The sequence below is a fragment of the Mya arenaria genome, chromosome 9, assembly GCF_026914265.1.
Source record: "Mya arenaria isolate MELC-2E11 chromosome 9, ASM2691426v1".
Lineage (NCBI taxonomy): Eukaryota > Metazoa > Mollusca > Bivalvia > Myida > Myidae > Mya > Mya arenaria.
In genome coordinates, this window is record NC_069130.1 from 41,736,511 (window position 1) to 41,880,689 (window position 144,179).

A 144,179-nucleotide genomic window follows, 5' to 3' on the forward strand; every position below is an offset into this window, starting at 1 on the left:
CTTTTTTGCTGATAAAACATCAAGCTGTCGCCCTGTATATTAAATCGTTGCTGATCCAAGTGAGTGGTAACACACTTGATTGTCAACCCAGGTGTTGCAGGTTCGATTTTCATGCAGGCCTATGTGTAGCTACGCCACTGCTCTGTATATTAAATCGCATTCTCATTCATCAGAGGTTCGATCGTAATAAAACTAATCTATGGTACGCATAACAATATCACTCTGGTGAACGAGAATAATTAAATTGATGCTGATCCGTGGTCTAGTGATAACTCACTTGACTGGCACTCCATGGGTCACAGGTTCGACTCCCATGCAGGCCGTTTGCAGCCTATAGTATCAGGTATCACTAGATAAGGTAAATGAAATTATAAAACTATGTTTCATTCACTATTTTTTAGTACATTTGTAGATTGCATTGTTATAACACATCACCATTTATTGTATCATTTATAATTATCCTTTTTACCTGATATATTTGTTTTGATGTATAAAATTTACATCAAGTTTTGTTCTATATGTTCTGATTATCATGTGTTATGTCTCATCATAACGGAGGAAATAAACAAATCTTTCTCTCTACTTTTTGACATGACATGAAAATTATTTATGCGATTGTGTTAGAAAAAGGACGTAGCGTGGTAAATGTATGTAGTTTAATTTCTGCAAATTCAAAGACCGTTTTATCTAAAAACGTCCATAACACCATAACGTTAATGTGTATTTGAAAGCAAACCTAAAATCTAAAAAACATATTGGTGGGAAACAGAGGGGAATAGATATTTAATTTATAAATAATAACACACAAAATGGAAATGTGTTGACTAAAAGACAATGGATTACTTCAGCTACTACAAAATGTTACAAACATTGATAACTACAATAGTTAAGTTGGAATTATATAACCTGTCAAAAAGCACTATGGTCCTGTGAAAACTTCCGTAAAGAACGAAGTTGTTAACTTGAATAATTGTTAAAATTAATAAAACAAATGTTGAAAAAAAGGTTCTGAAGATAAGATTTTCAAACATATCCATTGAGACCTGGGAGTAGGATTATATGTTATAGGCTTCAGACTTAATATTATAGTGAAAAGCAGCCCTACTCAGGCTGTCATGTTTTATTTTGAACCAATATGGAGTGCAGATAGCAGGTCAGCTAAGCAACATTTACTTGATATTATTTTAAAATCGGGCAGATTTTTTTGTCATTTTTTCCATAAATTCAAATAGTGAAAAGTAGCTCCGCCCCTGCATGACATTTTTAGGAACCAACATGGAGTGAGTAAGTCTTAAACAGGGTCACCTAAGGAACATTTCTATAAATCATTTTGAAATCGGCCCAGCTGTTTCTAAAGAAGAAGATTTTCCCTTTTTTCATTTCGGTTGCCATGTCAACTAGAGTTCTGCATGGAGCCACTCCAGAAATATTTAAGAGGACGGACAATCACCCTATAACAATAGCTCTCAGTGAGCATTTTTGCGATCAGGTGATCTTATAAAGTCTACTCACGCTTTTTGTTAACCGAGTTGAAGTACAACGCCGGGAATGCCACAAAACATACTATATTTAAATGTTATTGTAAACAATTAATGGTTAGGGTACAATATCCCATTTATAAAGCCTTTCATCTCATTTAAAATCGATGAATTAAAGAAAACTTACTCTTTTTAAATGGTATTCCAAAAATTTCGAGTTCTGGTCTAGGGCTCAGCCCGCCGTGTTTGAAGCCCAACATTTGCCAAGTATATAAACTTATTTCAATATTTTACCTGTTACTCATTATGACAGTATTGCACGACAATCACCCAAATTATAAATATTTAAATAAGCTTTTGATCAAGTAATAAAACAGTTATTTCATGGTGTTTTGGTAAAAGTTAAAACTGTTGTCCTTGGTGTCAGGAATGATGTTCCCAATTCTCAAACATGAGTGTATGCATACATGTAAAAAACAAAATAACAATAAAGCAGAAAACGAAGACACAAGACACGAAAGAAAATATCTTACCCACATTTTTGCCTGTGGTCCGAATGAAAAATGAATGGGATAAATTTCTGATAAAGCGAATGAGCAAACGTTATCAGAACATTTTTATCTCGTACCAGACACCGCCTTGCAGTTCAAACTTTTATTAGATTATATTTTGATGTACGTTTATTTAATTTGTTCAAAGATAATAGATATATGAATGCTGATCTAAAACAAGTATAGATTACGTGTTTCGGTTTTATTTTGTGTCGTCCATATCTTTTAGTCACAAGTATGATATTCAAATCAGGACAGTGAGGGTCTCGGATCAAAAACTGAGTTACAATTTAGATAGTCATTGTCCTATTCATTTCTGTTTGTGTTTTAGATTTTGGTTAAAGCCATCCATAAATGACGTTTACAGGAGTTTATACTATTATGTTCTCCTTACTTACCTTGACGTTTTCATTTGTTTCCAAGTTCATTTAAAAATAACCTGACTGTTAGGAATACAAACTCGTTCAGAAGTAATGAGCAACATAAGCTTGCAGTTAAATTGAAAATAGTACTCGTCAACAGTGGCGGGTCTACCGGGGGGCACGGGCCCTATGTGCCGTACATAGGGCCCGTGCCCCCCCCCCCCCCCAGCGGGCCGGCAATGTTTATGGGGGCACATCTTTATTGATTTAACTGTACACATAAGTTGCTTTGTCACAATTTAAATTTTATATAAGCATTTGAGCAAATCATCGAGTATATTATAGTATACGAAACGAAAAAGTGTTTTGAAAAATGACATCGGGGCCCGAACATTCGATAAAAAAAAAATCGGCGCCGGCTGCAGTTATACGAGTAAGTTAACTGTTTTCAGAATATATCATATACCAGATATATAAGTTGTTTTAAACGGTTACATGTGTACATAACATGCTCGTCATTTATTTATTTAATTTATTTAATAATTTATAACAATGACATCCGAAGTACCTACAGTCTCGTTGATTGCAATCAATATACTGTACTGTAGGTTTATATAGCACTAATTTTAAAGCATAAATATGTGTGTCTGAGATGGACGAGTGGTTAACGCCTTAGCCTGTTCGTCCGTCGACCTTGGTTCGATTCCCCATAACGGTGAGATATCTTTGTTTGTTTTTTTAATTGTTTATCTCAGTAAAGATATCTTTTTAATTCAATTTATCGCCAAACATTATTGCCAGTGAAGACAAATGTTAATTCCATGTCATTATGTGATCAAACAAATGCATTCAAAAAAAGGTTTAGTTGTGCCCCCACCCGTTTAGAAAGTCCTGAAACCGCCCCTGGTCAATGTAACCTACATTTTCGAAAAATCAGTACCTTAATAGCAAACAAAGATGTGAAATTACGTGCAGGTGGCCATGCTTGTCAAAGCAATAACATGATAACATTATGATAGGTTGATAACCTCATTTATACGGTACAAATGAACTACAAAACAGTAACATCGGTACATATAAATAAGTAAATAAGTAATAAGGATTATATCGGGATAAACTCTCAAAACTGATATTTTTGCTGTAAAAACCGATTTATTGTTTTATTTTTAACATGTTGATATATTGATAAAGAATATGACATATTTCAATCAAGTTAAATTATAATAAACAACAGAAACAACAACACTGTAATTTTAATTTGTTAAAAAAATACCCCCAACCCATAAAACTTCATCAAACTTCAAAACCCCCAAAACCTCAAAATTCAAAATCAACTGGTTTTTTCTATCAAACAATAATCAATATGTCTTCTTATTTTGTTTCATAATAACATTAACATAAAAAAGCGTATTTATTTATTCGCTTAAAAATTGCATAAGATTGCACATGTTATGGATTTACTATATACCATTGTACTAAAAACATACATATATAGTTGTTTTTCTTGTCTATATCTATGACATTTAAAAAGTACATGGTACTCAGTTTTTACACATTGAGTATCAGAATAACAGACCACTACCTCTCTTGGAATCAATAAATGACCATCAGATTCAATATAAAATTGATGACTAGAACATCGAAATCTCGCAATCGATTTTCTCACATTAAAGGGTAAACTGATTAACTTGTATGTTCCTGGATTTAATATGTATTTAACCTGTGTGTACGTGTCATGGAGGACGAGTTTCTGATATTTCTGAACAAGTATTGCCTTTTGCATTGGAGAAACCGTTGTTCAGAGACATTAAATGTTCATTAAAGTTTTTAACACTTTGACGTAGCCAAACAAACCCAAAACCATAGCGGTAATTACAAAGAGTTCTTTACAGAGATATCCAAATTATCTTTTTTGATCCCTCCTTGTGTTTTGAACATGAAATGGCAATTTAATGGATCACGTTTTTCTGACATGCGTAGTAGTTAGTGTCAGTATTTAGCACAATTGATATCATGATACTTACACAAAGGAATTTATCAGCAATCTTATTTATGCATCACCTTTATTTATATGATTATTAAATCCAAAAATATTTAAATATATTGAATATAAATGTCCTAAAGAATAGTAAAGACCTTATAATGAAATAAACTCAATATTTGGTGATGAGAAATTTACAGAAAGATGGTAAGATTTAAAAACAATCATGCCATAGCCAGTGCAACAAATTGGATTTTGTCAAACCAATGTGGCAAACAGTTTATGGTGTATCAATTTAAACTGATATATATATATATATATATATATATATATATATATATATATATATATATATATATATATATATATATGTCGCATTTTTTTATGTTAGTGAGTCTTATTACATGTATTTATGACCCGAATGCTCTTGACGCCCCCAAAAATTGGATTACTGTATTTGACATAGTATACTGCGGTTATTCGATTTCCAGCCTTTCCTGATTACCTAACGTATTAAGTACAGGTGTGCTTCCTAGAACAGTTCTCAATACTTTGCTATAATCCGTTCGTCAGCATATAACAAATTCAAGTTTGATTTAGATGACGGATATGGAAGGGAATATCCGCCAGGACATGCATGCTGCTAAATGACAATTGCATATTGCCTTGTGTTATTTGATGTATGTGAATCACATATTCTTGCGTGTAAATGGCAAATGCATCCATTCTGTGCCATCTTAAAATGTTAATGCGAACAAGTTATTATTGCTTTGTACGTTTTACTTTGTGAAATTGATTAAATCGTTCCTCCATTATTTAATACTGACACATGCATGTTAACATTTAGTTGTTGCCCGTTGTTGTTGTTGTTGTTTTGTATATAGGTCCCTGTTGTAGGTTTCATTCATAAATCTGTCAAATGGATTCTTACTTTTGCTATCTATACTTGCTCTCTGTGCTCTTTGATATGCTGGATGTTTATATACGTATATATTTATTAGATATCAAGTAATAGTAGTTAAGGCATTAAATGATTGAAAGTTATGCAAGGCGAAAACAATACTAAGTAAGCACTAAGCAACATGAAGTTAATCAAATGAGCCTTTACCATTTGTAATATGTAATTCATATAACGCTGGGAACCAGAATTTCCGGCAGTTTCCGTAAAATCGATGAACCATGCACGGTGTCTTAGAAAAAAAATACCAGACGGATTCGACCACAACCAAACAACAAACCGAAAACACCAAACCGAAAACACCAAACCGAAAACAATCAAGAATCAGTGTTTAGGTAAGCGCATTTGGCAAATTTCATGCAATTTAATTGTGCCAATAATGTTAAAACATAGTCAGGAAGAGAAATATGTTCAGTATCAATAACACTATCATAAAACACTGTGAACATTTCGGAATAGGACCCCAATTTGGACAGTTGAGAGTTTTCGTAAATAACTAGAGACAGTGTGGATTTAAGTAAACGACAGTGTGTATTTTGGCAGATGCTTGTTTACATAATTAGGTCAAAGATTTCTGTGTACCACACATGTGATGAGGGTAGAAAATACAGGAGTTGGAAATTCAAGACATTGTTCTGTTTGTGCCTGAGTACAAAGAATTTTGGAAGAACGGTATCACATATTTTTGTAATTATATTTGTTATTAATGCACCAGTCAATTGAAACAACGCCCCCCAGGTCCGGGGGTATACCGGGGATAGCCGGGGAAAAGGGCCGTGTTTTTACTTCCAGGTGCCCCCGCAGGGCCAGGTGACCGCGGTGGTAGCTACAATAATGAGCGATCAGGGATACTTTTTTTTATTATTTTGACATTTCACCAGTCTGCCATAGTCTAAAAATTGTCAAAAGACTGGTTGACGGCCATTTAGGTGGACTATGCTTTATCACTGCTTAGGGATGCACCAAAAACAGAAATTAACACTCACTAATTTCTTTATTTTGACACTAAGACTATGGGTCATGAAAACACAAGATATAATTTTGTTTTGCCTTCCTACAATAATTTAGGTCACGTGACCGTCATTGATAAATTGTATACAAAGCAGACGAAATAACCAGCGAATTTTTATGGATGTTATGTGGCAAATATGGTTGGATTCTATGGCAATTAATTTGGGATTAGTAAAACTACGTTGTTTACAGTGTTAACCATTGTTTTAAGTGAATTAATATGTTTTAAAGACATTTTTTTCGCGAGTTTGAAAGCATCTACTCTTGTAAATAGTTTGTAGTAAAAATGACGTCATAGCTTTGCAGATACGTGCATTTCACGTGATAACCAGGTAAAAACAAAGATGGCCGCGAATCAAGGTTGCTCGCGATTTTAGGGTCTAGGACGATACAAATCCGTACACTTTTTAAGTGTTTTTTTTCCACACTTATCTTTTTTGTTGTAAGTTAAAATTTCGTATGAAACTGTTTCATAAACATCTTTGGTTAATGTGACAACAGATTCCCGATCTAATATTTTTTTATGTATAAAAAAATCGTTCATTTTATGGAAAGAAAATCACCATTAAAATTATGCTATCGAGGGCACATATACCATATACTTGAAAAACGAAAATACGTGCATGGTCATACAATTATAATTCATACGTATTCTATTTTGAATAAACACTACTGTAATGCACCAGTCAATTGTAACCACGGCCCCCCTAGGTCCGGGGGGGGGGGGGGGTATATACCAGGGATAGCTGGGGAAATGGGCCGTGTTTTTACCTTTCAGGTGGCCCACAGTGCCGGGTGAATGCGGTGGTTTTGTCTTCGCTTTAAATATACCTAGGGTCCCTGGGGGGCGGGGACATTTGGCGGGGATCTTACCATCTGTTCGTCTCCGCCCTGCGGGGATTTTAGCTGCGGTTGGCTGGGCCGAAAGTCCCCGCTATCCCCCGGACCTGGAGATGGGGGGTGGCGTGGTTACAATTGACTGGTGCATAAGCCTCACTCAAGTTATTTATTGTCTGAAATGTTTTTTGGAACAATTACAATTCAAATGTTCAGATTATTTATATTTATAAATATCTTGAAGTTAGGTCAACATAACCGCAAAACCTGAAAAATGCACATGAATCTTCTGAGGTCATTCCCGCGTGTGCTACATTATGATTTTTAAGCGTATTTACATTAAATGGCTTTTTTTTTAAAGTACTCAACAAACAAGATGAAATTTATGACCAAGGCAAGCCCTGTATTCATCAAATAATGCACCAGTCAATTGTAACCACAGCTCCCCCAGGTCTGGGGGTATACCGGGGAAAAGGGCCGTGTTTTTACTTTCCAGGTGACCGTGGTGGTTTTGTCATAGCGCCATATTAAGCCGAGATTGGGCGTTATATGGAGTCTCTGGGGTGTGGGGGCATTTGGCCGGGGTATAACCACCCGCATTTACCCGGGGTTGGCTGGACCGAAAGTCAGACCGGGGGGGCCCTGGTTACAATTGACTGGTGCATAGTAGATCGTGGTAAATAAAGGCCAATGTTTTAGTAGGTGATCAGTATTTGTGCCCTGTTTGGAAATATACCACGTATGGTCAACCAGTAATGTCATAATTATTCTTTAAGCTGCCCTTCTATAACTCCTGTTTGAATTCTTTTCATCTCAGTAAGATTTTGTGGGCAATTTGGCTATTAGAACAGGTTTTATGAAAGTTGATGTCACGGTATGTGAATTTCATCACCAACATCAGAATCTTCTATTTAGAAGTAAGAGCCACATTGTTCGCTGCTTGTCATGTAATGGGACAAAATAAAACAATTTATCATGAGGAAATAGTTGTCAAACATTTAAAATGCTTTTTACAACCATGTAGCAGTACACAGGAGTTAAGAAATGAAAAAAAATATGTTTGTGAATTGTCACAGTAAATAAATACTGCCGGTAGATATCTATAACTGTCTCCAATGCCCAGTTGTAAAGTTGTCCGCCTAAGGAGTTGGAGGTCGGGGTTCAAACTCCCAAGCCACTTCTTACTGAAATACTTTAAAAGTTGGTACAAGTACATCTAGCTCCCTTGTCTGGTGCCTGGCAGTGTAGTGCTTGAAAAAGTGGTGTATTCAGTACTGGTTTAGTCTAGGTTAGTTGCACCCTGTGTATCAGTGCTTCACACCTAGCCCGTGAAGGAACTAAGGGGTCTCTTCGTAAAAGAGCTAGGGTATTGCACCCAGACTCTTGTTTCCCACATCTGCCTTTTGCTACATGCCTTCAGCAAAAGACAAAGGACCCCGTTGGAAATAAGTGCATGCACTTTCATAGGTTTCCCTTGAAAAGGTCTGAAGAAACATACTCATTGATCAAGAAGTATGAATGTATGGACATCACTAGTATTCAGCTCTGCATGCAATACATGTTTTAGTCTGTGACTATCCAAATAATATTTATGTTTATTATGATTCTTTGCACATTTAATTCCAATAAAAAATGGTTTAGACTTTTTCTGGATTGTTCATTCATTATTAACGATGTATACACACAAGCTTTTATTTCATCTTTTTCTATTTTATAAGGTGGTTGTCTCAAGGTGTTTGTTAAATATAGCATTCGGGCTTGTTTATCTTCCAAGTCTAATTTCAACATGTAAACATGACGGTATTTTTCATGGTCTCTGCACAATTGCCTCCGAATATGACAATTCTGTCTCATGGAAGTGGCATGCAATGCACCAGTTATTGGTTACCACGCTTTTTTTCACCCCAGACCTGGGAATTTGTTGTTACAATTGACTGGTGCAATTTAACTTGTGTGATCATCTTTTTCAAAAATTTAAAATTGTCACTCTTCAGACAGTTTGAGGGATGAATTTTCCATAGTTAACTATACATGACAAACAGAATACTTGAAAAAAATGTCTGTTTTTTTGCCTGTCTGTGAATTTGTTAAAATTCACAGCCGAAAAATGACAGGTGTGAGCCTTGCATAAGAGAAAGGCTCAATACCCTCTAGGGTTATAATATTGAAAAGTCAAAAGATAGTAATCTTTTCTTTTTTTTTAAAAATGTCCACACACACTTCAAACTTGAATAATATTGATATCAAGTCATAGGGTACCTATATATTGCTTTTAGTGAAACAATGTTTATACTCCTTTTTACTAGCTAACGACCAAAATTTGTTTGTTCAAACAGTTACAAAAAATCCATCAAAACAGACACACATTTAGTAAACAAAAACACTATTTATACACCTAAATCATACATTTTGGTGTCAGTGGTATTCATTATATGACAGTACTGTTTTATTAACAGCGTTGATACAAATCCAAGTACTCTTACTGGAGCATGATTTAGATATGAAACTATTAATTTTTTAAAGGGACACTGCATAATACAATTGCACACAATTAAAAATATTGTCTAGAATTTACATAACTTTTATATATTGTTGTGAAAAAAAAATGAATTACAGATCAATACATACCAGTGCTGTAAAAGTCAATAAAATGGTCCAGTGAACTCATGGTTCCAATACCCAATTATGGGAAATATTATTGCATTGTCTTTGGGTACAGTTAGGTTTGGTGTTTCCATACAGATTTGGTTAGTATACTGAAAGGCTAGTCACGACATAGTCACAGTGAAGGTCTACTCTGCTGAAAGTCACAGCAAATAGTTGTAGCCCGGAATTATAGCTATTCTGGTTTTCCCAACCTAATCCTCCGGTCCAAACAAAATTAAACCGTTGTAATATATACACGTTACTTCGGAAACAATAGAGTCATTGGACTGTTACATGCATTTCAATAGCTAGAAATTCATGTTTTATTTGTACCGGCATGGGATAACCCAGTTATGTTAATTCCGGGCTATATGTATTGCTACAATGCTTTAAAGTTGACAGTTTAATATATGAAATGATCACATGACTTGCAAGGTCATATTATTCCATTTTAACTGGGAACCCATTATGTGCTATTTCTAAACAGGTAAACTGTGCTGATGTCAGTGATGTGACATAAGTGTTGTGTTTATCTTAGGGATGCAAACGAATATTCGAATATTCGAATATTCGATCAAACGTTTGGTATTCGAAGTCAAAATCGGTATTCGAATATTCGGAAAAAGAGTAATGATACTAATTCTCAATAAAGAAAGTTTGTTTGTTTTGTTTTTACAACGACTGGCCCCTAATGCCAGAGGTGTGAATGTGATGACAATACACTAAACACGTGTCATATGTCATTAAGGGACATATCGTCGGGTACTGTAAAAAGTCCCCTTACTTTTACAATAACTGACTAGGAATTGGCATTAACGTTTAAACACCAATGTTTTGTCCTGGCTGCAAATTAAGCTGGGCAACATAGCTCAAATCGCCGTGACGATATGAATGCCATGTGCTACAGTAATGTTGTTACATATATGTGCTTTAAATTGTATTCCATGTTTCGATACAATGTTCGCGCTTTAAAATGTAAATGTATAGTATAGCGTTTTATGATATATTTCCTCCATTGTTGAACACTGGATGAGTCAAATCCAGATATGTTTTCGTTTTATTTTTTTACTAGTTCCCGAGTTGGTTTGGGTTTTCCATAGTTACATTTAGTCAATTTAATTAAAGATCAATCTCAGAACGAGGCTGCTTGTCCTATGGAAAGACCCTCTGTTGGCGAAAAACGCTATTTGACTAGGACTCCAGCTAATTTCACATTGTTTACACATATAAAGGCAGCGGAATTGAAATTATTTGATTGTGTTGTTTGTCTGTTTATAAGGTATTCTTTTTTCTTCCTGAAAATTGCGAATTTCAAAGGATATTTGGAGAAAATCGGGGTCCGCCGCTACGACAAATACGGTCAAATTGCCCCGGCTATTACATAAGCGAATAATAATAGTAGTTTACTACATCTTCCAAAATATTGATTTCGGTAAACGAATATTCGAATATTCGATCGAAAGAATTACCGAATATTCGAATATCAATTTTGCCATTCGTTTGCATCCCTAGTTTATCTTCATTATATATGATCTGCTTCATGGTAGATTTCTATGCTGTTTTTGGGAAGTTACTGGGTTTTTTGACCATCTGATGTCTGGTCCTTAAAGGGACTGTGTCAAAGATTGGCGCACATTTTTGTTTCTTAGGACAATTATCGAATAGAATGTGTAACCCTTTGATATAAAAAAAAATGTGTCGGAGATCGGGTTCAAACCCGCATGGCCAATTTTGAAACCCAGCATCTTACTTTTCTTACGTGAGAAAGCCCCTTGAAAGCCAATGTTTAAGCCACTTTCACTGATACTCAGTACCTAAAAGTTTCTGATTTTATTCCCCTGCAACAGAGTGGGGAGAGGATTATAGGAATGTATTTCGTCCGTCTGTCTGTCCATAACATTTCGTGTCCGGGCTTTAACTTACTTATGCATTAATGGATTACCATTTTCCTTGGTACAAATGTTGTCCTTATTGAGACGATGTGCAGTGAACTTGATCGGGTCCATATTTCAAAGGTCAAGGTAACACAAGACATATAAAGGTCAGAGTTCACATGCTCAAGTCTGCACAATAACTTAATTATGCATTGATGGGTACCATATAACTTTTTACAAATGTTGTCATTGAGATGATGTGGAGTGACCTTGACCCAGGTCCAAACCTCAATGTTCAAGGTCACATCTGACATTTAAAGGCCATAGTACACATGCTCGTGTCTGGGGTATAACTTGCAGGAATGGATTACCATATTACCTGGTAGGAACGTGTCCTCATTGAGATGATTTGCAGTGACCTTGACCTGTGTCCATAACTCAATGGTCAAGGTCACATCTAACATTTAAAGGTCCTACACTTAGTACACACAATATGAATAACAAATATCCTTATGTCCAGATATCCGAGAATGTTATTTCAGGTTGTGAGAAAAAAACAAAATATACTAAAAAACAACAGCAGGGGATATAGCCAGGGTTCGAATTTAGACTCGCATACTCGCAAAATGCGAGCGACCATTGGAAATTGCGAGTGACTTTTATTCAAGCTCGCAAAATTCTTCGAGTGGCTTTTTCTAGACCACAAAATGTTAAAAGGAAAGTAGAATAAACATGAACTTCCGCTATGTAGTCGTATGTAAACAGCCTATAAGTGGCATGTTTACACTACCGGTATAAAGAAGACAGTACGGAGTCACGCTCTAGTAGGTTTTCAAAAATAGAACAAATACGGAAAAGGCCGAGTTTTATCTCGAATCTTTCCGGGATGATCCGAGGCGTGAATAATACAAAGTAAATACGAATGACGTAATCACATAGCTCAATCATAGGCTAAATTTAGCGCTTTTGCGCACTATATGTAAACCCCATCATCCTTTGAATATATTTCCGCCCAACTGTCAAAATGAATAGACTTCGTTGATCGATATATTTCATGGTCCAAAGTATCCACGCTACATTTACTGTTGCTTTTTTATTTTAAATTTATTATTTTATTGTTTTTAATACTTATAGACTTAATGAAATCTGTAGCGTGCTTGTCGAATGGGTATTAAATTACCCGATGGCGAGGGTAAATATACAGTGAACAATGTCAAATTATTGGACAGCTTTGTTATCAAAAAGCTGCCAGCATCAGACGAGTCTTTCCATACCCCCCAAATAGAATAAGCCATCAACAAGTTCTAGTAGTCGAGTCACTCAAGATTGATACTTTTTAATATTCATAATATGTCTTAGGTGTTAATTTCTACTTTAATTAGACAATATTATAAAGGAATAAAGCAAATAATAAAATTGCAAGTTGATTTCTCATTTTGGGAGTTGCCTCAAAATGCACTCGCAAAATTTTGCGAGTGCTCATCAAAGTTAAATTCGAACCCTGATAGCTGTCCTTTGGATTGCCTTGTTGTACATTCAGGCACTGATTTAATTGTGTCTTTGAACAGATCTTGAATGATGCCCCACCCCATTTTGTATGCACTACTGCAGCCAATTTAATATTATAGTTGTAAAATTTTGTTTTGAATTGTTACAGGCCCATTGTCCGCATTTCCAGAATGGTGCAAGCCGAAGTATGTTCAGGATGGAACATCATAGGAAAGATCCAGGGTTATGCTATCAAAGGCAAGGTTGATTTTTACAAAAGATTACATTTGGAACCAAGTATCAATATAAGTTCTTTTCAATGGATTATTTACCAGTTTAGGTACTTACTTTTATGTTAAGGCAATGACTTATTTACATCGGGTATAGTTTCATAACTATTTTATCCCATCAAGCCTTAAGTGAAAATGAATGGACAATGCAATTTTGTGAAGAATATGAGTTTCAAAATGACTTTCAAAATACAAACAATTTCTCTATGGCCATATAAATATTTTTTTTTCTCTTGATTGTGCTGAAATTGGCCCATTTCAAGCCAGGGACAGTACACACCATCTTTCATTCCCACCATCCTTTGTGAAGAGGAATCCAAATGTTCTTTGGCCTGAGTTCTTATGGGTAAGTTAATGTAAAACCAATTTCTCTCACTGATTTCTGAGGTGTATTTTTTTATGCCCCCCCCCCCCCCCCCCCCGAGAGTGAAAAATATTAAAATCGCACTGTCCGTTCCTGTGTCTAGCTCAACTTCTCGTTTATGAGACCATAGTAGATCACAGTTAATCTTTAGCACTCACCATAAATGCATTATTTAGGAAGAAGATAAAGATCACTTAAAATTTATTAGCTCACCTGTCACATAGTGACAAGGTGAGCTTTTGTGATCACAATTTGTCCGTCGTCCGTCCGTCCGTTCGTAAACTTTTACTTTAAACGACATCTCCTCATAAACCGCTTAGCCAATTTCATCCAAAGATTGTTCAAATTATGGCCTTGGGGTCAAAATTGGCCCGCCCCGGGGGGTTAGGGTATTCTCTATATGTTTATAGTTAAAACTTCAAAAATCTTCTCCTCTGAACTTACTTGGACTAGAGCTTAGATATTTGGCATGATTCATCGTCCAGTGGACCTCTACAAAGATTGTTCAAATTATGGCCTTGGGGTCAAAATTGGCCCCGCCCCCTTGGGGGGTCATGGGTATACTTGATATGTTTATAGTTAAAACTTCAAAAATCTTCTCCTCTTAACTTACTTGGACTAGAGCTTAGATATTTGGCATGATTCATCGTCTAGTGGACCTCTACAAAGATTGTTCAAATAATGGCCTTGGGGTCAAAATTGGCCCCGCCCCGGGTGGTTAGGGTATTCTCTATATGTTTATAGTGAAAACTTCAAAAATCTTCTCCTTTGAACTTACTTGGACTAGAGCTTAGATATTTGGCATGATTCATCGTCAAGTGGACCTCGACAAAGATTTTTCAAATTATGGCCTTGGGGTCAAAATTCGCCCCGCCCCGGGGGGTCATGGGTATACTTGATATGTTTATAGTTAAAACTTCAAAAATCTTCTCCTCTTAACTTACTTGGACTAGAACCATATGTTTTCGACATACCAAGACAACATGTCGTGTGCAAGACCCATGTCCCTACCTCTAAGGTGAAAGGCATAAAGAGTGTTGGCTGTCATTTAGTATGATTGTTTTTTTTCTATGCTCAGAGGCAATATAATATAACTTGCACTATGTATTTGACACATAAAGGCAAGATCAACTTTTTTATGTACTTGTTCATAGATCAATGTCACATTGGGGGGCATTTGTCACATACTTTGACAGCTCTTGTTCAATATTCTTTGAGAAACAAGCTATGTTAAACTCTTTTACTCAGGTGAGCGATTTAGGGCCATCATGGCCCTCTTGTTTTTGTTTATACATGCGTTTGTATTGATTTTGAATAAGAGTGTTACTTTAAACATTAAAATATTTAGTAGTAACAGAATTAATCTCCATAGAGTTTGAACTTAAATGGCTTGCATTAATTCAATCTTTCTTTTTAGCTCACCTGTCACATAGTGACAAGGTGAGCTTTTGTGATCACAATTTGTCCGGCGTCCGTCCGTCCGTAAACTTTTACTTTAAACGACATCTCCTCATAAACCGCTTAGCCAATTTCATCCAAACTTCACAGGAATGTTCCTTGGGTGGTCCCCTTTGAAAATTGTTCAAAGAATTGAATTCCATGCAGAACTCTGGTTGCCATGGCAATGGAAAGGAAAAACTTTAAAAATCTTCTTCTCCCAAACCACAAGGCTTAGGCCGTTGATATATGGTAGGTAGGATCACCAAATGGTCCTCTACCAAGATTGTTCAAATTATGGCCCTTGGGTCAAAATTGGCCCCGCCCCGGGGGGTCATGGGTTTTCTCTATATGTTTATAGTGAAAACTTAAAAAATCTTCTCCTCTTAACTTACTTGGCCTAGAGCTTAGATATTTGTCATGATTCATCGTCTAGTGGACCTCTACAAAGTTTGTTCAAATTATGGCCCTGGGGTCAAAATTGGCCCCGCCCCGGGGGCGTCATGGGTATGCTCTATATGTTTATAGTTAAAACTTCAAAAATCTTCTCCTCTTAACTTACTTGGACTAGAGCTTAGATATTTGGCATGATTCATTGTCTAGTGGACCTTTACAAAGATTGTTCAAATTATGGCCTTGGGGTCAAAATTGGCTCCGCCCCGGGGGGTCATGGGTTTTTCTCTATATGTTTGTAGTGAAAACTTCAAAAATCTTCTCCTTTGAACTTACTTGGACTAGAGCTTAGATATTTGGCATGATTCATCGTCTAGTGGACCTCTACAAAGATTGTTCAAATTATGGTCTTGGGGTCAAAATTGGCCCCACCCCCTTCGGGGGTCATGGGTTTTCTCTATATGTTTATAGTGAAAACTTCAAAAATCATCTCCTCTGAACTTACATGGCTTAGAGCTTAGATATTTGGCATGATTTATCGTCTATTGGACCTCTACAAAGTTTGTTCAAATTATGGCCCTGGGGTCAAAATTAGCCACACCCCGGGGCTGATGGGTTTTCTCTATATGTGTTATAGTGAAAACTTAAAAAATCTTCTCCGAACTCACAAAGACAAGTAACGTCTTAATTAAACTGGATAAAATATTTAGTACACATACCAATTTTCAATATGGGCCACATACAACAATTAATAACAAATATACATATATAGATACACACGTAAAATCAATTAGTGACAAGAGCTTAGATATTTTGCATGATATATCATCTAGTTGACTTGTACCAATATTGTTCAATCTTTGGCCCTGGGGTCAAAAAATGGCCCCACCCGGGCGGTCATGGGTTTCCTTATATATGTATATGATGAAAACTTATAAAATCTTCTTCTCCGAAACCAAAAGGCGAAAGCCTTAGATATTTAGTATGAAGCATTGTTTATCGGACCACTATTAAGATTGTTCAAACTTTAGCCATGGGGTCAAAATTGGCCACGCCCCGTGTTCATAGGCTTAGGTTTTCAATATTTTTATATAGTCTTATATAATAAAACTTTAAAAATCCTCTTCTCCAAAATATAAGACCTAGAGCTTTCATATTTGGTATATAGTGTTACCTAGTGGACCTACACCAAAGGTATTCAAATTATTGTCCCGGGGTCAAATTGGCCTTGCTCAGGGGTCATTTGTTTTTACATTGTCTTGTCACTTAAACATCTTTTCCTCTGAAAGTAAAGGTCAGAATGACTCCATACTTATGGTCCTCTCTCAACTTTGTTCAAATGGTTTTGTTTGGCCCCTTTTAGGGGTCACCAGAGCAAAAAATAGAAAAACCTTTAAACAACTTGATCTTATTAACTGCTTGATGGATCTTCAAGTCTGAAGCATCCTAGCATGGGCCTCTGTCAGGTCTTTTCAAATAATTTTGTTTGGCCCCTTTTAAGGGCCACCAGAGCTAAAATTAGTAAAAAAAACTTAACATTTTCTTCGCATGAACCCCTTGATAGATCTTCAGCAAATTTGGTTTGAAGTGTCCTTGCATGGACCTCTCTTAAATTTGTTCACATAATTTTGTTTGGCCCGGTTGCCATGGCAACCTAAAGAAAAATGTCAACAATTGGTTATAATCATCTTCTTCTCCTAAACCGCTTTGACAATTTTGATGAAACTTCAGGAATGATCCTTGGTTGGATGTGACTTACTCTTATATGGACAGATTTTAAAATGACTTGCCATATGTTTTTGACATACCAAGACACCGTGTCGTGTGCAAGACCCATGTCCCTACCTCTAAGGTGAAAGATACACTAAGTGTTTATTCACAATGGAATGCTGAATATGAGGACATAAAGAGTGTTGGCTGTCATTTAGTATGATTGTTTTTTTTTCTATGCTCAGAGGCAATTTAATATAACTTGCAATATGTATTTGACACATAAAGGCAAGATAAACTTTTTATGTACTTGTTCATAGATCAATGTCACATTGGGGGGCATTTGTCACATACTTTGACAGCTCTTGTTCAATATTCTTTGAGAAACAAGCTATATTAATAACAAAGGTTAAACTCTTTTACTCAGGTGAGCGATTTAGGGCCATCATGGCCCTCTTGTTTCATTTTTTGATGAATTGATCAGATTGTTGGATCAAAGAAGACAAAAATAAAAACCTAAAATTCGGATACAAACAATAATTGCACTCAGATGTAGTGCAAATCAACTTTTATTGACTGACCAACATATTTGCAAAATAGTACTGGTATATTATGGTTTTACAGTAGGTGAAAATTATAACCTGTCGAAGCTGATAATATATTTGATTATTACTGGTAGAAAAAATGTTACAAGTAAACCACATGTATGTATTTAACAGCTAGAGTAGATGTGTCAAGCAAATTCAAATATTTTGTAATATTAAATGTGTAATGTGCACTTAATTTTATTTGAAACTACTGATACCAACTTTGTTGCATGAAGAAGAAAAGGAAAAAAAAGTTAATGACTGTTCTCAGCTTAAAGTCAAGAAGAGGTACTAGTATATGACACTGGCTGATCTTTAGGGGATGGGGTATAACTGGAGTTGCTTGAAATATAGCCTATATTTTATCATTCTCGTACACTAGTGATAATGCAATGATTAACATTGTCTTAGATTTATAATTATCAATCCTCTGATGAAAAAGAAGGTATTTTATTAAACAACAGATTAAGTACTTTGTATTTTTTTCACAAGCAACAAGAAAAATCCCACCTGTTGTCTGATTGACAGAGTATTTTTATACCATACATTTGTTTATTTCATTAATTGACAAATAGACTCAAACCAACGTGTCGAAATATTACCAAATTAACTTTGTCTGCTTACTAACTTGAGGATTTCTTATCAAATCCTTAAGTTTCAGGTTGCCTTGTTTATGTGCTTTATATGGATAAATATACATGTATGTTGGAAGAACTTTAAAGATAAACTTAATATTTATCATAAAACTATGGTATTATATTTGGTCCAAATAGTGAGATAAACAAAGAGTGTATAAACCAATGTTTTATCTTTGAATGCATATTCTGTCTGACAAGTATTGTTTCTCTGCAGGTGCCTTGAGCCATCCTAGGAGGCATCCCAAGTAACACCATTAAGAACGTATAAATGTTTGAACTGTGCAGACTTCTTGTTGTGAGAAAAAAAGGTACACATATACATGTATGTAATGACTTATAAATATTTTTCAATTAGAATTGTGATTATCATTTTTGTCCTTTGAAGAGAACCTTTCATCAAAAGTAATAGAAGAACATTGGATAGTTTACTGTCATAACTGCATATAATAATAACTAAAGTTAATATTAATTCATTCCACCTTCTGCCAAGTGGCTATGATGTGCTAAGCAGACCAAAAAATTTCAGCCTGCAGCCAATGAGATAGAAATGGAGAGAAGGGCAATAGCAGCTTGCACAAGTCAAGGCTCTGCAGCGCATGAAACCCCTTGAACTGAAGATGATGGTGGGCCCCTGATGCAATGTAAATTATATGGAATGTTTTGTATATAACCAGATATTCAATCATCATCAGTGCTGTACACAGAGTATTAAGTATATAACATTTCGTTTTCTGTATCTTTCTTGTTCTATTTTATATGAACCCGAGCTGATTTCATTGAAGTAAAAGTTACTTATAATTGCAACCTCCTTAAATGTATCGTATATTAGTTTAAAACAAAAGTACAGGTCACAGCCTTTTCCCACATGCCTGAAAAATGTGCTGTTTACCAAGTAATATGCATTGCGCGGTTCTGGGCCTTGCAAAAGAATTACCGGTACTACAAATGAAATAATCATGTTTTTTCTATGTATATAAATTTCTTCCAAACTTTTTTCTTTTAAAGGATTGTCACAGGCACATAATTTTTTTATTGATTTATGTCCCATTAGTTTTCTCATGTTTTCAATGCAATTACATACTTTAACCCTACATAATTTGACTACATTCATTGTAAGAAAGAACACTGGATTAAAAATTCAAAATGTATGAACACTACTTTCTTAATTTCTTTTTCATAAAGAACATAAAGAATCTGTGGTAGGAAAACAAGTAATATTATAAACTTGTTGTAATGTTGATATGATAATTCTGTATGTCATTTCATTCGTTTGCTCAATCATTTACTTACAAAAGGAATTTTTTTTTATTCAAAATGCCTTATACATGGCGCCGCTTGTAAACATGTATCTTGAACAAAAATGTGCGATGCAGCTTTTGCATTGATATTGGGTGTGCTCCAAACAAGAACTGAAACAGCAATGTAGGGCATAGTTTTATTTTATTACATGGCATATGTGTTCAGTACATAATCTAGTCAAAATCTGATTACAATTTTTGTAATACAGTTAACTCCACACATAATAACTTCAGATATAAAGAAGAAATATTATGTGCCCAGTTTTAATGATGAATTCTACAAATGTGCGGATTAATGAAATTTGGACAGTCTCCCATATATATGCTTATTTATAGTATTTGTTTTTGCTGTCATGCTTATACTTTAAAAGCAATGACATTATGTTTTTTTTTTAAATCATTAACGGGAAAAAACATAAATATATACAAGACGAATTAATTTCAATTAATTTTCTAAATCAGTTCCAGAAGCCTAGGGATGTCAGCACTCGCAGTCAGCCGCGTTATCATCCATTGCTCCATTAACCTCATCCACCTGGTCAACACAATTCAAACATACCAGGTAATGGTAAATTTAGAAATGGGCTGAATTGACAATTTGAACATGTTGCGTCATTTAATTTGAATAACAAACGTTACAGCAATTAAACCCAAAGAATAATATGTTTATTAACTGGATATTTAATTCCTAATAAGTTAACATGTTAAACAATCATGAGATTGTTCAATACATTAAATGTTGACTGAACATTACAAATCATAAAATTTAATTATTCAACTAATGGACTGGTTTATTGTTTAGTCATTTAGTCTTATGCGATGGTAGTGTGTACGTAGTATGTGCGTCCGTGTGTCTGTAAACAATTCCACGTTAACACGATACAGCCTTCAGTTTTGATTGTATCTTGATGAAACTTGTACAGTATCTACATATCCATTAGAGCTTGGTTCCTTTCGAAAACCAGCCAGATCTGCCCATGCATGCCTAGATTATAGGCCTTGATAGTATAAAAAAATCATGTAAACAATTGCTCGTTAACACGATACAGCCTTCAGTTTTGATTGTATCTTGATGAAACTTGTACAGTATTTACATATCCATAAGAGCTTGGTTCCTTTCGAAAACCAGCCAGATCCGCCCATGCATGCCTAGATTATGGGCCTTGATAGTATAAAAAATCAGTGTGTCAGTAAGCAATTGCTTGTTAACACGATACATCCTTCAGTTTTGATTGTATCTCGATGAAACTTGAACAGTATCTACATATCCATAAGAGCTCGGTTCCTTTTGAAAACCAGCCAGATCCGTCCATGCATGCCTAGATTATGGGCATTGATAGTAAAAAAATCAGTGTGTCAGTAAACAATTGCTGGTTAACAAGAAACAGTATTCAGAGTATTCAGAATCCATAAGGGGTTGGTTCTTTTCGAAAACAGTGATGTTGACCACACAAACCCAGCCAGTAGAACATAGGCCCTTTTGGGCTTCTAGTTTAAATTATAAGTGCATGTTTGTCTTCATAGCATCTTTATATATTTCTTTATTACATGAAGCTAATTTGTATGTGAAGCTTTGATTTTATGCACTCTTTTCAGATACAGACTCAGTTAAAACAGATATGGGTGAAAGTCATGAGACTTTTACGGGTAATGTTTATTAGACATTCAGTATTTATATATATATATATATTTTAAAAAAAAATGTCAATTGTAAAAGGATAGTATAATGTAGATGGATTAGATGCATTGCAGATGACTGAAGTCAAAATCATCTTTATAATAATTTGATATTATTTGTACTATTATTTAATAGCCATAATGATGAAATACATAAAACTGAAAATGGAAATAATTTCTATGAAGGTCTTCTTTCTATTTCCAATAGATTGAAGATGTCCGAGATTCACGATGAATGCTGTTTGAAGAAGAATGAACAGAATCACATTTTAATTTAATCTCACTGCCAATGTGGACTTAAGGAGGACAGGCTCTGTTATGACAACTGTATTTTTAAGTAACAGAGATAAGGGTGTTAAGGGAATCATTTCAATAAAATATGGGAGTACCAGTACATACCAGTTTGATATCTTGATTAGACTGGGACTTAAACAAAAATGGTAGATATTGGACCTCTCTAATATACATTTATAATCATCTCATGTCTTAAGTCAATAACAAATCTGTAATAAGGCGATATTTAGTGTAATTAACACTTAGGGCTATTCTTCTAAAACATATAACCACCGGGTTTGGCAACCCAAATATATGGGTGGGCTTTTTTGCTAATTTGAACCCCAAAAGGCACATTTGCTTTTGTATGGGGTTGGCATAAAAACTTAATAAATGCCTTCCCTCCAGTGGTTATATTTTTAAATGGAATAGCCCTTATGAACATTTTTAGCTGGACTATTTGAATAATAACTTAAGGAGGGCTGTACTACTCGCCTCAGCATCTGCTTTGGCTTTAGCATCCGGTTAAAGTTTAAGACCAAGTTGGGATTTTCACTCACAACTGCAAAACCCTTCATTAAAGTCACTTAATACTCCATACAGTTGTTCAGGGTCATTACATAATGAGGTTAATACTTCAATACCCTTCATTCATGGACTTAATACCTTGCACAATTAATGATGAACATCTTACAATAAGGTGACATAACTCCATTTTAACCCTAAATACAAATTATTGCCCTTTTTTCCTTTTTGCCCTTTTTTCATTTTTGCCCTTTTTTCATTTTTATTTCTTATGTCAGGCACATTTATATATTCTTAACAGGGTTTTTGAAAGCTAATTGTTTGGGCGGGCTGGTGGTAGGGTCTTCAAAGTCACCTTATGTGTAAAATAATTTTAGCTAGGTTTGACATATAGTGACCAAACTTCGTAGGAAGCGTTTATGAAGACCTTTCATGAGATTGCGTTTTAGGCTTCTAGGATCAAGATAAAGGTCAAAGTTACTATTAAAAGCAAAAGAACTGGTATTGATTAACTTAAAGGTCGACATATTGTGACCAAACTTGGTTTATATGAAAGTTCATACAGACTTTTTATTGTGTTTTGGGTTATGATCTAGGTCAAAGTCAGTATTGCTGAAAAGTACAAATATAGTTAGTACTGAATAAGTAAGGGGTGACAATGTGTGACCAAACTTGTTATATATGACAAGTTAATGGAGAGCTTTCATTCGAATGCCTTGGGCCCCTTAGGGTCAATGTCACTGTTACTAAAATTTATTACTTTTTGGTACTGAATAACCTAAGTTATGGTTGATATACTGTGACCAAACTTGATATATAGGAAGAGTTTATTGAGAACTTTCATGAAATTGTGTTTTGGGCCCATAGGATCTAGGTCACTGTTACAAAAATAGAAGACAGCAGTTGAAACTGAATTTCTTCTGCCAATCATTAACAAAACAAGTATTGTCACATCACGATTCTTGTTTACTTTTTAAATTGATTTTTCTATTGCTTTTGACAAGCACATATTACATCATTATGTTAGAAGATACATTGTTACAAAAATGAAAAAATGTTAATTTGAATAAGAGTATCACTTCTTTTAAATTTGTAGCTGTTTACTTACCATGAATTTGTCTTTAAATACAACTTGTATTTTATATGTGTAGGGTACGAGTTGGAACATATTGAGGGATTGTTTTAAATAGCACATGCTAAAACACACTGTGACTGTTGTTGCTGCCTTTTGATTTTATGAAAATGTATTGCTTTATTATTTTTTAAAATTCCATATTCTTAAGCTCCATCTAATTCTTGTCAGGTAATTATTAAATCAAATTAATTGTTAAAGTGACACTTTTATTCAAAATCAATGCATACACATGTATAACAAACATACATTTTGAGTGATAAACCTTTAACTACTTCCTAAATAATGCATTGATGGAACATATTTATTACTGGTAACAAGTTTGTAACCCTGTATTTAATAACAGAAAACGCAATAATATTAAATGATTGGTGAATGCTAAAAGATTTACTGTGATCTACTTTAATAGTCTCATAAGGTAGATACACCATGTTTCATGCACATTTCTTTCAAATCAAACTCGGTATCCTTCATGAGAACCATTGCTTTCAACATTCATTCATCCTTTTCGCAATATTAAAACAATAGTATTAGTAGTGGTAAATCTTTTTTGGGAGTAAGAGTGCATCTTTAAAAAATGTGTTTAATGTGGATATATTATGATCTATGTGTCTTTGCATGTATGTATTTTATTTATAGTACTGCATTTATCTCCTATCGATTTTCATGTTTGATGTACTTTGAAACTTTCATTAAGTTGTAAAAACATTAAATCTGTGAGAGTGTAGCTTTAAGAGAAACATTAGTGATTATTTTATGCATCAAACTTGTTTTATATGTTCTTTTTAAGTTCTAGGTTATGCTGTAATCATTAACCATCATTGTGCCATAGATAGACCTGTGGAAATTATTATAATCTACTATGTTATATTATTGAATAAAGTACTGAACATGTTACGGTATGTTTGAATTTGGCTGATCATTGAGTAGTTGAGGGATTTTTATAGTCATATTTAGATTCCCACTGAACCTGAAAAGGTTTACCATGAGGTTTTTTCATAACTACATTGTATATAACAGCGAGCGCTTTCCAATGCTTTAAAAATATATTTCAATGAAATAAAACAGATATCTGATCATCTCAATCAGTGCACATATAAAAGATAATTTTTCGAAAATATTCCTGTTCTCACATTATATTGAACTTCAGTATGTACAGGGCTGGGACACAATATCATCGGTGCAATTTCCTTAATAAAATCACTTTCATATAGAATGTACAATAAGTCATTTTATAGCCATCTTTTTGTGGATATAGTAAAAGAAAAATGTTTATTTCAATATCATGTTGCATGATATTTTACCTTGTGAAAGAAGTGAATTTTGAGAATATCATTTGAATATGATATTTCATTGTTTGAGAATGTGACAATATCAAAAAAATATTTCCATTTTTGTGTCGCCTGAAAAGACGACATATAGGGGTTACTTTTGTCGGCAGCGGCGGCGGTGGCGTCCGAGTCCCATTTTCGCTTGTCCGGGGTATATCTCCTAAACTATTAGTGGTATCAACTTGAAACTTCATATGTACATAGATCTAATTGAGGGCAAGTGCAGTGCACAAGAACTGTAACTCTTGCTTCCATATTTTTAGAGTTTTGCCCTTTGTTATTTTTCATGCTTAAAGTTATGTCCGGGGCATATCTTGTAGAATATAAGAGTTATCAACTTGAAACTTCATATGTAGATAGATCTCATGGAGGGCAAGTGCAGTGCACAATAACAGTAACTCTTGCTTTCTTAGTTTTAAAATTATTGCCCTTTGTTAATTTTCATGCTTAAAGTTTTGTCCGGGGCATATCTTGAAGAATATAAGAGGTATCAACTTGAAACTTCATAGCTAGACAGATCTCATTGAGGGCAAGTGCAGTGCACAATAACAGTAACTCTTGCTTTCTTAGTTTTAAAGTTATTGCCCTTTGTTAATTTGCATGCTTAAAGTTATGTCCGGGGCATATCTTGAAGAATATAAGAGGTATCAACTTGAAACTTCATAGCTAGATAGATCTCATTGAGGGCAAGTGCAGTGCACAATAACCGTTACTCTTGCTGCCATATTTTTAGAGTTATTGCCCTTTGATAATTTTCTTGCTTAAAGGTTTTGTCCGTGGCATATCTCGTAAACTATAGGAGGTTTCAACCTGAAACTTATTCCGTAGGTATATCTGATTGAGGGTTCAAATGCCACCTACACTTGAAAGTTAAATGGCAACATCATTGTCTATAAATGAATAAAATGCCAATCTAACAGCTATAATGTCGACAGTAAATAATTCGTCAGGCGACACATCCGACTCGCGGAGTTCTAGTTATGAAATTCAATCCCCTCAGTGCCAATTAAACAGTGCAGTGATACCTATTAATTGGTGACACTTTATTGAAAGAAGAAGAGAGGTAAGCACAGAGCTTAAACACAATGTCGATGACATAATTTCTGAAATGACACTACAGTTTCTGCATACGAATTGCTGCCTTTATCTATAAAAGTGATTAAATGGCATTCAACTTAAACCCCCGTTTCAATGTAAGAAAGCAATATAATTCACCCAGTGAACATTAAAAGTGAATGAAATGTATCTTATTGTGCAAAATCGATGAACTCTATTATATGACTATTACGATATTACACTGAAACAATTCTCCTAGTTATCAACCCTGCGAAGATGTCATTGACATTCGGCTGAACTTATCGGAAGTAATATTATTGCCTGTCACCTAACAGACATGTTTGTTGTTGTTGTTTTTTTGTTTGTTTTTTAAATAGAGATTGATTAGTATATATATACAGTATACGTAATAATATATAGGAACTATTATTGTACCTACATGAATTTGGCAGTCGAACGTTTTTACTTATAGGTACAAATTTGACTGACAAATAACAATTTGTAAATCATAGACTAATATAATATTTATTTAAAAAATAAGGTAATGTAACTTTGTGAAAAGTAGTGTATACGGAACCTCATTTTATAATTCTGTCGGCCAATTCATCATGCGAGTACGGTGAGGGTCGATCTAACGTGGAATTATATTTTGTATAATCTTTGCTTGACCGACCACAGCCTTTTCATTGAAATTTCCAGCAGATCAGAATAAAACAGATTTTCATGATCTTTTTTGACACCGAAAAATACAGAAAATTTCCGGTAAATGTGTATAACCCGGTTCCCGGTAGCAGTTGTTACTCCAAGAGAAAGTGGCATTCATGGTAAAACTCATTGCACTTTTTTTCTGCAAAATCCATAACGGCGGATTTTCTAGCGTCCAAATGACCTTTCTGTCGGCATTGGATTATCATATCTATTAAGACCTGGCAGTTTGTCCAAATCCAGGTGTAAAATAGTGAACAATATTACAAAAAAGTGTTTTCACCAGCCGCAGTCAGCGTTGAAAGCCTATTTTACTCGTACAGACGGACGACCGCACTTCAATTAAGCAGACATGAACGTTTTTGTAACATGATGTTGTTTTTTTCTCAGAGAAAATGCCAAATATTATAGCATTTAAGGCTATTTGGGCTTTCATCTTTTGTCCAATGTGTTCTTAAGGCCACAACAAATTGATCATTTGTTCTACGGATTTTGCCCAAAAAAAGTAGGAGCGAGCGAGCGAAAAAAAATCAGGCAATTCAGAGGGGAGCGCAAGGCGAAAAATTAAAAAAATATATAAAGTTTATTTCTTACCAAATATATCATGCAATATGTCAAGAAATGCTTTTTAATTGCAAACATAGGTTCTTAGTTTAAATATAAATTAAAAGGTTTTGATTGTATCACATGAAAATCTGTCTCAATATATAAAAAAATGGCAATAAGATCCAGTGCTTTACTATTAACTTCAATTTAAGCATGGATATATTGTAAAGACAACATTCCTCATAGTTTAAGTAACGTGCAATTATTCGAAGATCAAAAAGAAAACTATTGTATTCATTCCGTAACTTAATACTATCACAAAAGAATTTTTTTTTAGACTAGTAAGAGTAATTCATCATTTGAGCATTTCCAAAAATTGGGTCAGGTCTATATTTGAACCTCTTGAAGCAAATGATAAGGTTGTAGTGACTTTGAGAATTAAAAACTGAGAAATGCATTTTAGAATTTAAAAAATAACTCACGGAAACATGTTCATTTGTTGTAAGTCGAGTGTCCGTGTATTTTAATATAAGTTTTGCACTCAAAATCTGATTTAGTTATTATTTAACACTAAATTTTGAGTACAAAACAATGAATTACTTAAAACACACATAAATAATTATTGCCTTCGACGCTGTGAAACTGTTGTTGTTTACTGAAGACTATAATCCATTGACTATGACACTGATTTTCAATTAAAAATGTGTATTTTACATTTACGAAAACTGAAAGTATCCTGCATATTAATACCGGAAATAAATAACAACGGTGCATCCTGCAAAATATTCCCGACAAAAAAGACTGTCAACAAATATCGGCTGTTTTGCGGTTACCCGGACCTGATTTTGTCCTGACACGAGGAAAGTTTGCTCGCGGGGAATGAAAATACCTTCAAAAAAGGGCGAAGTCGACGTTGCAGGTTTAAATTTTAAGTAAAAAAAAATCAGAAAATAGAGGAAATTCAGAAGTAAAAAAAATAATAATATGCGCGGCCAAATAGTATGTGCGGGCGCAAAAAAAAGTTTTTTTTAATTTTTTTTTCGTTTTTCGAATTTTAGGAGCGGCAAATCCGACGAACAAATGATCAATTTGTTGTGGCCTAACCGTTCTTGAATACGCACCGAGATGGTACATCGGTTTAAACCGTTTCTACTCTTTAGCTGGTGCCTAGGAAAAGCGGATAGCCCTCACTCAGCTGTTATTGCTGTAACCATTCCGATAGCATATTAAACTTCTTTATGAGTTAAACGATACATTTCCAAAATGCCCATTCCCCCGTTTACTGTCCAGGTTTTCGAACCCGCTCTTGAACCTTTTCTGCACGATCCGGGTGTTCACGACTTTTAACAATCTACCATTCGAAGCATCTTGTAAGACCCTTCTTTAGCCCATTTAATTCGTGTGTTTATCCCTTAAATTGGCCTTAAAAGGTAAAAACCGTTATCGGGACTTTGTCGTGTATGTCAATTATACCGACACAAGACGTAAAAAACACACCTTTTTCTCAATATTTTAAAGCGGCGGCACCTGAGATGACACGGATCAAGAGTGTGCGTCCGTCCACAAGTCTTGAGATCAAAATGGCCATATTTGAACAGTGCAAACCTTATAGGTGAACAAATTTCCAACCAGCAGAATTTAGTTAGTACAAAAATATACACTTGGATCGAAGTCTATTTTTTTAACGTGGGATATTTAACATATATAATAAAGTTGGTCAGGGTCACGAATGTTGTCATGGTCAAGTTATATTGACCTTCAAGCATGACCACAGCCATTACTTTATCTGATCGAGGGTCTAATTTAAAAAGAAGGAGTTTGTCAAATATGACAAGTCTACCACAAAGCGGTTAACTCGGATCGAAGTGATTTGCGTGATTTTAAGGGTCGAGAAACCCTAGATCTACCTCCCTATGGTAAGTTTCAAAACAATCTCTCGAGGGAACAGACTGATCAAAACGGACATTAGGATATCAATGTTCAGATATGGATGGGCATTGAATGCGCCGATTTATTTTTCATATTTGCTCTCATGTAAGAATTCGGCTTACCTTTTACCTTTTTGTGTATTAGCTTTTGACTTTGGCCAATGAGGCATTTATTACATTTTGTTCCATAAACGACTGAAAGTTTGTAATAATTAGCATTTCATTTTTTTCAATAATGAACATATCGGGGCAATGACGTTTGATGTTAGCCAGCCTAGAATTTAGGTACTCGCTCCAGTTTCTTTGCACGACTCCATATTCAACTATTGTGCTTTGCTGGCAATGTTAACAGACATTGCGATAATACACAATGGTACATTTTAATTCTAAGGAAAGAATTCCGTCTGAAAGTCTCCAAACAGCAAATCTTATACATCACAAACATTACAGAAGGTTCCATACACATGTTCGTGTGAAATTCATTAATTATGAGGCAAAATCAGAGACGTTCACTCAACAATGCTACAACGAACAACTAGACCCGTAACAAAATTTTATTATAAGATCATAAAACATGACTTCAAGCATTTGATTTATAACAAATAATAACAAAACAGGAATTAAATGGGTTTTTTTATAAAATGAGTCCAAATAAAACAGTAATATATGTACTGTAAACATGTGTTCTCAGTAGTTACATGATATGTTGTGAAACAGCACGTGAAGGTGTACTTGTAAGTGTGTGTACAGCTTCCATTTAGTTTACAAGTGGTTAGCCTTAAATCTTCTTATACTTTTTACTGCCGTCTTTTACTGCAATTATTTTAAAATCGTATACTATTCATACCTAGCTTTCATTATGTACAAGGGGTACCCAGCATGTACACATACAAGTGGTATTTCACAATATCTTCAATTACTTATGCAATATAGATTGTTATATCATACTTAAGAAACAATTTAAGTTAACATTCCACATTGATAAAATGTGTATAAGCGAATGAATGAATGACCTTAATTATTTGTACCGAATTGGGCAATTTCAGTTTCTTCTTTTAACATTTTTAGCTAAATCTTTCAAGTGACTCTTATTCAAAATCAAAATATACACATGTATGAAACATACATTTCGAATGATAAACCTTTAACTACTTACTAAATAATGCATTTATGGAAAATGTGATCTTTATGTTTCCTGCAACCTTCTTTCAAATTCAACTCTGTATCCTTCATAAGAATCTTATTTTTTATATAAAAACAATCATATAAACTGTGGAATATCTAATTTGGGAGTAAAAGTGCATCTTTAAGCATAACAGAGATTGGATTCCTATTGTAATAATTTAATCAGAAATCATTCCTTACATTATCAAAATCAAGATATTGCAACAAATAATGGAATTCACCAGTTGAACATTAACAGTGTAAACATAGTCTCTGCCTTATCTTTCAAAATCCACAAATGTTTCTTTTGCTGTTTTACAATTAAATAACAAAACTTGATATAAAGGGTTATACGCTAATTTTAAGACATTTCTCAACACTTAATTGATTATTATACTACATATAACACAATACATACTGTTCACTACAGGCATTAAGAAGACTGATCAATCAGATCAAACCTTTCATGAATGAAATAATCTCCAAATCTTTCCTAGTTTGATTTTAATGATAATTTTGCCTAACATTTCTTATATAACATACTTTTTGTTCATAAAATATAAATAATAAGAACATTCAGTTCTGCAAACAAAATTATATTGTTTGACACCAACAGATTTCTGAAAAGAATGATCTAAACGATCCTGCTGGTTCCCTTTTGATTATCCACATAAAGGATGAAGCACTGAGCTACAATTCCCTCCAAGCCTTCAGATTAAGTAGCTGCACATGCCGGCACGAGTAGATTGGATGAAGACGCTGTGGAAAGTCTGCCTCAAACCTGAAAGAGGGATATGAATTTCTATAATAAATATATTAATTCATAGCTTTATAAACAATCAACATTTTTCTTAATGTAATTATATATATATAAGATATTTATGCGTTGAACTTTTAGTTTACAACCATGTAAACAATTATTAACATACATTAAAATCAAAGACGTGATGTATTTCTGGTGGAACTTCTGGTGGAACTTGTTGTCCTTTCTCAACGGCAAAGCTGGAAGCCAAAGTTGAAGTCTGTGCGCTCAAACTGAAACATACTAACAAACACAGCAGAAACCGAAAACAATTGCAGATGCAGTGATAATTACTAGTCAAAAGTATACGCAAATGAGAAAGTCAAACAAATATATATAAGAAGTGAATGAAATATAAATTAAACATATTTCATTTGATCATTTTATGATGCACAGCTCTCTGAAAATCAAAGTTGTTATACATTTCATAAAAGCCCAGCTAGTGCAGTGCTGATTTTCCTCTTGTAAGGAACTCTTTTTCTCCTGTTCCACTCATGAATAAAGAACTGAAGATAGAAACAGAAATGAGATTGTGTCATTTGTCTTGCTGATTTCTTCAGAATCTGTTGAACTGTTCGCAGATTTCTGAGTTCACACTTTCAAATCCTTGAAGTCGAGAGCTTCTAAAAGAAGTAGAGCATTTGTGTGAATAACCATGAAAAATATCGTGAACAAATCTAACGTTCTTGTAGTACCCACTCTCTCTGTTGAGGCAATATTCCTGTAAGTTACAGGCAAAGTCATAAAACACTGCTTGTGGAGGTTTGGCTAGATGAGAGTATAATGAAGCTGATGGATCTTTTCTGCCTTCAGCCACTGTCATGTGGAATCCATAGCAATGACTGTGATCTGGACAAAACCAAAGAAACAAAATAGATGTGCCGGGTGCTGATTCAATTCATGGTCATTGTTTCTGTCTGCTCTGATTGATGTAGGCTCATACCTACAAATGTCACATGGTTGTCTGAAATCAATGTTCATATTAGCTGCCCAACTAAACCACCATTTTAAAAAAACTGTTGCATCCATAAACTTGGCCTTTGGGTCACGAGTTCTGTAAAGTTCATCCTTCATCTGACAGTATGCTGAACAACCAGTTTTCATTACTGATGATGTAAACTCCCATCCTATTTCGTCACCTGCAGCTGTTTTACTACTAAAAACATGAATTGATTCACTCTGGCCTTCATTCCATGCAAGTTCACAGCGATTGTCATTTTATAACTCACAGGTCCAGGATTTTGCTCAACATCAAATGATAAAAGTAATTTTAATTTGGAGAAATCGGCGTGATCTGCGATATCCAATTCATCTGTAAGAAAAACACAAATTTCTGAATTCATGTACACTTGAGCCTTCATAAATTTTATTTTTACACAGATATTAAGTTGATAAGTAAGTGTTGACAAAAAGAAGCATGAATAACATAAAAAATATATATAAACAATGTTTGATTTAGTACCCAAGAAAGAAATTAAACCTTGATGAGGAGGTGAAGTTTTTTCTACAGGGTTCAGGCTGGATGTTGAAATGGTGCTCTTCGAGTTTGGCTGACTTCTGCTGCTCTTCGTTGATTTCTTGTTCGTAAATTGTAATAAAATAATTTCATTAAACATTAATATCCCTTTTTATTATTTTAACATTAAAATTACCCCAAGGGGAAGTTCATTATATATAGATGATGCTTGTTTTGTTTTTCAATGTAATATTGTAATTTATTTCACTGAACGAGCAAGATAAATGCCATTTCAGAAAGGATATCATAATTTTATAATTTGAGTTCCTGGACCCTGTTTGCACTAAAGTATGGTTTTGACATTAGAACTGACTAAAATTTCAGAACAGTGTAAATAACCATTTTGTTTTACTGATAAATTTCTTTTATTAGATAGAAAGCACATAATGAATATTACATATAAATCTGTCATTTTTGGCATTAATTCAATTAAATGAATTGGCAATTATTGACAAGCAAGAATCATTGATTATCTAATGAGCATTAAGATTCAGTAAATAAACAAAACTAATGCATATATACAATTATAAACATATCTTTCACTGGGGATGGGTGGAATGTCACATAGAGAAAGTAGACAATCCAATGTATCTTACGCCAATATAAATTTATTGCCACATTTTCATCAAATTCTTGTTTTAAATAGGTGTTTGGGTTTTGTTTGTTTTTATAAATGTCTGTATCACATTTGGATATGTGTTCATGCTCTGTCTTATTGCATAACACAATGTAACAATCCTCCCTTTTTACATGTAAATGTTTACATCAACACCAGCTGGTATCAATTTAAGCTGTTTCCAATACCTGACTAATATGCAAGACGGTCAGACCCGTGTTTAGCATTTTTATATCAGTCAATAAATTTAAGGGGCCAGGGGGAAATTTCCGAAAAGGGGGTGGGGGATCAAAATATACCAGTTTAATCATAGCCACCTTATTAAAACTTACAAAGTAGTCATGTAAGAAATGAAGATGCCAAGGACTATGAAAAAATTATTATACAATGTATTATTATAAACTAAGAGGTAAAACTCATTCACTGATAAAAAAAACACTTGTTTACCGTACTACTCAGTAAATATCTAACATACCCGATGACAGAAAGAATTGTCAGTGTTCTTCTTGTATTTGGTCCCTCCAGGTACATGGCGTCGACAGAAATGGTCCAGTAGGAAATCTTCTCTAGAACACTTTACTGGGCATAGGGGGCAGTCAAACCATGTCTTCTACAGTTAACGGACACAATGCATTCAATATTTCTTGCTTCAAGTTATAAAATGAGGTTTTTACAATTCACTTCGACACTTTTCGTAATATTGCACGTTAAAACATTTCAACAGAAAGCATCAAAGCAATACACCAAAACATTCTTAGAAATAAATAGAAAAAAAATATAATAATAATAATGCAAACTCACGGGCTATAACTCTGATTTTACTAAATGAAGCTGGGAATGAAATCCTCATAGATTAACAAAGGCATTGGTTTTGCATTTACCTACCCCTTTTTTATTAAATTATTGGAAAACTGAATTGTATTTAATTTAAATGATGCTGCAATTTGTTACAAATTGCCATTACATGTAGCATGTTCTTACCTTGTTTATCTTCTTAACTCCAGTCATTGTAGAGCAGACCGGTAGGCGCTTCTTTGTGGTAATGGCGTCTTCTTTCGGGCACTAAATATGCAAGATATCAACACATTCATTATCCAAAACCACCATCAAAAGTGTATCTTCTCTTTATTTCAAGAACACATCAGAACACTAGGACATTGGTATGGCTCAGAAAAGGATCAGGATTAACTTTGATAGTTATGTTGATTTTAATCTTCTTTGAAGAAACTACATCAGTACAGGAATAGTGTAACTTACCATCCAGATGCTATGTACATTGTCTGCCTTCACCTTTACCGTTACATCAGATGTCAACGGAATTTCAACGTGATCTTTATACTGCTCAGATCTACAAATATACATGTGGAAACATAATTGTAACATCAATTAATTGATTTGACAAGTAAATTCAACAGAAGCTTTAACATCAGCAAATATATTTCATTTACCTTTGAACTTTCAGCTGTCTGTGTTGCGTAAATTTTCTTCGCCTTGCCCTTCGATGTTTGTTTGATCTGTGATCACATGGTCTGGCTGATCTAGCACATTCATCAACCTAAATATTAATGACAAAAAACGTTGGCTAAAGTCAATCAAGATATATAAAAATATAAGCAAATTATGGAAATGTTTCAGGTGGTTTAACCCTTGTCCCTACCAAAGGTAGACAAGAAGCAGACATGCTTTAAATGATTTCATCAATGAATGTATTTAAGTTTAGTTATGTAAATGCTCATTAAATTTTATTAAAATTGTTGCAATGCCCATCTGAAACAGCTTAACAGGCTTTCAAAAAGAACACCAGCACTGTATCATACCGATCACAGGAATTTCAGATTGACAATTTCTGGGTTTTATACTGCAGGGCTTGTTCAAAAATCAAATTCCAAGCATTTGTACATGAATTCGGGCTTGTTCATCCGAAAGACTAACTTGATGACTGACCAAATGTTACGAATATCAAATTAGAAAAGGTTCATAATTGTTTGAATTACCTGTAAATGGTAACTTATGAATGAAGATCCTATATCTACCAACCAACACAAGCATCAGCTGGATATTATCAGAGAATTCAATGCTTTTGATAAATTATAACTATTGATCTAGCAAATGCCATCCATTTAGAGCAAGTGTTGTATTTACCAAACGGACTATTTCCGAGTACAGAGGCTGCTTGCTGGCCTGGACATTCTGGTCACTGACTGGTTCAACAGCAGCTGCCAGGCTTTAAAAATAGTCAGAGCTAAAAATAAGGCACCAGGAAAATATCGTTTTTAATATCTCAGACGTAGGGAGTTAGGAACACCATATGAACTATAATTAAATGGACATCATTTCTTTAACTGACTAACATATTACAAACCGAACAAGAGTCATACTGAACCTTGCATCATACAACAAGCAATTAAGTAAGACAGTATCGAACAATGCCAACAGTTAATATAATTTTTATCATTATAAAATATTTCATGTTAATTCATCAACATGACATGTTCATCTTATACCCTTAAACAACACTGAGGCAATGACAATATTCAGATATTTTACACAGGCAAAAAACTAATTAACTCAGCTGAATTGAAATATATTTGAAACAAATACCACTGGTCAAAGCTTGATGCATCAATCTCTGCTGAATGTGGTTGGCGTATGTCTTCATTCCAATGTACATCCTGCTGATAGCTACAATAATGAGCGATCAGGGATACTTTTTTTTTATTTTGACATTTCATGTGTATCTCTCTCACGAGTCTGCCATAGTCTAATAATCGTCAAAAGACTCATTGACGGCCATTTAGGTGAACTAATCCTGCTGATAGGCTATTTCACTCCAGGAATACACATCCTCCTCAATCACCTGACTACAATGTCTACCACCAACACGACTCAGATGAAGTCCATCACGACCCAACACATCAGCACATTCCTTAATTGTATATAAAAACAGAATGCATGGTTTAACAAACTTTTCAATCATTGGAATATTAAGTCTTCATCTTTGCTATCTTCAATATACTATCTTGTTAACCGAGATACAGAAACGAAAATAATGATATTGCTCATATACTGTTTTTGAAAAGGTTGGTGAATATTATATGAATATTGCATGCCTTCCAGTGTGACAGTACATATTGTTAACGTGAGGGAAATACTGTTACCCGAGGAGAAGCCGAGGGTAACAGTATTTACCCGAATGTTGACAATATGTACTGTCACACTGGAAGCCATGCAATATTTATTTTATTATACCGAACACAGTTACATTTATATACATGATATATAAGATTTTTACCATAACACAATTTTCAAGTTTAATCAATTTATTGTGTAATTATTTTTTGTTTACTTTAGCTGTCATTTTGTTGCAAATGTCGTTTAGAAATAAGGCAAACACCGGTAGTAACCAGATTCACAATACATTTTAATAAGCGCTTACCACCTCAGACTTGGGAAACCAAAAAATGCCTATTTTAAGACGCGCGTGCTATGTGACAGTATCATGTCAACCGGTCAAAACGATACTGTCAGTGTGTGACAGTACGAAATTGCCCATGATGGGTATATGAGAAATTAACATGGGCAGGTGACGTGACTTATAATAATGATATATGTATACCAATGAAATAAACAATATCATTATGACAACCCATATCCACAAAGGCATAAAAATGCTTTACAGTTACATATTTCTACCTGTCTATATAAATAAGGATCATCTTAAATTTGCCAAATATCTACAACTTTCATTGCTGTATTGCATAAACTTATTTTGTTGATTTATACCTGAGCTCCATATCCAAGGAATCTGATGTATGGGATGGCCTCTGAAATGTTCATTAGCATGGTGTTAGCATTCTGGATCCATCTGTTGAAGACTCTCGCTAATGTTGAAGATACTCGTCTGTCATTCTTTTTTCGTGGCAGAATAGAACATAAAACAATCTCAGTTTCCGGACTCGTCTCGTGGATACTATCACATACTATCACATACCTCAGTGACTCTCCTTTGAAATAAATATACATTATTAGACTATTAATAAAGCCAAGGCAAACAAGTAGTGACTTCTTCAAATAAAGCATTATAAAGTCGTAATAACACTTTGTCATAACTTTCTTGAATCAGGCATATTTCATAACATTAAAACTTGAGGATTTCATAAATTGCAAAGTGAGTTTTTTTTAAAAAACTGGTACCTTGACGAAGCTTATTGAAAAGAGAGACACATGGGTAAAACTTCTTCTTCAATGAAAGCTGCAGAACTGCCACAAATCCCTTCTTGTCATTCACATACTTGGCTCCTACAATTGAGGTAAACTGAACAATGGTAGCTTTTGTTTTTATGTTTTCTTTAACCACGACCCCCACCGTCATTTTGGGTCCAGAAAACCGGTGACTTTGACTCTCGGTCCAGCAAATCCCGGGTTTAACCCCAGCCCTGTGGGGACAAACTGCTAACCCTAACCCTAACCCCGATAAGGACCATTTCTTGCTATTTTTGGTGCGAAAGGGTGGGGAGGCGTGGTTACAATTGACTGATGCATTAATAATATTATTTCGGTATTGTATGGTTCAAATCAATCAAGAAACATTTGATTCAATAATTAATATGGAATGGAATACGCAGTACCATATTTTGTGATATGATTGGCGCATGGAATTTAATTGGTATAAAATAAAAAAACATTTTTCCTTTTCTTTTCACATAATAAACTGTTTAAGAAGTGGTTGTGTGGAGTTCTTGTTTGTCCATATACATAAAAAATTATTCAGTTTAGCTCGACTGATATGTAGGATGTTTAAACAGGAAAGTGAAAAGAAAGAAGGTCTTTGACTAGAAACTTAAGAAAAACATTTTGTGTACTTTGAGCTAACAGGGACCTTTAGATGAAATGGCTGAGAAACAAGGCAATATATGACATTTTTACTTCTTGCAATATATTGGCCTACATGTATCTGTACCTTGTGTGGGTAAGAACCACCAGCCAAGTAAGCTCAATAGGTTAGAGAACTGTGCTAGTGTTCCTGCCGCCATGGGTTTGAGTCCAAAAGAAGGCTATTATTCAAACAAACAATATTTCCTCCAAATTGTTTTCCTTACTTGTGTCAATAAAAGGTAAAAATGCCAGAATCAACTAATAGGTTAATTGGGGCCAAGGAGTGTAAAATGTGTGAGCAAGAACAAGCTACAAAATAAATGGTGGAGTGGAGTAAACAGTGTGTTGGTAATGGTAAATAGACATGTTATCACTTCTTTAAATGCAAACATTATGCTGTGAACAAGTTTGTCATGTCAAGATTTTTTCATAAAATTCACTGCAATTTGTATAAATCAACATAATTTGCAAATATGAAATTGGACAAAAAATAAGAATATTTTGGGAAAAATAAGATTTATGGTCCAGTGAAACAGCCTTGAGAAGCCTTTGCACAAAATTAATCACTGGAATGCCATGCTAGTGCAATCATAGGTTCAAGCCACACACAGGACGCACTCTTTCTCGCAGGACTACTTATATACTGATATATCAAAAGTAAAATGCAAGAATCTCTGGATCAGCCTAAAAGGTTATTGGTGGAAGGCATGAAGCGTGTGTATATGCGCACGCGCTGCTAGCAAATTGGTTAGAGGACTGTGCTATTGTTCTGGTATTCATGTGTCCAGCCACCACACTGGGTACTTTCACTACCTCCAAGGATGTCTTTATTGGTGTCAGAAAAGAAAGAACCGAGTGCCAGAATCACCATTAATGTAAATATGGGGAAAATTAGAGAGTGTTAGGATAAGAAATCCTACATGTCCGGAAAGCTCAGTTGGTTCTAGCAGTTCTTGGTTGAAAGCCAACACTGCATGGACACACTTTTCCTCACAGAATACCCTTGAGATAATAGTGCTACGCTAATTCACCAGTCAATATTGTAACCATGGCCCCCAGGGTCGGGGGAATAGCCGGGACTTTGACTTTCGGTCCAGCCAACCCCGGGTTAAATCCCTGCCCTGCGGGAACGAACTGATGGTTAAACCCCGGTCAAATGCCCCCGCACCTCAGAGACTCTACATAAGGCCCAATTTCGGCTTAATTTGGCGCTATGACAAAAACACCGCAGTCACCCGGCCCTGCGGGGCCACCTGGAAAGTAGAAACATGGCCCTTTCCCCCGGCTATCCCTGGTATTCCCCCGGACCTGGGGTGGGGTTACAATTTACTGGTGCATAACATAGTGTTTACAGTAATAACCATCAAATATATCAGAGCAAATTGGATACTATAAGGAATAAGGTCTTCGGGTTGATGAAATATGTCGTCTGCAAAACTGAAGGAGACTATAAGTTGAATATTGTGGCAGATTATTTGGTCATAATACATTCACTAACACCTTTATGCAATATTGAATCAAAATAGTTCGCCATAATCATTTAAATAACATCCATTTGCCTTTTAAAAATGTGTGTACCTGATACTGGGAGGCATCGAATAGTGGACCAATTTTGAATCGCTGCTTGGATACGATGTACGTTGGAATCACCTGCCACAAGCGCACTACCAAGACATCCACTTGAATCTGCAAAGGAAGAAAACACACGCTCCTCGACCCGGATGTGCATCTCGACAGAAAATAAAATATAGACAAATATTGCTCTTTTTTTAAAATAAAGTCGCGAAATCAAATGACGATTCACAATACAAGCGAAAACGCGATAAATAATTATAGGAACTTAATTCAGTCACAATTATATTCAAAAAAAAAGGCGCGAGTAGTATTTTGATTTAAAGTTTGGTCAGCGATGATATCTAAGCAAGCTTAAATCTCAGTTTCAATCTCAAGAAATTCGAATCGAATCTCTCTCGTGAGCTTTCCGTGACAGAAAGCATCAGATTCCGGGTCATTTCTCCGGAAGTGTGCGTAGATCGTAACCTTTGCAATACGTCATGTGCTATTTTAAGCATTTTCCATATAAGGTAATCCTCTACTTCCGATACCGAAAAACTTACAACAGGCCTCTCATAAACAGTACGGTGTAAATGTGGAGGGGGGGGGGGGTACTTTTATAAGGCTGAAATGCTTATACCCTGTGTATTATATCCATATTTTTAAACTTTAAGACCTATTTTGGACCTCAACGTTTCTCAATGGTCATTGCATACTGTAGAGCCAATAAATGTTTAAAATGAACTGCACACACATTATAAATTATTCATAAAAATATAAAAACTCGGTAAATAAATTCTTCTCTCAATGATACCTCACAATCTCTTTCAGAGCAATGGCGAAATTGGAAGTTCATTAAATAGTCCCGGAGAAAATCAAATCGCATGCATGCTCTGTGAGTTGAAATGGTTTCGAGATTTATTAAACATGAGTAAGTGTTAAACATTATAATTTGTCAATTGAGAAGGCATTATTTCTTGAGATTTCCATACATTTATTTCAGTAAATCATCAGTCAGCCATTATCAATTCTAATCTAGTTAAGCGGTTAATTAACAGTGGCTGGTCGAGTAAGTGGATGACCCACCAAATTTAATGGTCAACATTATATTTTGTCCAATGAGAAGGCAGTCGGAAGACAAAACCATTTTTTTTTTATAAGAACATACTAACAATACGATTACTTATGGTATGTATAATATCAAACCAGGCTTATTCCAAGGTCATTATATCGCTCATCTACCCATTCCCATCCTCATCTCATCCATCAGAGGTTTGATAATGATAACTCTGGTGTACGAGAATGTCATTTACCCCACTGACATATCTTATTGCATCCACTGAACATTACCAGACCAAGTGCCTCAAAGGTGTACTATCATCAAAATTAAGCTAATGTACATCTGTAGCACTATAGCAACAGCAACATACAATTATATATTTACTGTTCTAGCTATAACTTACAGCTGTAGCTATGAATGAAATATATTATATTACATGTAAACATGCAATAACATGATGTTGGCGACAAAAGAATACCTAAAAAACTCTCTCTCTCTCTCTCTCTCTCTCTCTCTCTCTCTAAATCTTTGCAACGTAATTCGGAAAGACAGAATTAGAAAATATGCAGAAAAAGTGAAAATAAAAGAATAACAACACATAATTATATAACCATCAAAGTAAAAGCAAATTGACAGACGTTTGTATCAGACGTTTAGATTATGTTGTTTGGCGCTTAATGGTAGTCGTGCGTGTGAGCAGTGCCGTACATTGGCACTATCTTCCAGCTGACCAATATTATAAATAAATAAACGTAAAAAATAGTCAGACGTTTGTTTCAGCCGTTAAGTTAATAGCATGTCCCCCGACGTTGTCGTTTGGCACTCGATAGTCTTCATGCGTGTGAGCAGTTCCTAACATTTGCACTCCCTTCCAGCTGCCCAATACAACAAAGAACATGGGCGCATTAAATATTATTGGTTTGAATAGTTTAATAATTATATGTATGTTAAGCATGAATATCTTAATATAAAATTAAATTATTTTTTTTCTAAACAGTTTAATTTTTTTAGTCAAGAAAAAATGTGACCGGGTACAGCGTGCATTATCGTTCGCCTTGGAAATAAGAAACCAACGTCCATATGCTTAACAAATTTATACCAAAATATTAAATATAGCACATACCTGGAACTGGTGATAAAACTGCTTGTATCCGCCTTCCAAGAGGTAAACCTCTGGGAAGTTCAGTTGTGGGTAAGAATCCTTGTTCGATTCACGATCCAGCGATCTAAGATGGCGGTACATCTTCGGGCCTCGTTCTGATGAGAACTCGCAGTGAAAAACGATCACGTGATTCTTTTCTGATGAGACGTTGTCTCGTTTAGGAAGTTCCGGATGGAGTCCTTTGTGTAGAGATTAATGGCGCCCCGGATATTGCCTCCTTCAAACTACGGGTATCTACAGTCAATGACGGTCAAGTGATCAATATGGTGGTCGTAGTCGCCATTCAGTACAGCTGACATCTGAAAAATATAGCATCATTTTCTGATGAGGATGTTGAGATGGCATTTTCTTTTCAAAATAATAATGACTAGCATTTTCACTGTGAGGGAGCAAAAACAATCACGTGACCACAAATGCGAACGACCACGGAGAAATTGAGACAACAAAACGTATGTTTTTGACGTTTTCTTTATTATCTTGAATCGAATTAAAACAAGACCTAGCCCATGGTACGCCACATATTTTCCGATTTCATGTGGTATACTGTCTGATATTCTTGGTGTCGTAGTTTTTGAGAACATTCAATAACAAATTTGGAATCGAGGATGCAGACGACCACACATTTTGTATATCTTGAAAAAACAATGATAAAACGGCTAGTTTCATCTGGTTCTTTACGAAAAACATTTATTAAAGCAAATATATACCATTTAGAGTACCTTTGCAAGGGGTATTGATGTTTTTGAAGGCAATATCAAAATATCAAATTATGCGAACGACCACACTCGATAATTTTAGGCGAATGACCACACTTTTTAAATTAAATTTGAAGGGGTTGCGAATAAAGCCTTCGTGATCTCAATGTTTTTTTTCTATTCTAAGGACATTTGTATCCGCACAGGACGCACACACGTGTATAATCTTCTCGACAAATCCGACATGTCAACACCAGAATGTAACCGAGATTGTGCGGCATGCGTTTCGAGGCATTCGACCATTGTAAAGGAGATTATTGTCAAGTACGATGGTGATAGAAGTCACTGTAGGATGTGTGTCTAGAATGAAAAGAAGTAGTAGGGCAATTTTCGAATGCCAAGATCTAACGTACATTTAATAGGGCTAAAACCCACCCAAATCCCATGACACCTATATCTCTAAGTATGTCAATCGTTAAACTTGTTAAAACACCAATTTTTGTACTGTAAGATGAAGAAAACATACATTTAATTTATCTCATCACACAATTTCAGGGACCGTATGTTCGATATACGTTCGACGAAAAGGAGGAAGAGTGGTACAGTATGTTTGGATCGAAATTCATTACAAAAAGGGGCACTGTGTGTCAGAAGGGAAAAGGCGAGGAGAAATGATTGAAAAACGTTAGTTACATCCTAAATGGGATTCATAACATTCAATGTTGACTATCGATATGATCATATGGAACTTCTAATGCTACTGGGTAGTTCATTTGTAGCCCGCGAATGACATGTGTAGTTATTACTCATTTACAAGTTGTTTTTGATTAAATATGTGTTGTCTTTATTCTTTATTGACACGTCACTTATATGGCAATAAGCAGTGTTATTATATGGCAATAATAGTGAAGATTAATCAAATAAAACTGTTATTTGATAACGTGTATTGTCTTTATTTTAAAAATACAAACGGATCACTTTAAACACAGAGTATAAATCACATCAATATGAAACAAAAATATCCGCATTTGTTTGTGAAACAATCGCATTTATAAGACTGATCAGGCTGTTTACATGTAAAACTTAAACATATAAATGTAATCACAGAGCAAATCACAAAAAGTGAAATGAATCACCTACAATAATATCGACTCAAAATAATACAAGAATTTACTAATAAAGTTCTGGAAAAAAATCACAAAAATGAAATTGATCACAGTGCAATGATCCTTTATAATAAGAGCTGTCACAGAGATAGCGCGCTCAACTGTTCCGTCGCTTTTAAGTTTAGATTGCAAGGTTTTGGTATATGTGCAAAACCTTAACCAGAATCTTTTAGTCGAATAATAAAGGGCCATAATTTACATTTTATGCAAAATGGAGCTATCTTACTTGATTAATTAAGTCTGTTGGATAGTTGGAAACGCCTGTCTGAAGTTTCAATGCAATACATGTATTTGCTGAGATAATGACTTAAAGGTGCTTACATGCAAAACCTTAACCAAAGTTTGACGCTAGGGTGGGTAGGATAGCTCTCGTTAGTCTTCGAATAGTCGAGCTAAAAACCAATCGCCTCAAACAAAAGCAAGAATTTACTAAAACAGTTCTGAAAATGCCTTCCTGGTTATGTAAATACGGCGATTTCTTTTCAAAAACAAAATATTGTTAGAAAATACAATAGGTTTTCTAATAATATATGTGTTGTTTCGTGCTGCCGCAATGTTGAAATGTTCGAAAGGACCTTGCCACAATATCTGCAGACCTGAGGTTGTCGACTCTCCATCTAAAAGATATACCATACACATTAACAAATAAAGTATTTGAAGCTTTATTCGCACTCTTATCAAAATTAGATTAAAAAGTGTGGTCGTTCGCCTAAAATTTTCGAGTGTGGTCGTTCGCATAATTTAATATTGTACGATTTCTTTTAAAAACATCATTTCGCCTTGAACATGTATTGTAAATGGTATATATTTACTGTTTATATATCTTTTTGTAAAGAACCAGTTGGAATTAGTCGATTTATCATTGGTTTTTTTTTGCAAGATCAACAAAATGTGTGGTCGTCTGCATCGCCGATTCCAAATTTGTTTTTGAATGTTCTCAAAAACTACAACATCAAGAATAACAGACAGTTTACCATATGAAAGCGGAAATCATGTGGCGTACCATGGGCTAGGTTTTGTTTTAATTTGGTTCAATTTAGTAAAGAAAATATACACAAACATATCATTTGTTGTGTCAAGATCGCCGTGGTCGTACACATTTGTGGTGACGTCACAATTCTAGCTCCCTCACAGTGCTTTTAAAATCTTATCTAGAAAATGAAATTTTCTTATTGAAGAGGGGATTATAAGAAATTGAATGTAAAAAGGCATTTGTCGCCTAAACAATTCTGTTATTCAGAACACTGATTTAAGCTGCTTTAAAAATTAAATAAAACTCACCGTTTCTGGCAAAATGGCCATGCGATCCTTGTGTTTGCCGGTCAAGGTCAGGAGCCCGTTGTCACGTGACCCATCTGTCACAAGGTCGGAGTTCGTCGACAGCCGTAGACGATCGGCTCTCATTTGTGATGACGTCATAGATTTGGGATGACTTCGGATGCACCTCAGAAGTTCGACGTCTTTTTTGATCATGGTAAACGTCATTGACGTCAGTCCTACGTTGGTTGAAGTTCTTGTAGAAAATATCCTCCAATGCTGTTTGCTCTGATTTCAGATCGTGGTCAACGGGAAGCTTCTTCCTCATGTTTCTGGAAAGTTAGCAAATTATTATCATATCGGATTATCAATTTGAAGTGCTAGCAAAAAAGCAATTTCATTTTATTGTATTCTGAAAAGTTTCACAATGATGTAATGATAATAAACAACAATAAAATCAACTTACTGTGCTGCAAAGCGGCGGGCCAACGTTGACACGGAACAAAAATCCAAACTCTGTGGAGGCATTTTTGAAATTTCTATTAAAAGCAGTTCAGTCTAAGTAAGTTGTGTAAACGTAAACGTTTGGTAAAGATATGATGAAATTTGGAAGATCGGCTGTTTTATATACGATCTGAGTCAAAGGCGTTAAGATAATTCAGCTGTTCACTCAAGCACGATGATTGGAGCGGTGGACGGTCTGAGCCGCTTAAGTCAACGCTCATTTAGTTACTGAACACCTCAAACGCGGTCCTCATCAAACAATTAGTGTTAACCATTGACAATCTGATGAGTGATTATTGCTGGACAATATTGTTTGTCAGATTGTGATGAAACTTTTACAAGGTATTGGACCAAGAGCAATATTCATGGCGATGTTTAAGATGAAAGAGACTTTTAATGAGATAACATTAATAGAATATTAGATTGTATCGATATAAACTTTATTGTCATTAGAAGATATGCAGACAGAAACCAGAAAATGACAATATGTATTGCTTTCTGCTAATATCATCTTTCAAAGTAATAGTAGTTTTATTAAGTTGGTAGAAAATGTCACAATTGAGGCGTTTATAAATAATAGATTACGGCCAGTTATATGTGTTTTCAAATGCAGTAAGTAAGCCTAAAATTGGAACGAAAAGTTGAGTATTACATTGTATAATTTTGAATTAAGTGCAGCAGGACTTTGCACTCCCCCTACCCACACAGAAAATGCACACAAAATGTTTGAAAAGTACGACGACTGCATTATACGATTATAAATTATTATTGAACTGTTTTCTTTTATAATTTTATTACTAAGATGTTTTTGTTGTTGTGTGTGTTTTTGTTGTTGCGATATTACAGGCCGAATATCACAAAAATACAAAGTCATATCTCAATCTCAGTCTCAACCAATTTTACTGTATATTATAAAACCATCAAAATCGTATATGTTTTCACAACTTTTAAAATTGTGTTCTCTTATTGACAATTTTGATTCAAACTTTGGTCAAGATTCCTAAGAACTTTTTTCTACAGCAGAAAATGTAATAAAGAACAACTCAATGCTGTTGAAAATTACCCCAACATATGCAATTGCTATAGTATAAGTTATCTTTGAAACATTGACCAATTGTTTTAATCGACACATTCTATGAGGTAATGTTCTTTTTTAAAATTAGTTAAAACATACAATAATGTGTAACATACGATGCTTTTATTCGGTAAAATGAGTTGATACTAAAGTTCAGCGTTGACCTGAGTATTTTTTTATGATATGGGGGCCAGGTGTTTAATATTGAAAACGCAAAGACTGTTCAATCGTCACTAACCCATCTCAAACTTGGCCCAATTAGCGGCTCATCAATCAGTTTGTGTTTGCCATCGTCACTCTGATGAGGGACTATTAATTGACAATATTGTTTGTCATATGGTGATAAAACTATTAAATGTAAAGGAACCTAGAGCAGTATTCATGGCGCCGGTACAGATGAAATAAATTCCTTTTGAAATTACATTTATAGAAATAACTGATCGTATATGAGATTCTGAAGTCAAAGTCAATTTTTTATTTATACCATTTTATAGAACATTAAAACACGAAGTATTACTCGTTAATGAAAATGGTCTCACTGACCCTGTGAATGTCTGGAATATGATAAAAGCATCAGTCATAAGACCAAGTTGTGATTTCTGATATTCTAATTGCCAGAACCTTTTGTGAAACATGTAACGTTGTTGTGGTTTTTGATTTTATAAGGTTAAGATAATCTTTTTTATTTATAACTTATTTCGAAAGTAAATTCACCCACTTCTGCAGTGAGATGATCTTTTAAAAAAATGTATCCTCTCTTGCACGACTCTTGTTATTCCACATTTTTAGGATCGGCGCTTTGGTCTCCCAAGGACTCTGTTCTAGACCGTTTCATATTAACGTTTTAGTAAATGTCAAGTCAAGTCAAGTCAACACATTTATTCACTCAAATTCATGCACAACATGAAAAAATTGAGGTAATTGATAAAGACAATACATTTCAGAGGCTCAAATTGAGGATTCAAAGACATAACATACATTCCAATAAATCAAATATTTAAAGACCAGATAGTCCCGTTTAACAGGATAAATATTGCACATGGATCATTGGGTTCAAGCAGTGTTTACGAAACTTTATGAGTTATAAAATGGGTTAAGTACAATGGGAGAGTCAACTAATATGTATGCAGAAAGTCTACGATAAATAAGATCAGTAATGTTTAACGAAGTTGTTTAAGAATAACAGATACCATTTTACACATGTTCAAAAATTCCTTTCTATTAGTTGTGTTTACCAACTGCTCAAGTTTATTTATGTTTGGACGTCTGTTAAAATATGGTTTTATATACTGCTTACGCTCGATATCAAAAATGTTACACTTGAATAAAAAATGGAATTCATCCCCTATTTTGTTACATGTTTGGCATTTCCTTTCATTGACTGGTGTTCTATTCCAATTGCCCGTTTCTATTGGTAGTCTGTGGTTTCTTGTTCTAAACTTGATAAGTGGATATAATAATGATTTGGGTGTTGAATGAAGATACTTTTCATAGCCAAATGACGTTTTGAAGATTTTATAAAATTGGCTGTTGCTAGCATTTTCAATAAGGGAGTACCACGATGTTAAGAACAGATCTTTAAGCTTGCGCTTAACCGCAAGTTTAAGCCATTTAGGATTGACATCTTGTTGATATTCCCAAGTTCCTATAAATCCACACTTTGTTAGTATTGACTTTATTTTGAAGCACCATTGATATTGTGTTGTTATTATGTCTGGAAGTAAAGTCTGAACTGTTTTGTATATGCATTTATATATCATCGATGATAGTTTATTATTATTATTATTATTATTATTATTATTATTATTATTATTATTATTATTATTATTATTATTATTACACAAACGTACCCAGTATGACATCATTTTCTCTTCTATATCTAAAGCTACTGGTGTTGTTCCAGTTTCGCCATAAACCATATAATTAGGAGTTGATCTTTTTAATTTGAGAATATACTTTAAAAATTTCAGCTGAACTCTTTCTATAATATCAAGATTTCCGTAACCCCAGATTTCTGCGCCGTAAAGTAAAATTGGTTTAACTGTTTTATTGAATAAGTGTATTTGAAGATCGATCGGAAGATTGAGTCTATTAGAGTTTCTGAGGAGGCTATAAGTTGCTCTAGTTGCCTGCGATGCAACATGTATTTTGTTTTTATAGAAAGAACCTGTTCTACTAAACAACACACCTAGCTATTTATATTCCTTCACTATATCAATCGGCTGATTGTTTAATGAAAAAAAAAATTTGGTTGTCGGCCATTTGAGAAAATTAGTATTTTAGATTTTGTTGTATTGATTATTAGTTTCCAGTCAGTGCAGTAATTAGAATAGGCATCGAGAGCATTTTGCAGGTCACGTGCCGTTTCTGCCATTATAACTGTGTCATCTGCATATAACAGAATAAAAAGCTTGAGGAACTGGGGAAGTTCATTGTCTTCATTTAGTCGTATTGAAATTACGTTTACGGTTGGCTTTGACTGCAAGTATTCATGTAGATCATTAAGAAATAATGAAAATAAAAGAGGCGAAAGATTTTCTCCTTGCCTGACTCCCATATTGGAAGGAAAATAATTTGAGAATTTTGCAGTAGATGAAGAGAACACACACGATTTGATATTAAGTAAATGCGAACCCGTTTGGGTTGTACCAGAATTTGAGATTAAAGATCTGTGCGTACCCCTGGAAGTGCGCATTCTACACCAAATTGAACAGAATAAATAGAGGCTTTTGACGTTGTGCTTATAAACGCGCTAAGTTACGCACACCTTACGGTAAAAATTATTTCCACCAACTTGGGTGAACGAAAGTTTTGAAATTTGAACGTTCGTCAGTATCATTGTTATGAAACACAAAACAAATACCAGTAAATCAAATTTATTTGATCAACTCAATTTGAACCATAAATCAAAACAAAACGATTTTAAAACATATTTTCAACGTATTTCGGAAAGACAGAGAGAGCAATATGAAAGGGACGAGAATAGAAAGTATAACAGCACATAATAACAAACAAAACAATGACATATGTTGGTACGATTGCGTATGACATGTCAACTTTGGCTAATTTGTGGCATGCATCCAGTCAACTCCAGGTATTCCAATGGCGAGTTTTATCAGCTGCTGACCATTGTTAAATCAGAAGGTAAGTCTGAGAGAACTTCCAGCAGATTTACTTAATTGTGATCTGTGACGTGGTTTGTCGCCTGCCGCCCACGACTTGGACTTGACACGGAAGTGACGTAAGTCGTCCACGTGCTCCTGGTGCAACATGGGAACATAGATTTGGGGAAAGCACTGGTCCTGAAAGGAGAAAAATCACAATACATATTTAAATATTATTGGTGTGAATAGTTTAATAATTATATGTATGTCAAACATGAATATCTTAATATAAAATTAAATTTTTATTTAACTGTTTTATTTTTTTAGTCAAGAAAAAATGTGACCGGGTACAGCGTGCATTATCGTTCGCCTTGGAAATAAGAAACCAACGTCCACATGCTAAACAAATTTATACCAATAAAATATTAACTATAGCACATACCTGAAACTGGTGATAAAACTCCTTGTATCCGCCTTCCAAGAGGTAAACCTCTGGGAAGTTCAGTTGTGGGTAAGAATCCTTGTTGGATTCACGATCCAGCAATCTAAGATGGCGGTACATCTTCGGGCCTCGTTCTGATGAGAACTCGCAGTGAAAAACGATCACGTGATTCTTTTCTGATGAGGTCATTGTCTCGTTCAGGAAGTTCCGGATGGAGTCCTTGGTGTAGAGATTAATGGCGCCCCGGATATGGCCTCCTTCAAACTCGTACGGGTATCTACAGTCAATGACGGTCAAGTGATCAATATGGTGGTCGTAGTCGCCATTCAGTACAGCTGACATCTGAAAAATATAGCATCATTTTCTGATGAGGATGTTGAGATGGCATTTTCTTTTCAAAATAATAATAACTAGCATTTTAAAATCTTATCTAGAAAATGCAAGCTTTCTACTGAAGAGGGGATTATAAGAAATTAATACATTTTGGATGTGAACGTAAAAAGGCATTTATCGCCTAAAATACTCTGTTATTCAGAACACTGATTTTAGAAATTAGATAAAACTAACCGTTTCCGGCAAAATGGCCATGAGATCCTTGTGTTTGCCGGCCACGGTCGGGAGCCCGTTGTCCCGTGACCCATCTGCCACAAGGTCGGAGTTCGTCGACAGCCGTTCAACCGCCTGAATGACGTCACTCGTAGACGATCGGCTCTCATTTGTGATGACGTCATTGATTTGGGATGACTTCGGGTGGAACTCAGAAGTTCGGCGTCTTTTCTGATCATGGTAAACGTCATTGACGTCAATCCTACGTTTGTTGAAGTTCTTGTAGAAAATTTCCTCCAATGTTGTTTCCTCTGATTTCAGATCGTGGTCAACGGAAAGCTTCTTTCTCATGTTTCTGGAAAGTTAGCAATTTATTGTCATATCGGATTATCAATTTGGAGTGCTAGCAAAAAAAAACAAGTTCATTTTATTGTTTACTGAAAAATTTCACAATGATGTAATGATAATAAACAACAATAAAATCAACTTACTGCGCTGCGAAGCGGCGGGCCAACGGTGACACGGAACAAAAATCCAAACTCTGTGGAGGCATTTTTGAAATTTCTATTAAAAGCAGTTCAGTCTAAGTAAGTTGTGTAAACGTAAACGTTTGGTAGAGATATGATGAAATTTGGAAGATCGGCTGTTTTATATACGATCTGAGTCAAAGGCGTTAAGATAATTCAGCTGTTCACTCAAGCACGATGATTGGAGCGGCGGACGCTCTGAGCCGCTCAAGTCAACGCTCATTTACCTACTGAACACCTCAAACGCGGTCCAATTAGCCGCTCATCAAACAATTAGTGTTAACCATTGACAATCTGATGAGTGATTATTGCTGGACAATATTGTTTGTCAGATTGTGATGAAACTTTTACAAGGTATTGGACCAAGAGCAATATTCATGGCGATGTTTAAGATGAAAGAGACTTTTAATGAGATAATATTAGTAGAATATTAGATTGTATCGATATAAACTTTATTGTCATTAGAAGATATGCAGACAGAAACCAGAAAATGACAATATGTATTGCTTTTTGCTAATATCATCTTTCAAAGTAATAGCAGTTTTATTAAGTTTGTAGAAAATGTCACAATTGAGGCGTTTATAAATAATAGATTACGGCCAGTTATATGTGTTTTCAAATGTAGTAAGTAAGCCTAAAATTAGAACGAAAAGTTGAGTATCACATCGTATAATTTTGAATTAAGTGCAGCAGGATTTTGCACTCCCCCTATCCGCACAGAAAATGCACACAAAATGTTTGAAAAGTACGACAACTGCATTACACGATTATAAATTATTATTGAACTGTTTTCTTTTATAATTTTATTACTAAGATGTTTTTGTTGTTGTGTGTGTTTTTGTTGTTGCGATATTACAGGCCGAATATCACAAAAATACAAAGTCATATCTCAATCTCAATCTCAACCAATTTTACTGTATATTATAAAAACTATCAAAATCGTATATGTTTTCACAACTTTTAAAATTGTGTTCTCTTATTGACAATATTGATTCAAACTTTGGTCAAGATTCCTAAGAACTTTTTTCTACAGCATACAATGTAATTAAGAACAACTCAATGCTGTTGAAAATTACCCCAACATATGCTTTTGTTATAGTATAAGTTATCTTTGAAACATTGACACAATGTTTTAATCGACACATTCTATGAGGTAATGTTCTTTTTTAAAAATAGTTAAAACAATAATGTGTAACATACGATGCTTTTATTCGGTAAAATGAGTTGAAACTAAAGTTCAGCGTTGACCTGAGTATTTTTTATGATATTGGAGCCAGGTGTTTAATATTGAAAACGCAAAGACTGTTCAATCGTCACTAACCCATCTCAAACTTGGCCCAATTAGCGGCTCATCAATCAGTTTGTGTTTGCCATCGTCACTCTGATGAGTGACTATTAATTGACAATATTGTTTGTCATATGGTGATAAAACTATTAAATGTAAAGGAACCTAGAGCAGTATTCATGGCGCCGGTACAGATGAAATAAATTCCTTTTGAAATTACATTTATAGAAATAACTGATCTTATCTGAAATTCTCAAATCAAAGTCAATGCTTTATTTATTCTATTTTATAAAACATTAAAACACGAAGCATTACTCGTTAATGAAAATGGTCTCACCGACCCTGTGAATGTCTGGAATATGATAAAAGCATCAGTCATAAGACCAAGTTGTGATTTCTGATATTCTAATTGCCAGAACCTTTTGTGAAACATGTAACGTTGTTGTGGTTTTTGATTTTATAAGGTTAAGATCATCTTTTTTCTCTATAACTTCTTTCGAAAGTAAATTCACCCACTTCTGCAGTGAGATGATCTTTTTTTAAATGTCTCCTCTCTTGCACGACACTTGTTATTCCACAATTTTAGGATCGGCGCTTTGGTCTCCCAAGGACTCTGTTCTAGGCCGTTTCACATTAACGTTTTAGTAAATGCGAACCCGTTTGGATTGTACCAGAATTTGAGATTAAAGATCTGTGCGTACCCCTGGAAGTGCGCATTCTACACCAAATTGAACAGAATAAATAGAGGCTTTTGACGTTGTGCTTATAAACGCGCTAAGTTACGCACACCTAACGGTAAATCTTATGTCCAACAACTTGGGTGAACTAAAGTTTTGAAATTTGAACGTTCGTCAGTATCATTGTTATGAAACACAAAACAAATACCAGTAAATCAAATTTATTTGATAAACTCAGTTTGAACCATTAATCAAAACAAAACGATTTTAAAACATAATAAAACATATTTTCAACGTATTTCGGAAAGACAGAGAGAGCAATATGAAAGGAACGAGAATAGAAAGTATAACAGCACATAATAACAAACAAAACAATGACATATGTTGGTACGATTGCGTATGGGCGAATGACATGTCAACTTTGGCTAATTTGTGGCATGCATCCAGTCAACTTCAGGTATTCCAATGGCGAGTTTTATCAGCTGCTGACCATTGTTAAATCAGAAGGTAAGTCTGAGAGAACTTCCAGCAGATTTACTTAAACGTGATCTGTGACGTGGTTTGTCGCCTGCCGCCCACGACTTGGACTTGACACGGAAGTGACGTAAGTCGTCCACGTGCTCCTGGTGCAACATGGGAACATAGATTTGGGGAAAGCACTGGTCCTGAAAGGAGAAAAACCACAATACATATTTAAATATTATTGGTGTGAATAGTTTAATAATTATATGTATGTCAAACATGAATATCTTAATATAAAATTAAATTATTATTTTTCTTAACTGTTTTTTCTTTTAAGTCAAGAAAATGTGACCGGGTACAGCGTGCATTATCGTTCGCCTTGGAAATAAGAAACCAACGTCCACATGCTAAACAAATTTATACCAATAAAATATTAAATATAGCACATACCTGGAACTGGTGATAAAACTCCTTGTATCCGCCTTCCAAGAGGTAAACCTCTGGGAAGTTCAGTTGTGGGTAAGAATCCTTGTTCGATTCACGATCCAGCGATCTAAGATGGCGGTACATCTTTGGGCCTCGTTCTGATGAGAACTCGCAGTGAAAAACGATCACGTGATTCTTTTCTGATGAGGTCATTGTCTCGTTCAGGAAGTTCCGGATGGAGTCCTTGGTGTAGAGATTAATGGCGCCCCGGATATGGCCTCCTTCAAACTCGTACGGGTATCTACAGTCAATGACGGTCAAGTGATCGATATGGTGGTCGTAGTCGCCATTCAGTACAGCTGACATCTGAAAAATATAGCATCATTTTCTGATGAGGATGTTGAGATGGCATTTTCTTTTCAAAATAATAATAACTAGCATTTTAAAATCTTATCTAGAAAATGAAAGCTTTCTATTGAAGAGGGGATTATAAGAAATTAATACATTTTGGATGTGAACGTAAAAAGGCATTTGTCGCCTAAAATACTCTGTTATTCAGAACACTGATTTAAGCTTCTTTAGAAATTAAACAAAACTCACCGTTTCCGGCAAAATGGCCATGAGATCCTTGTGTTTGCCGGCCACGGTCGGGAGCCCGTTGTCCCGTGACCCATCTGCCACAAGGTCGGAGTTCGTCGACAGCCGTTCAACCGCCTGAATGACGTCACTCGTAGACGATCGGCTCTCATTTGTGATGACGTCATTGATTTGGGATGACTTCGGGTGGAACTCAGAAGTTCGGCGTCTTTTCTGATCATGGTAAACGTCATTGACGTCAATCCTACGTTTGTTGAAGTTCTTGTAGAAAATTTCCTCCAATGTTGTTTCCTCTGATTTCAGATCGTGGTCAACGGAAAGCTTCTTTCTCATGTTTCTGGAAAGTTAGCAATTTATTGTCATATCGGATTATCAATTTGGAGTGCTAGCAAAAGAAACAAGTTTATTTTATTGTTTACTGAAAAATTTCACAATGATGTAATGATAATAAACAACAATAAAATCAACTTACTGCGCTGCGAAGCGGCGGGCCAACGGTGACACGGAACAAAAATCCAAACTCTGTGGAGGCATTTTTGAAATTTCTATTAAAAGCAGTTCAGTCTAAGTAAGTTGTGTAAACGTAAACGTTTGGTAGAGATATGATGAAATTTGGAAGATCGGCTGTTTTATATACGATCTGAGTCAAAAGCGTTAAGATAATTCAGCTGTTCACTCAAGCACGATGATTGGAGCGGCGGACGCTCTGAGCCGCTCAAGTCAACGCTCATTTACCTACTGAACACCTCAAACGCGGTCCAATTAGCCGCTCATCAAACAATTAGTGTTAACCATTGACAATCTGATGAGTGATTATTGCTGGACAATATTGTTTGTCAGATTGTGATGAAACTTTTACAAGGTATTGGACCAAGAGCAATATTCATGGCGATGTTTAAGATGAAAGAGACTTTTAATGAGATAACATTAGTAGAATATTAGATTGTATCGATATAAACTTTATTGTCATTAGAAGATATGCAGACAGAAACCAGAAAATGACAATATGTATTGCTTTTGCTAATATCATCTTTCAAAGTAATAGCAGTTTTATTAAGTTGGTAGAAAATGTCACAATTGAGGCGTTTATAAATAATAGATTACGGCCAGTTATATGTGTTTTCAAATGCAGTAAGTAAGCCTAAAATTAGAACGAAAAGTTGAGTATCACATCGTATAATTTTGAATTAAGTGCAGCAGGATTTTGCACTCCCCCTACCCGCACAGAAAATGCACACAAAATGTTTGAAAAGTACGACAACTGCATTACACGATTATAAATTATTATTGAACTGTTTTCTTTTATAATTTTATTACTAAGATGTTTTTGTTGTTGTGTGTGTTTTTGTTGTTGCGATATTTCAGGCCGAATATCACAAAAATACAAAGTCATATCTCAATCTCAACCAATTTTACTGTATATTATAAAAACTATCAAAATCGTATATGTTTTCACAACTTTTAAAATTGTGTTCTCTTATTGACAATATTGATTCAAACTTTGGTCAAGATTCCTAAGAACTTTTTTCTACAGCATACAATGTAATTAAGAACAACTCAATGCTGTTGAAAATTACCCCAACATATGCTTTTGTTATAGTATAAGTTATCTTTGAAACATTGACACAATGTTTTAATCGACACATTCTATGAGGTAATGTTCTTTTTTAAAAATAGTTAAAACAATAATGTGTAACATACGATGCTTTTATTCGGTAAAATGAGTTGAAACTAAAGTTCAGCGTTGACCTGAGTATTTTTTATGATATTAGAGCAAGGTGTTTAATATTGAAAACGCAAAGACTGTTCAATCGTCACAAACCCATCTCAAACTTGGCCCAATTAACGGCTCATCAATCAGTTTGTGTTTGCCATCGTCACTCTGATGAGTGACTATTAATTGACAATATTGTTTGTCATATGGTGATAAAACTTTTAAATGTAAAGGAACCTAGAGCAGTATTCATGGCGCCGGTACAGATGAAATAAATTCCTTTTGAAATTACATTTATTGAAATAACTGATCGTATCTGAGATTCTCAAGTCAAAGTCAATGCTTTATTTATTCTATTTTATAGAACATTAAATAACGAAGTATTACTCGTTAATGAAAATGGTTTCACTGACCCTGTGAATGTCTTGGAATATGATAAAAGCATCAGTCATCAGATATTCTAATTGCCAGAACCTTTTGTGAAACATGTAACGTTGTTGTGGTTTTTGATTTTATAAGGTTAAGAAAATCTTTTTTCTCTATAACTTATTTCGAAAGTAAACTCACCCACTTCTGCAGTGAGATGATCTTTTTTAAAAAAATGTCTCCTCTCTTGCACGACACTTGTAATTCCACAATTTTAGGATCGGCGCTTTGGTCTCCCAAGGACTCTGTTCTAGGCCGTTTCACATTAACGTTTTAGTAAACCATGGTTCCATGCGGACAGTTGAAGGAATATCTTGATTCCTTACCAACGTTCAATCGCAAATGCATGCTTCGAAAGGGGATAGAAGTCCACAAAATCTATGTCGACATGACTAAAGGTGAAACGTTTCTTGATGACCAATTTGCTTACACAGAATTTGGCCGCATGGTTTTGACGAATGGAAGTATTCGTGCTGGGCGAGTAAAGAATGCCAAGCAGATTGTCGTTGCCAGGGAAACACTGTATTGCAGTGGAACCACGGCATGTAAGCGGGCATGCGGAAGCTACGGATTGTGCTTACCAGGTAACAGAATGTTCTATTTTATTTATAATTAATGTCAAAAGTAATTTTCATATCTTTTTTATAATAATTTAATTGTTATGTAAAGAAAAATAAGAATATTTATGTAGAATAAAATTATTTGACCCTCAATTTCCATAGAATTGAGTGAAAAATAAAATAAATTTTCATTAAACATTTAACCAACTGAATAAATGAAAAAATGAAATGAAAAAAGGTTGGAGTTACGTGTTTTTTTTTTCAGAATTATGTTCGACATCTAAAATCATCAATAAAGTATTTTGAATTGGAATGCTAACTGCCAAAGGAAAAAAAATCATTAAACATTTAACCAACTGAATAAATGAAAAAATGAAATGAAAAAAAGGTTGGAGCTACGTGTTTTTTTTCAGAATTATGTTCGACATCTAAAATCATCAAAAAAGTATTTTGAATTGGAATGCTAACTGCCAAATAAATATGTCGTGCGCTGTCTTAAACCAAAACCGTAGATGCTCAATTGGTCAACTTACTTATTAAAGGGGCAAATATAGAACGTGGCAAAGATATTTTGTTATTTTAATGCATAGCACATTTGACACTATGATAAAAAACATTTGACTTGTGTACAGGAAAAAAAGTATAAGACTTTATAAACGGGATTTTTCAACTTATAGCTACGTGGCCTCAAACTCTTAAGTCAAAAAAGCGACAACATATCGCTTATAAATTTATATCTACACAATCAATGGCTTGTTTTTGTTTTGATCATTACAGTCAAATGAGCTAAGAAATTATAATGCATTAAAATAAAAAAATAAAATATTTTTGCATCAATCTGTATTGTGTCCCTTTGAAGCTGCGCTCTCAAAGATTTAACCTTTTTCCATTTTTTTTTTATTTTTTCTCTTGGAATTAGCAAATGTTTGCGTAAATATCTGCAAACCAGTGATGAAAGGCTGCTGACAAAAGATCAGATCGCAGATTTTCATATTTCCATTCCTCATTTAATGTTTTATAGCTAAATGTATTATTATTAATGCATTATATTTATGTTACTAATGGTTAAAGAAAAAATCATAAAAATTCCCGATATTGCAGATATTTACGCAAAAATTTGCTCGTTCTAAGACAAAAAAATAAAAAAGTTGTCAAAACATTCAATCTGTTTGAGCGCAGCTTTAATTAAGGCAAAGAACACTACAGAGTTCTGCAGAAAATTACAATTTTACATCATTAACCGTATAATAAACTGAAACAATGGAATCTGACCATAACTTATCAACCAATAATGAATAATTATGATTGCTTTAAAGTGAAAAGAGCCAATAACCTGGTAATTATCTTGCTATGGGTCCACAAAACTGTCATGTTACATTTTTTCTCAACCCTCAAACAGGGTTCAATGTACCTGGCTTAAACATTGAAGTCGATAATTTCATGCACGCTCTTATGTTTGACACTGATGTATCAGAATGAATAATTTGCTTTCTATGAATAAAACAACAGTTTAAACATGCCTGACAAGTGATGGGGTTAGAAAACTGCCCGCGGCATTTTCTACCAGCATAAAATATATACAAGCAAATACAAATTCACCGTAATTATTTCCCTTGCTTATCTTTCACACAGGTCGCTAGTTATTATAAGAACATTTCTATTTATGTTTAGTTATTTATGAGTGTATGACAATGTATCGCTAAGATTAGGAAATTCACTTGAATACTAAGCAAGTGTCGGAAATCAAATTAGTTTTTATCTGTAAATTCGAATAAACTTAGTCTAACATTTCCAGTCTTACTATTTCTGTAATAAATCCCATTCTGACAAAGAATAAATTATTCAAAAATATTGAGATGACAATGCATTTGCTGTTTGGCCCAATCAAAATTTGCCAATATGCCAATAATTCTACAGGGGGTGTATTCACTTGTGTATTGAGTCTGATTTTAAGACTCCGACTCAGAATTCCAAATATTCATTAAGTGGTAAATGTGCTATCACAGAAGCAAAAATGTTAAAAATCGTTGTACCTGTTACAAATAAAATATTCTACTATCAAACAGACATTTTTTATTTTCTTATAAATTTTATAACATATATTTTGAGACAACTAAGATTTTAAAAAAAATTGAGCCCGAGTCTAAAACTCCGACTAAAGACATTAGTGAATACCATTCTTCTACACCAGTGTCATATAAGAAAATAAAAAAGTGTTCATTTTCCCCCAAAATTCATGACATTTTCCCAATTAATTGAATATAAATCCTGTGAATGAATAAATACGCAATGATGCTAGTTCAGTATTTTTTTTAGAATTATTTTCACCGTCTCTTCCTTCGGAATCAAGATTTATTTTTGACTTTGGGAAAAATACCAAATCATGCTAAAATAGCAAATATTATAGCAACTATATATGATTTTAATGCATACATTAGCTAATCTTATTAAAAACAAAATTAAGCTAATCCAGATATTTTTCTGTTTTGACATTTTTTTCTGTTTAATTAATGTTCTTATTGTATAATATTTTAAGCTTAATTACGAAAACAGATAATGTTAATCATTCATATTTGAATCAGTTAAAATAAAGTTTATTATCTCGTAAGACTGATTTTTAAGACTTGCCCAATTGTTCAAGGGGGGTAAAGCTTGATAAAAGTTGTTACATGAGTGCTGGAACTTTTTTTAAACTTTTTATTTATTTTTTTGTAAAAATATCTTTCATAATACCACCTTTATGGCAAATGTTAAAGTGTTAAAATGTTTATACAGACATTATGAGATAAAACAGTACCATTATTATGACTCAGTGAACTGACAATGTGAATTTTAATTGGTCTTATTTTTCAAATCAGGTCAAAGTTTTTGAAGACACATCAATCATGTTATAGTCTAAATTGTTAACATAAGTGCATTCATTTATTATCATGATTTCATGTAGAAATTGAACAGAAAGTATACAGTGAATTGTATATACAATAAGTCTGATATGATTTCGGTTGTCCGGTTAGCGCAGTGGTTAGCACACTCGCTTCTCACCTAGGTGACCCACCCGGGTTCGATTCCCGGCTTGGGCGCTTGTGAGTTTGGTTTGTGGTCACCAAGCCGGACAAGTGGGTTTTCTCCGGGTTCTCTGGTTTTCCCCAATCGTGCCAACGAGAGTGATTAATATAATGTTGTAATAACTTGTTTCACAATCGTTGTGAAACAAATATGTTTAAACTAAGTCTGATACAACCGTAGGAGTAAGTAAAACATTTGTAAACTCTTTATTTTGCAGGCTGCGACAAAACGAAAATGCGAGGCCACCGTTGTTCATACAGAATCAAGCTCACCCAGATGCTTGGCTTCGTCAATTTCTGGTTTGTTGAGGAGCTTGGAAGTCATGATCAACTTAACGGAAAAGACTGCGATTTCAAAGTTAACTCCCAGCATGCCTCAATGGTGTCTGATTCCAAACTTACAGACTTTACAAGCTCTTTCAAAGTAAAGCTTCCAACCATTCCAAAATCCCCCCGAAAGCTTGCTCCGAAGCCTTTTAAGAAACTCACCGCTGAGAAAGGACAAGGAAATGGAAAAATGGACCCAGCTCGGCCTGATTCAAATACCGATGCTACAACTTACAATTATGTGCTGGGTTCAATTCCCAACAGTGAATCAGCTGAAGAACTTACGTCAGCTGTATCCAGTCAACACTGTTGACTCAACAGTCATCTAATTTTTCTAATGATGCTTCACTTGCCATTTCTATGAACATCACACCTAGTCAGTTCCCATGTGCCACAGATATGAACACTAACAATGCCATATTGTCTGCAAGTTTGCAAGCTGCGGGCCAAACCTTGCCATCTATGTTACAACCAGTGCCATCTCTGACCCCAGCAATGAGCTCAATGCTGCAAGCAAATCTCATAAACTACATGACCTCCATGACAAACTTAGACATTCCTGTGTCTAACGCTTCCAACTTAAACCTTATAAACCCTTCTCTAGTCAATATTAAACAAGAACCGTCCAGTCATGACTTACAGAGCCAGAATGTACTCGCGTTTTCTCAAGCATTCCCCTTGATAGCTCCGCCTCTCCTGTTTTCACTCCAGGGACCAAACCCAGGTCCCTCTAGTCAGAGCAGCCACTCCCCCTCACAGAGCAGCAGCCAAGGTCACAAGGAGAGGTCACCATTTGCAAGAGACCAAAATGCCAATATTCAAAAATCACTAGATATAGAGGCAAAAATCAAAAGAGAAGCCTCAGGTCGTGTACAGGCAAATCATGAAACACTTGGACAGGTTCAAAACAGAATTATGGAGAGAGCAAAAAGTCGTAAAAGCGCTCACACAATGCGTGTCCCACAGAGGAATGAGACAAATGTAATTGACTTATCGAAAAATGTGAATGATATAAAGCAGGACAACTTTTCTGTCACAAAAGAGGGTTTATGTGGAAAGCGCTCCATTGATGATCTCATAGACCGAAAGGTTATGTCATCTAAGACATTCAAACGTCTTCAGACACTAAACCATGTGATCCAGAGCGATGTCTTCCAAAAAGCAAAAAATAGGCTTGAGAAAAATAATGTGGCAAATCTTAAGAGTGGTTCTGAAGAAATTGCTCTTAATTTAACAACACGCAATTCACAATTTTCAAAATTCGATTCTGACCAACAGACGGATACCCAACAAAGTTATTTCAAGCTGGCCGGCTTGTAAGGAAGGGAGGCAACTTGATCTTCCTCATGAATTGACCAACGGGCATGAACCAGACTTGCAGGAACCAATGGAGTTGTCTCCTCTTTCTGCTCAATATGGCTCAACCAATGGTAATAAAGAAAACGAGGGACTCGACATGGTAAATGGTCTGTGTAACAGCGCCATCAATGGTATAACTGATGCAACAAGTTCTCTAACAAAAAATGAAAAGGTAAAGAAGTCTTGTTGTATTTTTGAAATCTATTGCCTTAAGGCGACTATAAATTAATAGCTAGATATTCATTCCCACCCAAAATCTTTATTCGGCCCCTTAAATTTTATTGACTCAAATACAAATGTTGATCTAGGGTCTGTATTTGCATATCTGTCCGAACTGTCCGGGAACAGCGTTTATTCATACATACAGTGTCGCTGTATAACATTCAAATGTAAGAAAGGAGATTTTTACAAGCATGTTCGTGGTTCATCTAGAAACACATGTATAATGTATATGGTCTCTTATTCAACAGTGAAAAAACAACAGTTATCTAGAATTTTTTTTAAAAATTTCACATGCAGCACCCCCTTTAAAAAAAGGGATGAAAATCTAGAAATTAATTTATATTGCCAAAAATGCCTGCTGTTTTTATCATAGATGAAATGAATGAAAGGATTGTATAGTACACACCTGTATATGATTTTATTTGTTTTACTTTTATATTTGACATACTTTTTTATACAGTGTTTCTAACAGCTTATAATGGTCAATCAGAAAAATAACTTGGGGTCTGTTTGAGCATGAGGGATTCTTGCACAAAAGCAGGGGCTTAGATCCCTTTTGAAATTGTTTCCAAAGTCAAATTTTTATATTAATTTCAAGGTACATGTACTTGCTTCTGTTCTTTTTTTATGGATATGTTCAACAAACAATTTTTACCTCTGTACAATAGTCTGGAGTTAAAAAGATTAATCCTGAACTATAAAACCATTTTTTCTTAGAAATTCCTCATACCATGCATGCCTGGCTTACCAGGGGATTTTGGTTTGAATTCCAGGGGATTTTGATATAACAAAAGGGGATTTTAACACAGCGAAATCTTGCACAATATCTACATTTATGATATAAGAATAAATATAGAAACACACTCTAATTACAATAATTTTTGGACTTAGTCATCATTGTCCTTCATGGAATTTCACACTCATAATAATATGGATGCTTTCCACTTTAAACTTTGAGCTAGAGTTAAAAAGATTTTTTTTAAAAATCTCTATTCCAGGGGATATTGATCCCCCGCCGGGGGACCAGGGGATGGGTCGGAATTCCGGGGGATTTTGCCCCCCGTGGAGGGATGTGTCATGTATGTCATACTTGCCATTCCATTTGGTATGGTTAATGCTGACAAGTTCAACCATAAATCCAACATGGGGATGGGGCTGGTGGTAGGGGATTCCCCTGGGTTTGCGCTCGATCCCGACGTGAGGTGAATATCTCCCAAAAATTAAAAAAGTAATTGTGTGTGATTGGGAAAAATGTAGACAAGAATGCTTTGTTCATTACTAGAACTGCTCTTTAACTGTCTATCAAATGCTCTTAATGTTTAAGTTGTAAATGGGAATATATTCAATGCAAATATACACACATTCTATACATACATTCACACTCAGTTTGCATCACAATTAAAATTATTAAGTTGAATCATACATGTTCATTATTTATTCAAATGAGAATGATTTTCATTGATATATATTTTACTCATGAACTTAATACATGGTTGCAATGAATATGTCAGGGGGGGGGGGGGGGGGGGGGGGGGGGGGGGGGGGGGTGAGCTTATTTACCCTCGCCATCGGGTTATACCCATTCGGCGAGCACGCTACGTTTTACAGTATTTCTACAGATTTAATAACATTTAAAACATCTCGTCTTTAATCGTAGCGTGGGTGCTTTGGACTGTATATATATAAATATTCCTACACAGTATGTATAAATCTCTGGTTAAAAATTCAATATTTAAATAATATCTTAAGAATCTATCACATACGCATTAAAATCAAACACTTCAAATACATCATATACAAACATTTTAGGCTCAGCCTACATTTAAAAAAAATGTCTAAATTTTAAAATTCTTTACAATAGTAAGTGTTTATATATACAACGTATCCTTGGCATTATAACAACTAGCTAGTGAGAAATTTTATTTATTGTTTTTAAATGACAGATTTCTCACTAGTTAGTTTCCTAAACCACCCCCACCAGAGATGGGGGCGGTATATGCTGGTTTGCACTGAGGACTATGCCTCAGTGCGTTTGCCTGAATTTTTTTTCTTTTTTCTTTTTCTTTTTTTCCTTTCTCCTTTCAGTGAATTCTTTTTTTCTTGTTTATAATACAACAGCGATATTCAATAAAAAAATAAAAAATAAAATAAGATAAAGAAAAGTGTGTTATACATGTATATATATAAGTGTCCAACTGTTGTTGTTATTCTTCTTCTTCTTTTATTTTTTTTTATTTTTTTGGACTAGTATCGCTGTGTAACCAGGCAAACCAGGATGGAGAATATAACAATTCCCAGCTTAAGACTCCATCCTATGGTGTTACAATATGTGAAAGCGTTGCCAAGGATTGATTAAATTATGAAATAAAATATAGATTGGTTGATCCTCCAGGGTGTATTTAAAATATCGCTATTAATATTAGATCCGTTTCCGGATGGTAGTTTAGTACTGGCATAAACAAAGACTTTACTAACTATAAGAAAGAAAACGATCCTTTTCAGGGCCACTGTTAAAATATTATATAATAATTTAAAATGTTATATACATTATTTACATAAAAAGGATTCTCATCCCGGAGGAACGGTAAATTTATAATATACAACGGCTGGTGAATTATTAAAACAACATATAGACAAACTCCCCGAAGCCCTTCTTCCCATAAATGTATGGGGTTTAATGCTTGAAAAATAAAAAAAAGAATTAAATGTGAATGCCTGTGCTATTCTACAGGGGTGGATCCGTTCAGTATTACTATTTTTCGCACCCCGGGATAGAGAAAAGAATGAGTTCGCCGGGTGCCATGATTTAGGCTACTTGAATACTCTCCATTGAAGGAGATACCATGTGGGAGGACATTCGGAACTCCTCGGCCATTTTATCAAAAACAAAAAAAAAATGGCCGAGGAGTTCCGAATGGTGGGAGGAAAGTGTCACGTGACAAATTCACTCAATGGCGGAGGATTAAACAGACAGACTATCGAAGGGTAATTTTACCGTTAAATTCACAATGATTGTTAAATAAAACACACACCACTAGTAGTATTTATACGGGTCAGAGTGTGCACAATTATATGACTACGATATATACTACTGATCGATAGGTATTTCTCACGATCGAGAGTACAAACAAACTTGATCAATGAAAATCACGTGACCGTTGGAATGTGTTTCCCACGGTGAATACTATAAAGATTATAGTAAACAAAATTGTAAGGCTACTATTTAAGCTTTTAAGATTTAGTTGTGGTTGGTCAAAGTTTTGTTACTAATTTCCAACCAGTATAATTTGTTACTAAGAATATTTGGCTAGGCCTTGTATTATTCACTTAGTTTTTCAATTTATGATAGATAATTTTCAATTTATGATAGATAATTAAATGTTATTTTTGCTAGGAGTCTTGGGGTACTGAACGGAACCGTCCCGACACCTGACCTGGGTAGGATAAAGCTGCCGGTAAAAGGGGTAACATTAATAATTAAATAAGATAAAATATAAATTAAATATGTAAATAATAGCTTAGATTATATATATATGATGTTCAAAAATGAACAACATATAAAGTAGACTGTTCCTGACAGTATTTAATAGAGAATGCTAAATCCAGTTATGGGGCAATTAATTAAAAGTACCGACAGCTTCCAGACAACCGACCTTTATAAATAAAAATAAAAATATAATTAAAAATAATGTAACATAATGTATATTATGATATACAACACATTGTATATTATGTCTAAATTTTGTCGGTTATCTGGCAGTCAACCAGGAATTTGGCAAGTGACCTGAAGACAGACTTTTGGGCAGCCTTGCTGGGGTTTAGAATATTGTTTATATTATAATCCAAACCAGAAAAAGTTAGGGCTGCCCTAAGTTCTGCCCTCTGGCCCCTGTAAGTGTCACAGTGTAACAGAATGTGGAAAGTGTCACAGGTCACTCAACACCGAGCACAGTTCGGATCACTTTTGAGAATATATTTCCCAGCACTTCTTGGGAGATGTGATGTGCCCAGTCTCAGCCTCGTTATGCATTTATCAATTCTAAAGAAATTAGAATATTTATTTGGAGGCTGGAGACTCACAGAGGTCCTATCAAATGTATTAATGTATGTTTTAGGTGTCCTCGCCGACCGCCATTCATTTATGACGTGCTGGCGGGCTAGTGAATAGACCTCTGTGGGTGCAAGAGGGACCGGATCATTCACCTTCACACGCCTGAGGCCCTCCTTTGCAAGCCCATCAACCACTTCATTCCCCTTCAGGCCGACATGAGCTGGGACCCATACCATGGTAACCTTTAAGTTTTTCTCCAGAATGTTCCAAAATGTCTTTTATCAAATCAGGTCTGGAGCTGCTACCTCTGTTTTGTATAGACTGCAATGATGATTGCGAGTCTGAGAGGATAGCAGTATGTATGGGCTTGTCACTGATAACCCAGTCCAGTGCATCTTTAATTGCCAAAAGTTCAGCCGAAAATATGGAGAGATGGTTGCTGAGTCTTTTAATATTTTTGATATTTTTGGATGGAATATAAAAGGCACATGCAACTATGCCGGTTTCTGGGTTTTTAGATCCATCTGTGTAAATTTTTAAATGCTCAGCATAATTTTGATCAATATGAGAGAGAGTTTCAGCTTTGACGAGGTGCGGCAAGTCTGATTTCGTTAATTTTTTAGAGATAGAAATGTCAACTGAAGGGTCCTGGAGGGTCCACGGAGGAACCTTAGACGGCCTCAGGTCTGCCACACTTACATCTTTGAGCCCGGCCTCCTCAACAATGCTTTGGGTGTAAGCGCCAAAAGGCATCGCTCTATGTTTACCCTTGTCATATTTTGCCTTGATGAGATCTTGAAAAATATACAAAATAAAGCCCTTCGAATAGCTCTGAGAGCCCTTCCCTGTACCCCTGCATGCATGCTCGAGGAAGAGGCGGGGATACTTCCCTTGGCCCTGCGGAGGAGACAACAAATCATTAACTTCTGGGCTAGGGTACAGTCCCGGAAAATAGGTAACCCTGTAAGTGACCTCTTTGGAATATGTCAGGGAAATGGTTTACCCTTTTATACTTGACTTAAATATCTGATGTGTGCAAATATTGCGGTACACTCCTGGTTTCCCGACATTTATAATTGCAGTTTCCTGTTAGAGTGCGTTAACTTCGCCTTACAGACTAAACAACTTGTATCCATGTTCAAGTAACATGACAAGCTATTTTAAGCTTACCCTTTTCTAAGATGGTTATGTCGGTTATACATTGTCACCGTATGACAAGCTTACTTGATTGATGACCTTAAGAAAACATCCGTTTACAATTCTAATGGGTATAAAAAGTGGTTAATTACTCTAGGTTTACTGTTTTAGGTATACATGAAATGTTATTCAAGGTATCTTGGCTAAATGAGTAATATAATGATGGGAAACAGAGCAATCAATTCTTAATTATGACGCGCAATTGCTGTTTAATATTCAGAGGTATCATGAAGGGGTTTGGGTGATGTTTTCTTCCATAGATTTAATAGTGCTCTCTTTATGTGCATTTACTTGCAAATCAATTATTCAAACATTACTTATTCTTTTGTTATAACAAAAGTAATGAAATTAATTAAGAACCTTTCAAAAAAAAAACTTTTAAAGCTGCACTCTCATAGATATACCATTTTTACAACTTCTTTTATTTTTTGTCTTGGAAAGAGCAAATATTTGCATAAATATCTGTAAGCCAATGATATAAGGTTGCTGACAAAAAATCAGATCTCAGATTTTCATATTTTCGTTTGAAAATTAATGTTTTATGGCATAAAACATATGGTTATATAACTGGTTTGCATTGATTTCAACAAAAAATGACTCGTTCCAAGACAAAAAATAAAAAAAGTTATCAAAACGTTCAATCTGTGAGAGTGCAGCTTTAAACATAAATGTATATTAATTAAATCCTTTTATATTCAACTTGTACATATATAGGTAGCCCTCACATTAATCCTTTGAATATCCGCCCGGTTAGCTCAATCGGTAGAGCGTTGGACTCTGAATCTGAACCCGGGTTCGATTCCCGGGCGGACCAGGTCACTTCTGTTGTTATTGGTTATGAAATGCTTTCTACGACCATTCGCACTGTACCACTGCCCCTGGCACGTACAGAAATTGTCAGTTCCTTGCAGAGGTGAAGGCACCTAGTACTGGTTCTGCCCAGGATAGGTGTGCGGTGGTTGAACTCTCACTCTGGGACCCTTCAATGTGCTCATGCCGGGACCCGGAGTATAAACTACTTACACCACCACCACTAATCCTTTGAATGCCAAAGTCACAAAATATAATTGAAGGTGATGGCTGCACAACCTCCTAATGGATTCTTTTTTCTAACTTAGGAGCCCAAGTCTTAAAAATTTGACAGCCTGGGTGAATGCTAATGTCACCCAAATTTCAGGCTTAATTGTGACATAAAATAAAAAAGTATGTTCTTAAAACTATAAAGATGTTGCAAAAAAGCTTAATGAAAATAGTGCATTGGCATTATTCAAGTTTTTTACATAATAATAGTATCATTATAAATTATTGAATGACTGAAAAAAACATTCAACAATGATTTGAACTAATATAAACTAAAAGTGTAACAAATGTCAGTATTAAGAGTATTATTATTATAAATTTATTTCTAAGTATGTAACTTTTTTACATATTTACTAAACAATAAAGTTTTGACCTGCTCAAAGCTACATGCAAGTTAACTTATTAGCTGATGTTTGTTCTTTAAAATTAGTTGACTGTAACCTACATATGAGGTCAATTTCAGGGTTAATAATCCTATGGTATTTCTTACCAAGAAACTATTACGTATCTTAAAGTCACAGATAGGAAGTCATGAATATATAATATGTTGACACCAGATCACATCAAGCATATATGATTGGTCATTCTCGGAAAGAATCTGGAAAATGTAAAGAAATTGGATGCTGTTGTAAATTTTGCATATTTCACAAACAGGCATTTTTCAATCACAAAAAAAAATCACGTTGAGATTTGCTAATCTTAAAATATGTTTCGTATGTCTAAACAGGTATTATTATATCAATATTTCTCAGCAAGCTTTTTCTCTTATTTGTTATATTGTATTCAACAAGCTGAATTATGTTTTTCCATGTATTTGAGCTACTGTTCATGCCACTGTATGTGTAGGTAATTCCGGATTTAATTTTCGGACAAAACAAGGAACATAACGAGAAATAGTGTTGTAATATGAAAATCCCGCGAAACCGGCGATGAATGACATCTAGAGTGGTCCCACAACTCTACACTACTGAATGTTGTTATTGTTGGGTTTATATAGGTTTGCCCGCGCACCTGTTTGTGGGATATTTGCCAAACGAGTATATATTTTGGTCCCCAAATCATGGCAAATGCTGCGGGCGCTACAATGAATGACACTCTGACTATTGGATATGATTTTATTTCTTTGGTCTTAAATTGTAATATATAGAAATTGGATAGCACGCGTGTCTTGAAGATCTTTAATATATGAATGATAATAATTTTGATTTGATTTTATATACCTTTAAGTCGCGGGGACATAGGGTTTTGCTCTAGGAACATCAGAATTTAGAAGCAATAGTGAGTAGAAGATCCAAGTGCAACACTCAGGCCACAATAATGCGGGTTTAGGGAATGTTTTTTAACATTTGGATATTCATTTTGTTTCCTAAACGCCACTAGTCGACTTATTTAACCAATGTTAAATATTTTCTTCAACTGTTACTCCATAATATATAACACTGCATTGTTAAAATCCCCAACAAAAGTTACACATATTTTTTAAGCAAATACCTTACTTTTATTTCACTTTAAATGTGTTTCATGAAACACAAATTCTAACACTAATTCAGATCGACTTCTGTCAACAAAGCATCGCCATTTTGAAACAATCTAGCAGGTGCTGTTATCTTTCCGCTCAATATACTTAGCACTGGGATCTGTCCTTCTTGCTAGGAAAACAACAAGTGAGATATGGTCACGTAGAGTCGCCAAAACAAAAATTGTCAAAAGACTCTGAAGTGGCTGTTTATATGGACTAGCAATACCCCAGCTCTTTTCAAAAAAGACACCTTGGTTATTGAGCTATTTTCCTAAGTTTTATCCAGACAACTTTAAATTTCCCAGTTCTACCCTTTTAAGTCAAGGCAATCGAGTCACAAGTACCATATGTAACAGGCTAGTGATTTATGCAAAAAGTTACAAACTGTGAGTTTTGTCACACCATAATAAATGCATTATGATGAAACATTCACAAAATAAATACTAGAAGACCTAATATATTATATTGATTATTTGGTATGATTATCAGTATTACCCAATTAAGTAAAACTTGGAACTGCTTTTATTATTGCCTGCAATTAACCTAAGTACAATTTTGCAGGAGCTGATGTCGAGAATCCGTCAGCTTGAGACTCATGTGAAGGTGCTTTAGAGAGCCGTCAAAGAAGAGAACTCTGTAGCTCCACCTATGCCCCGCATGGCTATGAAGAGGAAAAAGAAGTTTCGTCCCATTGACTTCAACAAGTATATCACCTTAAATCAAAATTACTTTGTATAAATAAATGTTCACTTTCAGTTTGTTTACAAAAATGTTCAGGTTGTTTTATTCTTGAACATTGAATGTTATATATTTTTACGACTTCTTTCACAGGTACACCATACGTCATGTAGCACTGAAGGTCATGTACCTCGGCCACGACTACACAGGATATGCTGGCACAGAGGAAGCAGAGCACACCATTGAACGTGAACTGTTTGAGGCTTTTATAAAGTGCAAGCTTATTGAGTCCAAGTATGCACATTTTTCAGTTACTCTGACAAAAGTTTGACACAATTTGATAATGTATCATTACCCTAGTCATTCAGAAGGTGAAAATAATGATACTTTTAAAACGTGGTCTTTTTGAATTTGCATGTTAGCAATTAAATGATTTTTTTACATTACAATTTGTTGTCATACGCTCATTATTAAGATGGCCCCGCTTTCTATTACAAGTGATGAAAGTTTATAACCGATTGGCTTCTTATGTCAAATTTTAATTGGTAATGAAAGCAATTTCTGTACTCTGAGGCTTTTTATAACTTGTTTAAATCACAAATAAAACGGTTTTTATATAAACACTGTAAGACTACTAAGAGTCTAATTTTTCAGAGAGTCAGCATGTTACAGTCGGTGTGGTCGAACAGACAAGGGTGTTAGTGCATTTGGACAGGTAACTCATTGAATTAGACCAATTTGAAATTTATTCCATAATATGACCAACTTGTAACTAACATGGAATAAACAAAGTGAACATTTCCAGACTTGGATTAGTGCTTGTTTTACTTAATAACAATTGTCTTTAGCTTATATTCAAATAAATTACCTAATATTCCAACGAAATAACGTCACAACAAAAAATAACAGATTTAGGATATAAACTTGCTGTTCAATCCAAGGGAGAAAACCTCATATAATAAGCTTTGTACTTTTTCAAGCCAAGGGAGAGAGCCACATGTAATAAGCTTTGTACTTTATACAACATATTTATTCAAAGTATATTTTTTTACGATTATATTTTTGCACTCTGCTGCATTAAAGATTAAATAAAAACAACTGATACAAAATTGATTTTTTATGCCCCCGAAGGTGGGCATATTAAAATCGCACCGTCCGTCCGTCCGTCCGTCCAGCTCTGTAACTTTCCCTTGTATGGACAGATTTTAAAATAACTTGCCACATGTGTTCCACATACCAAGACGACGTGTGGCGTGCAAGACTCGTGTCCCTACCTCAAAGGTCAAGATCACACTTAGTGTTTATTCACAATGGAGTGCTGCATATAAGGACATAGAGTATAGGTTGTCGTGTCAGGGCTGTTACTTTCCCTTGTATGGACAGATTTTAAAATCACTTGCTACATGTGTTCCACATACGAAGACGTGTCGTGTGCAAGACCCATGTCCCTACCTCTAAGGTGAAAGATACACTAAGTGTTTATTCACAAGGGAATTCTGAATATAAGGACATAACAGTGTAGGTTGTCAAGTATGGGTGGTATTTTTTTATGTTCAGAGGCAATTTAAAATAACTTGCCATATGTATTTGACACGTAAAGGCAAGATCAACATTTCATGTACTGACCTTGTTCGTAGGTCAATGTCACATACTGTGACAGCTCTTGTCTTCAGAAAGAATTTGACTAAATGCAACAATATATTAAGTAATTGGCACAGGTTATATAGAGGGCAGGGAATTGCAGAAAATAAATAGGATGCTAAGGGTGTAAAGAACACATGTAACATTTTTATATTGGTTAAATCTTATTAATTGAACTATAACAGGTGACAAGACCACGGAGATAAGGTACTGCCACGTGCTGAACAGGAACCTGCCACGGGACATCAGGGTGCTGGCCTGGGCGCCTATAGACCCAGACTTCAGTGCGAGGTAAGGGGGATGGAGTTGAAATTGATACAAAATCAGAATTGATCATTGGAAATAGTCGTTCAAACCCTTTCGATCAATTTTCCATATGCAATTGAAATTAAAACTTCATAAAGAGGATTAAACTTCATGGTACAAAACAATAACAAGCTGCTGTTTGATGTTTACTACTAATGGTAAAAACATGAATGCAAAATCTTCTGCTGTGTTTTGTTTGTAAAGAAGTATATATTCAAGACCAGTAATATTTTAGCTTAATACCAAATTATTAATACAGTTGTTGTACACTATTTTGCTTTTTCTAAAGGAATACGCCACATATGATGATAGATTCAGAGATTTTGCAATCGATTATTGACAACACTTGATCATCATTTTATCCCTAGCAGTAACACTTATGGCTTTAAGTTATAACTTGGATGAAATCCATGCTCTGTAGGTGGAAGCACTACCGTAGTGCTTTAAAAACCTAATAGCAAGCCCATATAACAGCGGATCTGTGGCAGACTCTTGACTGTCATCTACTGCCTCATAAATGACAATGCTACCCGTTTTTAGGTAGGGAAATTACAGGGTCACATCGCTGGTGCATGTTAGGAAAAGGGTAGCTCTTACCTGGGTTTCATTCTGTTGATGCACTTTTTCTGCAACCTAACAAAGACTGATTCCCTTAATTTGGCAAAGACCAATGGTGTTGTAAATAAACATTGTACAGTCCACCCAGTATGAATGCTGCTATATATGGTATACCTAGTCACATGAAGGTGTTGTCACATAGCATTGGTGTCTTTAATGATGTGGAACACTCTAATAATGTCAATAAATCTGAAGTTTTAACATATATTTTGATAATACATTGAAAACAGGCAAGGTCTGAGCAGTTCACATGTTTGTAGTACATTGATGAACGGGGAAAGAGGATTCCTATGGTATACCCTCAACCAATGGTATCATTTCAGGTTCAGCTGCAGGAGAAGAACGTACAAGTATTTCTTCCCCAAAGGAGACCTTAATATACTGGTAAGTAATAAACCTGGGGCGGTATTCATAAAACATCTCAAGTCATTTCTTAATTTGAGTCAATTTTCAAAACGTTCATAGTCAAATTAAAAGAATTAAGTGTTCTTTTACATAAAACTATGTATCTTGAATTAAAGCAATGAAAATGAAATATGTCAGATTGTATTAAGTTATTAAATGATAATTGACTTAAGATGCTTTATAAAGATCAGCCCTGGACATTATATATAGTATATATGCATATACCGTATAGTTTTTTTGTGTCTTGACTGTATTTTTGTCATATTTTAAAATGACTTTGCACATGTGTTCGGAAGATAAAGACGATGTGTTGATTGTAAGACCCGCATCCCTACCTCAAAGATAAAGCATGTCCGGTTAGCCATTGGTCAGTACACTCCCTTCTGACCTAGGCAATCTGGGTTGGTTTAACAGCATGTCCGGTTAGCCATTGGTCAGTACACTCCCTTCTGACCTAGGCAATCTGGGTTGGTTTAACAGCATGTGAGTTTGATGTGTGGTTACCATGGTTACCAACCAAGTGGGTTTTCTCCAAGTACTCTGTTTTACCCCTCAACAAGACCACATACTCGCACAACTTTGTGCCAACAAGAGTGATTAATTTTATGTTGTAATAACTTGTAAGCTCTTGTTTAAGGCAAAAATGCTTAAAATATTTTTTGGGTAGCAAACTCCAAAGGAAACTAAGAAGATGCACTTCTACTCCCAAATAAGATGTACCATACTTAATTCAATTGTTTTAATTTACCAAAAAGGAAGTATATACATGATTGTATACAACACCATGTTTCTTATGAAGGATAGCATGTTTAATTTGAAAGAAAGGTGCAGAAAACACTGTATATCTACCTTATGAAATGATAGTTGATCATTGTAAATCTATTGGACTCACCAGTCATTTAATATTTGTGTGTTTTCATCTTTTAAATACACAGTTACAATCTTGTTACCGGTAATATATTTTCCACAAATGCATTATATAGTAAGCAGCAAGGTTTATTACTCAAAATTTGTTTGTTATATGTTTATGTATTGAATTTAAATACGAGTGTGACTTTAAAAAATGTTTGATTTTCATGAAATATTGATTTGGAGAAAAACATCATCTGAAGACTTAAAATTTCCTGATTTTATGATTTTTTTAATTCAACACAGCTCATGGAAGAAGCCGGCAAAAAATTGATTGGCGAATATGACTTCCGCAACTTCAGCAAGTTCAATGTTAAAAATGGCATTACAAACTATGTTCGAAAAATCATGGAGGTTGAAGTCAAGACTCTAGATGAGACCGATGACGGATTCACAATGTACGAACTCACGATCGTCGGGAGGGCATTCCTGTGGCATCAGATTCGCAGCATCTTCTCTGTGCTGTTCCTTGTTGGCAAAGGGAAAGAATCGGTTGAAGTATGTATTTGGTTTTGTCTAGTTATCTCCCTTGCATTGTGTTTAGTTAATAGAAAACATCTTAAAATTTGCTAATTGATGCAAGCACACAAAGTAAGGTCAATACAAGTAATTATGTCACCCCCTTTCATGGGGAGACATATTGTTTTGGCCCTGTCCGTCGATCAGTCCGTCAGTCAGTCTGAACGTCACACTTCGTTTCTGCTCAATAATGATGGAACGCTTAGACCCAGGAATTTGGTATGCTAGTAGTTGGTCATGACTAGTATTGATTTTTGGTTCACTAGGTCAAAGGTCAAGGTCACCATGACCTTGAGGTGAAGAATTGGTTTCCGCTCAAATACTTAAGACCCTTTGGGTCCAGGAACTTCATACTTGGAATGCTAGTTGTTCATGACTAGAAGATGACCCCTATTAATTTTGAGATCAAAAGGTCAAAGGTCAAGGTTACCTTCAGGTAAAAAACAAAATGTTGGCAATGACCTTAAGTTAAAAATGGTTTCTGCTCAATAACTTTAGAACGCTTTTTCCCAGAAACTTAATACTTGGTATACTAGTTAGTCATGACTAGTATGTGACTCCTATTGATTTTGAGATTAGTAGGTCAAAGGTCAAGGTTGCCGTGACCTTGAGGTGAAGTAACATTTACCGCTTAGTAACAGAAGAACACTTGCACCCAAGAACTTAATACTTGGTATGCAAGTTGGTCATGTAGATGATCCCTAATGATTTTGTAATCAGTAGGTCAAAGGTCAAGGTCACAATAACCTTGAGCTGAAAATGGTTTCCGATCAATAATTGAATAACACTTGCGCCAAGAAACTTAATACAATGCAAACTTTGTTGACATTTTCCAAGATTAATCAACAACACTTTTTTCTCTTCACTATTCAATACAGGTGAATAAGCCAAACTTCACTGTTAGTTCGTCTCCAGTCCAAAATTACTTATTTCACGTCCATCATTCATTTTTTCTCAGCTACGACCACACAATAGGGGAGACAAGGACTTTCAAAAGAGCAATCTCTAGTTTTAATAATTGCAATTCAATACTAGTAATTCTCCTCTAATGTTCATAGTTTATGCTTTTTTAAATGAAGGGAGAAATGTAATTTTACAAATCAATGGATGCAACAAGTTTGCCATATAGCAATTACCATCGCAAAGTTTAGGTGTATTAAACCGTTTTTGCTTTAAATAATGGAATTCTCACAAAATGTTTTATACTTGTTGCAATTGAGACACTAATTTTTGCTTCAAAATAATTTCGGATTTTTGATGTAAATTTTTATCAAACAAAGAAAAAACTAAAATCGAAACCGAAAAATAAATTAGAAATATTGGTATTTTTTTTTATAAATGATGTTCAGATTAATAGTGATTATATGTTATCAGATTTATACAATAGCAATCCATGTACTAATTTTTCAGGTGGTTGATGAACTTCTGAACATTGAGAAAAATCCGCGTAAGCCGCAATATAACATGTCATCTGACGCGCCTTTGTGCTTGTATGACGCTGACTTTGGAGGAGAATTTGAGTGGATTTACGAAGCTGGTAAGTTAATATAACACAGATCTTATTTCACCTTATTAGTAACTTATACGGTTTATAGAATGTTTTGCAGGATACAGGATTCTCATTTTGACATTTTTTGCATGCCCACATTTAAATGAAAAAAGGTTAAGGTATTGTCATGGTCTGGGTGTCGTTGTTGGCATTCTCAGAGTATGATAACTTTTGACTTGGCAATAACCAAAAATACTGTTCAAGATATCATTCAAAGGAAACTTGGTACACATGTTGCCAGAGTCAAAGCACTTGTGAGTTACACTTAAACAAGGCCCATAACTCTGGCTTGAGGAGTACAATCGTTTTTTGACATACTTTAATTGCAGTTTTGTTCTTGTACAATAACATCGTAATTCTTAACTGTGATTATGTTATGTGTATGTTTGGTTATTTGGTGTTTTTGCTTTTGGCGATATTTATTACCGATAACAACTAAACACTTTCGGATGTATATATGAACCCAAAGAAGAAAATTGGCGGTAATTAACCAAATGCAAATAACGAGAGGAAGAAACAGCGGGCTGTTTGAATCAATGATTGATTATGAAGAAATATAATTAATTGTCAACGATTTCAGACCAAACCAATCAATGATTGATCGATCATCAGAACATCACTATTTATGAGTCAAGCATTCTTATTACTATAAGAAAATTAAAAAGTCTTTGAGTCCCAAAGCAGAGGTGAAAGTCCAATAAAGGATTTTAGTCAAAATGCATAAAATCTTATATCTGTATATAAAAGTCGAGAATGGAGACAAATGATTTTTAGCTCTACTGGCCTAAGGCCAGAAGAGCTTATGCGATGGTAATGTGTACGTAGTATGTGAGTCCGTCTGTCCGTGCGTCTGTAGACAATTTCTTGTTAACGCGATACAGTCTTCAGTTTTGATTGTATCTGGATGAAAGTTGTACAGTATTTAGATATCAATAAGAGCTCGGTTCCTTACCAGCCATATCCTGCCCATGCATGCCTAGATTATGGGCCTTGAAAGTTTTAAAGAAATTCTCCTTTTTAGTTAACCTATTTTAAGCCAGGTCTGCATGAGTGAATTCTATTTTTAGCCAAGTTTACAAGTTCTGTACTGGTTCACAGGTTTGGTATACTTAAATTTGGAATGTTTGAAAATCTTTTTGTCTGAACCAGCTTTGCAAACCCTTGCTATTTTGATTATGGCATCACAAGGCTCAAAATATGCCCCTGGGGCCAAAGCTGGCCCCACCCCTTTTGACCTTCTTTTTTATTCTTAAAGCTTCAGCAATGATATTTAGACCATGTCTACAGTTTTGCAAATTAGCATCAATGTTGTCCTCTGATGCCCTTGACTTTGACCTTTTGACCAACATTTTTATGTCTCCCCCTCTCTGGGGGAGACATATTGTTTTTGCCCTGTCCGTCAGTCCGGTAGTCCGTCAGTCCGTCCGTACGTCACACTTCGTTTCCGATCGATAACTGGAAAACCGCATGACCTAGGATCACCAAACTTGGTAGGGAGGTTGGTCGTGAGGTGTAGAGGATCCCTATTGTTTTTGGGGTCACTAGGTCAAAGGTCAAGGTCGCGGCGACCCCCAATATAAAAAACATTTCTGCTCAAAATCTTGAGAACGGTTTGACCTAGGTTCACCAAACTTGGTAGGGAGGTTGGTCATGAGGTGTAGAAGATCCCTATTGTTTTTGGGGTCACTAGGTCAAAGGTCAAGGTCGCGGCGACCCCCAATGTAAAAAACATTTCCGCTCAATATCTTGAGAATGGTTTGACCTAGGTTCACCAAACTTGGTAGGGAGGTTGATCATGAGGTTTAGAAAACTCCTATATTTTGGGGGGTCACAAGGTCAAAGGTCAACGTCGCTGTGACCTCTAATGTAAAAAAATATTTCCGTGCAATATCAGGAGAATGCTTTGATCTAGGTTCACCAAACTTTGAAGTGAGGTTGGTCATGATGTCTAGATGATCCCAATTGTTTTGGGGGTAACAAGGTCAATAGTCAAGGTCGTGGTGACCTTCCATGTAAAAATCATTTGCGTGTAATATCTTTCACATATGTTTACCAAAAATTGTAGAGATGTTACTCGGGTGTACAAGACCCGCATTGTTTTTGAGGTCACTATGTCAGAGGTGAAGGTCACAGACACCTGAACATAAGAAAAGGTTTCCGATCAATAAGTGGAGTTCCTATTGCCTTTGAGTCTTGAACTTTTGCATGCTGGTAGGTCTTCTTGGGCAGATGATCCGTATTGATTTTGGGGTCACTGGGTCCAAAAAGAGAGTGATGATGAAAAACGGTTTCCAATCAATAACTTAAGTTCTGCTTTACCTGGAGTCTCCAAACTTTGCATGCTTGTAAGGGTCATGCAGTAGTTGGGGTCACTGGGTCAAAGGTCAAGTCCACAAGGGCTTGAAGATGAAAACCGTTTCCGATCAATAACTGGCGTCTCATTTCAACTTTCGTGCATTTTGTTTATTTTGTTTTTTGTCCATAAAAGACCTGCCGTTTTTTTCCCTGAGAAACAGCAGCACTTGAAGGCCTTTGCATTTTTATGGTAAGTGTCTGTTTACTAAGCCTTCGGGGGAGACATGCGCTTTTCTCAAAAGCCCATTCTAGTTTAATTTTAGAACTACAGAAATTTTTACCATGAGTACAGTTTTGAAAGCATTTTTTTGTCAGATGAACTTTACTTGGCACATATTAAAATAGTTCATGCGACTAATCTGCTTACAATACTTTCTGGGCTCAGATGTTGAACGTGCAACGTTTTCAGGTAACCCAAACACGAAACTTGAACTATAATTATGTCTGTTGCCTTTTACCCATACATACATGCTCTGAATAAAAATGACCACAAAGCCATGCCAGTAGAGCATAGGCCCTTATGGGCCTCTTGTTTTTATATCCTCAACTTTACATTCATTTTATATATTGGCTTATTTTCAATATACTCAAGTATGTATCAAAATAACAAAATATGACTAAGATATTTTCAATTTACGACTTAAATTGACTTAGATTTTTCATTGGACGGGTTCCAGGACTGCCAAAACCAAGTTAATGGGAACACCTAGTGGCATATTATTTTCATATTTCAAATTGTTTATGTTAAGTTGCAGTCGATCAAAGGATGCAAACAAATCAAGCAAGCATTTGCAATGGTCAATTTAAAGAAATGAGATAGCACAATAGCCCTGTTGTTGGTTCTTGAAAACATTTGGAGGATTGTTCAGATTGTTGTGAAAGTTAACAATGTGACTAACGATATTGTTGTTATCTTGTAGACATAAAAAGTTGATGATATCCTCATATGTATTTGAATAAGACAGGTACTGTTAAAACAGCATTTGTTACAAATACTGCAGATCACAAGTGAATTCATTAATCTTCTAGAGAAGTTAAGACTTAAAAGTTAACACTTCTATAATTAATACTTGCTTACTTTAACAAATTTCTAAACAATCGGCCCAGTATTTTCAAAACAGTATTAAGACTTTCCCATTCATGTTTCAGAATGCCATGAAGACAACCTCACCTCCCTCCAGCAGCTTTGGGCTGAGCATTCCGTCAAGTAAGCAAGGAGTTTGACTTGCCTTATTAGAATTTGTTTTTCACTGGCGTTTGTGCTGGTTCTAAAGCATGTAAAGTGGTGTTTAAATGATTGACAGCGGTCAATTGATTTATTTTCAATTTTATTTATTTCAATCTTTATTTTTTACAACAGTGAAGAAAGTAATATTAAATTAAGCTTAGTCACACAGTCACACTCATGTCATGTTGCGCGAGAGTGTGGTCTTATGCTGTGGGGGAAATAGGAGAACTCAGAGAAAATTTACTTATCCATCTTGCTGACAACCCCTGGCTGATCAAACTTTTATTGATAACATCTCTTCTTATTTTTTCACAGAGCAACAATGGTGAAGAGCATGCTGAATGACCTTGAGAAAGCTAAAGTGGAAACAGGTACGGAGGTGTTCTGGTTATATTTATTTTCACACAACTTTTGGGATAGCTGAAAGCTGATGTGAGTTACTGATGTAAATCACTCTCGAGTCAGTTGCCTGAGCAGAAACCAGTACTGTGTCCTTTCTAAGAGGCCATTAGAATGTTCCCATGGTTTGTGAACCTGAGACCTGTTGGGTTACGGGCAGACACCTAAATCACTAGACCACTCACACCCTTAAAAAGGGCCCCTAGATTTGGAGAGATGTTTTATGCAATCTTTAGCTTGTTTGTTGTTCAATAGAAATTGTATTGCCATTCACTAATGTTGTCCTTACTGTAGGTCTACAATACCCTATATACCAGAAACCATTCAGAATATTTACATTAAACTTGGTTCGTATTTGACAAAGCCTGTTCTAGGGATGCACAACATTATTGATACCTAGTTCTGCAATTTATGGATTATCGAAACAGAAAGTGAAATAATAATGATATGAACAGAGAAACCTAATTAATTACCATACATTACCAATTTTTATTTCAACGATATATTGAGATATGCTTATGAAATATTGTTCTAGATCTCGATGCTTAGCCAATAATACCCGTCCGCAGCAAGTGCTAATACACATATATATAGCCCTGGATTAAAAATGGACAAGTCTTGGCATATTTATGTGTTCCTCCTGTTTATGAACCCTTTTATAAATATTCAGATATTTGACACTTATCTATGTAGTTAAAGTTGTAGTTTTACTTCTGACAAAAAACAAAATTCAAATAATGAGTTTTAAATTATGAAAGCCTTTTTGATGTGTAAGTTTTCAAACATTCTCAGGTTTATTATAAACAAAAAGTCTCATCAAGATGGCATGATTCACTTTACATGTATTGTAAGTTACAGTTGATGTATCGGACACTCAAATATTTGTGAGACAATATTCGGGTGATAAATGAACCAGTAAATGTGCTTCTTATTCTTTTATCTACTGTAAATTGGATTTGAACTCATCTTTCTGTCATTTTTTCAGACTGTGACATTGCGCCCTGGTGTGATCTGAGTCACCCTTTACTGATGCAGTCTGAATGGCTCGTAGAAGACAGGAATCCTAAGGTGCTGATGGAGAGACAGGGAGGCTGTAAGTAGTCCGTACAACAGGGTTGTTCAAGTTCAGGAGTAAGTTGAATATGATCAATTATGACCAAATACAATTAATTGTCACCAATTTCAGGCTCAACCAATCAATTTTTGATTATAATTGATCATCGGAACATTGCTGAAAATAATCAGTAGTTGGAGACTACAATAAGTATATAGAGGTCACTTTGGCAGTCTGTCAACCTTCTCTGTCTGTAGGTTAATATCATTTTAAGACATAAACTACTTCCGAATCTACAGTTTGTCATGGAACGACTTCACATTTGGTAGAAACCACACCCATGATGAAAAGTAGTTCCTGAAAAAGTTTTATTGACTTTGATTAAGTCAGCTTTATAGTGTAATTGCCCTTGCAATCATCATATATCACCTATTACTTATTGTAAAACGATTGACATTGATGTTTATTAATCACAAACTTGAAGAATATTCATTTGCCCAGACTTGTATTTGTATTCAGATGACCTTAACCATGACAGGAGTCCAAATGACTAAAAGGCGCACAATATAGGTTGATGCCAAAAGTATTTATTTTTAGTTTTAAAGCATTTTCATGTCTAACTCATTTGACTCAAATGATAAAAAAGCATATAACAGATAAAAAAATACTAACCTTAAAAATTGGGTTTGTGGAAATAATAGCGATGTGGCCACAATTTCCAGAGTTAAAAAAATGCAAAAATATTGCTATTTCTTTATCTCTATGTAAATGATATGCTGTTGTTTTTGGTTTTGATCATTAAATCAAATGAGATAAACATGATTTATTTTTATTTTTTATTTTTGAATCAGCCTGTATTGTGCGCCTTTAAGCCTTTCAAGAGCCCATATTATTAAAACAAACACATTTGATAAAATGTATACATGGTAACTTACAGAAGCTTCTCAATTTATTTGTTTGTGAATGATGTAGAGATGTGTTTGATGTTGACATGTGTATACTTAGGTGCATGAAATGATGCCAATTTTTTTATTACAGTGACCCTTGACGAGATGATAGCATCACATGAGTCGAGAAAACAGCGATGGAGAGAAAATGCTGAAATTGAAGTGCAGGACGATAGCAGTGAAGAGGAGATTACGTCACGGAAACGTCAACGGCTTGAAATTGATAAGCCTAGCCACATAGATGATAAGCCATTTTGAACATTAGATAAACCCAAGTCCGGAGAGAATAAGGATCCTCACATAATTTATGGAGAAAACAATAAAGAAGATGATGACACTGTAAGGGACATTGATGGAGAAACTACTGATATGAAGGCTGATAAAGATATCTGCGATTCTAAAACCTCTCTTAAAGATAATGGGGAGGAAAACTTGGAGACATCAGAGAATGGTATGAAAGGAGAAGAGAAAGTGAGAAGAAGTACACAAAAAGAGATTGGGGAAAGCTCAGTTATAAGTCAAACTGGGGAATGAGTCATTTCCTTTGATAATTGTCATGAGAAATTCTCAGTCCAATGATTAATTTGAAAAATAAGATGTTAATCAGGATATTGTTGTAGAATACATTGAAATTTATTTGCAAGGATTAATGCTATTGAGAATTTTGAAACATGGATATAATGGAATCGTGTTGAAATACAAACTGATTGAGAAAAGTTATTTCATTTTTAAATTTACTGTACATCAGGTAACGATACTGACCAATTTGACAGAGAATATCTCACGACAAACACAGAGGTTAATAATGACACATATTACTTGATGACTTATACTGCAATAAGACATGGACTCAAGCTGCTCAAGGTATAGGAAAGGCAAAGTGTTAGAGAAGAACCTGGATGAAGACTTTTACCAGTTGTATGGTAGAAGGGTGATATTTGGTGATCATTATTCCAATGTCAAGGCAAGTTGTTAGAATTAGAGAGGAGAGCGTAGTGGAGAAGGTCAAGGTTAATGGTGTTTATGACACTGAGGTCAATGTATGGAGAAAGGGACATTGAAAAGGTCATGGTCTTAGATGAAAAACAAGGTCAATGTTGTTCATCACTCTAAGGTCAAGGTCTGTTATTCAAGTCAGAGTGGAGAGAAGGTCATGGCTTCAGAGAAAAAAAAACAAGATCAAGGGTTTTCATTACGCTTAAGGTCAAGGCCAGAATTTCATGTTAGAGAGGAGAGAATAGTTGAAAAGGTCAAAGCTGTGGAAAAAAGAAACAAAACAAACAAGGTTTTTATCAGTGGAGTTGTATATAATGGGTGCTATACATTGTATGTTTGAGGTTCATTACCCTATGTGTGTACGGTCAAGGCCAGTAGTTTGCATTTAACCATGTGAGCCACTGCAGTTGGACCAAAATCAAATGAATTGAACTGATATTCATCATTAATCTGTCACATAGAATTGAGTTAAGCATGTTTACCTTGTTTTCTTGTACTCTAGATATATGGAGTTATTGAGCATATGTCAGGCTTTTTTGTGTTGTGGTAATTTTGACCACTATTTTGGTTAAGTGCTTTCTGTGTGTATTGGTTGCTGTTGATTGCCTTATTTTAGAGAGGCACTTTTTTCAGATTTGTTAGTTCTGGTCAATTTTACAAGGCCATTATTTAATTTTTTCGAAAGCACTGATAAATTGATTAATTCGCTAGGTTTTATATTTGTGGTCTGCTGTTGCATGAAAACTAAACCCTCCCAAAATGCAACATCATTGAGGGTTGCTTGTAGAAAAAGAAATAAATCCGTTTGGTCTGCTGGAACTTACAACAGCCTTGCTGGAGGTCTTCAATATGTTTTTTTTTTATCATGATCGTGAATTTTATATAAAAAAAATTGAAATATGTAAAATGTGTGTTTTACACATTGTCTTCTGTTTTATTGGTTTGTTAACTAAATTTATATTTTATGTTATGTTGCCATGGAAATGGGACCATTGTTTACATTGTATACTTCCATTGTTGTTGATAAAGCATTAGAATATATGAATATTGATATTAATACTCCTGCAAAATAAGTTTGAAGGGAGGCGGTATATTGAAAGTCATCATAGGATTGGTCTGTTGGGGGGATAGTCAGTTGGCAAACAATTGTGGAGCGAACGACTCCCATAGTTTTAGAGATATCTCTGTGATCTTAGGTACACATTTCCACCATGATGGTTAATTATTGCCTTATATATTTTTCGTGGCCTGTCATCATCTCGTCTTACACTTTCAGTTACATGCCCGAAAGTATCATTTTTGGGCTATAATGGGGTTTGTGGAGTGACAACTCCCACAGTTTAATAAGAGGGTTTACTCTGATTCTTGTTTAATTGGTTGAAATTACCATTATTATTAAAAAGTATTTGAAAGTAAATGACGAATACAAAAATCTTGTTGAGAGAATTTACAGTAACTGTCATGATATTTTAGAAAAAGTAATTTTTCCAAGAGCTACCTGCAGTTCAGTTTAAGCTTTATTAAGGAGTTTAATACCGTTGATGCACGTTCTTTTGTCATAAAGTATTTAAGTACTGAACAAAGTGTAATCCACTTTACCCACTTTTTTCACTGTTTTTCGTGTGTGTGTTATCTATCCTAGTATATTATGTACAGTACAATGGTAAAAGAGTGGAGATGTAGACTATACCACATTTGAACGTTTTAGTGTATTATCGACACGGTTAAGACGGTAAAGGAGTGAAGATGTAGACTATACCACATTTTAATGATTTAGCGTATTATCGACACGGTTAAGACGGTAAAGGCGTGAAGCTGTACATTATACCACATTTTAATGTCTTAGTGTATTATCGACTTGCTTGGTCAAAGGGTACATCAGAATGTAGATATTTTGTGTTGTGGACGTGTAGCTAATTTTGAATGTTAAATGTTGCCGAGGTAGTCTTTATCATTCCAAATATACATTTTCAGATCACGTTGTATTTAAATTGTAATGTATACACTCATTAAGGTACTCACCATGGCATGGTCTCGCAGTATTCATGTTCAGGTAAGCCATCCATCATCAGGATGCAAAGATGTGTTAGTGCATTAAGGTAAGCCATTAATCATTAGGATGCAAAGATGTGTTAGTGCATTAAGGTATGCCATCCATCATAAGGATGCAAAGATGTGTTAGTGCATTACGGTAAGCCATCCATCATAAAGATGCAAAGATGTGTTAGTGCATTAAAGTACGCCATCCATCATAAGGATGCAAAGATGTGTTAGTGCATTACGGTATGCCATCCATCTTAAGGATGCAAAAAAGAGAAAGTGCATTAAGGTAAGCCATCCATCATAAGGATGCAAAGATGTGTAAGTGCATTAAGTTAAGCCATCCATCATAAGGATGCAAAGATGTGTTAGTGCATTACGGTACACCATCCATCATAAGGATGCAAAGATGTGTTAGTGCATTACGGTATGCCATCCATCATAAGGATGCAAAGATGTGTTAGTGCATTACGGTACACCATCCATCATAAGGATGCAAAGATGTGTGAGTGCATTAAGGTAAGCCATCCATCATAAGGATGCAAAGATGTGTGAGTGCATTACGGTACACCATCCATCATAAGAATGCAAAGATGTGTGAGTGCATTACGGTACACCATCCATTATAAGGATGCAAAGATGTGTGAGTGCATTAAGGTAAGCCATCCATCATAAGGATGCAAAGATGTGTTAGTGCATTACGGTATGCCATCCATCATAAGGATGCAAAGATGTGTGAGTGCATTACGGTATGCCATCCATCATAAGGATGCAAAGATGTGTTAGTGCATTACGGTAAGCCATCCATCAGAAGGATGCAAAGATGTGTAAGTGCATTACGGTACACCATCCATCATAAGGATGCAAAGATGTGTGAGTGCATTAAGGTAAGCCATCCATCATAAGGATGCAAAGATGTGTAAGTGCATTACGGTACACCATCCATCATAAGGATGCAAAGATGTGTAAGTGCATTAAGGTAAGCCATCCATCATAAGGATGCAAAGATGTGTAAGTGCATTAGGATACGCTATCCACCATAAGGATGCAAAGATGTGTAAGTGCATTACGGTACACCATCCATCATAAGGATGCAAAGATGTGTAAGCGAATTAAGGTAAGCCATCCATCATAAGGATGCAAAGATGTGTTAGTGCATTACGGTACACCATCCATCATAAGGAAGCAAAGATTTGTAAATGCATTAAGGTAAGCCATCCATCATAAGGATGCAAAGATGTGTGAGCGAATTAAGGTAAGCCATCCATCATAAGGATGCAAAGATATGTTAGTGCATTACGGTACACCATCCATCATAAGGAAGCAAAGATGTGTAAGTGCATTAAGGTAAGCCATCCATCATAAGGATGCAAAGATGTGTTAGTGCATTACGGTATGCCATCCATCATAAGGATGCAAAGATGTGTTAGTGCATTACGGTATGCCATCCATCATAAAGATGCAAAGATGTGTGAGTGCATTACGGTATGCCATCCATCATAAGGATGCAAAGATGTGTTAGTGCATTACGGTAAGCCATCCATCAGAAGGATGCAAAGATGTGTAAGTGCATTACGGTACACCATCCATCATAAGGATGCAAAGATGTGTGAGTGCATTAAGGTAAGCCATCCATCATAAGGATGCAAAGATGTGTAAGTGCATTACGGTACACCATCCATCATAAGGATGCAAAGATGTTTAAGTGCATTAAGGTAAGCCATCCATCATAAGGATGCAAAGATGTGTAAGTGCATTAGGATACGCTATCCACCATAAGGATGCAAAGATGTGTAAGTGCATTACGGTACACCATCCATCATAAGGATGCAAAGATGTGTAAGCGAATTAAGGTAAGCCATCCATCATAAGGATGCAAAGATGTGTTAGTGCATTACGGTACACCATCCATCATAAGGAAGCAAAGATGTGTAAATGCATTAAGGTAAGCCATCCATCATAAGGATGCAAAGATGTGTGAGCGAATTAAGGTAAGCCATCCATCATAAGGATGCAAAGATATGTTAGTGCATTACGGTACACCATCCATCATAAGGAAGCAAAGATGTGTAAGTGCATTAAGGTAAGCCATCCATCATAAGGATGCAAAGATGTGTTAGTGCATTACGGTATGCCATCCATCATAAGGATGCAAAGATGTGTTAGTGCATTACGGTATGCCATCCATCATAAAGATGCAAAGATGTGTTAGTGCATTACGGTACACCATCCATCATAAGGATGCAAAGATGTGTAAGTGCATTACGGTACACCATCCATCATAAGGATGCAAAGATGTGTAAGTGCATTAAGGTAAGCCATCCATCATAAGGATGCAAAGATGTGTAAGTGCATTACGGTACACCATCCATCATAAGGATGCAAAGATGTGTTAGTGCATTACGGTATGCCATCCATCATAAGGATGGAAAGATGTGTTAGTGCATTACGGTATGCCATCCATCATAAGGATGCAAAGATGTGTTAGTGCATTACGGTACACCATCCATCATAAGGATGCAAAGATGTGTAAGTGCATTACGGTACACCATCCATCATAAGGATGCAAAGATGTGTAAGTGCATTAAGGTAAGCCATCCATCATAAGGATGCAAAGATGTGTAAGTGCATTACGGTACACCATCCATCATAAGGATGCAAAGATGTGTTAGTGCATTACGGTATGCCATCCATCATAAGGATGCAAAGATGTGTTAGTGCATTACGGTATGCCATCCATCATAAGGATGCAAAGATGTGTTAGTGCATTACGGTATGCCATCCATCTTAAGGATGCAAAGATGTGTTAGTGCATTAAGGTAAGTCATCCATCTTAAGGATGCAAAAAAGAGAAAGTGCATTAAGGTAAGCCATCCATCATAAGGATGCAAAGATGTGTAAGTGCATTTTAGATATTGACAACGAGATTATTTCTATGTTTAATCTATATTCCTGAACCATCATTTTATTTTATGGATTTCATTTTTGAATAACACCATAATGATGCTACTATTATAATATGATTAAAGGGAGGTAATATAACATTTATGTTATGAGGTAATATAACATTTATGTTATGATATATTAAAGGGAGGTAATATAACATTTATGTTATGATATATTAAAGGGAGGTAATATAACATTTATGTTATGATATATTAAAGGGAGGTAATATAACATTTATGTTATGATATATTAAAGGGAGGCAATATAACATTTATGTTATGATATAATAAAGGGAGGTAATAAAACCAAATTTAAATATGATTATTCAGCAATTTTATTAATATAATTATTTAATAAAATAATGTCTATATTAAAATGCTTTAACTAAAAAGAAACTGGAACTTAACGTTTTGTAACTTTTAAACAAAACTTTACCAGTATCAATTTGTTCCATTGATGTTGGATGGATTACCTTAATAAACTTTGTATGTAACATCTTGCTGTTTACTGAATCTATATTATACATTTTGAAACAGAATATAAGGTAACATGTGCCAAACATCACAGATATACTTGTATGCATCATACTATTGCTTCAAGAAATCATTAAATTCAAACATTGCTGAATGTTGTTACAATTTATAAAAATCAGCAATGTATACTTTTCTAGTAAGTTCAGCATTATGTAATGGTCAAAGGTTACCTGGCTTAGTGTTTGAGATTATCTTTTGTCTAATTGTCTTTTGTCAATAATGGCTGACTGCAGATTTACAGATTTGAGGAATAATACCATCCTATTCGACAAAATATAATTTCAAACACTATTTTTTTATCACTTAAACATCAGATATAAATAGATATTATATGCTGTGCGATGTCAAACTTACGATTTTTACTCAATGTGCTTTTTCAGAGAGGTGCTTTTATATGATGTTTTAGATATTTGTAGAATAATTTTATGGATTAAAATTTACTCACAGAATTGTTGTTTGAGATTTTTCAGAAATTACCATATTCAATTATTGGTATTTATAGTCTAGTCATATAGTTAACTGTCTGTATTGTTTAATTGTTGGATATGGTGTTATGTACATATTTACATGTTTTAATATTTTAAAAAAGATTGTAAAAAAGAAAAGCAAAGTTATTTAGTAGAAATGTTACAGTTTCAATGAGATGTTTAAAATATATAAGTCTGGTGAAGTGTGTTTTTTACAGAGTTTTAAAATTTATCCTAGCTCTGTTTACTGTATTGATTGATATTTTTAGCATTTAAAACATTCTGGTCCGTTTCCTTGGATGCGTCTTGTGTTTGTCAGTAACTTATTTGGCATTGAATAAAACATCAAAATATTTGTAGAGTTGTGTTTAAAATTGCATGTATTTGTGGATAAGTGAAGTTCACATGTTACTTATCCAACGATACATAACATCAATCCTTATTATGAAGAAGAAGGATCTATATTTCGGGAACATGTACATTGTATATCACTGGTTGGTTATTAAGAAACAGAATCTATAACTCTAGAACATGTACAGTGTATATCACTGGTTGATGATTAAGAAACAGATTCTATAACTCTAGAACATGTACATTGTATATCACTGGTTGGTGATCAAGAAACAGATTCTATAACTCTAGAACATGTACATTGTATATCACTGGTTGGTGACTAAGAAACAGATTCTATAACTCTAGAACATGTACAGTGTATATCACTGGTTGGTGATTAAGAAACAGATTCTAAAACTCTAGAACATGTACATTGTATATCAATAGTTGATCATTAAGAAGCAGATTCTATAACTCTAGAACATGTACAGTGTATATCACTGGTTGGTGATTAAGAAACAGATTCTATAACTCTAGAACATGTACATTGTATATCAATAGTTGATCATTAAGAAGCAGATTCTATAACTCTAGAACATGTACAGTGTATATCACTGGTTGGTGATTAAGAAGCAGATTCTATAACTCTAGAACATGTACATCGTATATCACTGGTTGGTGATTAAGAAGCAGATTCTATAATTCTAGAACATGTACATTGCACATCAATAGTTGATCATTAAGAAGCAGATTCTATAACTCTAGAATATGTACATCGTATATCAATAGTTGATGATTAAGAAGCAGATTCTATAACTATAGAACATGTACATTGTATATCACTGGTTGATGATTAAGAAGCAGATTCTATAACTCTAGGACATGTACATTGTTTACCACTGGTTGGTGATTAAGAAGCAGATTCTATAACTCTAGGACATGTACATTGTTTATCACTGGTTGGTGATTAAGAAGCAGATTCTATAACTCTAGGACATGTACATCGTATATCACTGGTTGATGATTAAGAAGCAGATTCTATAACTCTAGGACATGTACATTGTTTTTCACTGGTTGGTGATTAAGAAGCAGATTCTATAACTCTAGATCATGTACATTGTTTATCACTGGTTGGTGATTAAGAAGCAGATTCTATAACTCTAGGACATGTACATTGTATACCAGTGGTTGATGATTAAGAAGCAGATTCTATAACTTTAGGACATGTACATTGTTTATCACTGGTTGGTGATTAAGAAGCAGATTCTATAACTCTAGAACATGTACATTGTATATCACTGGTTGATGATTAAGAAGCAGATTCTATAACTCTAGATCATGTACATTGTATATCACTGGTTGATGATTAAGAAGCAGATTCTATAACTCTAGAACATGTGCATTGTTTATCACTGGTTGGTGATTAAGAAGCAGATTCTATAACTCTAGGACATGTACATTGTTTATCACTGGTTGGTGATTAAGAAACAGATTCTATAACTCTAGGACATGTACATCGTATATCACTGGTTGATGATTAAAAAGCAGATTCTATAACTCTAGGACATGTACATTGTTTATCACTGGTTGGTGATTAAGATGCAGATTCTATAACTCTAGATCATGTACATTGTTTATCACTGGTTGGTGATTAAGAAGCAGATTCTATAACTCTAGGACATGTACATCGTATATCACTGGTTGATGATTAAGAAGCAGATTCTATAACTCTAGGATATGTACATTGTTTATCACTGGTCGGTGATTAAGAAGCAGATTCTATAACTCTAGAACATGTACATTGTATATCACTGGTTGGTGATTAAGAAGCAGATTCTATAACTCTAGAACATGTACATTGTATATCACTGCTTGATCATTAAGAAGCAGATTCTATAACTCTAGAACATGTACAGTGTATATCGCTGCTTGATCATTAAGAAGCAGATTCTATAATTCTAGAACATGTACAGTGTATATCACTGGTTGGTGATTAAGAAACAGAATCTATAACTCTAGAACATGTACAGTGTATATCAATTGTTGATCACTAAAAACAGAATGTATAATTCTGGAACATGCACATTGAAAGGGGTACATTGGAGTCACCCTGTGGTAGGTTGGCCGGTGGGTCGGTCGGTCGCTGGGTCGGTCCGATGCAAACTTATTGATGGAATTCAATTAAACTTCATACAATGATAGAACATACTGAAAGGAAGTGCAGTGTGCAAGAACCATAACTCTATTTTAGAGCTCTATTATATTACAGAGTTATTACCCTTAGTTACTTATTCTTGCGTTTTAACTGTTGCCATTGAGCAATTTTACTAAGATTTATGAACGAACACCGAAAGGCAATTGGCGGGTGCTCATTTGAACAGATACCTGTCAATTCAAGCCCAAAATAGCTCAATTTCCAATAGCGTTACTAAAACTTTTTGGCTAGCTAGTTTAAATTTCACCATTTGCAGTCCGGTCATGCCAAAATATAAATAATTAACATTGACTTACAATCGAAACATATTAAAGGGACTAGACACCGAATGGTCCCAAAATCGGCAAATACAGTATTTCCTCAAAACATGTCTAGAATTATCATTACAAACTATTATGAAGCTTATGGTACATCATTTAACGTGATAGAAATCGTCGGTATATGTACATGTTTTGCCAGATGGGTTTATGACCTTCTTGGAAATAAATGTTCTGTTCTGTTCTATATATCTGTTCGTTGCTGTCTCTACTAAGTTTACCCATTTAAAAATTGCGCATGATGGTTTCCCAGTTTATAGTGCGTTAATTTAGCATGTGAAAGTCAGGTGATTATTACAGAAACATATATCGACGCAAATAGATTTACTCCGTAACGTTATTAATCTGTAGGTACAAATACTTGGCTAACTGTTATGACCTTATGTCATCTTAATAATTTAATATGGACAAAGACTATGGATTAGCTGAATTTTAATATGAATAGATCACCACACCAATCTGGGCTTAATGTGTTGTACCTACATGCAAATTAGCGGAAAACTTTCTCACTGAATTCCAGATAACACCTATTTAAAAATTACTGGGAGTTGCGTGGTAGACAAACTCAGTAAATTTCGATTTGGAAAAATACGCAATAATGTATAATGTTAAATAATGCGTCGTTATCGATATGATACACCAGTTAGTAATATTGCGTTGTACACAACGATATCAATTTTAGTTTTTGACAATTTTCTTTTTATCTTGCAATGTTATCATCTGGTGTCTAGTCCCTTTAACACACGACGCTTCTGTGTCGAGGTGTTACACAGAAGCCACAAGTATGTAGGTCATGGACAAAGGTCAAGGCCGCGGACAACATACCTATTGCACAATCTATGCAAACCTGTACATATCTCTACCTCGAATCCGTGACACGTTCAAAGCAAATTGTACATGAATCTCTCGCATGCATAAATCAATGGTTTCCCCACCTCGCACGTCCAGCAGATTTAGGAAAAATGCAAAATTTGTTGCAAAGTGCTTAAAACCCCCGAGCCAAGTTAATTTCTTGGGTTGCGATCTCACCTGTTTGTCAAAATTCTGCATGTCGGAGTTCTACTGTTTAATATTCCCTATATGCATCCCCTCTCTCTCTCAAACCTACACCTCGGTACGTGCATTTTATATAACCAGATTAGTTGATAATGAATTAGTTTGTAGTACCGCCTGTGCGTTGTTAAAACAGTGGTTATTTAAAACACTTCTTCCCTAGTAGAACGGGCCTACAAATCGTATTTGGTCTAGTTACGCCCCTGGCCACATCTGATCTTAAACCTGCCTACGTATCAATGGTCCACATTGCATTATGCAGCTTTAAAAAATAATTTCAATAAAAGATGTCTCAATGTATTTAACAAAAATATAATTGTACGGTGTTTCGAATACATTACATATAAGCGTCAACTACGCCCCGTCAGGACAGCTCTAACTCTTAATTCAAGTATCACAACAACACTAATACGTCACGGTGTTAAAATGCCATTGTATTCAAACAATGCCTTTTAGTCCATTGGCACGTCAACTTATAGGATTGAGCGATATTTTCTACTTCTTCTTCTTCTTCTTCTTCTTCTTCTTCTTCTTCTTCTTCTTCTTCTTCTTCTTCTTCTTCTTCTTCTTCTTCTTCCAATAAAGTGCATCACCAAGTATTAGACAACAGCTACCTCCAGCATGCCAATCATAGGCCTGCAAAGTGTTTGATAAATCTCACACACAACTGATTTTCTGTCGGATATTTCAACTGGTAAATCTCGTGCAAATCGTGCACCTACTTATGCTACAAGGACGTTCTTAATACTACAGAAATGTTTGTTTCCTGTGCTTTCCTGACATTTTTCTCATGCAAATGTATGGCATCGGCCTGAAAAACAAGCAATACCTTTTCTGTTGTCTAAGTCGGATAGATCACGAGTAGCCGTTTGGTATGGAATTATATGTATTTATTATTATTGCGGTATAGGATTATTAAAGTAATATTAGGTATAGGTCTGGTTACTCGTGCGTAAATCAGGAGTTTTCCTCGTGCATTTAATGAACTGAATTGGTTATTCGACGCTCAGACGGGATAGAGAAAACATTGCAAAATTGTCAAATCTCGAGTTTTTTCTTAATCTTTGGTATTTACTTCGGGAAGATGTCATTTGACTCTGCGGGAATAAATGACCAAGATCAGCTTGAGTTTAGCCATAGGCAGCTTTCGTCTATTTCCTTGGGCCAGTCTAGTCTATACCGTAGCAGGAGACCGGAAGTACAACGTGGCAAGGAGCCGGTTTGCACATCTCGTGGCAGGGACTCGGAGACCTTGAATGATAGAGACCCTGTAGCAAGTTACAGCGGAGATAAAGGTAGGCCTGGGCCCTCGGGGGATAGAGAATGAGATTTGTTTGGAGCTTTTGATTTATTCAGATCTTATTTTGACACGAAACTTTCAACATTAAAACAAGAGCTAACGAGTACAAGTTGCAAACAAAAGGAAAAAGATAACATTCCTTATTTCAAGAATACCTCCTGCAAAATTCAGTTTCAGTTCAATACTGACATTTCAAACTTGTTACACTTTATCGTGGATTCTGACAGCCTTGATTCAAATAAAGAAAAAGCTAAAGAAGCGCTAAGGAAAATTAAACATAGAAACAAACTTATTCGTTTGGCGGACAATTCCCCTGGGGGCTGGGCCACAGTCAAAGAATACGAAACCCCAGAATTGGGCTCTGATAGCGATGACGAGCGTAAAATCAAAAGGGCTGAAGCCAAGGCTGTCAGAAAACTTAAAAAGGGTAATCCTACAAATGCTGATCAATTCTTTCTTTTTTCCCTGATCGTATGGAGCGGAGGCCAGCACCAGCGGCAACCTTTGGATACCCGGGACGTTCTTCCTGTGCGGGGCCCATCTTCCCCTCACGGCCCATGGCTACGGGCACGCGGGATCTTTTTCGGACCTACAGTCCCTATCAGGACCAGTATCAACCCCAGCAACCTTATTCTAGAACGCCAGATAAAGTCATCTGCTTCGCATGTGGAAAGCGGGGTCACTTCCGGCGCGAGTGCGAGTGGCTATCCAGATTTAACCAGTCAGCCAACCGTGATGTCAAGCCCACAGGAGCAAACTCAGCCACTAAATGATGAGTATTTATTCAATATTTGTAATCAAGATCATTGTTTTCAGTTTGAATCTGATTCTCCCATCAAAACATCTTTGGTTAAAGGCAGCCTTAAAAACAATGTACACTATTGGAAGACTATTGGCACAAACCCTGATATAATAGATGTTATTGAAAACGGCTATAAAATTCCTTTCATTTCAATGCCGGAAACATCGTTTTCAAAAAATAATCAGTCAGCTCTTTCATATATTGAATTTGTTAAAGAATCTATTGATGACATGTTGAAAAACGGTTTTATAGAACAAACAGATTTTCCACCTCATGTAGTCAGTCCTTTAAGTGTTTCTGTAAACAAATCGGGTAAGAAACGACTTATTTTAGATCTCAGAATAGTAAATAAATATATTTGGAAGGAAAAGATGACATTTGAAGATTGGAAAGTAGGAGTCGAATATTTTGAAAAAGACTCGTATTGTTACAAATTTGATTTGTCTAAAGGTTATTATCATATCGATATATTCCCAGAACATAAAACATTTCTGGGTTTCAGTTTAGAAGGAAAATACTACTGCTACTCTGTGGCTGCTTTCGGTTTGTCGAGCGCTCCTTTTATTTTCAGTAAGGCATTGCGCGAAATGGTTAAGTTCTGGATATTCAACGGTATCAAAATTGTTATGTTTCTTGATGATGGGTGGGGGACCAACAAGAGTTGTGATTTAGCTACACGCGATGCAATATTTGTGAAAGATAGCCTCAATCAGGCAGGGCTTATTATAAATGATGAAAAGTCGGTCTGGTTACCGGTTCAAAATCTAGAGTGGATTGGCTTGTTGTGGAATAGCATTGACTACTCTATTAGCATTCCAGCACGTAGAATTGAAGATTTTAAAATGTTGCTTTTTGAATTTTTAAATTCTCTTCCTATTGTTTCTGCTAGGAGTTTAGCGAAGTGCACCGGGAAAGTAATTTCTATGATGCCGGTTATTGGCAATATTGCACGGCTTATGACTAGATTTATGTACATTCAAATTTGTTCAAGGACTAGTTGGGATTTCCCATTCAGTTTAGAAATAGACTGTCCGTGTATTTCTGAGATTAGATTCTGGCTCGAACATGTAGACAATTTAAATTACAGAAAATTGGGTAAATGCACTGCTGTAGATACGCTAGAAGTGTATTCTGATGCTAGTAGTTTCGCATGTGGAGCGCATATTGTCAATATGCCAGGTTTTGTATTTCACGACATGTGGTCAGAAGATGACAAGGATAAAAGTTCAACTTTCCGAGAAATGAAGGCTGTATTTTTGGCACTGAGAGCGTATGGACATTCTTTAGCAAATCATAAGGTGAAATGGTTCTCAGATTCTCAAGTTTGTGTTCATGTTATCAAGGTTGGCAGCCCCATTTTAGAGTTACAGGAATTAGCTCTGAATGTGTTTAGACTTTGTTTACAAAACAAGATTGATCTCGATATTCAATGGGTCCCTAGGGATTTGAACCAGATTGCTGATGATATCAGTAAATATAGGAATATTGATGAATGGGAGGTTACACCTCAGTTTTTCGGGTATATGAATAGGATATGGGGACCGTTTACAGTGGACAGATTTGCTAATTATAGTAATAGGAAAATACATAGATTCAATTCTAAGTTTCATGATTTTGAAACTGAGGCAGTCGATGCATTCACACAGAATTGGGCCAGTGAAAATAATTGGTTAGTCCCGCCTATTTATCTAGTAAATAGAGCTGTATTTCATTTAATTGCTTGTTCTGCACATGGAACTTTAGTTGTTCCTAAATGGCCTAGCGCAGCATTTTGGCCAACTTTGTTTGAAGCAAACTGCCAGAAGAGAGATTTTGTATTGGAGGTTTTGGAGTTTGATAAATGGCAATCAATATTTGATAGCAGGAGTGATAGCGTATTTAGTTCTAGACGTTTCTCTAGCAAAGTTCTAGTTATTCGTCTTTAATGACCAGTAGTTTAATGTATACTAGACTGCAGAAGTAAGAAGTAAATTGTGCTTAGTTGTGTTTTGTTTAGCTTGTGTGATGCACACGATTATGAATTATGGAGAGGAAATGTATAACTTTTCGAGAAAAAGTATATCAAAGATAGTAATGACTATACATGACTCAGCATTGAGCTGGAGTTGTTTACACTGGTTATGCTTAATATTGTAAGCGTTTAATGCTCATGAAGGAAGCGAAAAATATTTTAAATTTGTATTTGCTAATTGTAAAACAGCGTTTTCTGTATATATACCCTGACGTTTAAAAAACACCGTTTATAAAGATCATGATCTTAATATCTATTTTGGCATAAAAGACGATGAAAAGTATAAGAAAGATAATTGTGAAAATACATGATATGAGTGTGTGTGGGTTGTTTCCCCTACGTTATCGGCATTAATTTCGTTTACTCGGCCTGTCGAGTCGAAGTGCCCATTTGTACCTGGTACAAATGAAGTCGTGTACTGTACACGAAGATTATAAGAAATATGTTTTGAATGGTATATGTGTATGTGAAAGGAAAAGTTAATAATTATACACAAAAAGGTGTTATTATATTCTAATTTGACAGATGCATTCAAGGTTGGACATTGGAGGAATTTTCACAAAGAATGTCTGCCCGATGATTTCAAAAAACATCATGATAATTGACAAACGCTGGTGAAACTATCAAAATCAGATAACACTTACAAACAATACAATTGTTATTTTAAATCGCTTTGCCAGTGGTGCAAAAAAATATGAATTTAAACCGCTTCCAGCTTCCGATTATCATGTTGCACTTTTTCTTTCATCCATGAAAGATTCTTCACCGTCAGCGTCAAAAGTGAACGCCATTACTTATAGTATTTCGTGGGCTCATAACGTTTCAGGGTTTTCTGACCCTTGTAATACAAATCTAGTAAGTTTTACCAAAAATGGTCTGTTGCGAGATTCTGGCAGGCCGATTCAGCAAAAATCTGAAATTTCTTAAGAAGATTTGCTTAAACTTATTGCTCATTTCGGAAATACAACCAATTGCACATTTGTGCAGACATTTTATGATAACGGTAGGTTGCTTCGTCTGTATTGGGATTTATGATAATATCTAGAATGGGAATAGTAAATGTCTTGCAATCTGATGAAAAATGTAAGTACACGCATAGTTTACATGTTTCAGCGTCTATGGTACCGGAAGTGTCCCTCCATGCAACCGGAAGTGACTGAAGTGATGCTGCGCCAGTGAGCAGCTATGGTATAAATTTAACAACACATAGTTGGATTCAATAGCTGGAATATCATTGATGCAACATAGATGTAAGATACAATTATATTCGAAGTTCATGATTAATATCATAATAACGATTGAATACGTGATAAAGATGACGATAACGGTGGTACCTTTGTTGTTGCTGCTGCTGCTGCTGCTAATATTGTTGTTATTACATAGGATAATGATGGTGGTATATTAGGTTATCCAAATGTTAGCAGGGACATAATATTAAACATTAATAAAAGCCTTTTTTATTTGGCAGAAAACATCCCCACAGAGCCGTCTTCCCAACAGAGCGATTATGGAGTTTGCCAGCAAGGGAGTGATATCTCTTTTATGGCACGATGGGAGTATCGTGGCGACGCCTCACCGATGACGACACCTCACCGATGACGACACCTCACCGATAACGCAATGGGAGATACCTCACCGATGAGGCAATGGGCGACTTCTCACCGATGACGACACTTCACCGATGACGCTATGGGCGACACCTCACCGATGACGCTATGGGTGATACCTCACCGATGACGCAATGGGTGATACCTAACCGATGACGCAATGGGTTATACCTAACCGATGAAGCTTTGGAATGCACCTCACCGATGACGCAATGGGTGATACCTCATCGATGACGCAATGGACGACACCTCACCGATTACGCAATGGGCGACTTCTCACCGAGGAAGACACTTCACCGATGACGCTATGGGTGATACATCACCGTTGACGCTATGGGTGACACCTCACCGTTGACGCTATGGGCGACACCTCACCGTTGACGCTATGGACGACACCTCACCGAAGCCGCAATGGGCGACTTCTCACCGAGGGAGACACCTCATCGATGACGCTATTGGTGATACATCACCGTTGAAGCTATGTGTGACACCTCACCGTTGACGCTATGGGCGACACCTCACCGAAGACGCAATGCGCGACACCTCATCGATAACGATACCTCACCGATGAGGCTATGGGAGACACCTCGCCGATGACGCTATGGGCGACACATCAGCGATGACGCTATGGGTGACATCTCAGCGATGACGCTATGTGTGATACCTCACCGATGACACTATGGGTGATACCTCACCGATGACGCAATGGGTGACACCTCATTAATGACGCTATTGGCGACACCTCAGCAAAACGCTATGGAGGATACATCACCGTTGACGCTATGGGCGACACCTCACCGATGACGTAATCGGCGACACCCCATTGATGACGTTTTGGGCGACACCTCACCGATGACGATATGGGCGACGCCTCACTGATGACGACACCTCACCGATGACGCTTTTGGCGACACCTCACCGATGACGCTATGGGCGACGCCTCACTGATGACGACACCTCACCGATGACGCTTTTGGCGACACCTCACCGATGACACTATGGGCGACGCCTCACTGATGACGACACCTCGACGATGACGCTATGGGCGACACCTCACTGATGACGACACCTCGGCGATGACGCTATGGGCGACGCCTCACTGATGACGACACCTCGACGATGACGCTATGGGCGACACCTCAATGATGACGATACCTCGACGATGACGCTATGGGCGACGCCTCACTGATGACGACACCTCGACGATGACGCTATGGGCGACGCCTCACTGATGACGACACCTCGACGATGACGCTATGGGCGACGCCTCACTGATGACGACACCTCGACGATGACGCTATGGGCGACACCTCACTGAGGACGACACCTCGACGATGACGGTATGGGCGACACCTCACTGATGACGACACCTCAACGATGACGCTATGGGCGACGCCTCACCGATGACGACACCTCGACGATGACGCTATGGGCGACGCCCTACCGATGTTGATACCTCACCGATGACGCAATCTTGTTACCAGTAATTAATATTATCCATATATGCATTATCTAAGAAGTCGTTAAAGGTGTATCACTCAAGAATTATGCTTTTTATACACATGTATGTATTGATATTAAATACGAGTGTCACTTTAAATTTGTTTTCAATAAAAAAAATCGGAGCATTGCTATAAGTATACATTTATAGTGAACATGTTGATGTTTCTTATTTATAAAACGGTCAAATTTAAAGAATAAAATGATATGACTAAACTGTTTTATATTAAATGATAATAATTGACATGGAACAGTGTATAAGGTTCTTGAAGAACGTTGGCTGTGTCTGCAATTTGTGTGGTTTGACGCCAAGGCAATCGTAACAACTCGGCCATCTCCGGCAAGCTACGAGATAGATAGACCTCGTAAATAGTAGTAAGGTGATAGATGTGTCCGCCTTCTGGTAGTAAAATGGTCTGGTAGAAGATGTGTCCGACAGTCACCAAAATATATATTCATATAAATGCTATCAGATGCATTTCGGAGCCTGATAAAATCTACTACCGTAAAGTGTGTATTTGTAGACAAAAACGCTTTTACTGACTTTTGCTTAAATTAGAAATACTTTGCCTTGCATGATTATTTTGATATAACGTACTTCTTATGCCAACATCATAAGTGTGTTGTATAATTTTTACGTATCTTACTTCAATACCAAGTAAACATTTATTATCCAGCCTTAAATTTGACTTCTTAGTCATTTACTATTAGCTTATCATCATCATCATCATCATCATCATCATCATCATCATCAATACCATCATCATCATCATCATCGTCGTCGTTGTAGTCGCCGTCGTCACCACCACCAGTATCATCATTATTATAATCAACACAACCACCACCGCCGCCGTCGTCATCATCATCATCATCATCAGCGTCACAACCACCACCACCATAATCACCATCACCACTGACGTCTACATCGTTGTCGTCGTCATTATCATCATCATCATCATCATCGACATCGTGGCCGTAGCGAAGTAAGTACTTAACATTTATCAAATGATATCACATTAAACTAGGAAATGAGATCATTTGTAAAGGGATTCTTTTTTAAAAAGTCGATCAAGTTAAACCGACTATTGCACGTGTTCATTACGGACTTTTGTGTTATAATTAAAAAAAAGAAAGTTTTCATCCAAGTTCGATATGTTTAATACCACCAGCCACAACGACATTGCTGTGTACAGTTAAATCTATTTTAGGATGCATGCAAATACACAACATAAATCAAATTAATTGAATACACATAGAAAGTGGTTGATGATAATTAGTTCGTGGAAAAGTAACATATATTTCTATAAATAGAATGACACTTCCACATTGATTGTTTCACTGTTTTTCATCAAATATGAATTCCCATAATCGATGCTAACATTTAACTTATTGTTCACATTTTAGTGAATTTGAAATCAAGCCCTTCACTCATGTCAAAAAACGGGCTCCACGTATCGTCAAACTCGAGAACCTGGAATGACGGCGAACTGCCAATATGTTCTCGGATGTCTTTCATCTCACTGGCAGGTTCCACCGTGCACTCATCCATGTCGCATGTAATGGTGTGTGGTATGTTCTTCATCGTCTCTATCAGACTCCGCACCGCCTCCGCTGTCATTGTCACACGCCCAAGTGTAATATCGGTGATGGAGGCTGGAGGGAGGAGGTGGAGCTCACCTAGATCTGCACCCCATATCTCAAGGCGTTGTAACTGAGGGAGACTTGGTAGTGTATCCACAAGTAACTGGACATTCTTAACGCTATTTAACTCAACACGTTGTAGTTTACTCCACCTTTGATCGTGTTTAAATAATCTAAATATGCACATTTCAACATTCGATGATACATCATGTAAGAAGCATTTTGTAATATGTGTTGGATCAACCTGCACACGTGTTGTATTGTCTCCCAGTATACTCAGATATTCCAGCCTGTGACACTGGGACAGGTCATACTGCCCATCACGTCTCCACAGTGACACTACTTTGAGGGAGTCGGAGGAGGATGTGATCACCTCCTGCAGCATTTCACCATTAATTTGATCATTGTATCTACGGATGTCTAGCGACTGAATACGTTCCTTGTTTATCATCATCAGCTTTTTTAACACTACGACATCCCTGTTACTATCAATCTCGAAGTGTGCGAGATAGAGCGGTATGTCACCATAGTTGTTCGCCCTGGCTTCACGTTGTCCGGAGAGAATCAGGCGCTGATGTAGTACAGCCTCTCTATTGTAGATTGGTGGTTGGTATGGTGGTATAGAACTATTGATCCATGAAGACATTTGTACACCGAGCTCGGGCTTCATTCCACATATGAAAATAAATGTCTGAGAAACATCTCCCAAGATATTTTCCTTATTATCTTGTTCGTACTTGTTTGATAGCTGACTGTAGTCGTTTTCATTCAAACATAAATGAAGAGCCGCTAAAAACTCTTGAAGTGTTTTATGAAAGAATGAAAAGTGAGATGATCTCTTGATCAATGAGTTGGATTTCTTCTCTGTGAGTAAGCCTGACTTCAATGCAAATTCAACCTGCTTCCGGCTTAACAAATCGTCGACTGTTTTGTTGCTGAAAACAACAGACGAATCTCTGCACTCTGAATACAAAGTTGTGTATGCTAACTTTGCCAGCGCAAGGTAAACCATGGGATTTTGCACGAAGCATTCGTGTTCCTTTAATACAGATGGCAGTTCAATTTTCGGAATTTTAATCCCGCTTTGCATATCACTAAGTCTACATGATAGCATGTTTATCACGCCAGCATAAATGTCACATTTTGAATCGGTTAACGATTTGCCCTCGAACCACAGGCACACGAGCTGGGTGATACTGATAGGTGCTGACAATAATCCTTCAAGACCTTTCGCTGACACCATGTCCATGAAAGCCTCTGGTGTCCGTTCATCCTCAGAATCCTCATTAAGAATGTTGATGATATTTTCCACGAGTTGCTTTGTGTCTGCAGCTCCTTCTATTTCAAGATATTTGTCGATCTTTGAATCCTGCACTCTAAACTGTGACATTCGCCAGGGACGCGTTGTCGTGAGGAGTGTGGCCTTGTTGGCCGAATTTCGGAAAGGGGTGACTTTTTCCTCAGTTTTGCAGGTACAGTTTACGTTTTCCGGATGGGTCCATTCGTCGAGGCCGTCAGCTATAATTAAACATTTCTCACTTTCCAGCACCGTCTGCAATAGCCGGAAGCCATCATCGGCATCCATCTCGTGGTAGATTTTACGTATAAGTTGATCCTTGATCATTTGTGCTAGATCACACGTTTTACCTGCATCTCGTAGGGTGACATGGAACAAAAATGCAAACTCTTTGAAGAATTCTGGGTCGACATAGCGTGTTTTAATACCGACGTTTTCCTCCGCTGGTAAATACTGGTGGGTCCATTCCAGGGCACACATTACCGAGAATGTGGATTTTCCGTTTCCCGGTTCCCCAACAAGGAAAACATTTCTGAGCAACTGACCTTTTCCTAGGAAAACATCTGAAATTTTTACAACATCTTTACCGCTTCCTTCCTTGTCATTTTTGCCGATTTTTCTATGATTTTTCTCCACAATTTTCGGTGCCACGTAGAATTTGTCGAGTTTGGCGTTCTTTTCTCCAAGAATGGGAGATATCGGCATGTCGGCCAAAGTGGTTCGGTAATGGTTTGCCAAACGTAGTCGCAGTCCTGTAGTAATGGAAAAATATAACATTTAAAACAAAGGTTAAAAATAGATACGTATGCATTATTTTAAAACACTTGGTGAGGAAACAGGAATCAGTTTTTTGATAAGACGCTTGGGCCTAAAAAAAATAATTGTTTGGTTAGGGTTACATCCTTAAAAAAAATAGGTAGGGTAGGTAGGCTTTTTTTTATTTTTTTATTAGGTTTTATATAAGAATATAATTTTCATCATTGGAGAATGGTGTTAAAGCTATCTTCTGTACAAGCATTTAAGGTTTAAACTTAATATTAAAAAGCAATTAAAAAAAAAACGAATTTTTTTTTTTTTTTTTAGTTTTTCATTTTTTTTTTCAAACTGACTATAAAAACGGTAGGGTCGGCGCCTATTCCGTAGGTAGGGTCGGGTAACCCGAACCAAATGTATTTTTTTTTTTAGGCCTTGGTACAAAAGATAAAAATCAGCAATATCACAAGAGCCTTGATGCAGAAGATTTGAAGAAGAATTATAAAAAGACGTCTGTTGCAAAAAATAAGTATCAGCCTTTAACAGGAGGCCCGGAACAAAAGATTAGAAGCAGCATTATCACAAGACGCTTGTTGCAGAAGATAAGTAGCAGCCTTAACCAAGACGTTTGGTACAGAAGATAAGTAACAGCATTGTCACAAAACGCTTGGTACAGAAGATAAGAGGCAGCAATATTACAAGACGCTTAGTACAGAAGATTAGTAACAGCATTGTCATAAGGCGCTTGTTGCAGAAGTTAAGAAGCAGCATTATCACAAGACATAAACAACGTTGCAAGCGCTTTTTGGTGAAATGCACAAAAGCTCGTTTTCTACCTCAATGTTTCCACAAATTGATAGCTATATAGATATGCAAGAAAAAATATCAAGCATGTGTTTCCGGTCCGGATCGAATTTCCGACCCTCGGGCACGCTGCGTGGACGGTTACTCGGCAAGCCTCGTTACCTGGCAACGCAGGTGCCCTCGGGTCGGATTTTTGTATCCAGACCGGAAATACATGATTAAAATATTTTCTTGCATATCTAAATTTATCAATTTTAACTTTTGTACAATTACACCAAAAAGCGCGTGCCACGTTGTTTACTGACGTCATAGAGCGTAATATTTTTATAGCTAAAATAGCGTTCTTAACGATTAATTATTTTCAATATTAATTTAAATTCTTGCAAACATATATATTTGATTGCGCTTTATTAAAATGGCAAATATATTTTTCATAAACCATACAATAAATGAAATAAGAAGTGGCGCGTTGTTGCGCGTGACTCATCTTACATGGGGTATGTAAGATATTTTTTTCCAGCACTGGTCACATGACCGGAAACACACGTCCGGTATGCAAGAAACTTCTATTCTAGCACACCGGATAGGCATTTCCGGTGAATTCAGCCGTACTGGAATAATAATATCTGTCATGTGTTCCCGTTCCGGATAGAAAAATCCGACCCGAGGGCACCTGCGTTGCCAGGTAACGAGGCTTGCCGAGTTACCGGCTACGCAGCGTGCCCGAGGGTCGGATTTTTCTATCCAGAACGGCCACACATGATAAGATATTTTTTCTTGCATAACTTTAATTACATTTTTTGTCAAGAAAATACATAAGAAAGCGCGTTTTTGTACATTTCACCAAACAGCGCGTCGATGATGTTTACTGACGTCATGACGCGAAATAAGCTGTATTCACCGCATACGTCAATAAGTTCCTTCGATATCACGTCTTTTAAGGGTTCCGACCCTCGGGCACGCTGCGTTGCCAGATAACTCGGCAAGCCTCGTTACCTGGCAACGCAGGTGCCCTCGCGTCGGATTTTTCTATCCTGAACGGGACAAATGACAGATGTTATTATTCCAGCACGGCTGACGTCACCGAAAATGCCTATCCGGTGTGCTAGAAATACAGAGTTTCAACACTATCTAACTTCCTTAACGAAAGTTAGTGGGCGGAAACCATGTTTCTTTCTTAGACACAGTGACCTACACCCTACTTCTCATCACAGCCCTAAGCTAGCTCTTTACATAAGCCACCATACACACAGTATCATCCATATACGTCAATTTGATCAAAAACGTCTCTTACCTTCCTTCAATATCTCCCCTTCGTTCTCAGCACTGAGCTTGAAATCGTCTGTTTGCAGCTGTCAACAAAACAGATCAAGACATTAAGCATCCCATTATTGAAAGGCTATTTTGTAAAATAATATAATGACAAAATTTTAACGGAAAACAATTTTACAATATTAGAATTTTGTAGAATGTGTAAATAAAACTATTTCTTATCTCGTGATCACGACCAAATTACTCGTTCCCACGACTTGCATGTTGTTGCCACGACTTAATAATTTCGAGGCCACCACTTCGTTCGTTTAAGACGTGGGAGGGTTCAGACCAGTTGACGATTTGTGTCATGGGTCTGTAACGGTCGTGACCCATTGGTACGCTACCTTGGTTTGGTCTCGCTTCTAATAAGGTCAAATAGGGACTCCCACCTACACTTAAGTCCGGTGATCTAATTAGGTACATGGTCAAATAGGGGACCCACCTACACCAAAGTCAGGTGATCTAATTAGGAGCAAGGTCAAATAGGGACCCACACTTACACTAAAGTCAGGTGATCTAATTAGGTGCACAGTCAAATAGGGACCCCCATCTTCACTGAAGTCCGGTGATCTAATTAGGTGCAAGGTTAAATAGGGACCTACACTAAAATCCGGTGATCTAATTAGGTGCAAGGTTAAATAGGGACCTACACTGAAGTCCGGTGATCTAATTAGGTGCAAGGTTAAATAGGGACCTACACTAAAGTCCGGTGATCTAATAAGGTGGATCAAATAGGGCCCAAACCTTCACTAAAGTCCGGTGATCTAATTAAGTGCAAGGTAAAATATGGACCCCCACCTACACTAAAGTAAGGTGCTCTAATTAGGTGCAAGGTAATATACGGACCCCCACCTACACTAAAGTCTGGTGATTTAATAAGGTGGATCAAATAGGGCCCCGACCAACACTAAAGTTTGTTGATCTAATTAAGTGGAGGGTGAAATAGGGACCCCACCTTCACAAAAGTCCAGTGCACGGTCAAATAGGGCCCCGACCTACACTAAAGTCAGGTGATCTAATTAAGTGCACGGTCAAATAGAGACCCCGCCTACACTAAAGTCAGGTGATCTAATTAAGTGCACGGTCAAATAGAGACCCCGCCTACACTAAAGTCAGGTGATCTAATTAAGTGCACGGTCAAATAGAGACCCCACCTTCACTAAAGTCAGGTGATCTAATTAAGTGGATCAAATAGGGACCCCCACCTACACTTAAGTCCGGTGATCTTATTAAGTGGATCAAATAAGGACTCCCACATACACTAAAGTCTGTTGATATTATTAAGTGCACGGTCAAATAGTGACCCCACCTACAGTCAAGTCCGTTGATATAATTAAGTGCAAGGTCGAATTGGGGCCCCCACCTATACTAATGTCTGTTGATCTGATAAGGTACAAGGTCAAGTCCGGTGACGAGGTTAAACCATACTATTCTTAATTGCATTCAATATACGCATACCTGATCCGCACAAAAGGTTGTCCACTCGATATAATTCGCAATTGCTCCTCTTACACAAGAGTACAGAAATATCTTTGCACGAGTTTATCGAATCTGATACAAAAAAGGACACTGCACTCATACCTTTTATCAGTTGTTTCACGGCCTCGTACCCTCGAGTCGGTATGACAGTTTCGTTATGTACTCTAGGATATAAGTTCATACCTGGTGAAGCACTTCTACGGGTTTTTTAGCTTAGGGTATGCTAGTTTAATTGTGTCCCATAACATAATAAGTCAATTCCGGGTGCACACATGCGCATAAGTTGGCAGTAAAGTTATGTTACAATTTAAAAGCACTCTTTCAGCAAGTTACTATGTATTTCTACACGCATCGACCGAATTTAATACAAAAAAGTAAACATTAACTCATACCCTTAATCTCATACCTGTTCTGTGGCGTGTTGTGAATTACATCGGTATGCTAGTTCAGCTGTGTCATCTATCATGTAAAGTCACACCTGTTTAATCTGTTCCACGGAATGTGGTGCTATGGGCCGGTATGCTAGTTCAGCTGTGTCATCTATCATGTAAGGTCACATCTGTTTAATCTGTTCCACGGAATGTGGTGCTATGGGCCGGTATGCTAGTTCAGCTGTGTCATCTATCATGTAAGGTCACATCTGTTTAATCTGTTCCACGGAATGTGGTGCTATGGGCCGGTATGCTAGTTCAGCTGTGTCATCTATCATGTAAAGTCACATCTGTTTAATCTGTTCCACGGAATGTGGTGCTATGGGCCGGTATGCTAGTTCAGCTGTGTCATCTATCATGTAAGGTCACATCTGTTTAATCTGTTCCACGGAATGTGGTGCTATGGGCCGGTATGCTAATTCAGCTGTGTCAACTATCATGTAAAGTCACATCTGTTTAATCTGTTCCACGGAATGTGGTGCTATGGGTCGGTATGCTAGTTCAGCTGTGTCATCTATCATGTAACGTCACACCTGTTTAATCTGTTCCACTGAATGTGGTGCTATGGGCTGGTATGCTAGTTCAGCTGTGTCATCTATCATGTAAAGTCACACCTGTTTAATCTGTTCCACGGAATGTGGTGCTATGGGTCGGTATGCTAGTTCAGCTGTGTCATCTATCATGTAACGGCACACCTGTTTAATCTGTTCCACTGAATGTGGTGCTATGGGCTGGTATGCTAGTTCAGCTGTGTCATCTATCATGTAAAGTCACACCTGTTTAATCTGTTCCACGGAATGTGGTGCTATGGGCCGGTATGCTAGTTCAGCTGTGTCATCTATCATGTAAAGTCACACCTGTTTAATCTGTTCCATGGAATGTGGTGCTATGGGCCGGTATATGTTAGTTCAGCTGTGTCAACTATCATGTAAAGTCACACCTGTTTAATCTGTTCCACGGCATGTTGTGCCCAGGGCCGGTATGCTAGTTCAGTTGAGTCATCTATCATGTAAAGTCACACCTGTTTAATCTGTTCCACTGCGTGTTGTGCCTAGGGTCGGTATGCTAGTTCAGTTGAGTCATCTATCATGTAAAGTCACACCTGTTTAATCTGTTCCACTGCGTGTTGTGACTAGGGTCGGTATGCTAGTTCAGCTGTGTCATCTATCATGTTAAGTCAAACCATTTTAATCTGTTCAAAGGAATGAGATGCCTTGGGCCGGTATGCTAGTTCAGCTGTGTCATCTATCATGTAAAGCCATACCTGTTTAATCTGTTCCACTGATTGTGGTGCCTTGCATTGGTATGCTAGTTCATCTGTGTCATCTATCGCATACAGTCAACTTGTATTTATAATGTGTTCCACGGCATGTGGTGCCTAGGTCCGGTATGCTAATTCAGTTGCGTCATCTATCTTGTAAAACCATACTTGTTTAATCTGTTCCACGGCGTGTCGTGCCTAGGTCCGGAATGCTAGTTCAATTTTGTCATCTCTCTCTTGTAAAGTTATACCTGTTTAATCTGTTCCACGGCGTGTCGTGCCTAGGGCCGGTATGCTAGTTCAGTTTTGTCATCTCTCTTGTAAAGCCATACCTATTAATCTGTTCCACTGCGTGTCGTGCCTAGGGCCGGTATGCTTGTTCAATTTTGTCATCTCTCTTGTAACGTCATACCTGTTTAATCTGTTCCATGGCGTGCTGTGCCTTGGGTCGGTATGCTAGTTCAGTTGCGTCATCTTTCTTGTAAAGCCATACCTGTTTAATCTGTTCCACAGCGTGTCGTGCCTAGGGCCGGTATGCTAATTCAATTTTGTCATCTCTCTTGTAAAGTCATACCTGTATAATGTGTTCCATAGCGAGTCGTGCCTTGGGTCGGTATGCTAGTTCAGTTGCGTCATCTATCTTGTAAAGCCATACCTGTTTAATCTGTTCCACGGCGTGTCGTGCCTAAGGCTGGTATGCTAGTTCAATTTTGTCATCTCTCTTGTAAAGTCATACCTGTATAATGCGTTTAGTCTGCTATCATGTAAATTTGTACCTTTTTAAGCTGTTCCACGGCGTGTTGTGCCTCGGGTCTGCTTGCTAGGTCAGTCTTATCCTCCAGCAGGGTGCGTAGCTTGAACAGGAAGTCCACTAGTTCTGTGTCCTTGACTCTCTGGTCATTGGAGTGGCGTACGCATCGACCAATGTCTCGAACCTTAAATGTTATGTTTGAAATAAGTATTGTCTAACATAGCTTGTAGTTGTGGTGAACATGGCACAAATTGAAATGCATTCAATGTGAAGAAACGTGTACATGCACGTTAAGACTCCTTGGTTTATGTCATAAGTCGCAAATGTACGAAATTATCAATTATATAGCGTATTTGTAATGGTTGCCATGGTTTTAAATGAGTATACATGGGAACTTATATATATATATACTTATAATACTAAAAAATCTGCATTAATAACGAACATTCTTTAAACCGGCCTTCTCACAAATTGGCCGTAAAGACATTTTTTATATTTTGTCTGGGAATGAGCCAATGTTTGCGTTAATGTCTGGAAACCAGTGATATAATGATAATATAGTGAGATATTGTATGGAAAAAGCGTTAGTAAAAAATGAGTTTCTCGGCACTGAATTAAATGTATTGATGTGCGAAATCAGCTGAATTTGAGATAAAAATATAATAAACGCCAAAACTGTCAATCTGTGAGAGTGCAGCTTTAAAAAGTCAACGGAATCGTATAATATGATCATAGTGTGATTAATATGTTTACCTCTGTTAATAAATTTTGCTGTGTCGCAACGTTAAATGACAGTTTGGTTTTGAAATCCTCGCAATTTATCATGACGCTGATCACTCCGTTAAAGTCACTGTCTTTGATGGAGGACACGGTCTTGTAGCCATCGGGAGGCAGGAAACACTTGCCTATCTCCCAGGGAATGGTGCTCCATTTGTCGGCATTCGTATTCTTCCATGATGGTCCCGAAAACCTGTGATGTTTGACTATTTCATCACGGACGCCTTCACAAATCCCATTTGGACAAGGAGCATACAGTTTTTGAGGATAGTTATGAAATCTACAGTTTCTAGTACTGGTGCATATCCCACGAGTTGGGCACTTCAACACGTTTTCTGTGAAACAATGTGCACATGCTGCCCCGGGTGGAAGACCCTTGGATGTTCTAACGGTGCTATAGATGTCCTGGTGAACGCATGTCAGTACATCCTCCAGAAAATCTTGTAATCCGTCCTTGGTGATGTTGAGGGCGAGGGCAGCCTTTACCCAGTTCTGGGCTTCCTTCTCCTTTAATAATTCTCTATATGAGGCCATTGTTTTGCCATTAGATCTTATTCAATACCTGGTAAAAGAAACAAGTCACTGAGTATTACTTACATTACAAAAGTCCCCTTCGGATTCTTAAACAAATTGAAACTAGAGCTGTCACAGGAGTGACGAATACCCCCAAATGCCGCCTGGACACAGGAATGGCAAACCATTCCTTTCAAAAGAGGCCATAACTCCAAGGTTACTGCACACTGCATCTTCTTTTATCATGCATGTATTGTTTTATTTAAATCTGTTGAGTAATTTAGAAGTTACACTGCTGACAAGAAAAACTAGCTGATGCTCTAGCTGATCTCTTCTGGAATAAGACATCTAGAGCATTCACGAGCTTTTCTTCCAACACGATCACAGGGTTAGACACTAACATTTTTCACAAGGTAGTCCCTCGGACTACTGGATCTAAAATCCAGGTAGTCCAGCAAAAATTCTGATAGTCCAAAAAAAATTGCAAGCCTGCAACGGATTCCTTCAGTGTTTTGTTAGACTTCTCCTTAAAAACATTGTCAGTATAACCCTTTGATTTATCATGTTTCTTATCTGTCTCAATCTTAAAATTTCCACATTCTTCAAAACAATGTTTGGCCATACAATTTTAAAACCTTAAAAAGTCTAAAAATCATGCTAAAATACCCCAGAATAAAAATCTAAAAACCATGCTAAAATACCCCATAATCTGTCACTTTCAGGAAAATGTTGCAATAAATCAATTGACACCTCGACCGAGATCGTTGCTAAGTTACGGCACAAATGACAGACATCCTACTGGTCAGCACTATTTGATATTGGCATCCTACTATTCAGTAGTCTTTGTTAATCTATTAAAACGACATACAATAATGCTTTAAAAGTATAATGAAATTAATTTCCAAAATGTTATTAATTAATTGGGAGTTGATAAGAATTGTTATTGGCCCTAACTTCAATGTATAAAATGTTACGACATTTTGGCGCGAAAATTAACGCACACAATTTTTGCCGTCGTCTGCACTTACACTGAATTAGACATTTATGAGCAGTATGATTATTTTTTAAGCTGCTCTTTTAAAAGCCAGTTAAAATATTTTACAAGCCATACATAATGTTCCTTCTGTCTGCTTTATCAAAACACCGACATTTGACAATAGACGAAAAAATAACCATGACATATTTTCAGAAAATCTAAAAATAGTAACAACCATCAAGTTTTTGCTAACATTGTATCTATCATTGTTTCTGACTGAAAATGCAAGGGATCTCGAAATTCTACCTCATTTTAAACCCAAATCTACCTCGCTGACACTGGCAGACTTTCACGTATCTGACGATTAAAACACACCATACAGTGCAAAATGGTTTTTCCCATTCTAAATAAAGACATTATACAGACTGGTTTAAATATTGATCAAAAGGCTATACGAATTGCGCGCGAAACTCGCCTATCAGTCCAGGTTGTCCGGAACTGCTCGGCCATCTTCGGCAAACTTTAGAATCATTCGGAACTCCTCGGCCATTTTTTTCAAAAACAACCTCGGATGTATGCAGGTACATCAGTTGAAGTAGTTCGTAAAATTATGAATTATATCATAAATTAAATGTAGTGTTTTAGAGTTGTATTTATTGATCAAAGTCGAAATTGATTGCCATTGAATTGTATTATTGCAAACATAACTAAGAATCCCAAGAGTTAAGTCACAAAGTTTAACTGCTAAATAAAATTACTACGCGATCTACTTGCAGCGGACTTAAACGTACCACTTTTCGAGTATGTAAACCGTCCAAATACATCCGAGGTTGTTTTCGATAAAATGGCCGAGGAGCTCCGAATGCTTTAGAATGAGTATTTACCAGTGATACTTTTTTAAAATTTTAACAACACGTTTTACGCAAGTTTAAACGTAATAAATATTTTATGCTCAATTACCTGATGTCATATTTACTTTTTCTAGTAGTCCGACGGACTATTGACTTAAAATTTCTTGTAGTCCGAGCACAAAACTGGTAGTCTCGGACTACCTGACTACCGTTAGTGTCGAACCCTGGATCATCATCAAATTTTACAAGTACATATTTGGGCTTGAATGCATCCTTATCCACCTGGGAATAAATCCCGGGACTGTTCCTGTAGCCTAATTAACAAGTCCATCTGACAGGTCAATATTTGTAGTAAGCACTACTGTGGCAAATATGCCATACTTAAGTTCTGCTGGTATTCCACTGGCATCTGGTTCAAATGAAGCATGCTGGATTTGTTTTGTTTGTTCATCTTTCCAAGTGTCAAAAATATTTGCTCATTTAGTTTTTGAAGGATCTATCGAACTTGACCTGTATATTCTGATGTTACACCTGTGTACCAAAAAATGTTCAAATCTGTCAAGCCTTTCATGAGTTATCGTCCGGAAACCATTTTTTCTATTTTTAGTAACAGTGACCTTGACCCCACCAGCCCCAATATCGAACTTGATCTGTATCTTCTGATGTTGTACCAAAAATTGTTCAAATCCGTTTAGCCTTTCATGAGTTATCGTCCGGAAACCGTTTTTCTTTTTTTAGTAACAGTGACCTTGACCTTGGCCCCACCAGCCCCAATATCGAACTTGACCTGTATCTTCTGATGTTACACCTGTGTACCAAAAAATTTTCAAATCTGTCAAGCCTTTCATGAGTTATCGTCCGGAAACCATGAAAACCGACAGACCGACCGACAGAACGACCGACCGACAAGCTCACTCCTATATACCCCCTCAAACTTCGTTTGTGGGGGTATAATTACTAGCATTAAAATAAGAGCTGCACTCTCACAAATTTACTGTTTGCCAACTTATTTATTATTGTCTCGGAATGAGCCATGTTTTTGCATAAATATCTGCAAACAAATGGTATTAGACTGCTGACAAAAGATCAGATCGCAGATTTTCATATTTCCATCGAAAATAATCAAATGGCTAAAAGAGTTACTAACAGGTTAAGAAAAATGCATAAAATGTCAGGTTTTTTTAACTAAACTATGAAAATCTGCGATCTGATTTTTGTCAGCAGTCGTAGACGTATATCACTGGTTTCCATTCATTTCATATAAATTGGCTCGTTCCAAAACAATAAAAAAAAAGTTGTCAAAACGTTCAATCTGTGGGAGTGCAGCTTTAAAAAAGTGTTGAAATAGCAACCTCATTTTTCACGACGTAAATTAAAAATATTATTGGCCTGCATAATATCCTATTGCCCTCTATCCGCATATTATATTACATGGACCAAGTTTTAATACTTCATTATACAACAGGGCAAAGATCCAGTTAAGAGATTGGTGTATTCACTGCTATAGCAGCCAAATGTATCATAGGTGCTATACAAAGCAGATTTTATAATCTTAGGATGACATTTTTGCTGTTATAATAGGACCCTTTTCATGTGTAGTAAATTGATTCTTTTTGTTGCCATGGCAACCACATTATTGTCTGGTGCGTTCGACATATCAAGTTTTTAAACACTTTTTAGTTACATATGTAAAGATTGAGTCTAAGTAACATTTTCACTGGTTGTCGAACAATAAAATAAAATGATGTGCATGATATTCGGACGGACTTCCCCTACAGTGAAATCGGTAGGGGGTTAAAATTATTATATAATATACAGCATAAAAGTATTTTTAAGTTATAACCTTTGTAATGGTTCACAGTTATTATATTTTTTACCAAAATAATCAATTTAATGCGATGCAGTCGCAAAACTCTTTATTTTGGTAAGGCCAAATAAAAAAATGTCTTGTTTCTGGTCATCCGACCGACCCTACTTTTTACCCCCCGACCGTTTTTTTTTTATAGCGTAAAGACCGTTTTTTATAATTAGCGTAAAGTGAGCCGGGATTCCCGGTCCCGGCGCCGAAGAGTAAACCGCGCTATCCGACAGTAATATTATATTCGTGACGTGTTTTTTATACGGCCGTGTCGAAGATGGCTGACCCTGCGCAGACGACGTCTGTTACGCATTTGATAGCCATAAAAATAGACAAATGTTCGCACTTCGACGGTTGTAGTGTCATTAAAGTTGCCCATTCGCAAACAACAATAAAAAGTCTTTTCATCGATTTACATGGCGAGCGAGAAAATGTCCGACTTGAAGCTAAATGTTCGGTAAGTTGTATGGTTGTTTAGATATAGTAAAAGGGCCATCGTAAAACAAATAATGCCTCGACCGAGAATGACAGTTTTGGCACCGACATTTTCGTAATTCAAAAGACTATCTATACACATATACAAGGTTTATTTGAATCGGACGAATTAAGGCAAAATAATGCATGCCTTTGCACACAGAGTAGACCCTGATAAGACATCTCAATGAGCTGTCTGATCAGGGTCAAATCTGTTTGCTTAACATAGTATGTTACAGATCTAAGTTTTCACTGTTTTGGCTATGAATGCATATATATATATATATACCTTGATAAATTGGTCTATGGGGTTGGGACATGGGGAAGTCTTGAATGAATAATGAACAGGTGAAAATGTTTATAGATTTATTCATATAAACACGTGTCATTTTATTATTATTTTCATATATGTGTGTGTGTGTGTATGTGTGTGAATATGATCAGAACAAAGACATCATTTTTTACAGCTAAAGGTTATCACAGACATAGTTTTATGCATTGCATAAATCACTGAATCTAATAAAATGATATTTTGTCTCTGTGATGTTTAAATACCCAGTATTACGGTTTCTTCCATCTATGTTTATATTTGTTTTCTGACAAAGAATGACAATTGTTTCTTGAGATTATTTCAAATTCTATTCTTGGACTTGTTGCTTCTTGTCATGTAATAGTGCTGTTGTTGTTCTGTTAAACTAATAGATACATAAATATGGTTATAAACTTGTGTCCAGTTTCCTTTAAGCCATATTTGATGATGTTGTATTGGCAGACAATATTTCATCATTTTTCAAATGCTATACTATTTCATTCCAAAGGTTTGAATAAAAAAAAACAAAAAAAAAAACACCTACCTACCGACCCTGTTTTTTTTGAGGCATGTGACCAGAAACAAGACATTTTTTTTTTTTTGCCTAAATACATACTGACATAACCCTTAAAGCTGCCCTCTCACATATTTACCATTTTACAACTCTTTTTTTTGTCTTGGAAACAGCATTTTTTGCGTAAATATCTGCAAACCAATGATATAAGATTGCTGACAAAAAATTGGATCATAGATTTTTATATTTCCGCTCGAAAACTAATGTTTTATGGTTTAAACCGTTACTTACGGTTTAAGAAAAATGCATAAAAAATCATTTTTTTAACTGAAATATAAAAATCTATGATCTAATTTTTGTCAGCAGTCTTATATAACTGTTTTTTATGCATTTTCGCAAAAATTGGCTCATTCCAAGACAACAAATAAAAAAGTTGACAAAACGTTCAATCTGTGAGAGTGCAGCTTTAAATCAGCTTAGTATTCGAGAGAATATTTTATCTACTGGTTCAGCTCCTATAACAGCTGACTGCTAATTTACTTAAGTGAATGTAATGCAGATTTTAACAAGAGGGCCAAATGGCCCTGAATCGCTCACCCGTCATATATTGCACATTGGTTTGATAAGAAATCTGGATGGTTCAAAGTAGTTAAGGTTTTTGTGGCCAATTTTGACCCCAGGGCCATAATTTGAACAAACTTTGTAGAGGTCCACTAGACGATGAATCATGCCAAATATCTAAGCTCTAAGCCACGTAACTTCAGAGGAGATGATTTTTGAAGTTTTCACTATAAACATATAGAGAAAACCCATGACCCCCCAAGGGGGCGGGGCCAATTTTGACCCCAAGGCCATAATTTGAACAATCTTTGTAGAGGTCCACTAGACGATGAATCATGCCAAATATCTAAGCTGTAGTCCAAGTAAGTTCAGAGGAGAAGATTTTTGAAGTTTTAACTATAAACATATGGAGAATACCCTAACCCCCCGGGGCGGGGCCAATTTTGACCCCAAGGCCATAATTTGAACAATCTTTGTAGAGGTCCACTAGACGATGAATCATGCCAAATATCTAAGCTCTAAGCAACGTAAGTTCAGAGGAAATTTTTGATTTTTTTTACTATAAACATAAAGAGAAAACACATGACCCCCCGGGGGCGGGGCCAATTTTGACCACAGGGCCATAATTTGAACAATCTTTGTAGAGGTCCACTAGACGATGAATCATGCCAAATATCTAAGCTCTAGTCCAAGTAAGTTAAGAGGAGAAGATTTTTGAAGTTTTAACTATAAACATATCAAGTATACCCATAACCCCCCGGGGCGGGGCCAATTTTGACCCCAAGGCCATAATTAGAACAATCTTTGTAGAGGTCCACTAGACGATGAATCATGCCAAATATCTAAGCTCTAGTCCAAGTAAGTTCAAAGGAGAAGATTTTTGAAGTTTTCACTATAAACATATAGAGAAAACCCATGACCCCCCGGGGCGGGGCCAATTTTGACCCCAAGGCCATAATTTAAACAATCTTTGTAAAGGTCCACTAGACGATGAATCATGCCAAATATCTAAGCTCTACTCCAAGTAAGTTAAGAGGAGAAGATTTTTGAAGTTTTAACTATAAACATGGAGAATACCCATGACCCCCCGGGGCGGGGCCAATTTTGACCCCAGGGCCATAATTTGAACAAACTTTGCAGAGGTCCACTAGACGATGAATCATGCCAAATATCTAAGCTCTAGACCAAATAAGTTCAGAGGAGAAGATTTTTTAAGTTTTCACTATAAACATATAGAGAAAACCCATGACCCCCCTGGGCGGGGCCAATTTTGACCCAAGGGCCATAATTTGAAAAATCTTGGTAGAGGACCATTTGGTGATCCTACCTACCATATATCAACGGCCTAAGCCTTGTGGTTTGGGAGAAGAAGATTTTTAAAGCTTTTCATTTTGGTTGCCATGGCAACCAGAGTTCTGCATGGAATTGAATTCTTTGAACAACTTTGATAGAAGACCACCCAAGGAACATCCCTATGAAGTTTTATTAATATTGGCCCAGCGGTTAAGGAGGAGATGTCTTTTAAGTAAATTGTTGACGGACGACGCACGACGGACAAAAGGCGATCACAAAAGCTCACCTTGTCACAAAGTGACAGGTGAGCTAAAAATACTGCCATCCCATTGGGCAAAAATATAATTTCGACCTCCAATCGCAGGTTCGATTAGTATATACAAATTTATTTTAGCTCGATTGTGATGAAAGTTAAGCTCATAGAATCACTCCCGGGTCCGTTTCCTGGGCAGAAACCAGTATTGATGCTGATCCGTGGTCTAGTGGTACCGCACTTGACTATCAATCTATGGGTAGGAGGTTCGACTCCCATGCAGGCCTACAGCCTATAATATATAGTAGTATCAGGTATCAGCAGATAAGGTAAATGAAACTAGGTCAAACCATTCTCAAGATATTGAGCGGAAATGTTTTTTACATTGGGGGTCGCCGCAACCTTGACCTTTGACCTAGTGACCCCAAAAACAATAGGGATCCTCTACACCTCACGACCAACCTCCCTACCAAGTTTGGTGAACCTAGGTCAAACCATTCTCAAGATATTGAGCGGAAATGTTTTTTACATTGGGGGTCGCCGCGACCTTGACCTTTGACCTAGTGACCCCAAAAACAATAGGGATCTTCTACACCTCATGACCAACCTCCCTACCAAGTTTTGTGAACCTAGGTCAAACCATTGTCAAGATATTGAGCGGAAATGTTTTTTACATTGGGGGTCGCCGCGACCTTGACCTTTGACCTAGTGACCCCAAAAACAATAGGGATCTTCTACACCTCATGACCAACCTCCCTACCAAGTTTGGTGATCCTAGGTCATGCGGTTTTCCAGTTATCGATCGGAAACGAAGTGTGACGTACGGACGGACTGACGGACTGACGGACTACCGGACTGACGGACAGGGCAAAAACAATATGTCTCCCCCAGAGAGGGGGAGACATAATTATAAAACTATGCTTCATTCACTTTTTTTCAGTACATGTGTAGATGCATTGTTATAATACAGTATTATTCATTATATTTATAGTTATCCTTCTTACCTGATTTATATGTTTGTTGTATAACATTTACGTAAAGTTTTGTTCTATAAGACTGTATGTTTCTTTGTATATGTTCTGATTATCATGTGTCATGTGTCTTCATATCGGAGGAAAAAGAATCTCTCTTTACTTTTCTACATGACATGTTAGAATAATTAATGTGATTGTGTTAAAAATAAGGTACAGTACGGCCTTTTAGCTCACAGAGTCACTGTTAATATCTAAATAATGATCATACACCAAATTGATGATTATGTGTTACTATGATTCACAGCCTATCAATAAGTATGCGATGGGATAGTCCACTACCAAGATGATTTTTCACAAAGCTTATGCACCAGTCAATTGTAATTACGGCCCCCAGGTGCAGGGAATAGCGGGGACTTTGACTTTCGGTCCAGCCAACCCCGGCTAAAATCCCCCGCTCTGCGGGGAGGAACAGATGGTAAATTCCTCGCCAAATGTCCCCGCACCCCAGCGACCCTAGGTAAGGCCCATTTATATTTAAAGCGAAGACAAAACCACCGCATTCACCCGGCACTGCGGGGCCACCTGAAAGGTAAAAACACGGCCTATTTCCCCGGTATACCCCCGGACCTGGGGGCCGTAGTTACATTTGACTGGTGCATTAATAATAGAAAGGCTGGTTACCTACTATACAAACAATATAAAACAAAAATTGAACCAAAATGCAATACTTTTGTCATAAAGAATGACAATTCGTTTAATATATATATGTATAACTACATGTATGATAAACAAGTCCAATTTCATCTTTTCATGATATTTGTGCAACCGTTATGGATGAATGAGTACAGTAGAATCTATGCGATATAATCAGAACGTATTTCGTTAATTCTAAGCCTTTTTCCCTTTAATAACTTATCTATTATTTTCCCCCTCTTTAACCAGTATGTATATACATATGTACCAGTAGGCGAGTAGTTCTCGGACACTAGTAGTTCTCGGACACTCGCGATTTTCGTCTCAATTTGGAAGTTACATATCAAGCACCTGATTTAAATCAATCAGGTGTTTGAAAAGTTTCAGCAGGTACCAAATCTTTTCATCAGGTAAGGATTATTAGACGTTAAATTTCAAAAGTTTCCAGTTGTTTACAAAATAACATTTTACCTCCGCTGGGAATCACAATTTTAGTGTGCATGCGCAAAAAGCACAACTTAAAATACGGGCAACAGTTAGGTTAACTATTAGTTCGGTATACTTCCTTTTTTGACGCAGACGACATTCTGCATTTACGAAAATATTCATGTTAAGTCAAGCGTTTACATTACACATGTGCTAAAAATAGATACCATTTATTTCATTTTTATGAGCTTCATGGTTTATGTAATACATATATGTACAATTAGATTAGTTTTTAATGAAAAATAATAAGATATATATTAAGTACTGGTTTGATAAAAATCACTTCAGCGCATGTTTCCCGGTTTTGTTGATCATTTAAGGGAGTGTCCGAGAACTACTTCTGTCAAACTGAAATTTAACCCCCTTTTGAGCACCACATTCGGAGCCTATGAGAATGAACATAAATTGTTCAATTTAAATTGATTTTGCATTATTTCAACAGAAGAAGAGCTGAAGTTTGTTATAAAAATTGGAATATCCTATATCTTTTAAAATAAGGATACTTTATCGATAAAACCTCTAAAAGTGTCCGAGAACTACTCGCCTACTGGTAATTGTTTATTTGGAGGTGTAATGGAATAATGACTTTCAAGGTTTGAGCAGTATATCCCGGAATAACGGGTTTTCGACCGCCTAAGGATTATTTACATTTTTATCATTAATAAGTGATAATAAAAAATAAATGTTTGTGTGTACCATTTAAAGCAATCATTCATCTTTCAAAAAACAAAAAAATATAATCTGTTTCAATCGTCTGTTGTTTACATTTTGAATCCAAAATGGCGGCTGTCACATGTTGTATTTGACCTAGATACAACATGCCTTCGACCATGACCTTTAACTATACTTCGCAACAAACGTTTGTGCACAACATTTTTTATTTTAATTTGTATAACTTGTTTAAACTGTTTTATGTATTTTAATTTAAAAAAAGTAATTAAATATTTACATATTTGCCATACAGTCACTTTTTGGTTACTTATCACCACAAGAGAGGCAAAGGAATGCATGATGGCTTTCACATGGGTACAAAATGATAAATTCATCCATCATGAACCCTGTTATCACTGGTCCAACTCTGAATGAGCCTCATATGACCTGCCTAGGCTGCAATATGTATAATTTTATGGTAACTGAGCTCCCAAATGCAATTCAATATAGTTACCTGTAGATGAATTTCATTAATTTTAGAATAAGCAACATACCATATTTTGATGCGCTTTTAATGTTGTGCACTATACTAAGAAAACAATAGGGCATAGGTTTTAGGCTTTGGTAGATATGTAGGATCTGGCAAACAAAAACAACACGATTTTAAAGAAGTATTTTACATGTGAAATCATTTTAAACGAAGGGTCTAATTTGGCATTAATTTAAAATGACAAATTGGTGTTGTTTCAAGTATAACTTAAGTTTTTTTAACACCACCATTCCCATTCTTTTTCAAATGAAGTTTTCTGACAGTTCTACTGTTATGGTTAACAATTGGAGCTTATTTTTACCGGAAGTGACGCAAAATAGAAGTGTTTTACCCATTTTCAGGAGGCGGTCGAAAATAGGTTGTGGTCGAAAATAGGTTGTTCCGGGATATGATTTTTTTTAGATTTTTGATATGGCAAATCCTTCACGTACATATTGTTTAGTATCAAAAGTGGGTAGTTGTTCCGATCAGGATTCCGGGTTAAAGCATATAGCGTCTATAAAATATCATAAAAACAAGAAATATTACCAGATAATGTTATTTTATATTAGTTCCGTACACAAAAAAAATAAATATCCAACTTAAAATAATGAGTTTGACCGCTTTTTTTCATTTCATTCTGTCAAAACATAACGATATATACATGAAGGGCACCTGCAAGGCTTTAGGGCACAGTTTTAAATTGCTCGGAACATTTTGGCCATGGCCGAGTTGTTACGATTGTATAACGAGGTCTATCTCAAAGCTTTGTCGGAGGAGGCCGAGCTATTATGATTGTATCGAGTTGTTCCCCTTCGCATAATTGTTGTCTGTGTCAGTCAACTTTCGTTTTATTGGAAAGGTAAACAACTTGTTTTAATGCACTTAATGCTTGTTTAGTGCAAAATAACATTTCACTTACATGGTAAAATATGAATATAACTCTTTATGATCAATTTCAACCATAAAATACTTCACTTAAAACAATTTCAATATTTTTAAAACACCCCGTTTTTTGCACATTCCCGTTTAGACGTTAGGGATTGGAAGAATCCCGTATAACACGTCTATTATTTTAGACTAATGTCTCTTCATATTAGAGGAAATAAAGAATCTCCCTTCCTACTTTTTGACATGACATTTGATGACATGTTCAGGGCTTGACGCTTATTCTAATACTTGGTTGCCCTTCGGGCAACCACCTAGCCATTTTCACTTGACCGAATGGATTTTTTACTTGCCCAATTTTTTTGGGCTCATTTTGTTGTTATACTTCACATCAAAACCCATTTCCATATAACAACAAAATGAGCCCAAAAAAATTGGGCAAGTAAAAAATCCATTCGGGCAAGCACATCAGGGCTTGCTGTATTTGAAACCCTAACCCTATGTCATGAAATTTGTAACTAATAGCACATACATTCAAATTATTAAGGATGAAATAAAATTGAATTATAAGAACGAACAGTCAACCTCTTATTATCTTAGCCTTGTAATCTTACATTTGTTTAGAAGTAAATTACAATTTATCGCAATGTAAAGTGAAATCGTAAAGTTCCAAAAACCGAGCATCCGAAAATTGGAGCAGTCCGAAAAATAGCCAAAAATCGCTGTGTCTGAGTCCAGGAAGATTGTTCCCCCAAGACTCGACCCAGCGTCGTTTTGGTTTATTTTCATAGCTGGTCTTTTTCTCGGATGACTTAGCCTTTTTTCGTTTGAAACATTAAAAAAACTTGACAGTGTCGACTGTCAAAACACCAATTGTGTACATTGTGAGGGCATTAACTGGAATGCTAGCTATATGGATTTGGTGCAGCTCACGCGATTGGCCAACGGATCTAGACGGAATTACTCGAGCTCTATCGGAAAATATTCAGCAGTCTTCGCCATCGTAGTTTCGAATGAAAATGTCAGAGGAGCTCCGTTTGACCCGATTTTTCGAGTCAACAACCAATGAGTGCATTAGTTTCGGTTTGATAAATACTCTCCAAGAAGGAGAGTACGGACTACTATTTTTTACCCGAAATGTGGCCACTATGACGAGTTTTTTGTTACTGCCCGATCGGGCAGGTAGATTCTAAAAACTACTGCCCGTCTGCAAAAATCACTTGCCCCGGGCAATCGGGCAGTGGTTAATGTCGAGCCCTGATGTTAGAATAATTAATAGTAAATGCGATTATGTTAAAAAATATTGTAATAAATTACTGCATTGACATTTTGACTCTGCAAAAGTGCATCTTTAATTGCTGTTTCATTCTCATAAACACTATGTATACATGTTAATCCACAAATAATATAATATAATCAGGGTTCTCAAAATGTTTGAGTTGAACAGGCCAAATTGAATTTGTAACAGGCCTACTAGGGGGGCCCGAGGGAATCCCCCCCACCCCCGGAAAAAAAAATAATTAAAAAAAACACTTATAATTCGGACATACATACATATTTTGCGAATCCTATCATTCATATTTTCAGTGAATTCAATTATTTCGGCCGTGATTTGAAGTTTCTCACATGACGATTATTGACTATAATTTTTCCGGTAATCTTACAATCTAGACGCAGACGCGGTAAACACTGTAGATGGTTAACTAGCCTAGAGTAAAATGGGATCATACGGTATTCGACTGAGAGATTTAAATACAATACATTGCCACGCGACTTTAATCTCAAGTTTATTTTACCGTATTAAAACATGTATTGAAATATGTCGTACATGTCGGCTGCATGTCAAACGGAAAAATGTGGTGTGCTCGTGCTCTGACGTCCGATAGTGTATCGTTTGATCTGCAGCCGACATTCAGACACATTGCAATACATGTGTTAATTAGTTATCCTTTCGCAGGTGTTTGTGATGGGATGGGACTTGCATTAGGCGAAATAAATAACAATTGATTATTGCGGATTAATTATTGTAACGATTAATGAAATGTGTCTTAAAACCTGCCTGTGTATACGCAAAGCCTAATCATTACATTAGTAAAAAGTAAGTTTTAATTCTGACGAGGAAAAAAATAAACTCGGCGAACAATATTCAAATTATTTGCATTATACAGTCAGCAAAATGTGTCTCCTGTGATCTACCAAGTGTTTGGACCGATTACACCCATCTGCAATCGCGGCTATTAAGAAGATATCGAGTGTTCATCGTAGCAAAACATCTATTTTTAGCAGATGGTCGCGTAAATCTGATGTTTGTAATTTTGCCACTTTTATTGGGGTGTCTATGTTCTTTTTTTGACATCGACAATGTTTTCTTTTAACAGGTAACCGTAACAGCGCATGCGCGAATTACGGAGAATTCTTACCAATACGATTTCGAATCTGAAGACTTTTACATACGCCGAAGTAAGAATAGATAATCAGTATTAAAATAGGTCAGAAAAGAATATGACCTTATGGTTTCTACAACAATTCTAACCGGACGATTTCTGGTTTTAACCAGTCAAATAGGCCGGCTGCCGGTTCATTTTGAGAACCCTGTATAATGCAAGTGTATGCAAGTAATCATTCATAGTTTATCTTGTGAAATAACGTTTATTCGAAGTAGTTACCGATTTTAGGAATTCCTAAATTTGTCATGGAACTGTCATTTCCGCCATTTTGAGACCTGGGAACTTGCAAGTGCGGTATGATACATCGGTTCATTTTCAGAACATGAATGTTATTTATAACTTTTAATGTAATTTTAAACTGTCTTACAATGTTATTTGTTAATAGCAAATCGTAATTCAACAGATGCATCACATGATGCATTACTCTGAACTGATATGTATTTGAACTATTTTGTAACATCCGCGCGTTCCTAACTCCGAAGTCCAAGGTTATGAAAATTATTTTGATTGTGACTTTTGCAAATGAACCAAGGTCACAAAGCATTAAATTGATATTTCCATGACGACAGTTACTGCCCTTTGTTAATATTTGTATGTTGAACTCGTTATTTATGCATAAAATTGTTGTTGTTTGCTCGACCGAAGTACTGCCTTCTAGGGTTAGGAATTCCAAGCACCGATGCCATCAATCTCATTAAAATCATATCGTGACGTTCACTTCATTTCATTACGTTATGTACATAGCGTAACGTCGTGAAGCGTGTATTGGGGATCTGATTTTAATGAGATTGCGATGCCATTGGCTGGTAATTTCCTAAAGACTTTTTAATTGCTCAGAATTCCTAATTCCTAAAATCCAAACCGACTGTCGAGTATATAAGGCGGCGCAATCTGGCAGCACGGATATCTGGCGGACCAGGTCACTTCTGTTGTGATTGGTTATGAAATCCTTTCTACGACCATTCGCACTGTACCACTGCCCCTGGCATGTACAGAAGTTGTCAGTTCCTTGCAGAGGTGAAGGCAGCCAGTACTGGTTCTGTCCAGGATAGGTGTGCGGTGTTTGAACTGTCACTCTGGGACTCTTCGATATGCTCACGCCGGGACCCGGAGTATAAACTACTAACACCACCACCAGTGGATATCTTATATTTTTGATCACTCAACCATTTACATTCTTACACGACAAGATCTTAGAAATCCTAAAATGGCAACGCCATACGTAATTCCAAAACTGGTAGGCACTAATTAAACACAAACTAAATATATTCTACAGTTACATTGCTATTTAAAAACTAATATTATTTATTTACTGAGAAGATAAAACGCTGATTATAATTACGCAGACATGAAAATAATAATTGTTTTGCTTCCAAAGAGACACTGCGTTGCGCCGCTATGAACCCGTTAATTTATATGCATGTGTTTCATGTACATGTATATTTAAATAAGGGAGCCATAAATAAGACGTCTTCGGAAATGAAAGACTTTGTTGTTGTTTTTGACGAAATTGTTCCAACGGTCAATTAGAATAGAAGCCATCCTGGCGAAGACAAAATGTGTTGCAATATTAAGGACATAGCGTGTTAATTGTATGAAGTTTTATTTCTGCAAATTAAAAGACTGTTTTATTTAAAAACGTTCATAAAATCATAATGTAAATGTGAATTTGAAGGCATTTTTTTGTACTCAGGTGATCTAAAAAAAGTCAAATCACCCTTTACATGCCTACAGCCTTTGAACTCTCACAGTCAGTGTTAATATCTAAATAATCATACATCAAATTGATGATTATGTGTTTCTATGATTCACAGCCTATATATAGGTTTGCACTGGGATACCAATTAAGATGGTTTATCACAAAGGTGAATGAAAGAAATGGTTTCCTAATATAAAAAACCCATAACATTAAACATAAATTAAACCGAAATGCAATACTTTTGTCATATAGAATGACAATTCGTATAATATATGTACAATGTAACTACATGTATGATAATCAAGCCTTATTTAATATATTCATCACATTTGTGCAACCGTTATGGATGAATGAGTACAGTATTAAAACCAGTAGAATCCATAATTGTGTGCGATATAATCATAAAGTATTTTGTTAACTCTAAGCCGTATTCCCTTTATAAATGACTTATCTATCATTTTCCTACTCTTTAACCAGTATGTATAATTATCTATACCTAATTGTTTATTTGGAGGTCTTAATGGACTTTCAAGGTTTGAGCAGTATACATACACGTAAAACGAAAGCAGTTAACAGCCTATAAAACAGGTCGAAACAGGATCATGAAAAATAGGTAAAATGAAACATGATTTTCAAATATTAAACTCACTAAATATGGTTTTTCATTTCGGAATGTCTCTGATTACACATATAATGTGATGCAGATCTGAAAAGTTGTTGGATTGTGTTTAAAAAAAATGAAAACTCACATTCACGGCTGCTATCCTAGTAACCGAATACGTGACGAATATTAAACAAAGCGCATGCGCGAATACACTGGCGTCAACCCTAACAACCCGGCCTTCTCCGGCAAGATTCAAAATAGACCACATAAACACTCATAATTGGCCGTCAGTCGCTCTCATTGGGTGGCTGGGTGAGCCGTAGGGTTTACGTCGTTTCTGCCTGGCTTCTCGAAACTTATTGAAAACATTCCGAACACTTCTGACTTTCAAGGTTTGAGCAGTATACATACACGTAAAACGAAAGCAGTTAACATCGTATTAAACAGGTCGAAACAGGATCATGAAAAATAGGTAAAATGAAACATGATTTTCAAATATTAAACTCACTAAATATGGTTTTTCATTTCTTGATGTCTCTGATTACACATATAATGTGATGCTGATCTGAAAAGTTGTTGAATTGTGTTTAAAAAATGAAAACTCACACATTCACGGCCGCTATCCTAGTAACCGAATACGTGACGAATATTAAACAAAGCGCATGCGCGAAAACACGTGGGCGTCAACCCTAACAACCCGGCCTTCTCCGGAAAGATCCAAAATAGACCACATAAACACTCATAACTGTCCGTCGGTCGCTCTCATTGGGTGGCTGGGTGAGCCGTAGGGTTTACGTCGTTTCTGCCTGGCTTCTCGAAACTTATTGAAAACATTCCGAACACTTCGGCCAAGTCGTAACAACTCGGCCTTCTCCGGCAAGCTACGAGATATACATCCTTAATAGTAGTAAGAATACTGTATACGAAATGTGATGAGGTCGCCGGCAATTAACACCATTTTTAATCCGCGTAAAGAAGGCGCGCAGTACTGTCAAAACAACAAGAAATGGATTCGTGTTGTTACATTGCATGTTCTTTTTTCAGAAAAGATATTTATTTAAATATCGAAGTATTTCCGCATTTAAATGTTTAGATGTCCTTGAACTTCTATACCAGGAGCACTCAGTAAATGGATACGACAGTACACTAGTAGTTAATGCACCAGTCAGTTGTAACCACGCCCCCCCCCCCCCCCTCAGGTCCGAGGAATAGCGGGGACTTTGACTCTCGACCTAGCCAAGCCCGGGTAAAGTTTTACCCTGCGGAGACGGCCTGCTGGTAACATCCCCGCCAAATGCTCCCGCACCCAAGGGACTCTATGTAAGGCACATTCCCCGCTATATTTGGCTGGAAGACAAAACCACCGCGCATTCACCCGGCACTGCGGGTCCACGTGGAAGGTTAAAACACGGCCCATTTCCCCGACTATCCGCGGTATACCCCCTGACCTGGGGGTGGGGGGGGCGTGGTTACAATTGACTGGTGCATAATCAAAATGAATATATAGTTCATGCATAAAATAATACATCTGGTTTAATGCATGTATTCATTATGGACTAGATATTGATCAGCATTTTCTCCATCCAAGTAAGATTACCCTACGGAATGTGAGTTTTATGTTATACTTTCCTTATTTATTTCAGCCCTTTTCCCATTTAAACAACAAAACTATTCAATCTGTAAAAACCATTGCTTGCACTGTGTAGAACTGTGTGAATTGTGGCGTGGGCCGAGGGTGCTGGCGAGTTAGCCGCCCAGTTAGCTATCAGATGATTGCCTTTCATGCCTCTATGTCAACCGTAACAACTCGGCATTCTCCGGCAAGGTTCAAGATAGTGGACCGACAAGCTTCGGTTAAGTCTAACTAGGCTGTGGTAAGTTTTTCGGTTTTTACCATATATGGAATATTAAAATAGTCACGTGGTGTGGGCATGCGCGGTGCTACACTACCGTGATGCTGACTGTAACAAAAATGGCTGTCTAGTAGAAGGAAATGTGTTGCCGGTAGCGAGACTTACGCATATATACTTGGTTGCATGTTTGTATGAAATTATGAGAAGATAAGTGGTGTTAAATGTGTGTAATTTAAATACTTTGTTGAATTGAGTTTAGCGTCGTAGACAACGGTGAAAATGGTTTCGATCCTATTCCAAAATAATATTTGATGTTTTTCATTTGTTAGTTCTTTTTTTGTTTTTACTTTGACTACATACTGGCTAAGGATACAAATCCGTACACTTTTTAAGTGTTTTTTTCCACACTTATCTTTTTTGTTGTAAGTTAAAATTTCGTATGAAACTGTTTCATAAACATCTTTGGTTAATGTGACAACAGATTCCCGATCTAATATTTTTTTATGTAAAAAAATCGTTCATTTTATGGAAAGAAAATCACAAAATGTCTCGACTTTCCAATATACTATAATCCTTTGCGGCATGGTGACTTCCGGTTTATTTCCGGGTTATAACGAAGTATAATAACAGCGATTAATACGGACTAATTATCATTCCAGGTTTGTTATAATTTATTTATTTTTATTAGATTTGTCATTTTAATGATTTTATATAAGATTATTGTGATATTATTTGAATGTCATGAGTTATAAATCGCTTGACTGTTTACCTGGACAGTTAGTTCTGGTGGGTGGGGTAGATGGTTCAGAAAAGACTGCGGTTATTATTCTTATTGGAATATTATTAACAACAAATAATTATCATCTATTCTTAAACATTTGTTTTGAAAATTAACACAAATAATATATTAGTTTGTTTTGCTATCTGACTGTCATAATCTATAATGAGGAATCTATACATTACCAGGTATAACTACTGTATGTAATAGTCTTATGAATGAACATATATAAATCATCATCAATATAGATTATGATATTTATACTGCTCGGTGTATTTTATTACTATGTAATAAACATTTTACTTAGAAAGAGTAATTATGTCATGCTGTCACATGTGTAGTCTTCTGAATGATTTGTTACTAGTTAGTTATGTTTAAATATTATGATGGCCACCCAAATAGTCGCATACACCCAGGCCTGGAATTAAATCGGGGTCCAGATTGTCTTAAAACCCATCCATAAATAAGTCTGAGAGTAACTTACCTTTTTTATAAAAAATATACTTTTTATGTTCCATTCCTTTCTTTACAGATATGATTCAAATATGCGGATGTTATCTTCTGAGATCATTACTATCAATGAAGAACATCACTACAATTGGTTGGGCTGCTAGATTGGTAGCAACGTGATGGACAGCTAGTGCCTGTTGAAACACTATTGTTGGTTGGGCATCTATTGCTTACTGGACACTATATTGGATGGGCCATACGTGTTGGTTGAACAATTATAAATGGTTGGACCGGAAGTGTTGGTTGGACCATCAGTGTTGTTTGGACTGCTTGTTGGACAGAATGTGTGATGGACAACTAGTGTTATTTGAATCACTGTTGGATATACAGCTATTGTTTATCGGATAGCTATACTCAGTTGATTTACATTTTTGGTTGAACAACTTTTAATGGATGGACAAGAAGTGTTGGTTTGACCACAAGTGTTGATTGGACTGTATTTAATGGATGGCTATCTAGTTGAGCCTGATTTGAACGCAATGAAGTGATGATTGAACAGCTACTGTAGGTTGTCAGGTCATATTGGTTGGATTCCCATTGCTAGTACTTGTTGGATCTCTTTTGTTGGTTGAACTGTTGTTTTTTGACTGAACATTATTATTGATATTCATACATGTAATGTATAATATGTTAAGTGCTTAGTATCTAACACTTATAACTATTATTATTATCATAAGAGATATTATTATTCAATAATAATATAGATTAAATATTTTTTTATGTCCTTGTACTTACATTTAAAATGTGCATCATCATGTTTTATTATATGAACAACTCTTTTTATAGATATTTAAATAAATATTAATTCTGTTTGTTTTGCTATAAATTTGTATGATAGTATCAAACATTTTCTACAGATATGATAAATTTGTCATAAAAATTCAGAGCTCATGGTGTTCATAATATGATGATTCTAATCAAAATGAATAAGTTGAATTGCATCATTGAATATATGATTCTTCATTAAATATGATGAGATCTTCTGCCAACTGATCTTAAGGGACCTGCACCTTTAAAACTGCAATCTCACAGATTAACTGATTTTGGTATCATTGCTTTCAATTCAGTCAATCATATAAAATGATTCACAGTAGAACAGATCTCAGTTGTTTGAAACACTGTCAAAAGACTCCATTTTCTTAAAGCTTTAGTAACGCTTCTAACCATAAATATCAATTTTCAAACAAAGATATGTAAAAATGTTATCTGATCTTCTATCAGCAATCTTATATCACTGGTTTTCAGACATTTTTTTGTCAAAACAGTCCAGATATCTAAAAATGTTTCCTGATCTTCTATCAGCAATCTTATATCACTGGTTTTCAGACATTTTTTTTGTCAAAACGGTCAGTCTGTGAGAATACAGCTTTAGACTTGAGCACTATATTTACAATGATGAACAATCTTAGTTATAATGGAAATTTGAATACATAGCAGCAGATGTATTTAATCATTCAAGTGTTGAAATATTATGTATGATCTTGCTGGACATGAGCCTACTGTTTCTGAAAATTTGCATGTGTACCAAGTTTCATTTAAACCTCAAGGCTGTTTGAATTGGGGCCAAGAAAATATTCGTCCTACTGTACGCTAACGACACCTGGGCTTATTGACTATAAAAATACTAAAGTAACTTGATAGGTCAAGGAAAGTTTTCATTCATATTGACACACTTCATTTACTTTATCTCTGTTCTTGAACCGAATCCAGTCTCTTGTGTTTTGAACAAAAATATCTTGTAAAACCACTGATATAGCAGGTGCTATCAGATTAATGGTATCAACTGCCTACTCCTGTTGAGCATCAACTTGGCTGACTCAAACATCCGGAATGGACATCTCTGAAATTGAATAAAATAGTTTCATCATCATCCAAGTTAGCCAGAAAAATAAAAATATAAATCACTCTAAAGAGGCTGTTAAAGCTGCATTTGAAAATTATAATTTTATGGCTAATTTTAAAAACGTTACTAACGGTTTAAGAAAAATGCATTAAAATATTTTTTTTAAATATGAAAATCTGTGATCCGATGTTTTGTCAGCAGTCTTATATTACTGGTTTTGTGCAGGTTTGAATAAATTGGCTCGTTCGAAGACAATAAATAAAACAGTTGTCAAAATGTTTAATCTGTGAGAATGCAGCTTTAATATCAGTCAGATATTTAAATAGTTACAATATACTAGTACATTATTTATAAGCTGCTATTCTATGACCTGAATATTTGTTTATATACAGCACAGCAGTCAGTATTTAAATGCCCTTCTTAATCACATTATGCTTTAAGCTTCATTTACTTGACTGCTTTAAAGTTGCATATTTTAACAATTTCACACTATTTGCAAAATATTATTAATTTAAATTAATAACAAACTCATCAAACCACAATTTAATGCATATTTCATAATAATCATTATGTATTTGAAGTCTTTGAGAACTACTATGAGCCTTTTGTTATTTTACCCCACCCACTTAAATGTGTACTGAAGTTGGGTATAAACGTCGAAAACTTCATTGACATTTACAAAAAACGGTAGAAATTTATAGAAAAATGTATAACCTGATGTTCCTAACAGGTTTTACTCACCTATCAATCTATTTTGCCAATTATGCTCTTCCTTTCACTCGTATCGATAACTAGGAAATTGAATGCGGAAATAAACCGGAAGTCACCTTTGTCGCAAAGCATTCTGGTCTTCTGGAATAAGGCGAATTAAAATTATGCTATGGAGGGCACATATACCATATACTTGAAAAACGAAAATACGCGCATGGTCATACAATTATAATTTGAATAACTTTTACACTACTGTAATGCGCCAGTCAATTGTAACCACGGCCCCCCTAGGTCCGGGGGGGGGGGGTATATACCAGGGATAGCTGGGGAAATGGGCCGTGTTTTTACCTTTCAGGTGGCCCCACAGTGCCGGGTGAATGCGGTGGTTTTGTCTTCGCTTTAAATATACCTATGGTCCATGGGGGGCGGGGACATTTGGCGGGGATCTTACCATCTGTTCGTCCCCGCCCTGCGGGGATTTTAGCTGCGGTTGGCTGGGCCGAAAGTCAGTCCCCGCTATCCCCCGGACCTGGAGGGGGGGGGGCGTGGTTACAATTGACTGGTGCATACGCCTCACTCAAGTTATTTATTGTCTCAAATGTTTTTTGGAACAATTGCAATTCAAATGTTCAGATTATTTATATTTATAAATATCTTGAAGTTAGGTCAACATAACCGCAAAACCTGAAAAATGCACATGAATCTTCTGAGGTCATTCTCGCATGTGCTACATTATGATTTTTAAGTGTATTTACATTAAATGGCATTTTTTTTTAAAGTACTTAACAAACAAGATGAAATTTATGACCAAGGCAAGCCCTGTATTCATCAAATAATGCACCAGTCAATTGTAACCACAGCTCCCCCAGGTCTGGGGGTATACCGGGGAAAAGGGCCGTGTTTTTACTTTCCAGGTGACCGTGGTGGTTTTGTCATAGCGCCATATTAAGACGAGATTGGGCGTTATATGGAGTCTCTGGGGTGTGGGGGCATTTGGCCGGGGTATAACCACCCGCATTTACCTGGGGTTGGCTGGACCGAAAGTCAGACCGGGGGGGGGGGGGGGGCCCTGGTTACAATTGACTGGTGCATAGTAGATCGTGGTAAACAAAGGCCAATGTTTTAGTAGGTGATCAGTATTTGTAGCCTGTTTGGAAATATACCACGTATGGTCAACCAGTAATGTCATAATTATTCTTTAAGCTGCCCTTCTATAACTCCTGTTTGAATTCTTTTCATCTCAGTAAGTTATTGTGGGCAATTTGGCTATTAGAACAGGTTTTATGAAAGTTGATGTCACGGTATGTGAATTTCATCACCAACATCAGAATCTTCTATTTAGAAGTAAGAGCCACATTGTTCGCTGCTTGTCATGTAATGGGACAAAATAAAACAATTATGTCTCCCCCTCTCTGGGGGAGACATATTGTTTTTGCCCTGTCCGTCAGTCCGGTAGTCCGTCAGTCCGTCCGTACGTCACACTTCGTTTCCGATCGATAACTGGAAAACCGCATGACCTAGGATCACCAAACTTGGTAGGGAGGTTGGTCATGAGGTGTAGAAGATCCCTATTGTTTTTGGGGTCACTAGGTCAAAGGTCAAGGTCGCGGCGACCCCCAATGTAAAAAACATTTCCGCTCAATATCTTGAGAATGGTTTGACCTAGGTTCACCAAACTTGGTAGGGAGGTTGGTCATGAGGTGTAGAAGATCCCTATTGTTTTTGGGGTCACTAGGTCAAAGGTCAAGGTCGCGGCGACCCCCAATGTAAAAAACATTTCCGCTCAATATCTTGACAATGGTTTGACCTAGGTTCACCAAACTTGGTAGGGAGGTTGGTCATGAGGTGTAGAAGATCCCTATTGTTTTTGGGGTCACTAGGTCAAAGGTCAAGGTCGCGGCGACCCCCAATGTAAAAAACATTTCCGCTCAATATCTTGAGAATGGTTTGACCTAGGTTCACCAAACTTGGTAGGGAGGTTGGTCGTGAGGTGTAGAGGATCCCTATTGTTTTTGGGGTCACTAGGTCAAAGGTCAAGGTCGCGGCGACCCCCAATGTAAAAAACATTTCCGCTCAATATCTTGAGAATGGTTTGACCTAGGTTCACCAAACTTGGTAGGGAGGTTGGTCGTGAGGTGTAGAGGATCCCTATTGTTTTGGGGTCACTAGGTCAAAGGTCAAGGTCGCGGCGACCCCCAATGTAAAAAACATTTCCGCTCAATATCTTGAGAATGGTTTGACCTAGGTTCACCAAACTTGGTAGGGAGGTTGGTCGTGAGGTGTAGAGGATCCCTATTGTTTTTGGGGTCACTAGGTCAAAGGTCAAGGTCGCGGCGACCCCCAATGTAAAAAACATTTCCGCTCAATATCTTGAGAATGGTTTGACCTAGGTTCACCAAACTTGGTAGGGAGGTTGATCGTGAGGTGTAGAGGATCCCTATTGTTTTTGGGGTCACTAGGTCAAAGGTCAAGGTCGCGGCGACCCCCAATGTAAAAAACATTTCCGCTCAATATCTTGAGAATGGTTTGACCTAGGTTCACCAAACTTGGTAGGGAGGTTGGTCGTGAGGTGTAGAGGATCCCTATTGTTTTTGGGGTCACTAGGTCAAAGGTCAAGGTTGCGGCGACCCCCAATATAAAAAACATTTCTGCTCAAAATCTTGAGAACGGTTTGACCTAGGTTCACCAAACTTGGTAGGGAGGTTGGTCATGAGGTGTAGAAGATCCCTATTGTTTTTGGGGTCACTAGGTCAAAGGTCAAGGTCGCGGCGACCCCCAATGTAAAAAACATTTCCGCTCAATATCTTGAGAATGGTTTGACCTAGGTTCACCAAACTTGGTAGGGAGGTTGATCATGAGGTTTAGAAAACTCCTATATTTTGGGGGGTCACAAGGTCAAAGGTCAACGTCGCTGTGACCTCTAATGTAAAAAAATATTTCCGTGCAATATCAGGAGAATGCTTTGATCTAGGTTCACCAAACTTTGAAGTGAGGTTGGTCATGATGTCTAGTTGATTTTGCAATCAGTTGGTCAAAGGTCAAGGTCACTGACCTTGAGGTGAAGAACCGGTTTCTGCTCAATAACTCAAGAACGTTTACACCCAGGAACTTCATACTTGGTATGCCAGTTAGTCATGACTAGTTGATGGCCCCTATTGATTTTGGGATCCATCATTGATTATTTCTCACCTACGACCACACAATGGGGGAGACATGCGCTTTTTCAAAAAAGCAATCTCTAGTTTATCATGAGGAAATAGTTGTCAAACATTTAAAATGCTCCAAAAAACTGATTTTTACAAACATGTACACAGGAGTTAAGAAATGAAAAAAATATGTTTGTGAATTGTCACAGTAAATAAATACTGCCGGTAGATATCTATAACTGTCTCCAATGCCTAGTTGTAAAGTTGTCCGCCTAAGGAGTTGGAGGTTGGGGTTCAAACTCCCAAGCCACTTCTTACTGAAATACTTTAAAAGTTGGTACAAGTACATGTAGCTCCCTTGTCTGGTGCCTGGCAGTGTAGTGCTTGAAAAAGTGGTGTATTCAGTACTGGTTTAGTCTAGGTTAGTTGCACCCTGTGTATCAGTGCTTCACAACTAGCCCGTGAAGGAACTAAGGGGTCTCTTCGTAAAAGAGCTAGGGTATTGCACCCGGACTCTTGTTTCCCACATCTGCATTTTGCTACATGCCTTCAGCAAAAGATAAAGGACCCCGTTGGAAATAAGTGCATGCACTTTCATAGGTTTCCCTTGAAAAGGTCTAAAGAAACATACTCATTGATCAAGAAGTATGAATGTATGGACATCACTAGTATTCAGCTCTGCATGCAATACATGTTTTAGTCTGTCACTATCCAAATAATATTTATGTTTATTATGATTCTTTGCACATTTAATTCCAATAAAAAATGGTTTAGACTTTTTCTGGATTGTTCATTCATTATTAACGATGTATACACACAAGCTTTGATTTCATCTTTTTCTATTTTATAAGGTGGTTGTCTCAAGGTGTTGATGTTAAATATAGCATTCGGGCTTGTTTATCTTCCAAGTCTAATTTCAACATGTAAACATGACGGTATTTTTCATGGTCTCTGCACAATTGCCTCCGAATATGACAATTCTGTCTCCTGGAAGTGGCATGCAATGCACCAGTTATTGGTTACCACGCTTTTTTTCACCCCAGACCTGGGAATTTGTTGTTACAATTGACTGGTGCAATTTAACTTGTGTGATCATCTTTTTCAAAAATTTAAAATTGTCACTCTTCAGACAGTTTGAGGGATGAATTTTCCATAGTAAACTATATACATGACAAACAGAATACTTGAAAAAAATGTCTGTTTTTTAGCCTGTCTGTGAATTTGTTAAAATTCACAGCCGAAAAATGACAGGTGTGAGCCTTGCATACGAGAAAGGCTAAATACCCTCTAGGGTTATAATATTGAAAAGTCAAAAGATAGTAATCTTTTCTTTTTTTTAAAAAATGTCCACACACACTTCAAACTTGAATAATATTGATATCAAGTCATAAGGTACCTATATATTGCTTTTAGTGAAACAATGTTTATACTCCTTTTTACTAGCTAACGACCAAAATTTGTTTGTTCAAACAGTTACAAAAAATCCATCAAAACAGACACACATTTAGTAAACGAAAACACTATTTATACACCTAAATCATACATTTTGGTGTCAGTGGTATTCATTATATGACAGTACTGTTTTATTAACAGCGTTGATACAAATCCAAGTACTCTTACTGGAGCATGATTTAGATATGAAACTATTAATTTTTTAAAGGGACACTGCATAATACAATTGCACACAATTAAAAATATTGTCTAGAATTTACATAACTTTTATATATTGTTGTGAAAAAAAAATGAATTACAGATCAATACATACCCTGCTGTAAAAGTCAATAAAATGGTCCAGTGAACTCATGGTTCCAATACCCAATTATGGGAAATATTATTGCATTGTCTTTGGGTACAGTTAGGTTTGGTGTTTCCATACAGTGTCAGCAGGTGCTCTAAAATGGCAGCCAAAGGAATGCTTTTCATCTATATAATTTGCATATATATAAATATCACAGATTTGGTTAGTATACTGAAAGGCTAGTCACGACATAGTCACAGTGAAGGTCTACTCTGCTGAAAGTCACAGCAAATAGTTGTAGCCCGGAATTATAGCTATTCTGGTTTTCCCAACCTAATCCTCCGGTCCAAACAAAATTAAACCGTTGTAATATATACACGTTACTTCGGAAACAATAGAGTCATTGGACTGTTACATGCATTTCAATAGCTAGAAATTCATGTTTTATTTGTACCGGCATGGGATAACCCAGTTATGTTAATTCCGGGCAATATGTATTGCTACAATGCTTTAAAGTTGACAGTTTAATATATGAAATGATCACATGACTTGCAAGGTCATATTATTCCATTTTAACTGGGAACCCATTATGTGCTATTTCTAAACAGGTAAACTGTGCTGATGTCAGTGATGTGACATAAGTGTTGTGTTTATCTTCATTATATATGATCTGCCTCATGGTAGCTCACATGGACATTTCTATGCTGTTTTGGGGAAGTTACTGGGTTTTTTGACCATCTGATGTCTGGTCCTTAAAGGGACTGTGTCAAAGATTGGTGCACATTTTTTTTTCTTAGGACAATTATCGAATAGAATGTGTAACCCCTTTGATATAAAAAAAATGTGTCGGAGACCGGGTTCAAACCCGCATGGCCAATTTTGAAACCCAGCATCTTACTTTTCTTACGTGAGAAAGCCCCTTGAAAGCCAATGTTTAAGCCACTTTCACTGATACTCAGTACCTAAAAGTTTCTGATTTTATTCCCCTGCAACAGAGTGGGGAGAGGATTATAGGAATGTATTTCGTCCGTCTGTCTGTCCATAACATTTCGTGTCCGGGCTTTAACTTACTTATGCATTAATGGATTACCATTTTCCTTGGTACAAATGTTGTCCTTATTGAGACGATGTGCAGTGAACTTGATCGGGTCCATATTTCAAAGGTCAAGGTAACACAAGACATATAAAGGTCAGAGTTCACATGCTCAAGTCTGCACAATAACTTAATTATGCATTGATGGGTACCATATAACTTTTTACAAATGTTGTCATTGAGATGATGTGGAGTGACCTTGACCCAGGTCCGAACCTCAATGTTCAAGGTCACATCTGACATTTAAAGGCCATAGTACACATGCTCGTGTCTGGGGTATAACTTGCAGGAATGGATTACCATATTACCTGGTAGAAACGTGTCCTCATTGAGATGATTTGCAGTGACCTTGACCTGTGTCCATAACTCAATGGTAAAGGTCACATCTAACATTTAAAGGTCCTACACTTAGTACACACAATATGAATAACAAATATCCTTATGTTCAGATATCCGAGAATGTTATTTCAGGTTGTGAGAAAAAAACAAAATATACTTAAAAAACAACAGCAGGGGATATAGCTGTCCTTTGGATTGCCTTGTTGTACATTCAGGCACTGATTTAATTGTGTCTTTGAACAGATCTTGAAATGATGCCCCACCCCATTTTGTATGCACTACTGCAGCCAATTTAATATTATAGTTGTAAAATTTTGTTTTGAATTGTTACAGGCCCATTGTCCGCATTTCCAGAATGGTGCAAGCCGAAGTATGTTCAGGATGGAACATCATAGGAAAGATCCAGGGTTATGCTAACAAAGGCAAGGTTGATTTTTACAGAAGATTACATTTGGAGCCAAGTATCAATATAAGTTCTTTTCAATGGATTATTTACCAGTTTAGGTACTTACTTTTATGTTAAGGCAATGACTTATTTACATCGGGTATAGTTTCATAACTATTTTATCCCATCAAGCCTTAAGTGAAAATGAATGGACAATGCAATTTTGTGAAGAATATGAGTTTCAAAATGACTTTCAAAATACAAACAATTTCTCTATGGTCATATAAATATATATTTTTTCTCTTAATTGTGCTGAAATTGGCCAGTTTCAAGCCATGTTTCATGAAGTTAGTGATAACAATGATTAATAGACATGTATCATTCCTGTATACAGTGCATCAGAAGGGACAGTACACACCATCTTTCATTCCCACCATCCTTTGTGAAGAGGAATCCAAATGTTCTTTGGCCTGAGTTCTTATGGGTAAGTTAATGTAAAACCAATTTATCCCCACCCCCCGAGAGTGAAAAATATTAAAATCGCACTGTCCGTTCCTGTGTCTAGCTCAACTTCTCGTTTACAGTTATGTTCAAAGCTATCTGAAAGTGAGATTTCTATATTTGATTTGACAAAATCAAAGATGATTGCTAACTTTCTTGAATCACTCCTATGCATTTATATTCCTTGATGAGCATTGTCTCTTGTGAGGATATTAACTGGCTTAATGCTATCCTAAGAATGCTTATCATTTATGTAAAGTACTTGTATGTTTTTCTTTTAAGTTTGCTTGTAAACTTTGGAAAAAAAAAAGCCGCATGATAAACTAGGCACACTCTTTCTCCCAAATAAGATTTATCACAATTAATACAAAAAAAATTATATACCAAATGTATGAAAAAATGTTTAAATCCATGGTTTTCATGTATAAAGTACCAAGTTTAATTAACAGAAAGGTGCAGAAATCACAGTATTTCAATGAGACCATAGTAGATCACAGTTAATCTTTAGCACTCACCATAAATGCATTATTTAGGAAGAAGATAAAGAACACTTAAAATTTATTAGCTCACCTGTCACATAGTGACAAGGTGAGCTTTTGTGATCACAATTTGTCCGGCGTCCGTCCGGCGTCCGTCCGTCCGTAAACTTTTACTTTAAACGACATCTCCTCAGAAACCGCTTAGCCAATTTCATCCAAACTTCACAGGAATGTTCCTTGGGTGGTCCCCTTTGAAAATTGTTCAAAGAATTGAATTCCATGCAGAACTCTTGTTGCAATGGCAATAGAAAGGAAAATCTTCTTCTCCCAAACCACAAGGCTTAGGCCGTTGATACATGGTAGGTAGGATCACCAAATGGTCCTCTACCAAGATTGTTCAAATTATGGCCCTTGGGTCAAAATTGGCCCCGCCTCGGGGGGTCATGGGTTTTCTCTATATGTTTATAGTGAAAACTTCAAAAATCTTCTCCTCTGAACTTACTTGGTCTAGAGCTTAGATATTTGTCATGATTTATCGTCTAGTGGACCTCTACAAAGTTTGTTCAAATTATGGCCCTGGGGTCAAAATTGGCACCGCCCCGGGGGGTCAGGGGTATGCTCTATATGTTTATAGTTAAAACTTCAAAAATCTTCTCCTCTGAACTTACTTGGACTAGAGCTTAGATATTTGGCATGATTCATCGTCTAGTGGACCTTTACAAAGATTGTTCAAATAATGGCCTTGGGGTCAAAATTGGCCCCGCCCAAGGGGGTTAGGGTATTCTCTATATGTTTATAGTTAAAACTTCAAAAATCTTCTCCTCTGAACTTACTTGGACTAGAGCTTAGATATTTGGCATGATTCATCGTCAAGTGGACCTCGACAAAGATTGTTCAAATTATGGCCTTGGGGTCAAAATTGGCCCCGCCCCGGGGGGTCATGGGTATATTTGATATGGGTATATTTGATATGTTTATAGTTAAAACTTCAAAAATCTTCTCCTCTTAACTTACTTGGACTAGAGCTTAGATATTTGGCATGATTCATCGTCTAGTGGACCTCTACAAAGATTGTTCAAATTATGGCCCTGTGGTCAAAATTGGCCCCGCCCCTGGGTGGTCATGGGTTTTCTCTATATGTTTATATTAAAAAAAAAATCAAAAATCTCCTCTGAACTTACGTTGCTTAGAGCTTAGATATTTGGCTTGATTCATCGTCTAGTGGACCTCTACAAAGATTGTTCAAATTATGGCCTTGGGGTCAAAATTGGCCCCTTCCAAGGGGGTTAGGGTATTCTCTATATGTTTATAGTTAAAACTTCAAAAATCTTCTCCTCTGAACTTACTTGGACTAGAGCTTAGATATTTGGCATGATTCATCGTCTAGTGGACCTCTACAAAGATTGTTCAAATTATGGCCTTGGGGTCAAAATTGGCCCCACCCCCTTCGGGGGTCATGGGTTTTCTCTATATGTTTATAGTGAAAACTTCAAAAATCATCTCCTCTGAACTTACGTGGCTTAGAGCTTAGATATTTGGCATCATTCATCGTCTAGTGGACCTCTACAAAGTTTGTTCAAATTATGGCCCTGGGGTCAAAATTAGCCACACCCCGGGGCTGATGGGTTTTCTCTATATGTGTTATAGTGAAAACTTAAAAAATCTTCTCCGAACTCACAAAGACAAGTAACGTCTTAATTTAAACTGGATAACATATTTAGTACACATACCAATTTTCAATATGGGCCACATACAACAATTAATAACAAATATACATATATAGATACACACGTAAAATCAATTAGTGACAAGAGCTTAGATATTTGGCATGATATATCATCTAGTTGACTTGTACCAATATTGTTCAATCTTTGGCCCTGGGGTCAAAAAATGGCCCCACCCAGGCGGTCATGGGTTTCCTTATATATGTATATGATGAAAACTTATAAAATCTTCTTCTCCGAAACCAAAAGGCGAAGGCCTTAGATATTTGGTATGAAGCATTGTTTATCGGACCACTATTAAGATTGTTCAAACTTTAGCCCTGGGGTCAAAATTGGCCACGCCCCGTGTTCATAGGCTTAGGTTTTCAATATTTTTATATAGTCTTATATAATAAAACTTTAAAAATCCTCTTCTCCAAAATATAAGACCTTGAGCTTTCATATTTGGTATATAGTGTTACCTAGTGGACCTACACCAAAGGTATTCAAATTATTGTCCCGGGGTCAAAATGGCCTTGCTCAGGGGTCATTTGTTTTTACATTGTCTTGTCACTTAAACATCTTTTCCTCTGAAAGTAAAGGTCAGAATGACTCCATACTTGATATGTAGCATCCTTACATGGTCCTCTCTCAACTTTGTTCAAATGGTTTTGTTTGGCCCCTTTTAGGGGTCACCAGAGCAAAAAATAGAAAAACCTTTAAACAACTTGATCTTATTAACTGCTTGATGGATCTTCAAGTCTGAAGCATCTTAGCATGGGCCTCTGTCAGGTCTTTTCAAATAATTTTGTTTGGCCCCTTTTAAGGGCAACCAGAGCTAAAATCAGTAAAAATAACTTAACATTTTCTTCTCCTAAACCCCTTGATAGATCTTCAGCAAATTTGGTTTGAAGTGTCCTTGCATGGACCTCTCTTAAATTTGTTCACATAATTTTGTTTGGCCCGGTTGCCATGGCAACCTAAAGAAAAATGTCAACAATTGGTTATAATCATCTTCTTCTCCTAAACCGCTTTGACAATTTTGATGAAACTTCATAGGAATGATCCTTGGTTGGTGCTTTTTCAAAATTGTTCAAAGAAATTAATTCCATGTAGAACTCTGGTTGACATGGCAACCTAAAGGAAAAGTGTCAACAATTGGTTACAATCATCTTCTTCTCC

The 144,179-nt window shown here is 36.2% G+C and overlaps 5 protein-coding genes and 1 long non-coding RNA gene across 9 annotated transcripts in view; 2 read left to right on the plus strand and 4 right to left on the minus strand.

Annotated features, from left to right (window-relative positions):
• Positions 1-30,930: 30,930 nt before the first annotated feature.
• On the minus strand, positions 30,931-48,598 carry LOC128246023 (uncharacterized). The gene is made up of 9 exons (XM_052964233.1): positions 48,595-48,598; positions 34,623-34,694; positions 34,432-34,522; positions 34,156-34,236; positions 33,650-33,781; positions 32,523-32,619; positions 32,272-32,354; positions 31,738-31,763; positions 30,931-31,021 (listed from the first exon to the last, which is right to left on the minus strand). Exons 3-9 carry the CDS (start codon positions 34,432-34,434, stop codon positions 30,931-30,933), a joined length of 513 nt encoding a protein of 170 aa, XP_052820193.1. The 5' UTR covers positions 34,435-34,522; positions 34,623-34,694; positions 48,595-48,598.
• A 1,061-nt stretch (positions 48,599-49,659) lies between these two features.
• On the minus strand, positions 49,660-50,965 carry LOC128246024 (M-phase inducer phosphatase 1-like). The gene is made up of 3 exons (XM_052964234.1): positions 50,636-50,965; positions 50,069-50,410; positions 49,660-49,824 (listed from the first exon to the last, which is right to left on the minus strand). The coding sequence occupies exons 1-3, from the start codon at positions 50,963-50,965 to the stop codon at positions 49,660-49,662; spliced, it is 837 nt and encodes a 278-aa protein (XP_052820194.1).
• Positions 50,966-53,603: 2,638 nt separating this feature from the next.
• On the minus strand, positions 53,604-54,627 carry LOC128203330 (M-phase inducer phosphatase 1-like). The gene is made up of 3 exons (XM_052904716.1): positions 54,592-54,627; positions 54,016-54,357; positions 53,604-53,768 (listed from the first exon to the last, which is right to left on the minus strand). The coding sequence occupies exons 1-3, from the start codon at positions 54,610-54,612 to the stop codon at positions 53,604-53,606; spliced, it is 528 nt and encodes a 175-aa protein (XP_052760676.1). The 5' UTR covers positions 54,613-54,627.
• A 2,384-nt stretch (positions 54,628-57,011) lies between these two features.
• LOC128246025 (uncharacterized) lies at positions 57,012-90,053 on the plus strand. Its single transcript, XM_052964235.1, has 12 exons — positions 57,012-57,312; positions 60,572-60,965; positions 61,112-61,996; positions 70,940-71,034; positions 72,613-72,718; positions 73,675-73,735; positions 74,912-75,163; positions 76,595-76,721; positions 80,238-80,295; positions 80,632-80,687; positions 81,701-81,808; positions 82,808-90,053. Exons 1-12 carry the CDS (start codon positions 57,012-57,014, stop codon positions 82,972-82,974), a joined length of 2,610 nt encoding a protein of 869 aa, XP_052820195.1. The 3' UTR covers positions 82,975-90,053.
• An 11,895-nt stretch (positions 90,054-101,948) lies between these two features.
• Positions 101,949-128,619, minus strand: LOC128203316 (uncharacterized). Of its 4 annotated transcripts, none has more exons than XM_052904683.1 (5): positions 128,525-128,619; positions 111,321-111,906; positions 110,593-110,751; positions 106,626-106,683; positions 101,949-104,526 (listed from the first exon to the last, which is right to left on the minus strand). In XM_052904683.1, exons 2-5 carry the CDS (start codon positions 111,876-111,878, stop codon positions 102,230-102,232), a joined length of 3,072 nt encoding a protein of 1,023 aa, XP_052760643.1. In that variant the 5' UTR covers positions 111,879-111,906; positions 128,525-128,619; the 3' UTR covers positions 101,949-102,229. The 4 variants fall into 4 exon arrangements, with proteins under 4 accessions (XP_052760643.1, XP_052760644.1, XP_052760642.1 ...); XM_052904684.1 differs by lacking the exon at positions 128,525-128,619 and adding an exon at positions 128,427-128,493; XM_052904682.1 differs by lacking the exon at positions 128,525-128,619 and adding an exon at positions 128,064-128,290.
• A 12,087-nt stretch (positions 128,620-140,706) lies between these two features.
• LOC128203335 (uncharacterized) overlaps positions 140,707-144,179 on the plus strand; it is a 10,670-nt gene continuing 7,197 nt past the window's right edge. The window contains exon 1 of the long non-coding RNA XR_008255927.1: positions 140,707-140,798. This is a non-coding gene — a long non-coding RNA (uncharacterized LOC128203335). The remainder of the gene's footprint in view (positions 140,799-144,179) is intronic.

Coding starts and splice junctions, on each gene's coding strand:
- LOC128246025 (XM_052964235.1), top strand. CDS start 57,012: ATGGTTCCATGCGGACAGTTGAAGGAATATCTTGATTCCTTACCAACG. Junction 60,966..61,111: donor GAATCAGCTGAAGAACTTAC/GTCAGCTGTATC, acceptor ATTGTCTGCAAG/TTTGCAAGCTGCGGGCCAAA. Junction 73,736..74,911: donor AAGGAGACCTTAATATACTG/GTAAGTAATAAA, acceptor AATTCAACACAG/CTCATGGAAGAAGCCGGCAA.
- LOC128203316 (XM_052904683.1), bottom strand. CDS start 111,878: ATGGCCTCATATAGAGAATTATTAAAGGAGAAGGAAGCCCAGAACTGG. Junction 110,752..111,320: donor AGCAAAATTTATTAACAGAG/GTAAACATATTA, acceptor ATAACATTTAAG/GTTCGAGACATTGGTCGATG. Junction 104,527..106,625: donor AGGGGAGATATTGAAGGAAG/GTAAGAGACGTT, acceptor CCATTACTACAG/GACTGCGACTACGTTTGGCA.
- LOC128246023 (XM_052964233.1), bottom strand. Junction 33,782..34,155: donor GAGTTAAGAAGATAAACAAG/GTAAGAACATGC, acceptor TAACTGTAGAAG/ACATGGTTTGACTGCCCCCT. Junction 32,620..33,649: donor ACAATTCTTTCTGTCATCGG/GTATGTTAGATA, acceptor TTTACGAACAAG/AAATCAACGAAGAGCAGCAG.
- LOC128246024 (XM_052964234.1), bottom strand. CDS start 50,965: ATGAGAAAGAAGCTTTCCGTTGACCACGATCTGAAATCAGAGGAAACA. Junction 50,411..50,635: donor TGGCCATTTTGCCGGAAACG/GTTAGTTTTATC, acceptor TATATTTTTCAG/ATGTCAGCTGTACTGAATGG. Junction 49,825..50,068: donor AGTTTTATCACCAGTTTCAG/GTATGTGCTATA, acceptor TTCTCCTTTCAG/GACCAGTGCTTTCCCCAAAT.
- LOC128203330 (XM_052904716.1), bottom strand. CDS start 54,612: ATGGCCATTTTGCCGGAAACG. Junction 54,358..54,591: donor TGGCCATTTTGCCGGAAACG/GTGAGTTTTGTT, acceptor TATATTTTTCAG/ATGTCAGCTGTACTGAATGG. Junction 53,769..54,015: donor AGTTTTATCACCAGTTCCAG/GTATGTGCTATA, acceptor TTCTCCTTTCAG/GACCAGTGCTTTCCCCAAAT.